Source organism: Lepidochelys kempii, chromosome 6 (genome assembly GCF_965140265.1).
Source record: "Lepidochelys kempii isolate rLepKem1 chromosome 6, rLepKem1.hap2, whole genome shotgun sequence".
NCBI classification, from domain to species: domain Eukaryota; kingdom Metazoa; phylum Chordata; order Testudines; family Cheloniidae; genus Lepidochelys; species Lepidochelys kempii.
The window spans coordinates 25,083,137-25,194,985 of NC_133261.1; the positions used below are offsets into that span (position 1 = coordinate 25,083,137).

The 111,849-nt window shown below is 41.2% G+C and overlaps 1 protein-coding gene across 1 annotated transcript; it reads right to left on the minus strand.

Moving 5' to 3' along the window:
* Window positions 1–2,186: 2,186 nt before the first annotated feature.
* Window positions 2,187–61,686, minus strand: MUC6 (mucin 6, oligomeric mucus/gel-forming). The gene is made up of 32 exons (XM_073350317.1): window positions 61,587–61,686; window positions 58,972–59,034; window positions 46,029–46,082; window positions 43,291–43,525; window positions 41,022–41,148; window positions 38,609–38,696; window positions 36,796–36,905; window positions 34,201–34,408; window positions 29,616–29,738; window positions 28,695–28,815; window positions 26,920–27,058; window positions 24,884–24,988; window positions 23,964–24,036; window positions 22,853–22,990; window positions 21,648–21,809; window positions 21,122–21,216; window positions 20,476–20,608; window positions 19,482–19,731; window positions 18,821–18,873; window positions 18,605–18,714; window positions 17,406–17,557; window positions 16,319–16,460; window positions 15,501–15,611; window positions 13,669–13,854; window positions 12,848–13,087; window positions 12,061–12,217; window positions 11,051–11,197; window positions 9,814–9,876; window positions 8,811–8,861; window positions 7,465–7,809; window positions 2,620–2,864; window positions 2,187–2,465 (listed from the first exon to the last, which is right to left on the minus strand). The coding sequence occupies exons 1-32, from the start codon at window positions 61,684–61,686 to the stop codon at window positions 2,187–2,189; spliced, it is 4,605 nt and encodes a 1,534-aa protein (XP_073206418.1).
* Between the last annotated feature and the right edge of the window lie 50,163 nt (window positions 61,687–111,849).

The following is a 111,849-nucleotide window of genomic DNA, read 5'->3' on the forward strand; positions in this document are numbered from 1 at the left end:
GTGAGCTAGTGGACAAGGTAGTCGTGGTGAGAGTGTGGGTTGTGGGTGTAGCTGGTGTGGCGGTTGTAGTGGTTTCGGTAGAGTGGGTGGAAGGCGTAGTCGTTGTCAGAGTTGTGCTTCTTCGACTTGTTTTTGGTGACGAGGTTGGGCTGGACTCTGTTGACGCCGTGGTTTTGGACGTTGTAGAGACAGATGTGGTTGGTGTTGTTTTCCTGGTACTTCTTGGTGTTGGGGTTTCTACGGACTTAGTTACTGTGAGGGAGAAATGTTAATCGAGATGGTGACATTGACAAGAAAACGGTAGATTGCAGAGGAAGAGTTTACCATGACTAAATAATTGTCACACAATAAAGAGGGGTTTGAGAGTGAGGGCACCTTTGTGCTAGAGAAATAGCAATGTTTTTTTGCAAACAATTGAGAAGTGGCCCTCTCTCATCCTTTAGTAATGGAAAATGGGCCAGCAGTTGAAATAAATGACTTAATTGCCAACCGTGTTGAAAATCCACACCTTTGAAGGGGGTTTATTGGGTGGGATAGTAGTGGGGCGGGACAGTTTGAATCATTTTGAGGGGCTAAAATCAAAGCAGGTGAGGAAGGCTGATCTAGAATTCTGATTTTACCCACCGATTGACAAACTCTCCCCTTGAGACAGGAGTAGTATGTCTAGGTGAGTCTTTTCATGCAAAGCAAGAGGGTAAAGAAAAGAATAAAGTTTGAATCCTGTCAGTGTGAGTAAAGAAAGTAGGCCTGATCAAACCATCCACCATGGCTGTTCAGTTGGCCGAACTGGAAAACATAATTTCATGGACTGGAGTGCATCAATGAGAGAGAAAGCACCCAGATTGTTTGACTCGTATCTGCAACCCACGTAAAACTCTCTGGGTCTGTTTTCTTTCAGTCCCATTGAGAGGAAATGGTTTTCAGTATGTGCCTTTCTCAGGAAGGTAGAGAGACTGGATTGCGCTGGAATGAAGCGGGTGGATTGCCCTCTGTGTCCGTACCCAGGAATTAGTCTGAGTGAAATAGCTACAAGGAGCTATGCATTCCTAATGATTAAGAATCTGAAAAGGAGGTGGGATATATTGGAAGTGTGAGCTTTGTCTTGTGAGAAAAAGCAAGTTAGACAGAAGGGGAAAAATGCGGTGTTTACACCATACACTTCCCAGAAGAATGGGCTTTAATCTGCTATAGCGGAGGTTTGTGTACCTGTTGGTGTTGGACTCGATGTGGACTTAGTTGACGTAGTCTTTGGAGAAACTGTCGTCAGCGTAGTTGTTTTTACGGTGCTTGGGCTGGTGGTCTCAGATGCGGTGCTCTCCGGTGAAGTAGTGGTCGGGGCCGTCGTCGTCAGAGTGACTGTTGTGAGTGGAGTCGGTGTGGTGGTTGTGGTGGGTGTGGTAAAGGTAGTGGAAATGGTAGGGGTTGACTTTGACGTTGTGCTCTCCGGTGAGCTAGTGGACAAGGTAGTCGTGGTGAGAGTGTGGGTTGTGGGTGTAGCTGGTGTGGCGGTTGTAGTGGTTTCGGTAGAGTGGGTGGAAGGCGTAGTCGTTGTCAGAGTTGTGCTTCTTCGACTTGTTTTTGGTGAGGAGGTTGGGCTGGACTCTGTTGACGCCGTGGTTTTGGACGTTGTAGAGACAGATGTGGTTGGTGTTGTTTTCCTGGTACTTCTTGATGTTGGGGTTTCTACCATCTTAGTTACTGTGCAGGAGAAATGTGAATCGAGATGGTGACGTTGACAAGAAAACGGTAGATTGCAGAGGAAGAGTTTACCATGACTAAATAATTGTTACACAAGAAACAGGGGGTTTTGATGAGGTCACCTTTGTGCTAGGTTAATAGCAATTTTTTTTGGAAACAATTGAGAAGTGGCCCTCTCTCATCCTTATACTCTAGTCCTGTACTCCTTCTGGCACATGGGATCGAAAATGTCCTTTTAACTGCTCCCCAGTACTGCTCTGAGATCAGTGAAAGCCTGTACCCTTGACTCCTGTTCTGGCCAGGGGGTGTCCATTGAGTCCAGTAGTGATGATGTCAGCACCAGCTCAGACTTTCTCCACACTGGTGGCATATCAGGTGGCTTCAGACCTGTTTTGCCTCTCGCTCTCTGACTCTCTACTAGTTCAGCAGTTTTCCAGTCGTGGAGTTTCTACCACTTTGCTCTCCATTGTGCCTTTGGCACCTTCAAACTATATCACAGAGCTGCCGGGGTCATTGGCATTGCAGCTCGTACCACTCCCAATGGAATTGAGGCTGACACCAAGCTTGGCACCAAGGTTCCCCTCAACGCTCGTGCATCCTTTGACACAGTCACTGCCTTGGCAGCAGATCCTGTCATCGAGCTTGGTACCATTGTTGACCTCAGTGCCAACACCTCCTCCAGGGCTGGGTGGAAGTTTGTCTTGCTCAGTTCCACTGGTCCCAACTCCCTGTTCCTCTTTGGCACTGATGCTGCCCCCCCTTTTGGACTTTGGATGAGTCCAATTGTTTGTTTGCTTCATCAGGAATGGCTCTCCTGTTGTCAACAGGGACTCTTCAGGACTCCTTGAAATCCAGGGGTTGTCCTCCCCTTCTTCCTCACCCCTTAGGCACCAGAGACCATCTCTGGATCACCATCGGTACCGAGATTGGTGTTGTTCCTGCAGTCAAGACAGGGCTCTTGTCCCAGTGCCCATTGATCACGCATGCCATATTTGTTTGCCCAGTGGCCTCCTTGGGATGGTCGTTGGTCTTTGAGGTCCCATTTGTTGACCTACTCCACAGCAAGATCACCAGTCCCATTGGTGTCTCCTGTTCCTGAACCATTGCAGCTTGAAGTAACCACTGAACCTGTCCCCTCTGGGCCTTCAGGGTTATCCGACTGGTTCCTGTTGTTCAAGAACAGGATCCATTGTTGGCACAGCAAATCACTTCTTCGTCCTCCCCAGATGACTCTACTGTGCCAGGCTTCTCCTCTTCCTTTATGCCTGAAGTCTTAAAGGCATATCAGGACTTCCTGAGGCATATGCCCGCTACCTTAGGCATTCAGGCTGAATTTCTGCAGGCCCTCTGGAATACTCCCATGTCATTGCCTCCCACAGCAAAACATGCAGGGAAGTGGTACCCCATCCTCATGCAGGGTTTTGAGGGTTTCTACTCCCACCTGGCCCCTAACTCTTGTGGCAATTGCTGAAAATGACAGGACACAACGGGGAAGGTATAAACCTATGCCTAAGGGCAAGAAGTCCAAAATGATGGACTTGATGGGTCTACTATTTCCTGCAGATGTGTATCATGAGCCAGCAGGCATTGCTCTCTAAATACAACTTTGTTAATTGGGTGGTCATGTCTAAGTTTGAGAACAAGTTGCCAGAATCCTCCAGGGTCGAGTTTAAGGCATTCATTTCAGTGGGCTTTACTGTAGCCTAGACTTTGTTACAGTCATCCACGGATGTGGCAGATGCCTTGGGCAAAATTACGGCACCAGATGTGACCGTGAGGAGGGCCTCATAGCTGCAGAATTCAGACATTTCACCTGATGTACAGAAGGTCACTGAGGAATTACCTTTTGATGATTGGGTTTTGTTTTCGGAAAAGACCAATGAAACCTTGCAGTCTTTTAAGAATTCCCAAGCTACTTTGGGTTCCTTGGGAGTTTATATTCCACCGGTACAGAGATACCACTATAGCAGTCAGCAGCGACAACAGCAATACTGCTCACAGTATTTCTTCGGGTGGTCCTCCTTTCCAGTAAGACAGTGGGACTGCCCCAGGAAGCGGCATAGATCTCAGAAATGAAGGACATCTGGTTCAGGATTGGGCTAGCTGGCTCTTCCTTCCTCAGCATCCAGGAAGTGGCCATTTCGATTTGTGTCCAAGACAGCAATCCAATGATGGTCTCTCTCCATCTCCATTCCCCCTGTTCAGGAACAGGCTGGCTTGTTTTTACGATGTTTGCAAATCAATTACCACAGACAGCTGGATTTGGGATGCTTATTTCCACATAGCAATTCTCCTAAGCCACAGGAGGTTTTTCATGGCAGACCAGCACTATCAGTCCACCATGATCCCTTTTAGTCTGTCTTTGGCTCCCTGGGTTTTTACCAAATGCATGATTGTAGTGACACTGTACCTCAGGAAGAGGAGAATTCATATCTTCCAGTATCTGGATGATTGGCTACTGAGGGGCAAGTTCAGAGAGGCTGTTCTCTCTCATATTCAGTTCATGCTATGCTTACTTGACTGTTTAGGTCTCATCCTAAACAGCAGAAAATAAACACTGGTCCCAACTTAAAAATTCAGGTATATTGGGACTCTGATAGTTGAAAGTGTTTCTGCTGACTGAATGATTCCACATGATTCACCACCTATGTTTGGAACTGCACTCTCAACAGCTCAAGTATGCGTGAATATGCTAGGCCATAGGGTAGTCCAATTTGCTAGATTGCACCTTTGTCTTCTTCAAACATGGCTGAATTCGATCTATCCTCTGACTTGTCATCCCTTGGACAGACTGGTATGACTTCCTCTGCTGATCCTGGACTCCTTACAGTGGTGGACCATTCAGGACAATGTTTGCCAGGGCATTTCCTTTGGTTAGTGCCCATTGACCACAACTATTGTGACTGATGCCTCCTTAGTATGTTGGGGAGTGCATCTGGGGTAGCCGAAATTTCAAGCCCTGTGGTTGAAACAGGAAGCTTCTTTGCATATCAGCAACCTGTAGCTCTATGCCACCTACAGTGTCTGAGTGTCACAGGCCCTTCGAGACCATGTCAGTGACTTAATGGTGCACATCCTTACTAACAATACCACTGTGATGTATTATGTGAACAGATAGGTGAGAACACATTCCAGTGTGCTGTGTCAGGAGGCAATCAGACTCTGGAAGTTTTGCATCAGGAATAACATTACCCCCCCCCCCATGGTCAATCATTTACCTAGGATCCAGAATCAGCTGGCAGATCACCTCAGCAGAAATCTCTCCCTAAGTCACGAGTGGTCTCTGAAGCCTAGTGTCCTGCAGTCTGTCTTTGGGGTTTCGGACAGTGTGACAATAGGCCTGTTTACCATGAGAAGCAACAAGAAATGCTGTCTGTTTTTCTCTCGGGGAGTAGTGGGGGGTCTCAGTCCAGGGTCCCTGACCAATGCTTTTCATTTGAGCTGGGAATTGACACTCCTATATGCTTTTCCTCCAATTCTGATCATCCCACAGGTCATTCTCAAGCTGAAATTGGATTGTGCCAGGCTCATTCTCATGGCTCCAGCATGGCAGAGACAGTATTGGTTCTCCAACTTCCTTGCATTATTGTTAGGCCTCACATATTTCTTCTTCTTCATCCTGACCTCCTCACTCAGTATCATGCTTAGATTTTGCATCCCGTGCTCAGCTCCGTGCGTCTCATGGTGTGGATGCTGTGTGGTTAGATTAGGAGAAGAAACGGTGTTCAGAGTTGGTCTGGCAAATCTTGCTTAATAGTAGAAAGCCTCAACCAAAATGCCCTATTTGGCCAAATGGAAGCAGTTCTCAATGTGGTCATTATCCCAGGGAATTCACCCAAAGATGCCTTGTATTCAGGACATCTTGGAGTAACTGGTACATCTCCAGTCTTCTGGTCTTGCATTTAGTTCACTGAGAGTGCACTTGGTGGTTATTTCAGTGTTTCATCCACCCATCCATGGGAAGTCGGTATTTTCAAACTCAATGGTAGTTAGGTTCTTGAAAGAAGTCACTCATCTCCAACCTCCAGTGAAAGCACCAGTTCCTTTGTCAGATCTTAACGTTGTCTTAGTTGCTCTTATGAGACCTCTGTTTGAGCCTCTGGCAACTTTTCCATTCTCCCTTTTGAGTCAAAAAACTGCTTTCCTTGTGACGATAACATCTGCAAGGAAAGTATGTGAGTTGCTGACTTTGATAGCAGAGTCTCCTTACATGCAGTTTTCCAAAGACAAAGAAAACCTGTGGCCACAACCTAAGTTTTTATCTGAAGTGTTTTCTCAGTTTCATTTGGACCAAGTTATATATCAACCTATATTCTTCCCTGAGCCACATTCAACCCCGAATGAGCAGTGTCTTTACATGTTGGAGGTCAGGTGATGCTTGGCTTTTTACTTGGATAGAACTAAACCTTTCCGGTTTTCATTTTGTCTGTTTGTTATGGACCAAATGAAGGGGTAAGCAGTCTCTTCACAGATGAACTCCAGGTGGATAATTTCCTGTATCATGAGAGTGTATGGAGCTGTATCATGAGAGTGTATGGAGTAGCTCAGACTGTGCCTCCTCAAAGGGAGTGAGCTTATTCCAGGAGGGCCTTGACAATGTCAACAGCATTTCTAAGTGACATTCCTATATTTGACATTTTCAGGGCTGCCACTTGGTCCTTTGTACGTATGTTTCCAAACCACTATGCTGTTGCTACTGCATCCAGCTCAGATGAAAACTTTGGGAAGACAATCCTGCAGTGCTTGTTTAAATAGACTCCAAGCCCCACCTCCTGTGAGTACTACTTGTGAGTCACCTACATGGAATACATGGCTGCATCCACTCAAAGAAGAAAAAAAGGTTATTTAACTGTATTATAACAGTTCTTCAAGATGCGATGCAGATGTGTATTCCACAACCCTCTCTGTGTTCCCCACTGCACTGGGGTCTGTACTCCTGATATTCTGTGCAAAGAAAGTTAGGAGAGTGAGGAAGGTGCTGCCCTTATATAGCCAGGGGACCGACTAGGGCCACAAGGTGCAAGTGCTGCCAATATAGATACTTCTAGGCAAATATCTCTAGTTTCTGTGTTCTGGGTGCATGCACACCCACATGGAATACACGTCTGCATCACCTCTCGAAGAACAATAGTTACAATACAGGTAAATAACCATTTTTTAGAAGCTAAATTCCCTTAAGATGCTATCTGCATTGCTCATGTCCAAGTCTGGTACAGATCACAACTTTCTCTGCAGTCGCAGCTCTTGCAAGTTGAGGATGCTCCTACTTTTAGTCTTTATTTTAGGGCATGACAAACTGATATTAGAGTTCTCTGCTGTTCATAATAAAGTTTCACTCTCATGGCATTTGTATAACAAACACAACATTAATTGTTAATATCTTCAGTGCTATTTGAATAGGTAAGATTTTCAGTTCTCTAGGCATAAATGATTTATATTGCAAAAATCTAAGGATGGGGAATAACTTTTTTATTTGTAAAAAAGCACAGTATTGAGTGTACAATTTGTATAACAGGATGGGAATTAAGTCTAGGTAAAATTGGTGGAGCTTCCTCTGTCTTTCATAAGCTCAGTCTTTCTTGAATATGGATTAAATTTCATAGTGACACAAAACCCCATATTCTTCACACTTTTAAATGTTTCCATTATGCAGCCTACGCGAGTTTTTCTTAACAATGTACTTTTTTTTTAAACATGCAGACAATTCGATAAATGTAATTTATTAGAAACAATGGCAGTAATGAGAAAAAAAATGAAACAACGTACCGGTTGTTGAGATGACTGTAGGGGTGATTGGTGTTTCTGAGGTTGGTGATATGGTTGTTTTGGTGGTGGTTATTGGTGTAGTAATCTCAGTTAATGTTATGATTGGGGTAGTTGACAGTGTTGTCTTTTTCGTAATAGTGGTTACTGGTATGGAGTGAGTAGTGGATTTGATTGTGATAGGTGTTGTTTTTATGGTTACTTTTGTAGTAGATAGGGTGGTTGGTGTCGTGCTTAAAATAGTGTGCATGGTGGACCCTGTGGATGGAGTGGCTGTTGGTGATATGGTAGTTGGTGTTTCAACTGTAGTAGTGCTTCTTGGTGTTTTAGTTTGTACCGTTGTCGTTACTACAAAAGAAAATAATACAAATGTGGATATTGAGCACAAGAAATAATTTTTAGTAATGAATTTCTATGAATACATGTCATATGAATAGAAAAATGATTTGAGGAAGAAGCAATATTACAAATATCTTTTATTATACATATACAATTTGACATAACTTAACTACTCTCCCCTTCTCTGTCACTTAATAATGTACTGACAAATGACCCAGAGTAGGAAGATGTCACAAAAACTTTATTCATTTTTTCTTTCTTCAATATACTTTTAAGTTATTTCAGCAGTCTTAAATAATACTGACTAAGAGTTATGGAAATTAGTCTATTATCCTCTGAATTTTACAGTGTGGACAGTTGGCACTGTAATCTTTTCCACACTGCCCTTCCATTGGCCTTGATTTTACATAGACATACACTTGTTTTGCGTTCCAGTGACATCATAGGAATTCCACGCAAGTGCAAGGGTCAGCAACTTTAGATCTCTTTAACATATTGGACAAGTATGTCTTGACTGTTATGTAGAATGAGCACTTCTAAGATTGAGAGACTGTTTGATCTCTAGGCCTGATCAGTCATTAGTCTCTGAAGACTACCAATTAGTCACAATTGTGATGCATACACCTCTCCACTAAGAACTGGGCTGAGACTACTGATTAATTTCATATAGAAGCAGGCCAAGTCAGGTGATAATTGTCTTTTGTCAATCTCAGCTTGTCCTGAATTTTAACCAGTAGAGATATCTCATTGCTAATATCTTGAAGCATTCAGTAATCACAATCCCGCTATAACTTCCTTCTGAATTTAAGACAAAACATTCAAGAGAGTTTTGTGCAATGCCAGGATACATATCATTATTGCATCTTAAGCATTTCAGAGGAAAGTGAAATAATCTTACAAGGACAAAAAAGTGCTTACTATTGAAAATGAGAAGTCAATAAATATAGATATCTGGAAGATAATATCTGACTATTATATCACATATTATTTCCACTGACTACAGAACTAACCTGTTGAAGGTGTAGAGGTTTCAGGGGTCGTCCTGATGGGCTCATGCGGTCCTGTTGTGTAAACATAGAAGAAAGGTTTTAATATGTGAATGAAAACAAATTAAGAAGCTATTCCAAAGGGGAGAGTTTACAGAATGAGTGAAAATGAAAGAATTGCAACAGTCAGCAAGACGTCCCTGAAAATGCTCAATTCTTATACATTTCATTGCAAATCTTTATTTCGGTAGAAATAAACAATATTGAGGAAATCAGTACTTTGTTTGAATGACCATGCTTTTGCTATCTTTGTCACTATATTCATGTTTAAGGATAGCTTTATTTCTCAGGAAAATGTACATATGGATTTTCTGCAGATGGTATAGCCCCAATAACTAGGAGCCTGGAATGAAGGTTGTTATTGTATAACATGGAAATTACCCTGGATCCAACATCTGGACGCAGACCCGAATTTTGCAGCTTTGAGCCTATCTGTAATATTATCTACCTATCTATGTTTTTATAAGATTCCCCATCACTGTGATACAGGGGCACCACTTAGTGGTAAAGATTTCAAAAGTAATAAAAAGCAGGCATGTTCGAAAAAGGAACTTGTTAGATAAAGTCTAGGAACTGGATTCTGTCCAGTGCCAGAACTCCACTCACTGTGGGAAAGGTGTCAGGAAGCCAGTTATTTTCAGGAGCACTGAGATGTTTATAAAATGCTCAAGCTTAGAATGAGGATAACCTTTCATCACAACTATTAAAAGCATCGCGAGCATTCCAACTACGATTGAATTTACAATGCCTCAGAGCCTGGCGTTTTTTAGTTGCCTGTTTTCATTTAACCATCTGATGACGAGTTTGCAGTAGAGCAACACAATTATTACCAGTGCTTGGATGAGCAGTCATCATTAATCGATAGCTCTTAAGAACAAACTCCTCCTTCAAAGGATTCAGCTTATTCAATTTGTAATGCTTCTAGCTTTTGCAGAGAAAGAGCGTGACTGTATAAATCTCTACTTACTGCAAGGCTTGCACTGTCTCTCCTCGTGATCAAAGTATTCATTGTGCGAGCAGTTGTAACAGCCTGGAGATTGGGGAGAGAAGTACATTATTCAGTCCTCAGATAATAGCAGTTTTCTATAACCTTTCTTCCTAAACATGTCGGTACTAATATAATAATATGAAGTTAACAGAAAATGAACATGTATTGACCACAAGCTGTGTCTGTCATTTAACCAGTGGCATCTCCAAATTCCTTAAGGCAATTTCCCTTGATATGGTAGGAATTAGAAGCTTCACATTCAAGACAGGCTGAGCTCATTCAAGCACTCAGTGTACTATGGATTCTATGTCAATTACTTATTCATTGTGATATTAGTAAGAGAAGGTGAAGATGAACATACTACAAAGTAAGACTCTGTAACCACTGCTCCAAAAATTATGCTAATGAAAACATCATTGCCTTAACCACTGGTTAATACAGTAAAAATAACTATTGTGTTATTATTTTCAGCTTTATAAAGTTATTGTGATGGATATTGCAACCACATACAATATCTTTGGGCACCATATTGTATTAAATTAATGAATGGTTTATATAACACTATAGGCCATGCATTGTATGCAACTCCAGGTGGGGAGGTTACCACAGCTCCTCCAGGAACCAAAACCAGTGAGGTGTGATTAAGGTGAATCACTCAGGTTGTAAACACCTCTGGAGAGGTGTCACACCCAAGTGAGCTTGCATATACTTGTTCAAACTGGGTTTTCCAGAGACCACCAGACAAAGAATGGACTCCTGGTATAAAATGTCTGAGTTTAAACTAACACAGGGCCTTCTTCTGATTCAGCAAATGGACAGGACCCTTGTGGAAGAGTTGGAAGAACTTTGGCTTACTAGGACCCTATAAGGCTGATGGGTGACCTCTGAGAAGTTTTTAGCATGCATACAGGAACTTTTATTGTTTGTATGTGTTTGTTTTTGTGAACCTTAGTGGTAACTGGTATACACTGCTGTAGCCCCTAGAGAAAGGTTAATCACAGGTACTGGACCCGGGTCCAACCTGCTGGGGAAATCACAGTGAAGTGGAGAGGGACTGCAAGCCTAAACCCCCAGTCTGGAGGGAGAGAGGCATGGATCTCTGCCTGAGAAGCGTGACGGCTAGGAGCTTGAAACCATAAGTGGGTGTCCTCGAGGAAGACCTAGGGTGGGAGGGTGGTCAAAAGTGCAGCTAACCCAGAAACTGTGAAATCATTACCTTCAATGTTGACATATTTGTAGTTTTGTTGTGGGCAATTACAAGGTCGGTAATGCCAGGTGCAATTTTGTTCATCCCAGTAATTGTAGCTGTAGGTGCCCTCACTGCCTGACTTTTGGTGTGTGTTGTAGTAGTCACAATAGACAGCTGAAAAAAGCAAAAACAGAATAAAAGGTTGAATTTTTCAATCTATGGAATGTAATTCCTCAAAGGATTCAGAATAGGAAGAAGAAAGCGACTCAGCAGTACTTGGTGACTCGATGTGAGCCCTCCATCCTCCGCTGTGGGTGAACTGATTTGAATCTGTGTTCCAGTGAGGTGTGAGTTAATTTCCTCCTTTCATAAGAAAAGGGGCAGACACAGGCATTTAGATATTTGTCATGTATAATATATTGATGTGTTAAATGGAAGCTATCAAGAACTGTAGCTTTAAAGGTTTGTTTATAATACTCTGTGAAGCCTGTGCATAACATTTTTTCTATATAGCAACCATTGATCATTTTTCCCTGCTTTATGGAGCCCCAGCCAACATAGCTTTCTCTGTTATTTCCTTGCAATCCGCACAAAGATGATTTCATCACAACTATGAGAACAGGTTTTGTTTGTTTGTTTATTTGTTTTACAATACGGTGTTCCCTCTACTGGCTAGTTGGCTGTCAGTTCTGCAGGAGCAACAGGGAAACTGTATTGCAAGATTATTATTTGTGACTGCTAGATTTTTCTCCCTCATTTCTCCATGACACGGTAATGCGTTTCTGGTGAGGTTAATGCTGACGAAATGTGCAAAGTTACGAGCACTAGAGGATGAAGTCATCCATTTATCGAGAGCGCAGATACAACATGGGAAATGGCTGCACAAGCAATCCCCCCATGCTGCCCCATCAATGCACCTTAACCCTATAATAATAATGTGTTCCTTTACCGTGGGTCAAAGTGTAGAATGAACTGAAAACAATAAATATTGTAATAAAAATCGTGTGTTGGTTTTTAAAGGTGTTCAAGAAACTTACGACAGAACTCTGGGGCTCTCCAGTCAATGCAGACACCCACATCTAAGCATGCCTTGGCATACACTGCAATGGCATCACACATGCATTCACAGTCTCCTCCAGTGTCACACCCACAGGAGTCTCGGACACAGGCATCATAATAAGGCATACGGTATACCTTGGGTTGAGAGAGAAGGAATATGTTAGTTAACCAGAATTCTCTTGTACCTGTGCATTGGTCAATAAAGTTTCTTTCCTGTTTCTAGCTGGGCTAAACTACAGATGTTAGCTCAGGGTAAAGGGAGAACATTCAGAACACAATCTGCTCTGCTAAGTGAGAGTATGAATTATTCCTGTCGTTGCTGAGCAGTAAAATAAGCACAGCAATAACACAATTCCAATTCAAACTGTTATCTTTAGGCACTTAGGCACTGCAAAATATCAATAGAAAATTATGACATTTTGAAGGATATCTCTACATCCATATGTGTACTTCAACAGCTATATAGTTTCCATGTGATTAGGCAGCAAAACACATCAGCTCAAATAGAGGCACCTATGTTCAGCAGTTTCATACCCTGCACGGACACACATGAACACTGTTCACATTTCTCACTTGAGCTCACTTCTTGAAGACCATTTACAAACAGGAGGTACAAAATATTAAAGTGAAGCAGGTGCAAGAATACATTTTATGCATGTGGCATTAATGCATCCCGGGGAGGAGGAAGGTACATATTGAAGTGTGAGGGGATCATCCTTTGGAATACTGTAGACTATGTGTAAAGAAGGTCAAAAACTTGCTTACCTTACTGTGACATGGAGCAAAGACCTGGCTGTTGATGATGGAACACTTCCTCTCTGCCCAAGCTTTACGATAAGGGTTCTTGCTACAGGGATCAACTACAAAGAACACGTCCCCACACATAGGATTTTCCTTCCAAGAATTTACAAACTCCAGTTCATTTGCTGCCACATATTTGCTTCGGGTTTCAAAGTCATCTCTCATGTTCCCATTGTAATTCCCACACAAACCGCAGAGGTGATCCTAGATGAAGAAACGAAAGCATTAATATTAGGTTGCCCCCTATTTGCTAATTACAACCAATTGTCTGAATTCTCTTTCTGTTATCTGCACTACTTCCTGTTTCTGATCCATGATTGCAATCTGTAAATACTGTGCCACATACTGTTAGTTTTTTGTTTGTACAGCCTTTCTCATTAAATGAACAATGTAAGGAAACAGTGGAGTTCTTCCTCAATAGTGTTCACACACAGAGATATAATTTGCACCTTTATGAGGTCAAAATAAATTCAAATGCCCTGTACAAATTTCCCTGCCCTTCTGGAGGATGAAAGGATGTGTTGTCATTTGGACAACACATGAGCTATCAGCCCAAAGATTCATGTTGTTGCGAAGTTGGTTAAGCAGCTAATAAGCAGCATCCAGTGAAGATCTCTGCTGCTCCAGGAGGGATGGGATTTATGAGAGGCCTTCCTAGGAGACCCCTGCTGCTGTAGAAAGTTGTTACAATTGCCACCTCATGTGCAGTTTGATTTGAATGTGAGGGTAAATGTATTTAACTAAGGAAGTTAAGGAAAGTTTATTAGGAAGTTACTCTGAATTACCTGTGCTTCTCTGAAGATCTTGATGAAAATATTCATGTGCTTGTTCCAGATAAGAGTCATGTTGTATTTTCCTGGGATAATGATATCGAACATCAGGTGAAGGGCATTCTTTTTCACGTGGAATTGTGTCAGAGGATTGTCCCCATATACAAGGTAGGTTCCCTCTGCCAGTATAAGTGTCATATTCTGAAAGCAAATTGGCCTGTAAATTATAATATATCTCTCAGTATGTCCCTTTCTGTCTTCATAACATTACCAGGAATCACTAAAGGGTGTTGCTACAGATTGTCATTTCTCTGTTTTTCTGAACTGATTGATTGTGGTTAGATCTTGGAGAAATAGTTATTGTCAGCTGAGTCACAGTCCTTAGACGATGAGCATCTCTGCCTGAAGTCTGGTCTACACTACAGACCTATAGCAGTATAACCCTGAGCGATGTAGTTGTACTGACCTAACCCCCCATGTAGACAGCACTAAGTCAGTGAGACAGCTTCTCCCCTAGACAGAGCTACCGCCTCTCAGGGAGGTGGATTATCTGCGCTGATGGGAAAGCTCTCTCCTGGGTGTAGAGCATCTTAATTAAAGCACCAGAGCAGTGCAGCTGTGCCAATGCAGTGTTTTAAGTGTAGACGTGCCCAGAGTGTGTCTCAACATAATTTCTTGAGGTGTAGATGTAGCCTATGTTATGCTTATGTAAGAAAGCAAAGCAGTGCATGATGCCAAAACATTATTCTCTTCTTCCATCTGCAACAATCCCACGCAAAGGTAAAACCTAGCCTGCCCCCGGCTTCCTGGATTTGTTCTATGAATATGCAAGTTTTGATGAACATGAAACAAACCCACCAAGTTTCATGGTGAGTGTAGGGTGCAACAGCACTTCGTAATGGATTGTTTTGTTGTATATAACACTGCCATCACACTTATTTTATCTGTGTGCAGCAGGCTGAAGCACAGAGTTTTATTTCCATGATTTAAAATGAGTAGATGCAAAGTTACATAGAGAGATGGTAACTAATATTCAGTTGATCAGTTTTACCTTTCATGTACGCTTGTACTTTTACATCTTTCCTGGTGCACAATAACAGTTGCTTTTGGACCAATAATAGTGTTCCTCTGGAGCAAGTATTTAGGAGTTATGTGCAAAAGAAGCTACTAGCTTCTTCAGTAAAGCATTGGCTTTTTGCCTTTGCTATTGCTAATTAACCAGGTGGCAAGTGTGTACTGTATTAATGATAGTTCCCTGGTCAAAACTTCAACAGTCTGTGGTCCACATTTGGTTTGCTATTGAAGCATGACTCTGAGATAATCTGATATTGATGCACTTTTGGTTCACTCAGGACTAAGAACCACAAACTTACAAGGGAGGATGGAAGTTCTTAGGTTACAGAGAAAATAAGAATAATCACTTTTTCTAGTTAACGTCTGCACCAACAGTGAGCTAGCAGAGGAACTAGAGGCATTTGGAGCCAAAGCCCACTAGCTGAATTAGAGGGATTTTTTAGGATTCATATCCTGACCATGATGAGTCTTCTTTAATTTCACACAACTGCCTTCTTGGCTTCAGCGTGTGGCTCAGGCAACATGGTTGATACTCTTCCATGGCAGGATTCTCCAGTATGAGGGTAAAATCCAAGGCTTTACTCTCATGGCTTTTAGACAGGCCACAACTTCGGGGAGTGAAAGACTGAGATAGGGATTTCAAACTGAGACGATGTGTTACACCCTGCTCCAAAGCTCTAGGTTGCCAAGTAGACTGCCCTATAAGACTTGACTGTGGACTCCTACACTGATATGAGGGCCGACCCGGATGGATAAGAGCAGCATGATCTTACCCCAAGGTGGATCTTGATGGACCTGGAGCAGGTGACCCCTGATTTCCCACAGATGACATTCTCGGTCACAATTTTAAAGGTGGAGTGAGAGCTGTTCATACCGCAACCATCCTAAAGGAGAGAAACAGAATTGCGTAACCATTTGAGAGTTCAAAGTAGCAGGGTGAACAAGAAGAATCAATGTGCTGAACTACCACTTCAGGGAGTTTGCCTCTCAGCAAAACAGGCCAGCCTCACACAATGTCCCCATCCACTTTGTAGCATGCTATAATTCCATCTCTGACTAGCTTCAAATCCAGTTATCGGATATCAGTGAAATCATTTCAGTGGAATTTGTATACTTGCATCCCTCAGCTTCTGGGGTATTCAATGGCTTGTGGCAGCTTGGGCATTTTACCCATCTCAGAAACCACATTTTTGCAGGGGGAAAGGAGGGAGTCAGTAGGGTACTGCACCCTTCCATGGTGTTACTCTTAGAAGTTCCAGTGATCAAACTGCTGATTTGGTTGTAAGAATTACAACACTTCACTAGAAAACACAGTCTAGCTGGTGCAATATGGCTATGTGGGTAGATCATCCACAGGCACTCAAGCATGTTAGGAAATCTTCTCAGTATCTTTTGTAATTTCATATAAAATGTTGGGATTATATTTGGTTGGTTTGGTTGGTGGTGGTTTTTTTTTTTGGGAGGGGGTTGCGTGTGTGTGTGTGTGTGTATAAAGGGTTTTGAGTTGAGGTCTAGAAATGAGCCCTAAATATGTCAGAGTTCATAAATCAAGCCATTTCTTGGCAATGAGAACACTTAGTACTGATGTTACCGTAGCTAGTATGTATTCGCAGTTGCCATCAAACACAAAGCGCTGTCCATCAAAAGTGGTGACATGTCCTTCTCCATAGAGGGTACATGTTGAGGAGCATCTAGATTTCTGAACACATTTCCATTTGCCTCTTGTACAGGTGCTAGTGGTGAGAAGAAAATTCTTGTTAGGAAGATTTCAAGGGCATGCAGCTTTAACTCATCTCCTCTACATACACCCATTTTGTATATTCTGTATTAACTTCGTTGACTTAGTTTATATATGTAATGCTGTCAAATTATGATTAATATGGGAACTATAACTTCAAATTTCCTGACTTTTGTGAAAATTAATGCATGCTAAAGATGAAACTTTAAATATATTTTTCCATTTAATTTACTTTAAAAAAGAAAACATGAGGTATTACAGGTTACATTGCTTTGCATAAACAGCTCTTCTTATCACTAAAGCAGATGTTGATGTCCCTTTGGTTATTTTAATGAGAAGGTGTGGACAGGGGTACTGGAACAATTTTTATAATGGGGGTGCTGAGAGCCAGTGAACCAAATTGTAAACCCTATATATAATGGAAACCACTTCAAGTCAGGGGGTGCTGCAGCACCTCCCTGCACCCCTAGTTCCAGCACCTATGGGTGTGGAACTAGGAATGGTAGCAACTGCTGATTGAGAATGTAGCTAGAAAAGTAATATTGATGGGTCAGCTGATCTATCTAGAAAAAGGGAGGAGGATTGTGCTTGCACCTTCAATTGTGGTGGAATTATATACATTTCTAGTATGGCTTATAGTTCGAGGGTGCTATTGGACCCCCACTGCTTCTGGATGTGCAGATAGCAGCACTTGTCATTATAGCCTCATCCTTTTTGTGGCTGACCAGCAGACCATGACCTTTTCTCTGAGATATGGACATTGTCCCAATTATCCACGGTTTTATCACTTCTACGCTTTATCACTATGGCAGAATTCCTTTAGCGCTGACCCTCAACTGCTACCTATTCTTCTTCTCCTTGCAGCCATGCTGTTGCACTGTATGCTTGTACAGTCTAGACAAATAAATAACTAGCAAAGAGAAAACTTGTGGATTCTTACCAGGTTTTGCATTCGGTGTGGATTTCTTCCCCTTTTTTATAAGAGATGCCACCATATTCACAGGGACACTCATCAGGTGGTACACACATTCCATCTAGATTCTCATATAGCCCATCAATGCAGACACAGCCTGATTCACACCTAGTGGGTACCTGGGAAAGATCAAGAAATTGCAACATCAGTCATAAAAAATGACGCGTGAAGGAAGGGAACGTAAGGAGAATGGATTGAAACAGTTTGTTTTTATTGACCTATAGCCTTCCTTCAGTTTTGCTTTGCATTATTTATTTGGTGCCAAGAGTCAGCTTATGCTATTACTTAAATCACTTTTACTTGTGCAATTTAATGCCCTGTTATACTAATTTTACTGCAGTTGTAAAATATAGCTAGTGTCTGATGCATAAGCTTTCTGGGGACTTCTTGAAAAAAGTTGTATTTCATGGGTACCAGCTGCTCCGATAAATGAAGAATAATGTATGTTTCTTTCCAGCTCAGAAGTCTCTTACATTATAATTCTGCTAATTGCTCTGTTTCTTTATTTACTAAGAAACTTTTATTACATTATGAAATATATATTGTTATGTATATATATATCGATATATACTGTGATTTGTAACTCTTTTCCTGTAATCAGTCAACATTTGGTGAACTTGACATTTTTAAAAAAATGATGTATTTCTTGATATATAATGTTTTATTGTTTGGCATGGAAATATACAGGGCAGTTTATTAAGTAAGTACTGCAATTTTCATGAAGATTCACTGTCTCACTGTTATTTATTAATTCTTATATGGCCTCAATCACAGTGGTATCAGAATACATATCTGAAACATATTTATCCTCACAACACTTCTGTGACTTAGGCAAGTACTATTGTCCCATTTTACAGATGAGGAACTAAGAAACAGAGATTAAGGGCCAGATTTTTTAAGGTATTTAGGTGCCTTGGGTGATTTTTCAAAACTAATTGATCTTAATGGGTGTTAGGCTCCTAGATGCTTTTGAAAATTCCACTAGGCATCTAAATATCTTTAAAAATCTGGGACAAGGAGACTTGCCCAAGGCTGCATAGGAAGCCTTTTGACAGAGCAAGGAATTGAATGTGGGTCTTCCCAAGTTCCAGGCAACCACTGCTCCACCCTTCCTCTCACAGTGTGTTTCCATCACCGCGATATGATCATAAAGATGTGGAACTCACACATTCAATTCCAGTGGCCAGCATCTGACAGGTAGGGGAACAGGAGGCTCCATATTTGTTCTCTGAATTCTGTGAACATGACACATATTTTTTAGGAGGCTTGCAGTTTTCTAGTGGGAAAAAAAGAGAGAAACAGAAAGTTATGAAAGGATAATTCTGCAACATGGGGAAAATAATGCCTTTGAAGGTGAAAGTAAACTGTAGCCAAATGCATACCTGCAGGGTCCTGAGGTTTGCCAGTGCAACTCAGCTTTCCATTAATACAATAGCTAGAAAAGAAAAGAGTATTTCAGTGTACATCCCTTACTAAATGGGACAATTAAAGCTCAAGTTGTTTTATGGTTTTAATTTTTCCTCTTTGAATGTGATACCCTCCTAAGAAAACAATGTTCAGGCTTTTTGTCAAATGACTTCATCCTTTTCCAAGAGGCAAACATTCCAGCTATGCCTCTTGCACCTCCCAGTTCCTTCAAAATGGAATACAAGTCAACATGCCTCTGCTTACTCTTTGGATTGCAACAATATAACCAGCAATGTCAGTGGTGTATGCAATTTGAGGCAGGGATCATGTTTATGTGTTGGCAGAGCACCTAGCAGCATAATTGTTATACCTTTTAGTGCTTCTCCAACATTTCCAGGGAAGGCTAGATTTTATGTGCCTAATATTTCCAAAGTAAAAGAGAACCAAATAATTAAAAAAAAAAAAAAACTTCTGGACCCCACCCTTCTTTTACAAAGAAGCAAAAAAAAAAGGGGGGGGGCGGGGAAGCAACAGGCCTATTGTAAAAAAAAAATCTCTGCAGTTCGACAAAACCAAACACATGAACAAATGCCCTCCCTTTGCAGTATGTTCATTTCTTTTAACTCACAAACTTACCAGGTAATGCCACCAATTATAGTTGACTGGTCAGGCAGGATGAACCTCTTATCTTCCAGGTAGCAGTGACACATGGATTTTCGCACACATTCACTTCTGTGGTTCAAGTAGGTACCTTTAGGACAGTTGCAGCCATCAACAGGGATGTCAGTAGGATAACATTCCAGGGTTTGGTCGGAAAGTGACAGGCACGTTCTATCGCAGGCTTCAGTGTGGTAGCTGAATGTCTGATTGCCAGTACAGGAAATGGCTGTAAAATAAAGACAAGAGTGGGAGTTATGCTTCATTTCCCTGATCTCCCCTCAAAGGGGTGCTGGAGCCAGGGGAAGGTGCTGAATTATATAATGCCAACAGTTTCAGTGTTAACAGCTTTCTCTTGCTTCCCTCTCTCGGAATGTACAGCCAGTCAAAGCATGGCTTGTTACTGAGCTTTGCTGCGAGGAGCAAGAGGGTCTCTGGGAGTAGAGTAGGCTCTGCAGGCCATCCTTGTAAAAACCTCAGGATCTGCAGGATTTCCCCCAGATGGAAAATCAACTGACCCTCCGGGCGATACCAAAGGATGATGACTATGGGGCTGGGTGTGTTGAAGCACTCATAGTTTCATGAGAAGCTTTAGCCATCCTTGTGCTTCTTCCATGGGAGTCGGTGATAAAGCTCAGAGAACATCCTGCTTTTTTGGGTATTTCACATTTACATTCCTTACGAATTCAAACCACTCCTAAAATGCCAATTCTGTAGAATTACCCACAAAAGTGATTTTTTTGTGCCCCAAACTACTCCATGATACTTAATGATATTTCAGCAGCTTAGAGAGAATTTTAGAACTGGAACTGGTCTTAACCCAGGAGAGGACAGCAAAGCCCAGTTTTGTTCCATATCAAACACTGGAATTTTCCAAATGAAAGTATGTTTTTCTGAGTTTTCTAGGTAGCAGCGATGATATACATATATGCACCTGATTACAAACTTTTAAGAGCTAGTTTGGGTCACTTACTGCAGTTGTCTACAGTGTCCCTCCAGTTTTCAAGGATCAGCCCCATTGAAGCACACACTCTTGCATAAGATCCCATGGCAGAACAAATATAAGGAAAGGTCTCCTCATAGTTACAGGCTTGGTAGATGCATCTCTGAAAACAAACACAGAGTATTCTGTTAGGTCAGATGTTTGGAAGTCATCAGCACGCTCAGAAATAAATCATGGAAAATAATGCATTTTATAGATTACACGTAACAATTGAAAATGAACATATCTGTCCGAGTGGCTGATGTAAGTAAAATATACTTAGCACTTATACAGTGCTTTTCATCCTTAGATTTCAAAATGCTCCACAAAGCTGCGTGTAGGTATCATTATCTCTATTTTATAGATAGGAAAACTATGCTCAAAAAGGTTAAGTAACCTTGATGATGTTCATTTGGGGAAGTTTCTTGGAAAATACTCAATCAATTAGCTGTGTGAGAAAAAACCTATCCTCTCCTTCCTAGTGACTGGGGGGATAGCAGTCTGTGATCATACCAGACCTCGTCTGGCTAGGAGAGAGGAGTTTTTGAATGATTCTTGGTCCTAAGCACCTCTTGTGCTCTGACACAATGTAGTGCTTCTCACTGCCTCACCTGAAGATCTTAGCAGAAGCTCCTACCTTGTAAAAAGGAGCAGGATTCACCACAGAATGGCATTTCTCAAACACCGTGCCCTTCTTCGTAAGAATGGAGCAATGGGTCTCGGCAGACATTTCTAAATGAGAGAAACAGTCATGGACATTAAGCAATAGAGATGTCAAGAATAAGAGATAAGGAGGTGTCTGTGTCTGTCTTATTTAATTCATTGAGAAGGTAATACTGGTTTTCAGTCACAGAATTGGAAAGTCAGAGACTAAAATCTCAAAGAACTTCAGGATATCAGTTGGAGTTTCAATAGGAACTCCTCCAACTTATCAAGGCTACTTCAAACCCATAGTCAGATCTTTAGAGAGAGATCTCATCATAGATTGGCTTATACAAGAATATTCTAGAAATCTACATCTTTCTATAGATGAAGGAATCAGTGATGTACAGTCCTCTTCTTCTCTCTTAGACCCTTTGTTCCCTTGTGGATGAGCTTATGGTAATCATTCAGAAAGAGGAAGCCAATTAGGGTGATCTGATAGGTCAGGGCATTCCACTTACTGTTCAATTGACTCATAGAGCAAGGATCTGTGTCCCTCTCTGCAGCAGGGTGGCAGTTCCCTGATCTCCAGGAGTCCACGAACAGGCCTGCTGTTCCTTCAATAATATCCATACTGGTCATGAAGTCGTCTGTAGTGTCTCCATTATAATTGCCACACAACCCTGATCACATGGGGAACACAAGGGCCGAATGAAAAACAAGGAACATTTATACACTAATGATGATATGTCTTTGCTGTATAGTAATAATAAAATGTATTGGTAATTATAACTGAAGTGGTAATGACTACTATAGATTAAATGGGTTAAGCATTTCTGTTATAAAACTGTTTTTCAATCACTCATAACTTTGTCTGTTTCACTTAGTAAGTTAAAATTCACCAAGTCTGTTCATTTCCTTCAGGTGAATTTGTATGGAAAGTTTTTTGGAGAAAAATAATTCAGTTCTTTTTAAAAATAAAAAGAAAGGGAGAAAATACTCTCTCAATTCCAACTGAAAAAAGTTATTGTGACTTTTTTTGAATGGCTCTAACATCAAAGCAATTAGGCATAGAAAGTTAGAACGTGGCATGGAAAATAGCCCTCACTGAGAACTGGAATTGAGTGTTCCTGTAAAAATTGACTTTGATCTGGCTGAGTCCTGAGAGCTTGAAGAAATTGCTCTTTCTGCACATGCAATTATTTGGTACTGCTTACAGCATTCTAAACAAAAAGTTGTGCAGAATACGTATTCTTGGCTATATCTGCTCCACAGTAAATCCATGTATCCCCTGTGGTGCCCATTGATCAAGAGAGCCACTGGGTTCTTGAATAATCCACGCAATCTTCTAAAATGCACAGTGAATTAGGTTGGGCTATATAGGTGCCCTGACTCATTTGATGTGTAGTAAAGTACATGTTGAACAAGGCAGAGTTTCACAGGCACTCTTGCCTTTTACAAAGCACACCTTGTAGAAGATAGGTTGGGAAATCAATGTTATTCCAAAAGAGGGTGGATATCACGCCTAGTCTGTGCCACTTCAAATTCTATCAATTGCTTTTGTTAAGATTGCTGGAAAAAAGCTCTTATCAACACACAATAGCTTTGCATTGTAGCTTTTGAGAATCATAGGAAGAGTTTATCCATTATACAATGGCTATTAAAAGACATAATTTCACCACCTCCCTCCTTCATAATGAAATGTGGAGGAGACTGGATTTCTTACCTAGGGTTCTGCCTTTGAAGAGAAGTCCAACTTTTATATAGGCCTGAAACACTGGCTGAGTTTGAACTATTAGCTCCAGTCCAAAGGTGGTATACATTTGAATGTGGGTGGAGGACTGTTTGAAAATGGTGATGTCACCTAAAATAAATTAGATCATTTAAAATAATTACTTGGATTTATCTATTTATTTTAAAATTCTGCTTATGCATATATGCTGCCTTCACATGTTCCACTGCACGTTTGGGTAACTGCGTTATGGATTTTTCACCTTCTCCTGAAACAGCTGCTATTAGCAATTTTGGGAGAAAGGATGCTGGATCAGATTAATGAAATGTCTAATCCAGAGGTGGGTAAACTATGGCCCGCGGGCCACATCTGGCCCGTGGAACTGTTCTGCCCAGCCCCTGAACTCCTGGTCGGGGAGGCTAGCCCCCAGCCCCTCCCCTGCTGTCCCCTCTCCCTCGCAGCCTCAGATCGCTGCACCACCAGAGCTCTGTCCCGCCACTCCTGCTGGTTAGCGCGGCAGCGTGGCTGTAAGCTCCTGCCACTCTGAGTGGCATGGTAAGGGAGCAGGGGGGTTGCATAAGGGGCAGGGGATCCTGGGGGGCAGTCGGGACAGGGAGCAGGGGGCAGAGGTTCTGGGGGGCAGTCAGGGGACTGGGAACAGGGGGGGTTGGATAGGCGGGGGTCCTGTCAGGGGGTGGGATGTGGATAGCGGTCGGCGCAGTCAGGGGACAGGGAGCAGGGGGGTTGGATAGGGGGTGGGGTCCTGGGGGGGTTAGGGGTGGGGGTCTGGATAGGTGTCGGGGCAGTCAGGGGACAGGGAGCGGCAGGGGTTGGATAGGGGACGGGGTCCTGGAGGGGGGTGGTTAGGGGACAAGGAGCGGGGGCGGGGCTGGACGGGTTGGGAGTTCTGAGGCGGGCAGTCAGGGGGGCAGGAAGTGGGAGGGGGCAGATAGGGGGCAGGGGCCAGGCTGTTTGGGGAGGCACAGCCTTCCATACCTGGCCCTCCATACAGTTTTGCAACCCCGATGTGGCCCTCGGGCCAAAAAGTTTGCCCACCCCGGTCTAATCCAATCTAGCACTTTCCATGTTCTCCCTTGTTCTTTACCTGATCTATAAGGTAGCCACTTGAGTTCATCATCATCAGTGAGAAGTTCATTTTGAGAAATCACAATTTTGTCCTGTGAAGAAGAGGGCACAGAGTCAGAATCATAGAAATGTAGGGTCATTTAGTCCATCCCTTCACATGGAGGTAGGATTAAGGATACCTAGGTATCCCTGACAGGTTTTGTCCAACCCAATCCAATCTTAAAAATCTCCAGTAACAGGGATTTCATAACCTCCCTTGGTAAACTATTCCAGTACTTAACTATCCTTGTAGTTAAAGTTTCTCCTAATACCTAACCTTAATCTCCTTTACTGCAGATTAAGATGATGACTGCTTGTCCTACCCTCTATGGACATGGAGAACAATAGATCAGAATCCTCTTTGTAACAGCCCTTAACTTATTTTACGACGGTTATCAGGCTTCTTTTCTCAATTAATCTTCATGATTAAAAAATGTCTCAATCTGGACATTAATTGAGTCATTACTGCATAGTTGGGCTGAAGACCAAATGCCTCTTACTACCTGAGACCTGCAGGCAATCCAGTGTACCCACAGAGTGGGAGAGAGTTGGTATTTCTATTATCTTTATTTTAATCAACTATTACTGTCATCATGATATTTAGTGAGAAAAGATTTATTAATTCTTTTCCTAGCAGACATCCTGCCACCCTGTTTTGATTTTTCACTTTGTAAAACTGGTCACTCTATGTTCAGCACCCCTAACTTGCTGAACTGATGTGACATCACACATCTCTCTGAAGTTGTTACCTTTCCATTATGGAATACACTTCCATTTGAAGCAACTATTTTCCCCCTTTCCCCAGATTTTCATATGATGACACCTGCAATGCCTCTGAATATTAACTCTGATAGACTGGCTACTGGAATGTTGCACAGGACTTGTGTACTGCACTCTTACCTTTGCAGAAAGGTAAATTATAGCAGTCAATGATGTTTCAGAATGAGAGTAACCAGACTTATCATACACAGCCATCAGGGTTCCATTGTATGGAAGGCTGGGACTCTGAAGGAAAACAAAAAAGCATGGTTATGTTCAGGAAAAAATAAGCTATACCCCAAATCCATTTATCACCACAGAATCTTGTATTGTTCTTGCTGTTTTACCCTGACATTGCACTTTTTGGTGGTGTCCATATAAGGTTCCTTGTAACCCTTCTCATTCTCACAAAGTGTAAGTGAACTTGAAGCAATGGAGGAAGAAGGTATTCTGTTGTGCATTTCTAATATATCTTTAACATTTTATTGCTACCGAGTAACCCTTCTTGTATCACAGCATATTTCTCAAAGTAAACTAACACTGGGGACAGCCTGGTCTCTCCAACCTCTCTTTAAAAGAGAATATGGCGGGCTCCGTTTTCAAGTGTAAGTTCCTTTAATGCAGGATTTCAACATGCTACTTAAATGCTAAAAACTGACACTTAGGCATGAATATTTAAAATAACTGCATTAAAAAGTCAACATTTTTCAACTGTTACCAGCAAGTAATATCTTAGATACTGCAATTTTATCCCATTCTATGTATAGGGAAATATTGTGGTGTCTCAGATACTAGGATGTCCCTGTTAGCAAATGTTGACTTTTGAATGATGGCCATAGTAATGTATGGGGTAAAATGCAAAAAAATGGGTTTCCTGTGTACCTGTTCACAGCCAATACCTTCTTATCGGCATTTGCATCAAGGATACCTATTTTGGTGATCCTTGGATTTTGGGTTTTTGAATTTTGCCGTTTGTGCCCTTTATTAGTTACTAAGAGAATTTACTGGTGATACAAATGCCAGAGACAATTTAAGCTGTTTGAATCCTTGGTGGCCAATTGCTGCGTATTTCTGCTCCTTTAACAAAATCTCCCCTTCTCAGCAAGACTTCAACTAAACTATGAATAGTATTTTTAACTCTAACAAGTGGCAGCCCTTTCTAGGGCAGATACTCAATGTCTGTTCCAGGGGAAATTTCATTTCAGGTTTCTGTTTGTTCCAAGGTGATGAATAAGCTGATGGCATCCTCTACCTGTCTGAGGCTAGGGCAGCCTTGTAAGTAAATACTTTTTACCTGTGGCATTTGCTGGTAAACTTTATGATGGATTCTGAATGACAAAGTTTCCATTTTGTAATTATATTTACTTGCAAGTTGGAGCCATTGAGTATAAACTGTTGAGACGTTATCAAATAACTACAATAAAGATTTCATTTTACATCTATATAATCTGACCCTTTGGACCTGGAAGTGACGTTGGAAGTAAATTTAACAAAGAACCTCTGTGTGATCTATCGGGGACAACCATGACGGTTGAAGCTGTCAGGGATTGTTGTGCCAGATAGATCACACAGAGGTTCTTTGTTAAATTTACTTCCAACGTCACTTCCAGGTCCAAAGGGTCAGATTATATAGATGTAAAATGAAATCTTTATTGTAGTTATTTGATAACATGCCTCAACAGTTTATACTCAATGGCTCCAACTTGCAAGTAAACATAATTACAAAATGGAAACTTTGTCATTCAGAATCCATCGTAAGATTTACCAGCAATTGCCACAGGCACAAGGTATTTACTTACAGGACTGTCCTAGCGTCACACAGGTAGAGGATGCCATCAGCTTATTTATCACCTTGGAACAAACAGAAACCAAAAATACCATCCTTATAATGATTATAGTGTGTTATAAAGTTAACTAATTATCCCAAAGCCAATTGCATAGTACCATTTCCTGATTCTAGGAGTTTTCTGACATTACATTATGCACCAATGCAAAACACTTGCCAGCTTTTTCAACACCAAATTGCTACTTGGCATCACGTATGATATGTGGGATAAATGGAGGTCATTGGAAGATTTTAGTTTATATGGAGGGTCGGGGGCGGGAATAAAGGTAGATAGTAATTATGACACTTCCCTTCTGTTAATCTTGTGTAGTTCATGATCTCTGCAGCTTACCTTCATGAGGATATATGTGCAGACTCCATGGAACCGGTATGACCTGGAATCAAATGTGGTGACAAAGGAGCCTCCCTCCAGGGAACATCTTCCTGGGCAGGGTAGTTCATTGCAGTTCCACTGACCCATTGTACATTTACTGGGGAAAACAAGAATGCGCGTTAAATGACTATTACCAGTCTAGCAGGATTTGGTCCCACAATCTGGGGTTTTTGTTGTTTTTTTGGTTGCCTTACAACAGCATGTCTGTGGTCATATCTCTGTGTAGCAATACCTTGAAGTTGACAGCCTCAGGCTCTTCCACTGTGGAAATCTGAAGATGACTGAACTGATCATCTTGGATAGTGGTTGATGTATGCCACAATGGGTAGCCAACATGATATAGTACCTTACATGTTCTAAACTTTCATTTCCATTATCTCCTGAATTCTTTTTTTTTTGGCTCTAAACGTTCAATAACTTCTTAGTAAGAAAATATATTAATATGTATATATTTCTTTCCCTCTGTGAATTTTTTGTGTTTTGCATTATCATTTGCTAAATATATTAGTAGACAAAATTTATCTCAATCTGTAGCTGATGAGACCCTTGTGTGATGGGGAGTCTACCTCACACAAGACTGGAAGGGGTTAAGGTGGCCGAGTAGGCCAGTTAGCTCCACAGGTTGCACCTAGAGGGGGAGCCAGGGAGCAGGCAGTTGAGTGAAAGGAACAGGCAGGGCCTATAAAGTCAGATAACAGGCTACAGATAGGGCTGCTGAGAAAGGCTGAAAAAAGCAGTCAGCAGTCACTCCCTAGGAAGTGGGAGGAGGGTTGGTGGAGCTGGTATACCCAGGGAGAGGGGGAGCCAGAGGGTAAGAACAAGGCTAGGAAAGGAGCAGTGAGGGCAGAGGGAGGAAGCCGAGAACTGCTGAGCTGAGGGTCCCTGGACTGGAACCCGGAGAAGAGGGCGGGCCCAGGTTCCTCTACCAGGCACCAAGGGTGTGGCACAGAACTGGGTAGCCGTAGGGGAAGACTGCCTAGGACTGCTGATGGACTGTTCCCCAGAAGGGGAGGACCTTAGTGACCTAGCTGGAGTGCCAAGACACGAAGAGGAAGCTGCAGTTTCTGAGGTTGAGAATGGGGTTCCAGAATGAGACAATGGGAGAAGACAGCAGCAGAGGGAAAGCATGAGCTGACAGAGTTAATCTCCAGTACGGCCAGCAGGAGGCGCCACTGTGGTCAGTGAATCCCATGACACCTTGTACGGCTTGGGTCTCCATCAGCCATGTAAATCATAAATAAATCAATGATGAAAAGTGCTGCACTGGAGACCAAATTCCTTCTTTATCCACAGAATAGATGCAGCATGGAAAACAGTGGAGCAATATTCTCCACATTGCAACACGAAATTATTAAAACATTAACCTAGGGGAACCATTTCTAGTGGTGAAAGGGGAGGTTAGTCTCCATGGCCCATTCAGTGCTTCAAAGTCTCTCTGCTCAGATTGCCAGCAAAGTTGACAATTAGTGATAACTCTGGTGATAGTTATTGTAAATTTGCACAGAATAAGGCCACATTTGCTTTTGTACGCATAGATCAGGAATTTAGGCATACATTACTCTATCAGCAATTACAGATGAAGAGTCCTGAGTGTTCAAAGCAGATTTGTGTACAGATGATGTAAACACATTTGTGTCTGTCCTCTGAAAGTCTGGGCCACAATTATGTCAAATTTTCCAGCCACTTAGCCAGGATGCTTTCCACACTTTTCAAAGAAATCTGCCACCACGCACCAGCTCCTGCATGTTGCTTTCATGGTAACGCCAGGATCATATTTCTCCCCATTCAGTGTACATGGGCACTGGTCAATGGGAACACATGTTCGATTTTTTGAGATGTCATCAAGAACAGTGCCTATCGAGAGAAGCAAATAAATTAGGCAGATAGACGTTTTCAGATGCTTAGTTACCACTTAGCTACTCAGAACTGTTGTATTATGTGCCCTGTGTCTCGCAGAGGCAACATTTCAGAGAGTGGCATTTCAGCACAGCCTTTTGTCCAGACTCAGAGCAGTTGTGTATCATGTGGTTTTCCATATCTGCTAAATTTTAGCTCCCTTATTTAGAATGAGATTAAGTCTATATAAAGAATAACAGATTTTGAGCACTTAATGGGAATGAATTAGCTTTACATTTTATTACTGAAATTTCAGGAAATGCCCCAAAATGGTAATAAACTAAATTTCTGTCGAAATTCTGTCTGAAGTATGCCTCAGGCTTTTACAAACTCTGCATAACAAAGCTCAATCTCTCTATTCACCAATGAAATGCAGCCACTTCTGGATGGCAACTGTCTAACAGCGCGTGGCAACACTACATAAGAGATTAGCACAACAAGTTAATTCTATCCAATCCAATTTAAACAATAGGGGGGAACATAAAGTAGGCAGGGTATAATTATCCCATATTGGGCAGAATGGGGGTGTTACTTCTCTATTCTTGAAAAAGTGCCAAGGGATCTTTAATGACCCCAAGGGGTCAGGACCTCAGTTTTATATCTCATCTGAGAAATGGCACTTCCAGCAGCACAGTGTCTGATACCACGATGTGGTGTATTAATTAAATGGACAATTTTTGTCAGCTGGATATGTGCCAAAACTAATTGCATGAATGATTTATGATGAAATCAATACTAGTTTTATGGTAATACTTTACCTTCTGGGCAGAAGCAACCATATGTACAGTAACTGGAACAGCTGTACTCTGGGTTGGAACAGGTTTTAACACACGGAGAACCACACTCCTTATAGATTTGGTCTGCTGAACATTTTCCTACAGCTGAAATACAACAACAATGAAAAGTATTAAGGCATCTTTCTAAATATGAACAAAGGAAAACTTCTCACTGGCCCTAGAGACTGGAGATGAGGCTCTCCCCACTCTCCTGGTATCTGGCGCTTCCTGTAGCACACAAACCTTCACTCCCCATCCCCAGTCTATCATCTCACCATGGCCCAGATACCCAATCTATTCATTTTTCATTCTTTAACCCAGCCTTACTGGAGACTACATATTCCAGACAAAGGCTAGAGATCAGATCACCTTTTCTACATGCACCCTACACTTATAGGCGTCAGACTCCTGAAACCATGCACACTTCTGAAAAATGATTTAGTTGGGGATTGGTCCTGCTTTGAGCAGGGGGTTGGGCTAGAAGACCTTCTGAGGTCCCTTCCAACCCTGATATTCTATGATTCTATGAAAATGAGCCTGAAGTCCATCTGCATCTGTGGCAGGCTGGGAGAGTGATAGCAGATATCAGTTACAATAAAAGCCATAGGTGTGGTTTTTAAAAGTGCCTATGTGACTTCAGGAACAATCTTGTTGACTTTCAGTGGGATTTGTGCTCCTAAGTCACTTAGGCACTGTTGAAAATCCCTCCCTTTAGCATTATTAATATACAGAACAGGGGACACGTAAGTTTTTCAGGTGACAACTAGTAGGATTCTCCCATCAGGAAGGGAAAGATAAGTGGGAGAAGGGAGAGTTAAGATTAACATTGGAATTTCAAGCACCAGATCCTCCACTGCCCTGCACCTTATGTAGTCATTTTTACTGCCAAAATCACTGCAAGGCTCATTAAGTAATGTTTGGCACCCATTTTGGACAAGTGTCAATGACTATGAATGGTGCCGAGCAGGGGATAATCAGACCCTTGATGTTTTCAGAGTTTCAGACACTTATTTTTTGGAGTATAATATTTTTATTTCCTAACTTGCAAATATTTGTTTTTTAACCTTCACTCTGAATAGCCTCACTTTTGATTTTTTTGTGACTACACGTTCTAGTAACATTTTTTTAAGTGAATGGCCTGCTTGCAACATTAACATTGTCGTAGCAAAGACTAGACAGGGGATATTATTTTTAGTATGATTAATGAGCATTATTATATAGCATTGTGAACATGTACAGTGCCTTACAAATACTGATTGGGACAGGCTTGCTGCCCTGAGGACTTTACAACCTAAGAGAGGCAAGACAAATCAAATGCTAAACAAAACTGGGACACCCATTTAGGGAAAGGAGATTGGGGAGAGAATATTGGAGGGATGAAAAAGAGAACAATTCCAGGAAGAAGTGGGATTTGGAGGAGTGGGAGGGGGCGGTGGCACTTGGCATGCGGGAAGCAGGAGATTTCCCTGAGCACAGGGAGAAGCATGACAGAAGGCAGAAAGCCAAAAGTGTAACAAAGAGCTGGAGAGCAGTCATACGTGAAGACTGGGAGGAGTATAGGGACTAAGCGAAGAGACGGATATGAGATCAGATATGTAGTTAGGGCAAGAGGATAAAAGGCCTTGAAGGTGAGGATAAGGATTTTGTAATAAAACATTGGAAATCAATTACTGGATTCAGGAATATAATCTTGTCTGGATTATATTCATGACCCTTCTCATGCTAAACTCCAAATAAATAGTAGCAGATGCTGAAGTCACAGGTAACAGAATAAGGAGGAAAGAGAAGGATGTTCCTGTTAAAGCAATTTATTTAAAAAATTAACCACTGGTGGGAGAAAATGATCATATAAATACATAAAAAGTAAACAGAATTATGGTTAAATGATGTTTTAAAAGGACAGCCTGACATTATGAAAGGTCATTTTGAAAGAACCTCTTTCTTGGCATACATTATCTCTCTGATAATTTAATGAGTGTTGGTTGAGAAATAATAATCACTTTGTTACCTGTGACTTTCATTGGTCAGCATGACTGCTTATAAAACAATGAAACTCCATTAAAATGCACTAACTAAACATCAGAGTTTCAGCCAGATTCTGAAGGGTTTAATAAAGCAAACCAACTTCCTTGAATCCTGCATAGGATTCCATTCTGCCAGATTTTATATTTGCAGCTAAAGTCCAATCCTGATCCAAGAAACAAATTATCCACGCCTTGCACCCTGAGTCTGCACTCACTTGGAGCTTGAAGTGGGATGCTTAGGAGCAATTTAACTCCTGTCAATGAGAACCCAGAGGCTTTTTGGTCTCGCATTCATATCTTTATTTTCCCCCTTGTCTTTTGCTCCCACCTCAGGGACCTATCTGAGATATGGAAGGGGACACTGTCTCCTTCCCACTGTGGGGGTGCCTAGGCCTGGTGGTTCAGAGCAGTGGAAGGTTTTGAACTGCCAGATGCTACAGCCTTAGCACCTTAAACATTTGCAAAAAGTTTTGAGGACTGTTTGTGGACATGTCCCTGATGATTTGAGGATGCATGCTCCCTGAATGAATGAATGAATACCCAGGGAATGTTCTCAAAACAGAGATTTGATCCCTCTAACTCTTGCTGACTGGTAGGGATTTTGTATGCCTGAATTTAGAGGGAGGCACGTAGGGACAATCCTTTGGCAACCTCCAACATGTGAGAGAGGATTTGTTTGGGTGGCACTTCAGAGCAAAAGCTTAGTAACTGGTGGAGCAGATGATAGGAGGACTTAGGGCTCTTTAAAAGTTGGCTCTTTTCCCGGGTTGATTTGAGGAAGGACTAGCACATAGTGAATAAGGTGTAGTGGGCAGAGAAAGCAGCCTGATAGAGAGGGCCTGAGAAATCTGCCAGTTTTCCGAGGCTTCACTTGTGGGTATTTTCCCCTTTAAGTTTTATGGCCTGGGATCCAAATCTAGGAGCATTCTTCTGCCTTTTGTCTTGCTGCATTGGGGGGGGCTTGTTTTCCCTTTGTTTTTGGACTGGCTGTATAGTATCACTGCAACAGCTGTGGATGATCTGCACGTAAATCTGGCTCCTGAATAACTTGCTGATCCAAAATCAAATGCATCTGTGCCAGATGTTCCACAGTTGATCCATCCACAGATCACGCTACTTGCTTTACTTCAGGTGGATTGGGAGGGTTTGCTTATGAGAGGGAAGGTAAGCCAACTACACAATTAGGTAGTTGTCTTAATGTGTCTTTTCTTTCAAACATCTCCTTTTGTCTTTCTGCTGTCTCTTCATTCTATGGCATTTGGGCTGAATATTGACAAAACTACAAAAAACTACACCAAATGCAGCCTCAGAAGTTATGTTTGGGTACTAAACACCAGTTATAGAGCACGAGGCAGCTCAGCTTTCCCATTAACCAGGTGCTTGGAGTTTCAGAGGAATATGCTTCACTGCCTTAGACTCTGAATGTCACTTGGCATCTAGATCTCTTCCCAAAACGCTGCCTAGAATTCTGTCTTGTCAGTTAAGCTTTCAACTGGGCTGCATTGTGTTGTAATTAAAATTAATGAATATGCTTTTTGAGAGTCCTTTGCCAAAGGTTTGCCACATCATGCCTCCCACTTTGTTAAACTTCAAAACAGGCGTGATGAAACCAAACAATTTTGATCCATAAAGGGTTGTACTTTCAGTTTCTTGAGCTCCTTTTAAAGTTGCAAGGAAATATACACATCAAAACAAAATATACACATCACATCAGAACAAAATTCGCTTGATGCTGCCTAGCTTCACCTGATTTCACTTTGTAACTAGTAATTTTATATGATTTCAATGCAAACTAAAATATAATGCAAATATAAACTAGCCATTTGTGGCTTTTGCTGAGCCTGATCTGATCTCCTCTAACCTGGAGAATTGAATTGTTTTGAGTTTAATTGCAAACAATTAGCACAGGTGTAGCTGAAAGGAGCAGAGCACCTTTGCTAAGATTACCAGTAATTTCAAAATAATAGGACAAGCACTGACATTAATCTGAATGGTTAGTCCCTGGCTGGGATGATTTAGTTGGGGATTGGTCCTGCTTTGAGCAGGGGGTTGGACTAGATGACCTCCTGAGGTCCCTTCCAACCTGATATTCTACGATTCTATGATTCTATATTTCTTAATAGATGAAATATTACTTTGCCTGTAATGGCTTGTCAACACTGCAGTTTAGCTGACAGAAGAATCAAAAGGAAGCATTTCAGAGTACGGTCTGTTTCTTAAAAAGAAAAGAAAAGATTATTTTAAGGTGTTGGATAAAGAAACAGCTTTAGGAGTGGGTGACCTGGTCAGTTGACTTAGCTTTTGAGCTACGGGGACACAATTTGCGTTATAAATTCAACTTTATTTTTTTTTGCAGGATACCAAACTCTGACTCTTACAGGTTACCATTTGCTCAAAGATCATCCCAGGGTCTATAACCCAACCCAACCCCTCCTTGATTTGTATGGGTGGAAGCTTTCCTAGTGGCTTTTAAAAATTTCATTAATCATTCTTTATCTATAGGACATATAAGTCAAGGTGTGGAGTAAAACATTGTAACTTACAGCAGAAGTCTGCACTCCTCCAATCAGAGACTGCTTGGTGGGACATGGTACATTGCCTAGAGTACTCTGACAGTGTAGCACAAGTACAGTTTCTTTGCCCTGGATTGCTACAGTCCTGCATATCAAGCTGACAACGGATGACAAACGCTTTCTTGGACACGTTGCAAGCTGGAGACACAAGGTTGAGTAGCTGGGAGCAGATCCTGGCCTAAATAAATGATAAGAAATAAATGGAAAGTGGGTGCTAGTAATGTCCTTGCTATGTTGAAATGTCTATAAAACAAGCAGATCTTGAGCTTTTAATTACTGGAGGACTTGTTTGCAGCTCTCAGTTATACTACTGTATTTATTTGGATCAAAGTGCATAGGAAATTCTGAAAATGGAAGAGAATACAAATGATACATTTTAAAGGGGAAAGGCTCTGTAAATATTTAATCATTTTTCCCTCTCATCATATTAAAAGCTAATCATTCTTTTACTGCCATCACACTTCCATGACTATGGATTACAGTGTTACATGCAGGGATAATGTTCTCTCATGAAGAATTAGCAGAAGGAAGAATGTATTTTGGAACAGCGATGCTATGGACACCTCCTAAAAAACCCTCGAAGTGCAGATGTGCCTGGCAGCCCAAGAGCACATTGGACATTTAGTGAACCTGTGCCTGATTACAAGAGGTAACACAATGTTTTCTATAGTGTTTCTGGGTGACATTCCTCCTTACGGACAATGATGGAATGTAGTGATAGCTGGCAATGCTGAATTTTTAAAAAAGATTGTTTTCATTTGCTGGTATTGCACATAATGTTATCTGCTGAAGTACAACATCTCAATGGAAAACAATGTTAAAGTAGCAGACCCGTGACTGACTGAGCCAAAAGAAGTACTCCACCAGTTCAAAGCAAGATTCTTTTAACAAGTGGGGCTAGAACCCTGCACCGGTGTAGCTCCTCACATCCAGATGATTATTTTCCACTCAATGATATACAGTGGCTCTTGTTCAGACCACTAGTCAGTTCCCTTCCTTATATCCTGCCATTTGTTGACTCACTCTAGAACGGTATTCTAATTGCCTGCTTGTTCTAGAACTAGCCTTCCAGGAGAAGGGCTGTTTTTACAGGCAAATCTAATGGAATTCTTGGATTGTCAAATGAATGGTAGAAAAATATCCTTAAAATAGTAGGGATGGGGGGAAAATGTAATGCTGCCCATTTCAAGAGAAAAATCAATGTCCTTTCAGCACACTCTATATACATAGTGCCTACATACAGTAAAATAGTAACCACTTTATAACAGCTGCAATATAAGTCATATTCTGACACACAGTTACAATTAGTCCAAAATGAACAACCATCTCTGTAATCTACACCACCATTTAGAAGATAGAGATAAGTATTTGCTTTTTAGGTACGTGGTATTAACTAGACTCCAGAAAATCTTCTAGACAGGAAAGTTCTGTGTAAGAGACAGGAAACTTCTTGAGTTCCCCTGATGAAATGAGATAGCGGAAACTCCATTTGTGAGAAGAATGGGTTTATTCCATATGAAACTGCTGGGGGTTCTGCAGATCCCTTGACATCCATGCCAGTTTTATACCTCTCAACTGTCTCCTGCTCCCCCACCTCTACCCCCATCATCCAGAATACAATGGACTCTGTGCTTCCATGCTTGCAGGTGCTCATCTATCACCCCTCTGTGTAATTTCACTTGATGGTGGCAGACTCCATGTGAGATGCTGCTGCCTGGTAAAATGATCCTTGCGCACTGAATGTCTTTGAGTTTACACAGTACTTAGTGAGGAGTCATACTGGCCTAATACAAAGATCAGTGAAACCACACTGATGTCAGCGGGGTTTGTATAAGGACCTGTGTGCTAAGAAAGCTGTGTGCTAAGCTTTTGTGTTTCCATTTGTGAGCCATATAAATCCACACCGGGTTGTATTTCTGGACTGTATAAAACATGTGTAACACGGACAGACTCCAGTTGTCAGGATCAAACCTGGAACCTCTGGAGCTAAATGCATGAGCCTCAAGCCATATGGCCATTAAGTAAGGCTGTAGAGCAAACTCATTAATCTCTCTCTCTAAATGGTCTCGGTGCCATTAGATGGGACAGAACACCACAACCAGGAGGTGTGTGGGTTACATACTTCCCCTAGCTGAGGAAGCACATCCTGAGCTTCAGAGACTTCCCAGTTGAAATCCCAGATGAGTTTCCACTTATAACACCGAGAGACCCTGGTCATTGGTGGGCAGGATCAAACCTGGGACCTTTGGAGTTTAGTGCATGAGCCTCTACAGCATGAGCTAAAAGTCATTTGGCCATTAACTAAGGCTGTAGAGCAAACTCATTACTCTCTCTCTAAGTAGTCTCAGTGCTACTAGATGGGACAGAACATTACACTCAGGAGGTGGGTGGGTCACACATGCATTCTAGTGCAAAGAGACTCTTTTCTTCATCTCCATACACTAAATCTTTTGATGATGTTAACCACTATCATATCAATTATCATCTCTGAGTTAATGATTCCTAATTCATCTACTTCTCTGTTCAAGTTTATGCTGTAGGCAAGGCCAGAAAAGTGATACTTACATATTTTTTGCGAGGAATATTGGGAATTGCCATCTCCTCAGATGGGCAGATCTCTGATGGGTCATCAATTTTCTGTAAAGTGGCAAACTGGTATGCATCCAGCAATTTACCTGTAAGTTGAGGCACAGAGTAGATCTGAAAAAGGTCTATCTAGACTAGTTTGATGAGCTGATGGTAGCATCCTGCACTGCCACGCAGAAAAAAATCATGCCCTATTCTCTCACCCTACAATGTGCTAGTGAGTAACTGCATAGTTAAACGTGTTGCTAAAAATAATGGAACATAATTTATAATAAGACCATACCAGCCTATTGAAAGGAAATGTGTGGACACTTCATGGAAGACATGATTGCTGGTATGTACTGGCTTTGGGAAAAAAATTGGTTTCCATGATTTGTTGTGTGTGAGGCTGCTGCCTGCGCTCCCTAAAAGCAGACATCAGCCTGGAGCATCCAGATGAGAATAGCAATGTATGTGTCAGCTCCTACACTGATGCTGCCTGAAAGGCATTGGATGATATAAACTGTCACGTATCAAATGGCTTTTGTCAAGTTCCTATCCTACCTGATAATAAGTAGCTATATGACTCACAAATCTACTTCTCTACCTGTCTTCCTCTGTTCAAATCCAAATCTCAGTGCATCTTTTGGATGACTCCTTATGGATGTCCAGCTATCAACTTTAAATTTAACTGGGCCAAAACTGAACACTCAATGTCCCTCTAACTGCTCCTCTGTCCTCCCTTTCTCTGTCAATGTCGACAGTAATACCATTCTCCCATCACTCCTGCCTGAAATCTGGGTATCATCTTTGACTAAGTCCACTCTCTAGATCCAAGATGTGCCTAAATCTTGAAGATTCTTCCTATCTTATATATCTAAGATCTGGCCTTTCCTCTTTCTCCACATCACCAAGACTCTCATCTGGACTACTTGCAACCTACTTCTCCCCTGGCATTGCTGACTACAACTATGCCTCTCTTCCCCCCTGGAAGTCCATTCAAAATGCCGCTGCTAGAATCCTCTATGTGGCTCATTGCTCTGAGAATGTCATCCCTCTCTCTTTGACTCCCTCCAAAGGCTCCAATTTTTCCACCATGTTAAACACAAATTTTTTAAAAACCTTTCAAGGCCCTTCCCATGTTAGCCCTATCTTACCTATCAGATCTATTAGCTTACTTAATGCCGACTGCTGCCTTTGCTCTGCCAACAATGCCTCTTTTTACTGCCTGTTAGGGTGAAGGTGTTTGTGGGAAAAGTAAACTTTCTCCTATGCTGTCCTCTACAGGTGGGGTAACATTAATCAAACGCTTTAAAGCTATTGTATTGCCCTTCAGTTCCCTCCTTAAAACTCACCTCTGCGATGTGTACAGTAAACTTCATCTGACAAAGGCTAGCCAAGTATTAAGCTAAGACTACAGAATGTTGTGCAAAAAACATGTTTGCTTTACTGTTATCTCATTCTCCCCACTTTGGCTGTTTCATCCACTTGTCATGTCTTATCATAAACCTAGATTGAGTAAATTCCCTGAGGCAGGGTGATTGCTCTTTACCACGTTTGTACAGTGCCTAGCACAATGTGGTTTGATAACTGATTTGAGGGTCCCTTAGATGTTACTGTAATACAAATAGAAATTGGCCCCATTCTGGAGAACCAGAGTGTAATGGTTGATATGCCTGTGGATGAATTATATGGGGGTCTTATTGACTTCAGAAACAGTATGGATAATCTGAGCACAGGAATCCAGCAGTTAAATATGCTCATTGATTTGGTGTGGTTAGCCCCTTGTGTTTGGTCTGGACTTTGCTCTTACCTTCACTCAGAAACTCATTTAATTCCTGTCCATCAAAATTCCCACACATTCCGCAAGTTTTTCTCATATATTTTCTCTCAACCGTAACCTAAAATAAAAAAAAACAACAAAGGAAATATCATAATTAAGACATGTCTGTGGGCCAAGATATCTTCTCAACTAACCTTAGTTGGGATTCCCAAGTAAAGTCACCCCTTTCAGTTAAAAGAACGAGGAGTACTTGTGGCACCTTAGAGACTACGAAATTTATTTGAGCATAAGCTTTTGTGGGCTAAAACCCACTTCATCAGATGCATGCAGTGGAAAATACAGTAGGAAGATATATATACACAGAGAACATGAAAAAATGGGTGTTGCCATATACACTATAACGAGAGTGATCAATTAAGGTGAGCTATTATCAGCAGAAGAAAAAAACCTTTTGTAGTGATAATCAGGATGGCCCATTTTAAGCAGTTGACAAGAAGGTGTGAGTAACAGTAGGGGAGGGGAAATAAGCATGGGGAAATAGTTTTACTTTGTGTAATGACCCATCCACTCCCAGTCTTTATTCAAGCCTAATTTAATGGTGTCCAGTTTGCAAATTAATTCCAACTCAGCAGTCTCTCGGAGTCCGTTTTTGAAGGTTTTTTTGTTGTAATATTGCAACTTTTAGGTCTGTAATTGAGTGACCAGGGAGATTGAAGTGTTCTCCAACTGGTTTTTGAATGTTGTTATTCTTGACATCTGATTTGTGTCCATTTATTCTTTTACGTAGAGTCTGTCCAGTTTGGCCAATGTACATGGCAGAGGGGCACTGCTGGCACATGATGGCATATATCACATTGGTAGATGTGACTTGAGGGAAGAGAACTGAAAGTGATATGCTCCTTTTCCCAGTCAGGTTTCAGAGTAACAGCCGTGTTAGTCTGTATTCGCAAAAAGAAAAGGAGTACTTGTGGCACCTTAGAGACTAACCAATTTATTTGAGCATAAGCTTTTGTGAGCTACAGCTCACTTCATCGGATGCATACCGTGGAAACTGCAGCAGACTTCATATATACACAGAGAATATGAAACAATACCTCCTCCCACCCCACTGTCCTGCTGGTAATAGCTTATCTAAAGTGATCATCAGGTGGGCCATTTCCAGCACAAATCCAGGTTTTCTCACCCTCCACCCCCCCACATAAGAAATGTGGATCTGGAATTCTCATCTATGCCAGAGCAAACACAGGTATTGAATATATTTTTTAAAGAACATGTTGACCAGATTTCTTGGGTTTATCAATACATTTTATATATCTGTTTTGTATCTTTTAATGAGGTGGCAGATTTGGTACTATTTCAAGTGAGGGCCTATTACGGTAGCTGTAAGAAGGCAAGATGTATGAAGGCCATGTGCTAGTTTCCATATACAGCACTACCAATGCATCTTAATCCTGACCTGCAAGCACTTACTGCCGTTTCACTGTTGAGTTTCTCCTGAACAAGCATTGCAAACTGTGTGGAGGTGGACATGGGCTAGGTGGATAATATTTCTGCTGCAACAATGCCTTAGGGCTTCAGAGCATCAGTTGCTCTTCTTTCTTCCATAGCCAGTGGAGAGACAGTAAGAGGAAATGGGCATCAGCTCAACAGATCTGCTCATACAGGGCTCTGAAGACTTTGTAAGTTTTTGTGCTTGTCCATTACATTTGTTATACACTTTTTCCTGCTTTCTCTAAGCTCCACCTCCATAATATTCACAGCCCTGGACACTGGAGAAACAGGAGTTGTTCTTAAAAATGGAGCATTTAATTCTTCTTTTATTTGTTTCAGTTTTACTCCTGTGTCACTCTGTTTACTCTCCTGACTTCAGTGAAGTTGCTGCCGATTTACAACAGTGTACATGAGAAGAGACTTGGGCTTGAATTTCCTGCAAAGAAGTGTATGAGATGGTGCTCTAGGCTAGACCCATGCTCACCATATACTGTACTACATTTCTTTAAAGACAAGTATCTGGATCATATTCTCAGAAGTAATGTGGTCTTCAACATAGTCCCAAGTAATTTATTTCTATATCTAGGTATGCAACATGACTCCATCTACCTCTCTGGAATATCAGTGAAGTACATAAAAGTAATGACAACATCTGTTACTAACCTGCATTGTAGCCATTGAGAAGAAAACTGGGTTTCATGTATTTTTATGTGCACTAACTGTCCCCCTATTTTATACATCCATTAATAAGATGAGTAAATGCTTATACTGCCCTCACCTGGGAGGCCAATGAGCCATTATGCCATACATTTAAGGACTTTAAAGGGCACATTCACAACCTCAGTACAAATAAAAACAATGAATGCATGTAAAAACACCCACTTAGGGATAGCGAATTTTCAGTATTCCAGCAAAAGTTTCTCCTTTTGCTTTGTGACAAGATTTTACTCACCATGAGATAGTCAACATTGTTCCAGACAACTTCCAGCTCCATCTCCATCAGTTTGGTCACCAGGCGGACGGTGCGTCCAAAAGGTGCAATTTGGATTCCATTGCTGGTATATGGCAACTTGATGATACTGTTATGAGGAAGAGAAAAAAAAATAGATCCTACTATGTAAAAGTGTGTGCGCTGGTATCAGGTACAACTGGGCAGTCATCGTGTGTAATGGTGATACTGCATAGCTATCTGTGAACCACGTGGTATTTGGTGGCAAATTAAGAAAGAATTTGTGTGTTCCCTCCTAGCTCGGACTTTTCAGGATATTTGAATATATGCAAGACAATCTGCTGTTTAAAAAAAGGATCAACGATATACAGCTAAAGCCTGATTATAATATTAAAAATCAGTATGGGATATGAACATTGGGATGGGGGGGGAATAATGCTATATTTTAACAGTAGAGCTCAGCTAGGTTTGGTGTTTATAAGGCAATTGCTAATCTCTTCATAGGTACCTCCACACACCTATTGTCTGAGTACTAGTAGCTGTCAGTCGTTACCCTGAAGAGGTCATGAGAGTCACAGTCTATGTTAATATACAAATTCTACCAGTGTTGAGGCTTGGCACTGTGAGGAGGAATCACATAATGGGAGCTGTGTAGCAGGAACAGGACTTGGGACTAGTGGCTGAATTCTAAAGCTAGAGACCAGTGAAAATAAAGAACCAATATAAATATGTATTGAATATATTTCATCATTGCTAGTCTAGGGACACCAAGTTTAAAATGCAGGCCCTGCAGCTAGTTCCATTCATTTACACAGTTGTCCTTGCAAATCAATCCATAAGCCAAGTGTTTTTCAGTGCAGTTTGCCAAATTGAGGTACAATTACAAGAGCAGCTGGGTTCTCTGGCAGTTCCAAAGAATTGGGGGGAAAATGGTTTGAGTCTAACTGAATTTGAAAATTTCAAAAAGAATTTGGCAAAGCAAAGAAGTCCATTTCAGGTCTCATGCAACATTTTGTCTGACCTGAAACCCTGTTCCTGGGTGTTTTTAAAGGGGCTAGATTCGTATAACATCTGAAGGTCCTGGTACCACTTCTCTTATAAGCTTCAGCCCAGTGGTTAGAGGCACTCATGTGGGAGATAAACGTTCAGTTCTCCCCTTTACCTGATGGTGAGAAGGGATCTGAACTTTGGTCTCCCCTGTTGCATGAGAGTGCTCTAGCCATTGGGCTATGGGATATTCTCATATGGGTCTCTCTGGTTGAAGCTGAGCCAATGTGGATAAATAATTTGTCATTGGGCCAGAGAGTCTTGTTAGCGAGGTGGTTAGGACGCCTGCCTGAGAGGTGGGAGACTCAAGTCCCTGAACCAATGGCTATTGATTTATACAAAGTGAATTTACTGTTTGTTGAAAAAAATGTGTACAGCTGTAGGTACAAGTCTTATTTTTCTGCTGATGATAGTTGTAAAAATATGGGTGAATATAATAACATACAAACTTTCTATAGCCATCCATATCCTTTCTCTGCATTTATCTATAGGCAAAAACTCAAAGTTGCCCAACTCATCAACATTGCTGAAACTTCATTTTGGGAATTTCAGCTTCTGAAGGCAATCAGCACATTTCTCAATCTCCCCAGCAAACGGTTTCCCTGAATTTGCTGCCTTCTAGAGAGGGTAGTTCTAGGAATAATGAGAACAAAAAGCAGCCATGGCAAGTAGGGAGTTCCCAGAAAGTCTCCAGATGTTCCCTTATTTTCTGTTCCCCTACAGAAGTGCAACACTCAAAAGTTTGGGTTCACAGTCATTGAAATTCAAGTTAAAATGAGCTCAAAACAAAACATACCTGAACCTCTAAATTTCACCTAGTTTCATCAGCTGGCCCAGGTGAATTTGAAACTAGAACTAGGCTCACTTAAGAGGATTGCTAAGCTTTAGGTCAATGTAGTTTTAATTTGGGAATTATTGTGAGATAAGAAGTTTCACCTGCTTTTTGGCTTCACACTGAGTATTTTGTACAGGTGTAGTCTATGCTTGATTTACATTTATTTGGCAGTTATAATCTGCTTTGGTAGAAGGGGATAAAGTCAGTCTCTAAGTAGGTCATTTGTGTCTAATTTCTATAATTTATTAATCCATTTTGGGCACAAAATGGATAAGTGAAACGGACAGACTGAGCTTGCCCTGCAGTACGATCACAGACCTGTCTAGTGTATCTCACATAGCTCCTTGCCTTTCTTTACCCACTGCTATTCGATATATCCCTGAAGCTTACCCAACATCCTTGAGCACAATGACGTTCTTTTTAACCATGATGACCACAGCTCCCAGCTCAATGATGATTCTTGTAATTTTCTTGTTCACTCCACGGCGGAACTGGATGTTGAAGTCTGGGCTAACATCATCACATACGGTGGTGAAGATGTAGTTGCAAGTCCCAGAGAAGTCATACAAATAATTATCAAAGGTGGAGAAATGCCCTGCACCCCAGGTAGAACATGAACCCTTGTCTAAGAAATGAAAGAGAAAATGTATTTAGGTTATCTTGTGCCATGTTTGATGAGATTGACAGTCATTCTAAACACTACCATCATGTTCCAATAGCAGTAAAAGCTGATGTGCTTGGAATTTAAATAAACTCTCAGAGAAACTGAATTTATATTCAGCTTAGGATCTATTCTTTTTCCAGAGTATCTATATGCCTTTAATTCTTCTCCTTTATTTTCTGTCCATGAATGACATTTGCATCAGATTATCTGATTTTTTTTTTCTCTCCTCAAATTTTAAGTCAATACAGTGCAGGTGAAAGATGCTCTGAAACACATTTGAGCTGTCTGTTTATACACAGGGCAAATACAGCGTGGACAACACCACTACAATCTTCCTTCTCACTGCCCAGAAAATGTGCCCTAGTCCCGGGGGTTAAAGGAAGGAAGGTTGGGAGGGAGTGTACTTCTCTCTCTCTTTCCTTTGATATAAGTAGAAGGGAGCTTTCCATCTCTCCATAGCTTGGGAAAGCATTGCTTCCCCACAATTCCCTCTCCTCCTTGGCTGGCATCCGCTACTTTAATTACCGCTCAACTCTAATTTTGAGGGACTATATCGAAGAACCGGAGAGGGTAGCTCAGGGTTCACATCCACATGCCCATTCGGTCTCCGGAATTTGCTGAGATGGCTATCAGGAGACCCGATTAGTGACAGCGAGGGGTAGAGCTAGGTGATATTTTTTTGTACAAAACTTTCACAAATTCATGTTGTTTTGGAAAAATTATTTTGGCTGGAAAAACATCAAACCATTTCATTACATTTTCAAAACAAAACATTTCAGTCTTTTAAATTGATTTTTGTTTCAAAAGTTCCTTTAATTTTATTTAAAAACTGAACATTGAAAAATGGTCAAAACCGAAATGTTTCATGAAACATGTTAAATGAAACATTAAGATCTTGTTTGGTGTCAAATGACTTTTTTCTCAACTTTTTGATTTGCTGAAAATTTTTAATTTTAATTTTAATTTTAAAAAAACCAAAACTTTTTTCTGATATTTTTGGAATTGCCAGTGAACTGAAAAATCTGTTGTTCGCACAGCTTTAGTTATATGTAATGTAATCACTTGTCCTTGATGAAACCACCCCAAATCTTAAAGGCATGAGATATTTTTTGGTAAATATTGGAGGTGTAGATGCAATTGGTATATCACAGAATAATAAGCTGGCAGAGATGCCATTAGGCTTCAGCCAGACATGCCGAGTTGGGGCGGGTGGCGGGGGGGGGAGAGGGTAAATAATATAGTGAACTGAACTGTGCTGTGGTTTTCCTGAAACCCCTACATTTTAATCAAAATAGTTATTGATTCATTACATACAATATTCCAATAACCATTTTGATAATGGTCTTGATAAACTTTTGAGTAACCATTTCAGTTAAAAAAAATGGAGTAAAATTGCACAGAGTAATGGGTCCATTTTGAGACAGGGTGTATAAAAATTATGATTTAAAAAAATATACACAAAAGTTTTTTTTAAATGGGTTTTTAAAGGATTTACATGTTGCTAGTGTTTTACTTTTGTCCCATTTTAGTGTTTTAAATTGTTAAAGAGGATGTTTAGTACTTGGTTCTTTTGTTTCCTAATTGTTAAAATTTCATATTTTACCAAGAAAGTTCACATTTTAAATCTTTTATGCTGTAAGAACTATATCAGGGCCTCATAAATATCCTGACTGAGAGCAGGCTATCAGGGTGTGTGGTTTGAAGTAAATAGGACTTGTGCTCCTAAATCACTTAGATGCCTTCCTAAATCCCACTCTTAGTTGCCTAAATACAGGTTTATGAGCCCAACTTGAGTTCTCTATTTTTGAAAATGTTGGCTTGTCTGAATAAAAAAGTTTACAATAACTTTATCAAAGTATTGAAAGTCTAAATAATTTTTCATGGTTACTGTGATAAAATTTCATTTTGAAGTGGCAAAGATTTAATGCCACTAAGAGAATTTTTAAATAAAAAATATACTTTTAGCTCCTGATGCTGAAAACATTTAGGGGTACATACTTAAGCACATGAGTAGTCCCACTGAAGTCAATGATTCATGTGAGTTAACTTGCTAAAGTGTTAACAGGATCAGGACTTCAATTTTCAATAGTTTGTGTTTTTTTGCTTATAGCTGTTTTGTAAAATTCAAGTAAGAGACCTTACCAGTAGCAGTAAAGCATTTATTATACATTTTAATCTAAAGTTGCAATAACACAAATTTTAAAATTAGTTTTACAAAGCCTAAATCTCATTTAAAATTGATTATTTTTGAAAACATTATTATTTTAATCACCTTGGCTTGAATCACCCCACCCTATTTCAAACTTGCAAAATGGAAACAACTTCAAAACATTGGCATTTTCCATGACATTTTTCACTTGATTTTTCAATCTGCTCTAAGGGATACAATGGTCACCCTTCTCAAGGAAGGTCCTTACAAAATACTTCACCACTTTTATCCAGCAAGTATAAAAGAAACTGTTACCTGAACGTAGCATAGCATTATCTTCTGCACTTCTGGACTCTTCACTGTCATCATCTGGAAAATAGCAGTTGGTTAAATATTACCACTGATCCTTCCAGCCAAACCGTGCATATTTTAACATTAATAAGATACTCCTTTTTGCACTGGCTAGTGAAGCTAGCTTGTTTGGATCTTGCCTATTTTCCATTCACCAAATAGGTATTCGTAGGACATATGGAGACAGTGCCATAAATGGTATTTTCTACAAACACAGGAATGTTGTGATAACTAGGAGTAAAGTAAGGTGTACTTGTGGCACCTTAGAGACTAACAAATTTATTTGAGCATAAGCTTTTGTGGGCTAAAACCCACTTCATCGGATGCATGCAGTAGAAAATACAGTAGGAAGAATATACACAGAGAACACGAAAAAATGGGTGTTGCCATATCAACTGTAATGAGACCAATCAATTAAGGTGGGCTATTATCAGCAGGAGAAAAAAAAAACCTTTTGTAGTGATAATCAGGATGGCCCATTTCGAACAGTTGACAAGAAGGTGTGAGTAACAGTAGGGGAAAAAATTAGCGTGAGGAAATAGTTTTTACTTTGTGTATAATGACCCATCCACTCACAGTCTTTATTCAAGCCTAATTTAATGGTGTCCAGTTTGCAAACTAATTCCAATTCTGCAGTTTCTCATTGGAGTCTGTTTTTGAAGGTTTTTTGTTGGAGAATTGCAACTTTTAGGTCTGTAATTGAGTGACCAGGGAGGTTGAAGTGTTCTCTGACTGGTTTTTGAAGTTATAATTCTTGATGTCTGATTTTTGTCCATTTATTCTTTTGCATAGAGATTGTCCGGTTTAGCCAATGTACATGGCAGAGGGGCATTGTTGGCAGATGATGGCATATATCAGTTGAAATTGCAATGTAGATAAATAATAAACAGGAATGCCAAAGCCTATCATCAGTGTACTGAGAGCAATTTTCGCTGAATGACTTTAGCTGACTTTGTTTCATTTTGTGTATAGGGAAGAGCAAGACTTTGATAATTATTGTAAGCAAATCATGAGCAGAGATGGGGATGCAGAGGAGAATTTTTCTCCTTGAACTCTGCTTCACAGGGAATTTTGCTCCCTTCAGGGTTCTCTTCCTATAGCTTTTACCCACTTATGACTGATGAAATACTTACTTAACTCGAGCCAGTTGTTGCCCCTGCTGCCTGAAGGGAAATAAATAGTTACAGTTAAGAATCATCTTAGTATAACAAAGCTAACATTTATATAGTGCCTCTCACCCTAAAACTCTTTACAAACTAGATTCAGGAATCTCAACATCCATCAGTGAAATGCAGGCAATTATGGGGTGAATGCAGCAGCTTGTTAGCTGCACATAGTTTAAGATGGAAAGCGAAGAAAATAAAATAGTACCTTTTTTCCAGGAAGAATTTTAAATAGACAGAATATGTGAGATAATTTATTCAGAATATTAGAACTGAAATGCTAAGCCATATTCATTTAATTTTTGTAAAGGTATCAAAGGCTCTTTTTTTAGCTATAAGTGCTTAGGAGTACAGATGGATGAAATTTTTACACACTACTTTTTTTTCAGAAAAATGCAGCCAGCAACATCAAAATGTTTTGTGAATTCATGTCAGTTTTAGTTAACTATTTGAGTCAAAAAAAAATCTAAAAAAATTTCAAAAAAGTCTAAACGTTTTGACATTTTTGAAAAAAACCTTTTTGATTTTTCAGTTCAAAATGACTTTGTACAAAATTTCCTATAATTTTATTTAAAAAAACCCAATCAAAACATTTAAAAATCAAAACAAAACGTTTCAACCCCAAATTAGTTTTTAAAACTTTTTGATTCACCAAATATTTTTTAGAATTTCATGTTTAATTGGACCTGAAACAATTTTTTTTAATCGTCCGCAAACTGAAAAATCCATTATTTGTGCAGCTCTGCTCCGGAGTCCAGACCCTTCTATATTCTGTCTCAGGAAGCTGACAGCACTTCCAGCAGTATAGTGCCTCCTAGTGCTCTGTTGTCATTGTTTCAATGTACAGTGTGACTTTGATGTACAAAATTGAAGTGACGAGGGAAGGCTGTTAAAAACTAAATATTCACTGTCCTGGATACCTTCAGAAATGTGGTTTCTTCACTTGGAATAGAAGGGAACACAATCACTGCCAGGGAGCAAATGCTGAATTTGTAATGATATCCGCTGTATTAATATTACTACAAATGTATCAATTAGCTAATATTAGTAAAGCACTTAGAACATATAAAGAGCTAAGGCCTAGATCCCAAAGGGGTTTAGGCAACTCAACAGCCTAATCAAGAGACGAACAGCCACGCCAAAGAATTCAGAAAATCTACACTTTTTGTATATATACAGAGTTTTAAGGCGAGTTAAACATTTACATATTAAATAAGAACCATATGTCCACAAGAAGTGCTTGTGATTTGATTTAAAGCCATCACATTATTCACTCTTTCCGACTCTCTAGTAAAACACAATGCCAGAAAACATAGCGTTATGGGTGAGACCCAAATTGTGGTATCCCTAATAATGCCTCAGGCAGCTGCCTAATTGCCACGGCAATTTACCAAGCCCAGCAGTCACTTTATGAGTGCATTGCTGTGGTAACCATGGCTTAGCGAAGTGGCAGCAGGACTGCAGCAGTTAAGGCTGGTTCTGACAGCAGGGCTGCAGGGGTCTCCCTCCCCACATTGACACAGCACGTCAGGAGGGAGCTCCCTGCATGGCCGAAGGGCCCAAGACGCCATGGCGGAAGATGTGGGGGAGGCTGGAGTTGTCCTGGCATGACAAAGCGGAGACCCCATCCTGGACTGTAAAGAGGAGAATGAGCACCTGGCTGTGGGGAAGGCCACCATGCTACTGAACGGTTCCTTTCTGGGGATGGTTCCCACACTTCTCCAGGATTGTCCTGGAGTCTCCAGGAATTAAAGATTCGTCTTTAATGAAAGATTGTTCTGATGAAACTTCCAGGAATACTCCAACCAAAATTGGCAACCATACTGTCTGGTGAGTGAGGGAGTGGGGCCATGACACTGGATGGTGGGGCAGACCTGAGACCTCTGGCCAGAACTGCAAGGAGGAGGACAAATATTGGTATTTGTGAGACTTTGTGGTATGTGCTTCACCTGCCACAAAAGTCACTGGCTGCCACTGCAGCCAAGCCCAGTTTGAGGTATCACTGCTAACCACAAGAACCCCATTCAGCTGCCACCTAATACTGCAGGAACCTAAACTCACTCTGTTCCTACATTTTTACTGTAAAAGCTCCCTAAGCACTTAGCATGTGCACTGCTGCCTCACTCTATGGGTATGTATACATAAGAACAAGAGTCATTTGACTTGGGCTCATGGGGTCCAGGCTCTGTGGCCGAAAAATTGCTCTGTAGACATTTGGGCTCAGGTAGGAAGCCGAGGTCTGGGACCCTGTGAGTTACTATTTCTTTGTAGGCAAACCCTTCAGTAAGAATTCATAAAGGTAGTGTTTTACATGAGCCCCTTGATGCAGGGACTTTCTTACTATGTGTTTTGTTCAGTGCCTTGTACAATAGGGCCCTGATCCTGATTGGAGCTAATTGGGCACAACCTCATCTTAAATGTGTAATAACAGGCAAAGTATTTACCTCTTTTCAGAAGCTCCTTCTGCCTGTAGAGAAATTGATGGGATATATAACTCCCTTCAAGCCCTGTGAAAGCAAAAGGTATAGATAAGTCGACATTACAAGACAAAACAGAAATGTAGCATCAGTTTTTAAAAGCTCCTTCCTTTCCCTTGATTTATTGTGGACATCACTGTTGTACAGATAACAGTTACTGTGTTTGTGTCAATGCATGCACAGCTTGTAATAAACTGCTTCTCTTCAACTGGTAGGAAGGTACTTTAAGAGGCAAGAGCAAAGCGCATCCTGCAGAAGCCATATATCACTCTGTTGTGTCTTTTGCATGTTACACAACATACATAATACGAAGAAACAACCCAAAAGTTTGCTAATCATATATAACATACAAGGCCTAGCTATATGTATACATTGCTGTTCTGCAGAGTTCTGGTGGCTTCTGAAACACAAAAGACACTGATGGCCACTAGAGGGCTCATTAACTGTTTAAACAGATATTACCCAATTCCTATACACTCAGTGGTTGACTGAGTGTGATGAAACAATTGGCACTGTGAGTAGTGAGTAGAGAGGATGGCTGAGGTGCTCTCTCCTGTTTGTATGTGGGCTGATGTTGAGACCTATCTGTATTTAAAATAGCTTTGACTCTCAGGCTTCAGCCTTTGTCTCCCTTAAGCAGAATTTGATTAAATAGATAGCCAGCTAATGAAAAGAGGTATTCCCACTAGTGCTTATTGGAGAGAAGGTCTTCAATACTCAAGTGTTTCTTGGTAGAGCAAGATGATAGTAGGGACAGATGACTGTGAAAAATTCTCTGCTATGGCACCTTTTATGAGCAGGAACAAGTTAAATATTGAATGACTCAACTTTCTGCAAGGTCTCACGGCCACATATGATATAGTGTTTTCTGGCATTTTTACAGAAGCTAGATGTGTGGAAGAGATCCCAATACTTCAGTCAAATTAAGTCCAGTTGAATCTTATTTTTGAAGAGCCTTGTTGCACATAGAGGAGTTACTGTGGCGTCTGCAGCAGCCATGTTTGGTAGTTCCCCAGGTGTTGGTGTGTGATGTTGAGACAGCAGAGGAAAGAAAGAGAGCTAACAAGATGATTCTCTTCTTACATTTTGTAAAGCCATAGAAAACCTGGAAAGAATCATGGCAGCCAAACTGGATTACAAGTAAAGGTATTTTAAATACACAAACTCCTCATTTGGAGAGATTTGAGGCAAGATAATCTTCTGGTTAAGGCAATGAGCTGCAACTAAGGAGATGATAGTTCAATTCCTGTGGTTGTGGCAAATTACCTAATCACCCTGTCTCAGTTTCCCACTGGGATAGTACTTATCAGACATGCTGTTGTGAGGATAAATTCAGTTATGTCTGTGAGAGCTAAGATACTGCAGTGATGAGAGCTATCTATGGGAAGTGCCCTAAATAGATGGGAAATTACTGAAGTTGTTGAAATCCACCTACCAAAAATGCTTTCTTCACAACCTGTGACAACATCAGAGGTGTGCTGTCTCACAAAGGAAACAAGTAACTACAGAGTTCAAAGTAAATGAAATTTCATAACCTTAGGGCTTGTGTGTATGAACACATAGTTTGCAGCAACCTGCAGTGTAAATCTACCCTACTGTAGCTTGCTGTGCATTAAGTATCTGTGAGACCCTTGCTGCCATACACTAAAAGTTCCTTAGTGCACTTTAATCTATTCCTTGTTCAAAGTGGGGAACTTTTAGTACACGGCAGCAAGATTCACATGGATGCTTAGTGTGTGACAGGTTAGTGTGGAGTAGATTTACACTAGCTTGTTGCTAACTAAGTATTCATATAGCCAATCCCTTAGAGCCAGTAATGGTAATAATGTAAACATTTTTTGTTGTCTTCAAGTGACGAGAGAAAAAGTTCATGGAACTACTTCACCAGTCACTCGACCACCAGCTGCCAGTCACCTCACCAGGCAATCAGCACTTTTAGTTCCACAATAGTCTGAGATAGCTAATATCAGAACATGAGAGACTATACCTGTATAGCCTCAGATCCTGGGCTTGGCCAAGGCTGCTCTCAGCTTCTGGCATAATTTAGAACAGAGGAGGCCACTGGTTGCTCTTAATTTTGCCAGTTTTAAATAATCCCTATGAGTTGTAATGCATGTCAAGCATTTACAGAGGACAATGTGCTCCGGTTATGCCCTCTTCTGCCCCTGGTATGTTCCCAGGGCGTCCGTTACAATGAGGAGCAAAAAGAGAGGCACACATAATTAGGTAAGATGGCTGTATGGCAAGTGAGGTTTCATTGCTCAGGTGGCTGAATATTCCAAGCCTTTTGTATGGAGTCATCAGTTTGTTCATGAATCCACTGAAGGTGGGTGAAAAATTCCTCAGTTGCTACACCTAAATTCCAGGCTGTGAAACCGGAGTCACTCCTACCCCTATTCACAGAAGTTGATGCCTTTTGTAGATACTTGCTAAGCAGGATTTGAGAGAGAGCCTTAAAGCATCACTTGAAAGGCAGACTCATTTAGTGAGCCTGATGCAAAACATGAGGTCTATGCTTCTGGTCCCCCAAAATGCTAATCTTTTAGGTCAGAATAGATAGTGTGCTGATTTCTAATGCCTGTCACAGTTCATGCATGTCAAACAGCTTCAAAATGCTAAGTCTATGCTACTCTTACTTTGTTTCAGGGAGCGGAATAACTAAATGGGATAAATAGTATTGAGTAAAGGGACATACAAATATAACAGAGATAATTAAGTACATTAAATTTGCACTAGCTTTTTTGCTCCAAAAATTTCTGCTCTACAAAATATAGATTCATATATTGACAGCCTGTAGCCCAGCCTTGATCCTGTCAGACTTGAACTATGCAAATGATTATAATACAGTAATTTTGCTCACCGGGCATATTCACCCTTCTTTGTCTAGCTCTAAAAAGATTTAGTGAGAGCATCCTGGTAATTTTATTAATCAAACTGCACATCGTGTGCAGTCCTATGTAAGAGCTGGGTGGGAATTTTCCATCAAAATGGTTTTCTGACAGAAAATGCACTTTCTGAAAAATGGAAATTTTCCATGGGAAAAATTTGATGTTGCCAGAAATTTGCTATTTTCTGTTGGCAAAACTGAAATGAAAAATTTGGGGTTTTGAACTGACTCAGAACTTTCTGTGTTTAACTTATTCAAAATTATATTAAATTGCATTTCCCTATTAATGCATTGTTTTATGGGAGTTGTACTTTGGGCCCTTGTTTTCTTCTGTGGGTTGGGCTTCCTGGAGGACTAAATCTTCCCATAATGCAATGTGAATTTTCCTCTGACTAAGCTGCTTGGTGCACCATGGGAGTCACATTACTCTGGGTGTACTGTGGGAGATGTAGTCCAGCCAGGGAGCCTGGCTCATTGGGGATCGTGGGAGTTTGGATTCCCAAACTACGGTTCCCATGAGGCAATGCACCACTCTGTGAAAATGTAGTTTAATATTGAACTAACTTGAAACAAAACATTTTGGGGCAGTTCAATAAACTGAAAAACAACATTTCTATTTTGGGAATGTCAGAATGTTTCATTTGAATAAAAATGTTGAGATGAAATTGTTTGACATTTCCAAATCAAAGTTTTTCAGAATTTCTGGTCTGTACAAATTTTTGCAATTGCAACTTTTTGTCACAATTTGGGGTGAAAAACCAATGTTGAAATGTTGGCATTTCCCATAAAATGGAAATTTCAATTTTTGCTCAGCATTAGTTGTGTCATTTTAAAACCACCTACATTCCTACAAAATATCATTGCTTCAGAGGAATGTTGCCATGTTCTACTGCAGCATGGAACTTCAGCAAAACCTAGCAGAGAAGGGGATAATACACCAGGTAATATATTATCTGCACACCTCCTGTAACATTTGCATTAATAGGAGCTTATCCTCACATTAAGAGTAAAAATACTCCTAAATTTATAATCAAGCTTAGAACTTATTTTTTTTTATTTGTTTTTACTGGCACTTTTTTAAGATGGTAGATATACACACAGATGTTATAAATGATACAGTATTTATTTTGGTACAGAATTGTTAAAATTGAAAGAAGCATGTTTTGAAGAAGTCTATAGTAAATAACATACACATCTCCAAGTGTGTACGTATGTTGTGAAATTACTTATGGGTAGGTAGACAAGCAGAAATTGCAGGAATTTGTATGCTGTAGCTAGGTGTGTGGTTGGTTGGGGTACACTCTGTACTGATACTCTGTAACTCTGGAGAAGCAGATAAGAGGGTTAAAATAAATAACCAAAATATATAAGATGAATTTGAATGATAATTAAAGATAATGCCAACACTTATCTTGTCGCTGCAATAGTAATAATCTAATCTAACTACAATATGTTCACTGTTATTTCTAGTCAGTCTGAAGTTATTAAATTACTTTTATCTCTTTCTCGGCTAGGTGCCAGCATAGCATGATTACCTCCATGTGAGTACCTAGCAATGCACATCATTATAGTAAGTACTGTATAAGTATACAATATCTCTTTAGGATCCAAGGCTGGCTAAGTCTACTGTGACAGTCAAACTAAGTAAGCCACAATTAAATATCAGTAAAGTAGGAGCCCTTATATCAGGTTATGGTTAAAACTAAGCATCTTAATCCAGTTTGCATTATCAGTCATTTTTGCTGTATTAAGCTAATGTACACTTATTTGAGTTGGCTACAGAACAAGTAAGCAAGTGTCAAGATTTCCGAGAGCTTTTTTACCATATACACACTGCAACAATGAGTATTTAAATTTAAAATTAGAGATGGGCCTAATCTGCAAAATTTGGATACAGATCTGAAACTCCCAGAGTTCAGGGGAGGGAGATGGGATCTAGGAGGTTTGGTTTACTCCGTTGTACAGATAAGCGCTAGTCATGCAGTTTGGATCCAGATTACAAAACTCTGAAAACTCCCAAACCAAAGATTGGGGCATTCAGATCACAGGTTTAGGTGCAGATTCATGTCCATTTAAAATTATGATGTTTTAAAGACTTGTTTGAAATAACTAATTCAGCATTTACTTTTATAATCCCAACTGAACAATGTGAATATTATGTCTAAAATGTGTAATTGTAATGTTAAATCCTTCATCCAAAACATGACTGCTTGTTAGGGAATGAGTCTGGGAATAGCTAATCATTCTCTTGGTCGTGCAGCACACATTCTATCTATATTTATCAGGTACTTTTATGGCTCACATCACAGTAGTAGCTGAGTGCCTCACAAACTTTAATGTATTAATCCTCACTACACACCTCTGAGGTAGGACAGTGCTACTATCCCCATTTTACAGATGGAGAGCTGAGGATATGTCTACACAAATATTTAGCTTGTGGCATGCTGGGGTGTGAATCTACTCCACACTAGCCTGCCACAGACCAACTGTCCCTGGGCGTGGCGAGCTAGTGTGGGGTATGTTCACTCACACCCAGCTTGCTGCAAATTAAATATTTGTGTAGACAAGCCCTGATGCCCAAAGATATGTCTATACTATAATCGGGGTGTGTGATTGCAGCATCCAAACTAGCTCACTCAGAATGGCAGTGAAGCCATGGCAGCATGGACAGTGGCATGGGCAAGCTGCCTAAGTACATACCCTTGCTCTGGGGTGGGCTTGTACCTGGGTGGCTAGCCCATGCCATTGTCTGTGCTGCCATGGCATTGCTGTTATTTTTAGCAAGCTAGCTTGATCAGAGCTAGCTCTGGTATGCCTATACATGCTACAATGACCCCTCCCAATTGCTGGGTAGACATACCCAGGGAGGCTAAGTGACTTGCCCAAGGTTACACAGGAAGTCTGTGGAGGAGCAGGATTCAACAGTAAATTCTCAATTTACTGTGAATGTTTGGGTTAACATTTAAATATAACGTGATTACAGGCAAAATGTGCAAAAATGACACAACATCTCACTCAACATTTCTGTTCCCTGTGTGTCTGAGTCTAGCTGTGTGCTTCACAGGCAAAAATAAGTTTTACTCCTCTTAGCACTGCAGAGCCATTGGAGCTATGGAAGAAAAACCTGGGCTCTATTTTGCTTCATGCTTCCTTAGTTGATTTACCACTTAATGTCTCTTTTAAAAAATGTGCATTTAGTATTCATGAAAGGTGCTACAATGGGTAGGCCTGGAGCCATAGACATAGAATCATAGAGTTTCAGGCCAGAACGGGCCACCAGATTATCTAGTCAGAACTCCTGTATATCACAGACCAACAAACAGCATCCAGCCTCCCCAACGCCAACCCCAACAACCAGAATTAGACCAAAGTATTACAACCCACAGGAAACTAAACAATTGTGTGCCATGGACAGAGAACAGGAGGGACTGAGGCATGAAAGCCTGAGGCCTCTACAGTGGCAGGGAATTGATTAAATGAGATATACCCAGATGATCCTAGCAAGTGACTTAAGTCCTATAGTTTTTTGTATTAGACGTACAACTGCACTGTCCCATCAGTGTGCCTCAAACTTTGACCAGGAGGGTTTGTCTTTAGAGGTAAGAAAGTTCAGCCTCCATATTTATCAATTCCTTGGTTCTTCTGCAGTGACTATTAACAAAGATATCAACTGTAGGACTTGACCACTAGGAACTACATTGAAACTATCACCTAAGCTAACCAAATAGCAATGGTAGTAGCTTTTGGCTACTATCTATCTGGACTGGTCTTGAAACAACGACAGTGATAAGGGCTCTGTACCATTCCTAAGCTATCACTGAGGTTCTGATTACAGAATCTTTATTACTGGTGGTTAGGTGAGGGGAAAAAAACCCCACCACAGTTTGATTTTTCACATTCTAGGTTGATTATGCAGGGATGTCAATTAGATAAATAATCTTTTGACTTCAAAATTGGATACAGTTGATCTGGACATCAGTGACACTGAGCAAAAATGGAAGCCCACTATGTAATTTTATAGACACCTTTACTTTTATTAAAACTGCACTTTAAGCATCTTTGATGATGACTTATTACAGAACTCAAATCTGATACTTGATACCATATTGATAAGTAACTTGGAATATGGCACCTGAATTAGATTTAGGATTCAGGGGCCATGTTCTGATCTTGGTTACAGTGGTGTTAATGAAGTCAGTAGAGCTATTGTGGGATTTATACCTATATAACTGAGATAAAAAATTGGCCTGTGGAGTTTACATAAGCTTTAATTGTTCATATTTTTCTTTCTCCAGTTACAGTACAAATCTCTGATTCAAGAATAATATGTACTGTTACTGGATTAGTATTATATGGGCCATTAAGTGTGGTAAACACAATACAGAAGAAATAAATTTAGCTTTGTTCAAACTAAGCTAAATAAATTATGTGTTTTAACAGCTTAGACTATGTGCTTGAAGCATTTTTGGCACCCTTCAGAGCAATTGTAATAGCTGATAATTGCAGAGCAGACATAGAACAAATAGAAGAAAAGGAAACCACAGTCTAAAACAACACACAGATTAATCTCAAAGTAAAGAAGGCCCTCAAATAGTCCAGCGCAAGCACTTGCGGGGAAAAAGAGGCACGTTACAGATTCAACATGTTTGCTTTTCAAGCCTAAAAATAAATAAATAATCTATGACATCCAAAAACATTGGGCCAGAGAGGGGTGGGAGGGCAGATCCCTTAATGAAACATAAATCGATTCATTTTGTGTAAAGCGCTAGAAAAACCCAGTAGAGATTTCATTTGAACATTTTATAGATTTGAACAATTTCCCACATTTCAAGCATGGAAGTCCTTTTTTAAAGAATGGGTTTAATAAAGAAAAATTATGCCCTTTCTCTGACACACATTTAAGACCTTGTGCACTGATCTTAGCAGGCACTATTCTACAGAGGGTACATATGCGGGTCTCCCACTAGCATCAATGTGAGCGCTGCATGTGGAGCTACTGCAGGGTGGAGACCCTTTGTGTTTGCCAACACAATATACAATTTACCATTGGCTCATGAAGGTTCTATGTTTTTGAGGGATGTGACATAATTCACTTACTACGTACCATGCAGTCAGTGATCCACCAAGAGTTTCAGTAACCAGAAATTCCAAATAGAGAGAGTGGAGGAGGGGGGGGGGGGATAATTTAAAATTGTTCTACTGGGTTGTATTTTCAGTCATGTGTTTGTGAAATATGCAGTTGCATATTTTAAACTTCTGATGGGAAAAAATATCAATGGAAATTATTGTAATTCCACTGACGATGGGGGAAAAGGTCTGCATCGCATGTACTGTTGGTATAATAATGGAATCTTCTAACATCACACACTGCAATCTCTTCTCGTTTCACTATCCACCTATTTCCCTTTGAATAACACAAACATCCAACAAAAGACATCTCATTTCTAGCTAGAGATCTTAGACTTACCTGTGCAGTGTAGAAAACTGCAGGAAATTAGTAGTAGTAGTGCCAAAAGCATGGTGTTAGCCTTGAGCGAAGTTTCTTTTTTCAGGGCTCTCCGCCCCTACCTGCTCAAAAGGGGCAGTGCGGCTGCTGCCACCTTCAAAGCTTGCCTTTTCAAGCTTGGATGCTTTATATAGAGAATGGCAAAGCCCTCCCTCATTCCCCTGGACTTCAGAAATTGCAACAGCTGGCAAAGTGGAGTAACCGCCAAACAGGATCTTCCACCTTATCAGGCTCAACATACCTAAATGCCACTCATAAAAGAAGAAAAGAAAAAAAAGGAAAACACAAAACTCCTCCAGTTCATTATCATTTTTCCAAGGGCAGTTTAATGGATGCGTTGCAACAGTTCAAACACATTTAACACTATTGACTGTACAAATTTGGTACCATGTCCAAAAGAAATGCAGATCGGTAATGCGTAAATTGTGATAGGATCTGATAAGGAGAAGAGTAACTTTGGGACCAATATCCCAAGTGGGAATAAGAAGAGGTGGGGTGAACTGGAATGGGGAGGGGGGTGTAGGGAGACAGATGCTTAAGTATGAATGAACATTACAGATCTCAGACCTTCTGATTAACTCTTCTTTTTCTCTCATAACTGTCTTATTCATCCTTTCCTTGATTGACTTTTCAAGCAAAGTGGCGAGAATCCTTTCTTCCACAGAAGTGATAGTATTTGTTTCCTTTTGTCGAAGGGTGGGGGAAATTTCATCTCGGCTCCAGATATCCTACTTTCATTTGCGCTGACATGTTAGTTTCCATACTAGGCTATCCCATTATAACACTGTTTAGTAGCTCTCTAGAAGAGAGCCCTTCAGCCAGAGTCGAGGCATGTTAAGTGGGTCAAGGTGGTAGCTTGTAGCATTGCTGCTACCTTTGTACGAATTCTGTGCAGAGAGGACGTCATTCCTCATGGTGATTGATGTGGCATCTTTATCTGAGACAAAAAGGAGTGGAATTAAGCTACAGATGTTCTTCCATTATTATAACAATGTGATATATAAAAAAGATGCCTTTCCCTGTGAAAATACCATGTTTATGGGTCACTTCTCCATGTACATTCTCCTTGGCTTCTATTTTTTACATATGGACCACCCTCTTTGCATCTTTGTACAGCCCATCACATGCCTGGGTTTCTGTCACTCTGCCCTTCCTAGTTTTTCCTCCTAGCTAAATGAGTACACCTTCAGTGGCTCCTCATATTGTTCCTAACCCCATCTCTGTTGCCAAGCTGACTGGTGGGCACAAGCAGGGCAGGCATTTTTTTTAGCGGAATATTGTTGCTCAAATTGTCTCCACATCTCCCCTCCATTCCTTACATTTGTGCACCACTCACGTTCAGTGATATTTTGTCAACATTTAAAAAAGAGAGAGTAGGTACCCTGGCCTTGAAATCTGTTTAAGCTGTCTTTCATGTTGCTGTTCATTCACAAATGCACACACCTGCTGGCATCTTCAATGAAGGCTCTTGTCTTTTGGCTAAGCACAGGATTAGACTCCCTGATAAAGTGTGGAGTATGTGTAGGTCCACTTGAGGTGCATCCACACTGACATGCTTACTATGGGTAGTTTAGAAGCACAGATAACCTGCATTTTGTGCTTTAAGGATAATTTCAGAAGTTCTCTTTTGTTTTCCTCTGAAGCATGGGACATAGGTGCCAGGATAATTAGGGTATATCTCTCTAAATTAAGGATCTGCCATTACAGAGTCCTTGGGTATTGGTGCACCTCAGTCCCTCCTGTTCTCTGCCTGCGGCATACAATAGTTTAGTCTCCTGAGGGTCATAAATACCTTGATCTAATTCTGGTTCTTGGGCTTGGTGTTGAGGTGGCTGGATATATAGGAGGTCAGACTAGCTGATCTGATAGGACCTTCTGGCCTTAAACTCTGTGACAAAGTCATGAACTCCTAAACGTTGGAGACACTGTTCCCTAGGCTTCACTAGAAGGTACCTATGGTTATGCATTTTCAGTGTATGCCCAAGCAAATCTGAGCATATTTATAGTATGGATGCAAAACCAAGTGTTTTCTGGTGATTTGTTTTTTTATGTTTATTTTTTCATAAATAAGAAAGATATAAACTAAAATAAAAGTCAATAGGAAGACAAATTTAAGAAAGAAGAAAAGGTAAGAAAGAAAGGTAAGAAAGTATTTATTTTCTCAGTAAGAAAATAAATACTTAAGTGAGGAAGTGAAAGTCCTGAAGCTTGATCTTTCAGAGATACTGACTAGAACTGGTTGGAAATTGTTTTAGCAAAACATTTTACCTTTTCATTGAAAAACTGACTTGTATTTTCAGCAACTGAAAACCAAAACATTTCTGGCCAAAAATCTAAAATCTTCAGCTGAAAATTTTTGGGGGTGGGTTTCCAACAAAAAAAAAATCAAAAACTTTCTGCGGAAATTTTCTTTAAGTCAAAAATCTAATTTTCCATAGAAAAATTTTTTGATATAAAATTGTTGATCAGCTGCTAATACTGATGACTAGCAACTCACATGGCTTCAGTTAGAGTTGTGAGTACTCAGCACATTTAAAAATCTGACCCATGATTCTTTAGTGACAAGTTTTGAATGATATTTTTCCTTTGTATGTGTCTTTAAATTCTGGCTACCATTGACTGTTCTTAATGTTGGACATTGTATGCCAACATAATAAATATTAAACTGCATATAAGAGCTCTCTTTTCTGAGCTATTTAGCTGTTTCATAAATCTTCCTTTGAATATTCCAGGTTTTTTTGACTTTTATCCGAATATGTTTATCTTTTAATCCTTCCTGTAGTCCTAAAAGCTTGTAATTTAATCAGCGCCCCCCCACCCCGCTTTTTTTTTTTGAAGATATAAGTGAGAGAATATAAATTTAGGCATGATTTTCAAAAAGTGATTCATAATGTTGAGTGTTTCTATTTTTGGGTCCTAGACTTGAGATACATTAAAGGGACCTGATTTTAAAAAGTGAGTGCTCAGTACTTTCTGAAAAAGTTGGGTCTTTTTAAGGGGTGTCAAGTTGAACACCCAGAATCACAAGTCACTCTTGAAAATATTGACCATAATGGTAAAATATTAAGTCATCAGAACAACTTGAACCACAAAAAAAAAAAAGGTTAATTAGGCCAATGCTACATTAAATCAATTATCATATCTATCACAATGCTTCATGCTAGCATATAATATACTACATTTTATAAAGAATTAGCTCCTAAGTTCTTATTAATGCAACAAAATCAAGAAACTTCATTTTTTCTTCTTTTAGAACTTAATCACTCAATCGTAATCAGGAATTATAGCATTCTCTATTAACTTATCTACTGAATCATTGATATTTTCCAAATATGAGTCTTCCTTCTCCTTGACTGAGTTAATGACAACAACCTAGCATCATTGTTGTCAAATAGGTATTTCTTCTTTGAGTGATTGTACATGTCCATTCCACTTCAGGTGTGTTTGCACCCAGTGCATAATTGTCAGAGACTTTTCCCTCAGCGTTACTTATTGGGACAGTGCATGCGCCCTCTGTTGCCTCATGCTGCTGCACCATGGTATGAAGGATAGAGTCGCCCAGGATTGTAAGTTCCTTCTTACCACCCATGACTGTTTTTGGAGCATGTGTTCTTGCTAGTGCAAGATTTGCCTTCTATTTGTATATAGTTTGCACTCATTTTAGTAGTTTTTAGTGTTGGTTAATTATACATTTTCTTTGTAAGAGTTTTCAGACATTTTAGAACCCATTCTTGGGTACTGACAGTGGTGTTGGGGAATGCCTCAGTCACCAGAGTTGAAACCGTACCTCTCGTGCAAGAAGCCAATGCCAGTGAGTGACCCACACTGCCTGAAGTGTCTTGGGGAGACTCATGTCAGGGATCAGTGTCAAATTTGCAGAAACTTTAAGTCTAGAACCAAGAAAGACAGGCAAGGAGGGGTCTGGTTGACTCTGCTATGCTAGGAGGTGATAAGGCTGTGGAATTTCTGCATTGTTATTTCTATCCACCTCCAAGTCTCTCACCTTCCTGGAGTTTACAATACTCTGGCAGACTGGTGAAGCAGATCATTCATGAGTCACTATGAGTGAGGCTTAAGTTTCTGCAGATGGTGGCAGCACTGCACCCAACTTTGGAGCCTTTCTGCTTGGAGTGGGCACTGAGTGAATCTGTGTCCATTACAAGTGCTCCTTCTGCTTTGGCTGAGCCTTCAGGCCAATCAACCTTGCTGGTACTGAGGAAGAGGCACCAGAAAGTATCTAAGGGCTCAGCATCCGAGAGATTGAGCTCCTCAGCACTGAAGCCCAGTAAGGACAAGGGTAGTGGAGTGCACTTGAAACAGACGACCTCTTTGAGACAGTCATCAGTTCAAGGGGGTCCATTGACTCCAGCACCAGCCACGGTCCCATTGAGACTGGCCCCTGAAGTGGCATCTACTTCAACAGTACAGCCCTTGATGTCTCAACAGCAAGGATTTTTCTGGTACTGTCTACAAAGGCTTACACAGTGGCATGGAAACTGCTAAATCTCTTGGTGCCAGTTTCCTTGGTGGTCCAGGAGTCTTCACACTCTGTACCAGCACCTATTTTGCTTGTGCCAACCCATCAACTGGTTCTTGGGGCACTTCCAGCCTCTCAAGTGCCTCTCCAAGTGGTGCCATCTAGAGGAAAGTAGGCCGTGATCTCGCTGGTACCACTCTCTCCAGGCACCAGCATCTATCCCCAGCAATGATGGGAATAGTCCCCCACCTCCCACCCCAGTGAGATGAAGTGGATTCCTTGTTGGACTCAGAGATTTGCTCTTACATCTCATGGCCACATCACATACAGCAATAGCCCTTGCTTGGCACCTATCGACCCAGTCATGTGGCCAGTTTGGACACTGCAGGCTTGGCAGCTTGGGCCAAGGCATCGGTCATTACGATATGTAGATGTTCCTGGCTTCAGTCATCCAGTCTCCCTCAAGAAGTCCAACAGACCATACAGGATCTGCACTTTGAGGGTCCATCGCTTTTTTCTGTGCACACCGATGAGAAATAGCATAATCTTAAGCACTTGAGGGTGATGCTCAAATTTGGGGTATCTTTTTCTGAAGAGGAAGCTGTTTTGTCCTCAGCAGCCTCACCAGTATCCTACTTTCATGCCTTGCATCCAGGATCTAAACAGAAAAAAGGCAGAAGTTATAGGAGAAGACCACCCCTTCCTTCCTTCTGCTGCAGATACCAGTTTATCCAGTTTCCAGAGTAGCAGCCACTCCTACCCTCTTGTTACCAACTGACTGTCTCTTTATCTGAGTGCTTGGTTGTACATCACTACCCAGGAACGTTCTCCTGGAGGAGGTAAATCTGTCCTCCAAGTGGGAGCCATAGAGGAAGTTCCTGTTTCTCAGAGGAAAGGGATTTTACTCTCACTATTTCCTGCTCTTGAAAGCAACAGGGGGTCTCAGGCCTATTTGAGACCTAAGAAAGGTCAACAAATTCCTGAAGGAAATAAACTTCCAGGTGGTCACTCTGGCTTCTATTATCCCCTCCACGGACTTGGAGATTGGCATGCTCCCCTCAACTTAGAAGATGTGCATTTCCATGTGGCAATACATCAGAGCCACAGGAAATTCTTCAGGTTTGTGCTTGACAAATCCCACTACTGTTTATATTATTACCATTTGGACTGTCTGCAGCCCCGTGTATATTACAGATCTGGCTATGTCTGGGCAAAGAGAGCACTCATAGCGTCTCATGAATGATTTGCATCACCAGTCTGCCAGAGTACTTCGAACTCCAGAAAGATGAGAGGCTTTGAGGTGGATAGAAATAGCGATGCAGAAATCCTACAGCCACATCACCTCCTGGCATAGCAGACTCAATCAGGCCCCTCCTTGCCTGTTCACATAGGACATGGCTGTTGTATTGTATGTTAGTACTAGCAGATCTTACCCCTTGATAAGGGGAAGGAAGGCCAGACAAGCTAGAAGGATGTCCCTCACTTTTCTGGCATTCAAATCATGGGCAGACCACAAAAATTGAGTCTGCAGGGACCCAAGGTAAGCCCCACAATGAGGGTAGACACATCTGTAACTAAGGGGAAAGCTGGTTGAGGAGGAGTAAACGGAACTCCCACACAAATATTTGAAGAGTCTTTCTACCAGTCTAGAGAGGTCAAGACTTGTGGGTACATCCAAACTAACATGTTTAGGGGATTATGGATCAGTGAGTACCCCAATGCTAACCACCATTGTAGTTTCCTGAGATGGAGCCTGGCATGCTGAACTATGTAAGTGCATGAGGCTATGTGTCCAAAAAGCAGTGTCAATTTTGAACTGTCATGGTAGGATGGGTCTTCAGGTCCAAAGCAGTGTTAGCATTGTCTGGAATCTTAGCTGTAGAAGCAGAGACATAGCGTCCACAGAGTCCAAGACCACCTAAACTTTATCCTTTGTACAGGTGACAGGATTGACTTCTCTCCATTGATGAGCAACCCTAGTGCATCTAAGGTGGATTGGATGACCATCACACTGGACCGAGTACCGAGTACCAGGAAGGAGTACCGAGCCTTGAACTGGCACCTTATCAACGAGTCATCAGGTAAGGAAACATATGAACTCCTTTGAGAGTAGCAGCCGTGTTAGTCTGTATTCGCAAAAGACAAAACAAGACTTGTGTTAGTCTCTAAGGTGCCACAAGTACTCCTTTTCTTTATATGAACTCCTATCTTTCTCATGAAGACCATCACCACTGCCATGGCAACCCCACATAGATATGTTTTCAACAGAAGTAAACAGGAAATGTCTTTGGTTTTGTTCTTGAGCAGGTCACAGCTCAAAGTTTTTCATGGACAATTTCCTATTGCCCTGGACAGACAAACTCCTGTACACATTTCCTCCAGTTCCACTTCTACCCGAATGTTGTTCAAAATCAAACAGCACCAGGCTCAAGTTATACTTGTAGCTCCACAGTGTGACCTTGACAACATTAGTTTTTGACTTTGCTGATCCTTTTGGACAAAGACCCTCTGATACTTCCAGCGGATTCAGACCTGATCTCTCTGGGCAACGGGCCTCTCCTTCACCCCACCAGACAGACCCTACACACGACACCCTGGATGCTCCGTGGCTGGCTCATCTGGAGGAAATTTGCTCAAAGGAGGTTCAAGATGTGCTTTTAAATGGTAGAAAGCCTTCTATTAGGTATACTTACCTGGCAAAATGGAAGAAATTCTCCATCTGGTCCCAGCAGAAAGGTGTTTCCCCACTCCCAGCTTCCATCCATCAGGTATTGGACTAGCTTGTATACCTGAAACAACAGGTCTTGCTATTAGTTCCGTCAAAATCCATCTGGCAGCTATCTGGGCTTTCCACCCACCACTTGATAACTGCTCCCTTTTTTCCAAGCCTATGGCAATCAGATTTCAAAAGAGTTTGGACAGGTTATTTCCCCAAGTAGAGATCCTATTCCCCCCTGGGACTTAATCCTAGTGTTAGCAAAGTTAATAGGTTCCAGCTTTGAACCAATGGCTACCTGTTCTTTCCTTCATCTTTCCAAGAAGGTAGCCTTTTTGATTGCAATCACCTCATCCAGGAGAGTGGGTGAGTTATGAGCTCTGATTTCAGAAACTCCTTATGTTATCTTTTATAACACCAAGATTTACCTCTGCCCTCATCCAAAATTCCTCACTAAAGTGTTGTCCAACTTCCACTTTAATTGGGCAATTTGTTTACCAATTTTCTACCCAAAGCTTCATAATCATAAAGATGAAGAAAAAGGTCACACCGTGGACATTAGAAGAGCTTCAGCATTTTACCTGGACCACACTAAGTGGTTTAGGCATTGTCACAGCTATTTGTGGCAATTGCAAACAGACTGAAGGGCCTTCCAGTCTCCTCTCAAAGGATTTCCTTTTAGATCTCCTTTCATATTCATTTATGCTACAAGCCGGCTAATGTGACAACCCCAAGAAAAGTGTTGGTGCATTCAACTAGATCATATGCAGCATTGGCAGCCTCTCGGGCCCAATTGCACATTCTGGACATTTGCAAAGTGGCAAGTTGGTCATCAGTGCATAATTTTGCCTCGCATTGTGCCATTTCTCAACAATCTAGACATGGTGCCAGGTTTGGACATGTGGTCCTTCAGTATCTATTTAGGTAGACTGCGATCCCACCTCCAGACTGAACTGCTTGTGAGTCACCGTTAGTGGAATGGACATGTGCAATCAGTCAAAGAAGAAGAATGGTTATTAACCTGTTCAGTAACTGTTGCTCTTCAAGATGTGTTACACATGTCCATTCCACAACCCACCCTCTTTCCCCCTGTCTGTTGGAGTCTATCTGGTAAGAAGGAACTGAGGGAGAGAGGTCTGGGTGGCTCCACCCTTTACACCATCTGCAGTAGCTCAAAGCATCAGAGGGTGCATGTGCCACCCTGACAGGTACTGCTGAAGGAAAAATCTTTGACAGTTGCACACTGGGGTGCACACACCTGAAGTGGAATAAACATGTGCAACACATGTCAGACCAACAGTTAAGGAACAGGTTAGTAACCCTTTCTTCTTACCGTTTATCATAAAACCTTCTTTATCAAGAAAGGATGATGAAGCCGGGTTGATTTCAATGAGAGCTCCACAAGTGGAGCATTTGCAGGACTGGACATTCAACAGTAAATGTAGTGCTGATGTAAAAGTATCAGACTGACAACTTTAGGAAATGAAGTCCTTCATTTATCCACAGGAGAGGTATAATAACATGGTGACCTACGTTGTTACTGGCCATATACTGGTCAACCAATGTGTCTTAACTCTGACTTGCCAGTGCCACCTTAAGCAAGATTATTTCAGACCCTGAAGATGTAAGTGAAGGCATCAAACGCGTTCACTTGAAACTGGAATAAGACTACTATTTCATTTCATACAGGGCACAAAATAGCCATCAAACATTAACAGCTCTGTCTCTGTGGACCTGGCTGGATTCAAACCAGTGATCTAGAGGTAAAAAGTTTCATATCCCATTACCATTCCCCTGAACCTGCAGCCTTCCTTTGTTGTTAAGTTTTTACAATTTTTTAATATTGCATTCATACACTGCACTGTAAGAAAACATACATATTGCATTCATACATTGCACTGTAAGAAAATGATTTTAAAGTACATATGCTGGTAAATGCTAATTAAAACATTTCCAACAAAGGATTGCTATTTTCAGCTTCTCAGATTTATTGCATTGTTCTTAGCTGCCGTTCATTCTATTAGAGAAAATGCAGTAAGTTCAGCTAGCTAAGAAACGATGGCCATTAAATCAGTTTAGAACTTATGACTCAAAAATCTGCTTCATAAAATATGAAGACATCCAAATATCACAATGCTCTTGATAAAATTAACTAAAAGGAGTACCCAGGAGCATATTTTATTTATGGGGACAGATCAAGATTGAGCATCAACAATGAAACGTTTATTGGTAGTCAGAGGAAATTCACAGGGTTTCACTGAATGAATAGCTGGTTTTGGTTACAGAGCTCAGTGAAAAGTTAACATATCTGGTTGTATATGTGGAAATTGCCATTGTCACTGTAATAATCTGTCCAGCTTTTGTCCGAATCTGTTATTCCATTGATTAATATTTGGTATTATTCTGTTTTTTCATGGCTTCATTATGATTTTTTGGCTGTCACCATAGCTTTTAGGAATCAGAACGGGTCATATGAGCCAAGATCATTCAATGCTAATACATTTTCCAGTCAAAAGCTCTCAATATTTAGTTGTATTTCGGTTTCCAGAAAACTGTTTCCAGAAAACATATTGCTTGAGTGTTTTGCAATGACAGAGAAATGTAGGGAAACCTCTGAAGCTGTCTATATGGAGACAGTTAAAACAGTTTAATTTAGTGACAGTCTATTATTGCACAGTATGTTTTAAGTAGGATTTTCATTAAGGTATGTCTAGTTTCAGGGAACACTTGCTTTCTAAGCATTCTCTAAGAAGCTGTTCCACTTCCAGTGTTACATGTATTTCTCCTATCATGTTCTGGCTAGTGGGCCTGGGGAAGTTTGGATACGGATACAAATTTTGTGGCTGAGGGCCTACCTCCATAGTGGGCCAAATCAAAACCCAGCATTTGTTCATTCCTTCTGCTTCTGGATCTTTGGAAAAATTCACATTAAGATCCACATTTTATAGCTTTGGACCAATTCTAGTTTTGAAGACTCTCCAGGCCAGGGATACTCAGACTGCAGTGGTTCAGGAGCCAAATTAGAGATCAACATTATCCAAAAGAGCCACAATAGTGTGAATTCATTGTTTCATTTTCTATCTATCTATCTATCTATCTATCTATCTATCTATCTATCTATCTATCTATCTATCTATCTATCTATCTATCTGATTCTCGCAGCAAATAAATTAATAACTTAGTGCAAGTTGATAATTTAATTGGTTAATAACATAGTAAAACATCCTGATTGGTTAATAACTAAATAACACTGTTCTACTATCATATGCTGCAAAGAGCTTCAGGAGATACATTAAAGAACCACTTGAGGCTCATGAGTCTCAGTCTGAGTATCACTGCTCTAGGCCATTGTTAGGGTTACTTTGCTCATTCCTGAATGTATTGATATCAGCTGCAACATGACAAGAACCGGCAGTTGGGCTGATATTTTGAAGAGGCAAAACACTTTTGTGTGTAACTCAGTTTAAGGCATAGGTTTTACTGTACTTCCAAATTTGATTGGCAAGCAGAAACTCGTGTTTTCTAGATCAGCAGTTCTCAAAAAACAGGGGTCTGAGGCCCCCTGGGGGGCTGTGAGCAGGTTTCAGGGAGTCAGCCAAGCAGGGCTGGCATTAGACTCATTGGATCCCAGAGCAGAAAGCCGAAGTCCTGCTGCCCCAAGCCCTACCACCCGGGGCTGAAGCTGAAACCTGGGTAACTTAGCTTTGCAGGGCCCCCTGTGGTGTGGGGTCCCAGGCAATTGCCCTGCTTGCTACCCCCTAATGCCAGCCCTGGCTTTTATACAGGGGCACTGGAAAACTGTGTTTAGTGGAGGTGCTGAGGGCCATTGAACCAATTTGTAAGCCCTGTATATGATGGAAACCACTTCAAGACAGGGGATGCGGCTGCACCCCTAGTTCCGGCACCTATTCTTTTATAGGCAGAAAAGCAGCTGTTGTGGCACAGCTGGGCTATGGAGTTTTTATAGCATGTTGGGGGGGCGCGGGCGGGCTCAGAAAGAAAAATGTTGAGAACCTCTGTTCTAGATGATCTTAAGTGGCGGGCCTTCAGACAAATCTTTCAACAAATTGATGCCCATGCTTAACCATTTATGCTAGATAATTAAAACCTTCCATATCTCAAGCATATTAAGTCTGAATGAGGCTTTTGAGAACCAGTATGGATGGTGATGTAAGGATTTTAAAGCCAGAGTCTATACTAGTTGTGGTTGCTATTCAGTTGGAATGATCTTTATTTTTCATGACTGAGATGCTTATTACATTTGCCGTAGTCATTCCAGGTTCTACTTGCTGTCAAGTGGACTACGAATCTTCATTATGATGTTTGCCATTTCAGGCAGGGGCTTTACTATCTACAGCATTTTGTAGCTAGTCTGACAAACCATTCTTCTTTGTGGCAGGTAGATTAGAAGAATGTGGGTTGTTATGATAACATCTTGATTTCTTTAGTACAGACTGTTTCAAAGAAATATTTTTTATTTTCTCCTGATGTACTTGAACTAAATACACACTTGAGAAAGAGAGTGGTTTCGATACAATTTTTTAAAGAAAATTAAAATCTTTGGAGTTCCTATGTTCCTGTTACATGGTCCATATTGGAGTGGACCCAAGGTCCATCTCATCCAATATACTGTCTCCAGCAGTGGCCAAAACCAGATTCCTCAGAGGAAGGTGGAAGAATCCCGCAGTAGACAGATGTGATATAATCTGCCCCCCCCATGAAAGTCTCAATCTCATCCCAAAAAGTTGGAGATTACTTTAAATGCTGGGTATTTTTATCCTTTCAGAAGCTCCTTGTTGCTATTAACTGCTATAACTTTGGATAGTCTTGTTATTTAGGTTAACAACTGATCCCTCTTTGAATTTTACTAAATTCTTATTGTGACAACTAAAAGGATGCTGAATGATTCTCCAAAGCAAAATTCTCTAGTTGTTTTTAAGAACAGAATTTGACCCCTGTGTGGATAAGTCTTTCACATTGTATATGATAATTTTGGCCTTTGCACAGACAAACTTCAAATTCAGGAAGTACTTTTTTGCAAACATTTTGCATAGGGATATTTAGTATAATGCCAAGGTCCAGAGAAAGTTCAAGAGACATTCTTAGTCTGCATACACATTGTACATTTCATATCCAGTTTCTGGAATTAGGCTCTGTCCCTGACTTCTGTTCTCACACTAACACCTTAAGTGAGGAATAAAAAGAAAGAAAGAAAGTATTCAGTCAGAGTCCAGTGATTTGGATGAATGCTTTGGAGAAGAGCCAACAACCTCAGCAACACCAATGCTTGGTGGGGATTGAATAAAGGAGTGAAATCTAGACAAAAGACTAGGTTAAGATAGAGTTAAACTTGTAACTATGTGATCTATCTACCTTATATAAAAACAACCTAAGTAGAACACTATTTCAAAATAAACTAAAACATCAGTAAGTCTAGCATTACTCAACAAATATAGAAAGAGCAACTCTAACTTTGCCTTCTTGCGTCTCACCAGCATTGTCTGTGTAACTTAGCTAGGTGGTTGCACACTTAATTGCTTAAGGCTGAGTTCATTGCACACCCCAGGGGCTCCTGTTGGTTGGCTGGCGAGAACCCAGGCAGGAAGGTAAGCTGGCCAGTTGGTCAACTTGCCTGGTATCAACAAAAATATTTCCACGGACTGTGTTAATTTTGATGAATCAGCATTTTCCAAAGGAAAAAAATTCTAGCCAGGGAGCCCTGCGCACAGAGGAGTATGGGGACATGAGGCTCTTGAACTATAGTGGCCATGGAGGCACAACAAAAGCATTTCTAAATCAAAATTTTGGGTTTTAAACCAAAAGTTGTGGGCTGGAAACTTTCAGGTTCCCCCGCCCCCACCTTAGTAGTCAACGTTTTCTGCAAGGAAACAAAAACTTTTCTCATCAGCTCAATTTCAGTCATCTTATGGTCGTGTTGTCAAATTTATCCTGAGAAGTCAGACATATGTGTCCTCATTTCAGAAGCCTTACACTTCTCCATCATTCCTTCAGTTATGCTGTGGTCGGTTGCTCTCATACCTACGCACCTCAAAAAATGTACACTGACTGACTTGAGTTTATATAAGAAAATCTGTTTATATAAGAGTGGAAGATTCTTGAATCTCTTGATTCTAGGAGTTAGGAGCTGGGGGTCTAAGCAATACACCAAAAATCATGAGACTCACAATAAAATCACGAGAATTGGCAATACCTGGATGGTTGGTGGGTGGCTGGTTTGGTCAAGTGGATAAAAGCCTGGCTACTGGACTAAGGACATTCACCTGACTCTTGCTAGCAGGATGCACCAGGCCCAGCACTGCAGGAATCCAGGAGCCTGCTTGGAAAGGGGGCTGGCTCTGATCAGGAGCAAGAGTCTTCGTGGAGTTGAAGCTGGTTGGTGCCCAGATAAACCCCGCTACTTCCAGCTAAGCCTTTGGCTTATGTTCAACCATAATCCAGATATGATTTAGCAGGAACTTCGAACTTATAAAACAAGTGAAAACATTTGCCCATTGATGCAGTTCAGCCATACTCACCAAAATAGATGAAAACAGACATTATTTATGACTCAAGAATTATTTCCTGTCATTTGAATAAAGTGAAAGATATAAGTAATAATCATGGTGGCGTCACTGTGTTTCTTTTAGATAACTATCTAAAATCCTGCAGTGTTTAAAGAAGATGTTATAGTTGAACACTCTGGGCTTCCTTAGACATTTATTTTACTGTAGAGTCGGGAAATACTTCAACTAAGCCTGTCAAGACTTAAAATAAATGTGTGCAAAAAGGAGAAATTTACATATGGTACTTGAAATATCAATTTTTTAAGAAAGTGGCTCATGAACTAATATTGTTTAGGAAACTTTGTTTTAGAGTACTTGTGGCACCTTAGAGACTAACCAATTTATTTGAGCATAAGCTTTTGTGAGCTACAGCTCAGAAGTGAGCTGTAGCTCACGAAAGCTTATGCTCAAATAAATTGGTTAGTCTCTAAGGTGCCACAAATACTCCTTTTCTTTTTGCGAATACAGACTAACACGGCTGCTACTCTGAAATTTGTTTTGGAGTGTTTCTTATCTTTCAAGTAAGTAAAGGAAAATGTAGTAGAGGATTAGTGTTATCAAGTTTAACTTCTATGCTATTTTGTTTGTATGCTCTGAATGAGTTTTGCAAAGGCTTGGTAAATGTACATTGCAGATCCTGTTGCTCCACTGGAAAAACTCTGCTTGTTTCTGAAAGGTCCTGTCTTAAATCTGCTTTGAAGATCTGTGTACCCTGAAGGCACAGGAAAAGAGTAACATTAGTGTGCTCCCAAGTGCAAGAACTGCAGTCGTGCCTGTACTTTATGTGAGCTTCACTGGATGTGACTCTTCGCACACATCCTGTAAACACCCTTTACACCTACATAAGGGCCATGCATAACCTGACCTAAAGTGAGTAAATCAAAGCTTCAGGCTTCAGAGTCTAAGATTTCATTTACATCTTGTGATTCTTTTTAGAATTAAAACATGATTCTATGAAATATCTCTAGACAGTCACCACAAACAGTACCAGTTTATGTAATCCCCAGAGCGCTACCTATCTTATTTCCACTATCTTCCCTCTCCCCTCTCTTCCCCTTTAGTCCTCATTTGGTCAAGTTATGTGTCTCAGTATTTAGTACTGTTAAGCTTTCCTCAAATTGCAGTCTCTCCAACATTTTGATGATGATGTTTATCCTTTCTCTATACCCTCTGATTCATTGACAGCATTTATAGTACTGGGGGAGTGGGGCAGAATAGACTGTTTTTTTTCTAAATGCTATTTCACCAGTCATATAAAGAGAGACTATTAGGTAACAGTTTCCTTTAAGTGTTCCTACAAATAACCTACCAAGTGTTAATAATATAGTTAAAACATTATCAGAATGGTATCTGGTAATGTATCCATGCCTTCCTTACTGTTTATCAGGAAGTAATAATGCATGACTTTGTTACTATACAATAGTATAAGATATGCCTTATTGTTTACAATTGATTGACTAATACGTTTTAGAAATATTAAAAATGAAATTTAAAAATGGTAAAATCAAGGCAATTTGCGGTTATGCCTGACATTCCAACTTTAATTCAGCCAGCTGAACTAGAATTTCGTTAAGCTTAACTTCTCTTAGTCATCTGAGTTTTTCAAAGGCATATTAACAGTCATATATGCACACTGGTCTGAGCAGGACTTTTAAACTCTATCCTTTGTTTCTACAGAAGAAATAGTAGTTGTCACAGTAACTGGTGGGTAAATAGCATACACCAAACTCAAAGAGCAGAGAGACAGTGCTAGTCTAAATTTTTAGTTTAGGTTAAGGAAAAACAACAAGAGAGAACCAAAGTAAACAGAAAAGTTCTCAGAGATTTAAATTTCAGTACAGGGAAAGAATCATAACAGTTGCATAGCTATATACACAAGGACAAACAATTGTAAGTAACAGGATGCAAGTTATGTCTATCCTGCAATTCCCGAGGTCGGGGATACTTAGTAGCAATGCAAGGCATTCAGGCAGGGCTGGCCTTATGGGCAGGCGACATGAGCGACTGGCCAAGGTGCCGTGGTCAGGAGCAGGGCACCATGGTCAAGAGGCTGCAGAAGGCCCGGGCCCACCTGGGGGGTGGGAGGAGTGGATAAAGGGGGCTGCGGGGCAGGAGCCAGGCAGCATGACACCTGCAACTTCACTGCTGCTCTACTTGCTGCCACTTTACCTGCTGGGCGGCCGCCCACTGCTGGGCGAGCAGTGCTTAAAGGGTGCCAAAGAAAGTTCGCCCTGGGCACCATTTTCCCTAAGGCCAGCCTTGGCTACCGGGGCTGAATTTGCTACCACTATAATTCCCCTAGATGCTGTTAGCCGAGGCAGTGAGGAGGACTCTGCTGTCACTCAGCCACTACGCCAGCCAGAAGCCTCTGTTCTGTAAGCTGCATTTGTGAAAGTGCCATCACTAATCTGCCCCCCCCCGCCACGCCTTCTTCAGCTCTGTCACACTTTTATTATATCCATATGATCGTTTTTATAATCCTAACTTTCCTGGAGGAAGAGGAGGTCAGGAGGAGGAGGTGGAAGAGGCTTCCAACCTTCTGAACGACAGGGGATGAATCTCATTTCAAGTCTCTTTTCTACCCTCCCCACAAGTCAAGCAGCTTTGAAAGGGAACCGCTGCTTCTTGCCCTTAGCCAAGTCAACTGATAAATATGGGAATGAAGGAAAAATGAAATGTAGCAATTAAAGGGTGAAAAAAAGTGCGCACTTGAAAGCGGTTTCAGTGATTCTTAGCAGGTAGTATTCCAGCATTCAGAGGAGACACCCTATCTATGGTAAAATACACACACATAAAAGGGCAATGTAAACATTTGATTACCACTGACTTCTTGTTACCAGCTCTTAATATTTGTGTAAATAACCTTTTTGGTTTCTTCCGTTAGCAGTATAGGTCTTAGCTTGTACTTAATGGATTCCCAATTCACATTACCTGTTTGCTTTTCATTGCACATCCGGTAATAATCAAACCCTGTATGATTATGAAGTTAACAGACCGGTTGTGTCTATGACCCGGTAAATGATAACAAATTCTTAGGTTTACCTGACTCCAGCATGGACATTAATTACAAACCAGAGCTTTGCACAGTGGGCTCGCAAGTATTATGCTGGTTGGCCATGTGTATGAGCAGAATCTTCAGGTGGTGGTTCTTCTGTGACCCAAGGAGGTGGTTTTGATTAAACTCCCCTTTCACTTATGTTCATGAAAACAACTTATTGGGGTCTAGAGTTTCTTTTCCCTTTTTCCCAGTTGCTGTATGCAGTAGAAATGTGTGCCCAACAGTTTCCTTATACACAGTTCAGGGTGATGGCTGGGTTTCCCCATTCCTATCCCCATCAGGAAGGAAATGGAGAGTGTAGCTAAAGTCTAATTATTGAACAAACTTGCTTCTGTGCAAGCTTGGACCTGTAGTGTATCTGTTCCATGCTAACACAACAGAGAGAAACCCAAAGTGAGGTGTTGAGGATCCTTTGGTGCTAGTGTTTCACTTTAGTTCCTATCTCAAGCAAAAAGGGGCACATCCTACTTGGGACTGGTTCAGGATTAAGTCTAGTGTAACTCAGCACTTTGTTTTGAGGTCGTAATTGATGCCAAGGGTATAGCAGACAAAAAAGTTCCCTTTTTCTCCCTACTTAAAGCAGATCAAAAGCAAATGAGGAGTATTGCTGTGTGGGCCAAGGCAGCCACTAGAAAATAAATTGGGCATCCAGAGCAGTTGTGCTATTAGTGCTGATTGCAGTGTTTGTGGTGGTGGTGAGAGAGAGAGAGACAAAGAGGCAGAGGATGGAGGAAGGTTATCAGTAAATGGGAATTCTTGTATAGATGTGCAGTTTTTTCCCTCTCTTCTTCCTCTGTTTACTCCCTTCACCACTTCTATTTCCTGCATGGTGCTTCTCCGCCATTTCTACCCTGTGTATGGGGTTGCAGCAGCAGCAGCAGAATTAAACTGACTTGAGTCCCTTTCGCTGAAGCACCTTTTCAGTGCAACCCAGATCACTTCAGAGTCGGAAGTCGGAACTTGCTGCAAGTATATATAGAACACAGTGGTCACCATCAAAGCTTGTCGTGCCAAAGCTGCAGCCAAGACCGGGTGTTGTCACTTGTCTCGAATAATTCCTCAAGAGTACAAGATGCTGACAGATGGCACTGCGTCAGGCAATGTTCGAGTGCTTGCCTATGCTCTCCACATTCATGTTTGGGGCCGTTCCTTAACTTCCACTTGGTAACATTGTCATCGGTCTTTGACATCTCAGCTCTCACTTGATTAAGAGTACACTGGTATTTTCATTCAAAGTCCGTGCCTGGAGGGAGTTCTTCTGAAAGAACTAGGTAGCAGAGGAACCCAGTGTAGGAGATAAGAGAAAGGAGTTTAGACCTTTCCCATACTCCCAGTCAAGCAGAGGATAACAAGAGCTTTGCATGTCTCTTGACAACTGTCTACCCAACGGCTGCCATTTTTTTTTTACTTCACACTGCTTGTTCCCAAAATCGTTTTGGCTGGGTTCCTGTTTTCAGGCCAGCAGACATGCTCCAGAGCACTATGGGAGTGACAAGTTCTCTCAGTTTCTCTAAGGCTGGCATTAGCAGAATGCAAAGAGTGATTGACACAAACAGAGGTCCCCACACCTGTGCTATCTGAGATTTTGGTCATGGTGAGAGTCACAGGCACAAAGCCAACACAGGGAGGTCTGAGGCCATTGTCCTCAGGTAATTATGATTAAAACCCAGGCACAAAATGGTGATGTCTTTGCCACTTCAGAGAAGCATATTTTTTTTAAATTAATTTCTCACTTTTAACAGGTATGAGAAACAGAATTGGCTCTAGAGCCACCACAACACAAAAGGACAATAACTGTAACAATGAAAGAAAGTTCTGTAAAGTTCAGAGTTTATGTACGCGCTGAAATAAAAGAGGTAAAATCCCGTACAACACTTAGTGCAGTTATTTTTACGTTGTGCAACAAATACAATTAAAAATAAATTAAATAAATGAAACCATCGTTAACTATTAAAATCACAAATTGGAAGCATTGCTGTAGCCTGAAGAAAGATGACCGTTATGCCAAAAAACTTGTCAATGTCCCTACAGAGATAAGAAGGATTTTCCTGTGTTACTCTGCCTCCCAGCTCTGTAGGAACCATGTTGCAGCCTCTGGATGGTAGGGATTGCAGAGGCAGCTTCTGTTCTGCAGCAGTTTCCCCTATGGTGGTCCTTTGATTTCAGGGCTCCCTGTGCTTGCAGGTTTTGCAGCCACTCTGATCCAGAGCTGCATCTGTGTCTTTTTGGATGATATGAGTTCTGACAGTGTGATATACTTTACGAGTTCAACGAGGTAGTTTTAACTGTGCAGCACGGCACATCCTGAAGGTTAAGACTAGAAGAAAGAAAGCCAGTTGTGCACAAGATGAGAGGACAGTGCCCAACTTAACAGCCACAGCATATAAAACACTACTAAATAAAACTGCTGTGGTAGCATGGTGCAGCGGTGTTCTTTCGCATTATAGCTGAAAGTGGCCAGGAGCGAGCCTTTTACTTCCTGGACATTTTCAGGTGTGCAGCAGTGTATACTACAACTGTTCATTTAAAACTGAAAGGTGTTTAACTTTTTTAAAGAGTTCTTGGCATACCACTTCCAGCAAGCTCCCATACCACAATTTGGGAACCCTGGCTCTGAAGTACAAAGCACATCCCACTCTATCAGACCATCCGTTTCAAAGTGAGGCAGACTCATTACAGGAGAAGGGACATTTTCAGCTATGAAACTCCTTTGGATCCAATGAGAACCAATGGATGCAAATAATCCTTTCATATTCCATTATTCCCATGGCAGACACTGTAACTCCCAAGCCGAATGTTTAGCATATTGAATGACTACAGTTATATTGTAGCAGACTTGTAAAAAACATTTGATCAAAACCTCATTAAACTTACATAAGCATTCTTTTTGTTTCCTTTCCCTTTATCCCCTAGACCTACCAGTTCAGAGTATTTTGTGCAGGCAGGTGTTAGGGAAGTGTGGGAGATACTAATGGAGAGTGACTCAGACACAGTATATGCTTCTATCTGCTGCTTTTTTGTAACTCACTTTTTATGGGTAACCTAAGGTGCCAATTATCCTTGACCATAGAGACAATAGAGTAACATTGTGACTCTTTCAAGTAGAGCAAGGGATAGGCACTCAGGGTTCTTGGGTCCTACTACCGATTCCATTGCTGATTTGCTGTATGACCGTTTGCATTAATGAAAGACCAAATATGTTCCTGTGCATAAAGAATGGTGGGCACATGTCAGCAGGCCTGCATACAGTATGCCACTCTCCCCAATGACACAGTTCTGCCAATACCTAATGTATTATATCATGGGTGCTGTATGCAGACTGCAGAGGCCATAACGATTTATTGGCATGTAATGTGGGCTATATCATGGTTGAAATTCTATGGCCTCTGTTATACAGGAGGTCAGACTAGATGATCGGATGGTGCTTTCTGGCCTTGAGATCCATGAATAACTGGATAACCTATATCCCCTTCCTCTCAACAAATCTATATTTAGAACACAAAGGAAGCATTTTCACTGTTTTTTTTTCTCTGATGGAAGAATTAAGTCTTAGTTATTTGCTTGAAATCCAATCCCCAAAATCCATGGAAGTCTGAATGGAATGATTTCCACTTACTTCAACAGGATCAGTGTCTCAATGAGTAGTGATTTTCCACCATCTGTCATTACCAAACTTCATTTTTTCCTAGGTACATATTTCCCTGCCTGAATTAATTTTTCAGGTTTATAGGTTATTATTGTTGTTTTCAGAGTGAGAACAAGTAAAGAGGGAGGGATAACATAATTATGCCTTTATGCTTCTTGTCTACAACCTAGTACAAACAAAATGCTTGCCAAATGAATTATTAACTGTCTAAGCTATAATGAAACACTGACATATTTCTAAGAACTCAGATCACACATTTTCTAAATGAATCTAATATCTTAGTTACTCGAAAAGATATTTATTTTCAAATTAGCAAGGCTATTTAAATAAACACAGCAGGCTAGAATATTAAACCTTTTTATAATTTTACATTTTTTTAATATTATAGGATCTTGTCTGTTCTTTTTGAAATTCAGAGAACCACATGGGACTAATCCCAATGTGCTGATATGTCTGCACATTATATTTTTCAGACTTTTCTGTTAATAATATTTTTCTTATAGAACATGATACGCCCTTTTTGTTCATATTTCATGAAAGATATGTGTGTAGTGGAGCTGGAGGTGCAATTTTCAGGTTGCGTAGACATACTTGTGCTTGCTGCAACCTGGTTAGTGCTCTACAAATATCAGCATAGCTGTGGTTGCTCAGAGAGTGGGATGGGCTAGCCTCCCCAGGTACAATCCTGTCCTAAAACCTAGTATATATTTAGATGACTATCCCACTGCGCTGCCTGTGAAGCCAAAACTATGCTGCTATTTTAAGCATGCTACCTTGACCAGAGCTAGTGTGGATATGTCTACCTGAGCTGGAAATTACACCTTGTGTTCCAGTGTTCGTAGGTTGTATTTCTCTGAAGATCATAGAAACCTATATTATTGCAGCTGCAACTTTGGTTTAGCTAGCTGATTGACAAACCCACTCAAGGAGGTTATTGCAGTTCAAGTCCATTTTAAAAAAAATCATGGGCCAGATTCTGTTCTCACTTATACCTGTGCCATTCTGGAGTAAAGCCAATAACATCACAGGAGTTACTCCACAGTTACTCTAATGTAACTGACAGCAGAATTTGGTCTAGTAGCCTACCCTAGTTTCTCTTATGGTTTCATGAGATGTGTTGCTTCTGGGGATCTATGTGGTAGCCTGAAATTTTCATGGACGTTCAGGTAGTGTGAGCTCCTGAGACTACAGTTGTTTCATTGGAACAAAATTAATAGGCCTAGTCATGTTCCTTTTGAAGTCCATGGTAAAACTCCCATTGACTTCAATGGGAGCAGGATTGGAGCCAAAGTCTGTAAAGCACTTGGAGATATATGTATGAAAGACATGGTAAGTGCAAACACAAATTTTAAAAATGTAACTGAAAGGTCTACTAACATTGAAGACAGGTTTCAGAGTAGCAACCGTGTTAGCCTGCATTCGCAAAAAGAAAAGAAGGACTTGTGGCACCTTAGAGACTAACAAATTTATTTAAGCATAAGCTTTCGTGAGCTACAGCTCACTTCTGCATGCATCCGATGAAGTGAGCTGTAGCTCACGAAAGCTTATGCTCAAATAAATTTGTTAGTCTCTAAGGTGCCACAAGTCCTCCTTTTCTTTTTACTAACATTAAAGTGAACTTCAGCCTTATGTTTCTTGATAGCATCGTCATCCATCCTCTGCCCACTTCCTGACAAAGCAAGTCTACCTTGCCCTGCAGTTAACACACCTTAAGGTCTAGACTGATCAGCAAGAGATGTTGAAGTCTGCCCAGGATTCGCTATGAGCTGGTGTATGTGTGTAGTGGCAAAGAAATGCCCCCACCTCTTCCTGCTCCCTCTGGGGAAATTTATGCCCCCAAGTTACCAGGAGGGTAGCAGGCCCTGCACTCTCCCCAAATACAGGGACTATTATTTCTGGTCCTTGCAGGACAGAAAGAGAGTGAGGGAAGGTTCCCTGTGCTCTTTTTCCCCTCCTATCCTCAACTGTGGGGCAGCAACACTAAGGTCACATGATCTGGCCTTTATGGTGATTTCCATTGACATCAATGGGCTTTGGCTGTATTTCTAAGTAGCATATACTGACAATATGGTCTCTAAGGCCTGAACCAGAAGTCTGGAGGGCCAACTGATTTAAAATACTGGAAACACAATATTCACTTGTTGCAAACTATTTCTCCACAGTATGAGATGAGACGCAATTATTTCTGCTCTTGGGTACTTATAGTTTATGTAGTAGTCCAGTCTTAGGCACCAATCCTGCGAGGGATGGATGTCCATTTACTTCAGTGGGGCTTAAGTTGGTCACAGAGGTTCACATGCACAGTTATTTGCAGGATCAGGTCTAATCCAGTCCCAAATAACACACAGAAACATCAGTTATTTGAAGTGCACTGGAAACATTTAAAATGTTTCTGCTGGTGTTGGCAATTCTTCTGGTATTTTCAGGCTTACTTATAGGGCATAGCAATCATACATAGGTTTGGAAAGATTAGATTTTATCACTAAATGTCGATAAATGTTGATTTCACTGCACACACACACGCACACACACAAAGACAAAAATATCTCCATCAATAATAATCAAAATTTACAGATAGGCAAAGTAGGAAAAGTGTTGCTTGAGAACTTTAGAGCCAAAATCCAGTGATTTACACCTTTGAATTAGGCTTTTTACAAATAGTATAGTGAATGAATGGTTAAAACAGATATGCTTTGTTGATTTAAGGAAATTTACTTGATATATTTTGACATATGATGTTGACAATTTGTGTTTTAACGATTACAAAGCTTTAACGTTTTGAATCTCAATATCTACTCTAAATAATTGTCTGAACCTCCCATAATGTTCCACATCTGTGAAAATTTAAATTGATAAAAGTAAAGTACTTAAATATGGATATTTTCTGTTGAAATTCTTAAAAACAACAACAAAAACAAAGCCTATTTGTACTTCCAAGCCTATTATACTGGTAAAATCCTGGTGACTGTAAATCTCTATATTTCATTTAAAAACCTATGCTTAAAGGTTAATTAGGTTGCAAAGCCAAGCACTACAAAGTTAGATTTACAGTAGCCTGTGAAATCTTAATTCTGACTACTTGTGCATCCAATGTGTGCACTGAATGATGCAGGAGTACTGTGGAAAAATGGTATGTGATCATGTAATTAAAGACTGTATAAAATGCATATGTGCAAGGAGGCTGAATCAAAGTTTCACTTGCAAGTTTAAACTTGCATTTCCTAACTTTCAGGTGCTTGACTTTGCAATTTAAATAATGTTCTTATAACATAGAAGTTTTGTATGTAATTTCCTAGTTGTTTTTTAAAGAAAAGTGGTAAAAGCAAAATGTTATTATGTACATCTCCCATCATGCGGCATGATCAAAGTTTGAACTCTGAACCTTCACCATTGACTTCTACCACTTGAGCTTCTGGACTAACTTCATTAGCAAGCAGTAAGGGTGAATGGGAAGCTGGGGTCATACACTTGGCCCAGTGTGCACTCTGTCTCCTCTCTGAGGGTTGGGGGATTTCTGGATTTATGAGGTGCCCTCATGGAGTGGGGGATGGATAGGAGACTGGGGCTATGTATTAGGATGGGACGGGTTGAGGAAGGAAGCCCAATCTGGCTGCACCTGCTACAGCTGTTCTGACAACTCCCAGGTATTCGCTGTGCAGTATTTGCTTCTACTGCTGTTGTTTTGGAGGTGGAGGTGTGGACCCTGCTCTTTAGAAAGTTGTTGTTCAGTTATGATGCCAAAAGAATGAGGAACTCAAGAAAGAGAAGGGAAATAGTAATTTTTAACAGTTTATAACTCAACTAAACCTGAACAGAACTTTATGGGATGAAGAAAAGGCACCTCTTGACCAAAAGGTGTTCTCCCTGATGAATTTCCAAGATCAGTTGTGAACAATGGAGGTGCTGAAGCATGTAAAAAAAGAGTCGCAAGGATCTTTGATAATGGAAAGCATTAGGCAGCTCCCCTTATTTAAAAAAAATACTGCAATTATTAAAGACTTTCTCATTTTGAAAATGTGTGAATTCCACTTCTAAATAAGCCTCAAAAAGAGGAGTCACTAACTGTAAATCATTAATTGTTTTTTAGTTGATTTTTCATTTCAATCTGTCCAGTAATAGTCAAAATTAGGAAAAAAGAAAGATTCCATAAACACACCAGGGTTCATTCATATAATGCTGTGATGGTACAATATTAACAAAACTTGGTTGGGGTATAAAAAGGCAGCATCTGCTTTGATATCAGTAAAGTCTTGCTCAATGGAAAAGAGTTCCTTTATCTTCACTTGAGTTTTTTCATTGGCATCAAGTAATGGAAAGATATAAACATTTTCTTTATAAAATATTTTTCATTTTATGGGCTACTCACAATTTTTTGTGTCTCTCTGAGATTCAAGATAGCAACAATGAATATATTACTGCAAAAAGCAGCAATATATTTACTTGAATTTTTACTGACCTCAAAAAATGGTGGTTATGACACAGAGAGGATCATTTTCAGTATTAATTTGTAACAGGTCTAGAATCCAGGATTCTAAGAATGTTAAGTCTCCAGCGTCACTGTTATCAGGCACGTCATAAATTGTTTACTCTTGCTTGAGTTTCCAGGACCTAAATTTGGTAATCAATCAGCAGATACAGTACCTTTACACATTGTTAACACTCTGTGAGTCAGATTTTCACATTTATTTTCAAGAGTTTTGAGATTAATATCAGATTCTGAGGTCAGAATCTCCACACAGTCTACATGTTACTTTAAAATAGTGACTTGAGAGTCAAATCTATCATAGTTTGTATCATTTTCTCTCTAGATATTTTCAGTCCATGTGTAAGTAGCTTTTCTTAATTCAGAGGGAGCATACTCAACCCTCTGAAGTATGGCAGGCAGGTGGGGAAAACAGCTGGCTGGCATCTCTTGGTTTCAGCAGAGTTCAATTTCTCCATTTTAGCTTTACTTTGGGTGTTTTCTTAAGTTACAGGAAGCTTCTCAAAGTAAATTGAGCTGAAAAGTTGCAAGAGAAGTTGTATTTTAGCATGTTTAATTGGTGTCAATAGGAGGTCAGCTACATTGTACTGATTTTGGATCCATACAGGCCTAGCCCTCCCTTTTTCCCTTTTAATGTTATTTGCTGTTTAGTCTGGGTGAAAAAAAGTATGTCTTATCTTCAGTAAGCACAGTATCTGATAATTGCTGGGCTAAAAAATACTTGCATTATTTAATTGTTTAAATTCAGTAAATTAACTATGAAACAATTTCTGTGGTTGAAAGTAGCTTGCATAATGTCTGGAAACACAAAAACCTTGTTTTCTACATCAGTGCATTGGCAAACTTATTTTCATTGGCCACTTTATGTCAAATTCAGTAATAAACTATACTTTTGTATAGGAGCATCTTTTTCCAATAACATTTGCCAAACAGTGATACCCAGGAGAGATCTTACTGATCACTCGTAAATAGTTAACTATAACTGAAGAACCAATTCAAAATTAGTGTTCTCCATTTTCCCCCCTACACATACCAGTAGTTCTCACAGCTATATGGTGAGGTTATTCTGAAGAGACCCAACTTTCCAGCAGTCTTCATCCTTTACGTTTTTAATCCAAATCCTAAACCAACTTCATTCCTTAAAATCTGGGGGGGAGGGGGTTCTTTCTGGATCCCAGTTTAGTATATGTCTCTCCGCTTTGGCATGTAATACTGTTGACTAGCTTGTGATGCAATGCCTGGAATGCCATTGGATTGGGTTGGCTGATTTTTGATGCAATGGGATCCATTAATTGTATATTTGATTCAAGCAACTTTCACTATTCCTCATGTAAGGAAAGGTAGAAATGATTCACCATGGAGCTGATTTATTAAATTCTTCTCCATAATGTTGCTAGCAGCGATGGTGGGCTTAAGACTAAGCTACTGTAGTGAGGTGGTGTGGCTCCCCGCCGCTCCGGAGAGGGTCAAGCCACTCCAGACACCAGAGTGGGCGGAGCCAGGAAGCTCTGAGCCCGCCCCTCAGAGGGACAGGCAGTGACCCGGAAGTAGAAAGGTGCGACCCGGAAGTATAAAGGCAGGCCTTCAGAGCTCACTAGAGGACTAGCCGCCGGGGAGGCCAGACATAGCCAGCCTAGCCCGCGACTGGGAAAACCCCACGGCCCCAGGTCTACGCCCAGACTGGCCGGACCTGCCCTGCGCCAGCTATCCAGCGGCATTCCCGGGCCTGCCCCTTGTCCACTGCCCCGAGGAACCCATGGTGCTGAACCCCCGCCGGAGAACACCGCCGTGACCCAGAAGAAGGGGAGTTAGGAAGTACCCCGGGGGCAGCCGACCCTAGTCTGGCTGTAACTCTGCCAGAACCCATGTCCGTGTGGTGCGGCCAGGATCCCCACTGACCCAGCAGTGGGTCGTTTGCTGCTGCGAGGGCCCCAGGCTGGGACGCAGTGGAGTGGGTGGGCCTGCGTCCCCCCTGCCACCCAACTCGTGGCAGGCAGTTTCCCCCCTCTTCCAGGTCCTTGGAGGCCTGGGCTAATTCACACATGCTGTGTTGCTCAGCCCCTGTCTGAGAGCCTGAGCTACTGGCTCTTTGGTGCCTCGCCCTGACCCAGGGCCTAGCCTGCTAACATTGGGCTATTTGCTCAGCCCCTGCCCCTGCCCCTGCCTGAGGTACTGACTCTTTGGTGCCCCATCCTGACTCAGGGCCCGGGCCTATGGTGCTCATTCCAATTACTGGAAGGGCTGCCGAGGGAGACTCAGGTGGCCGGACAAATTCCCCCAAAGTCAACTGTGTGTAGCGAGCTGGTGTGGCTCCCCGCTGCCCTGGAGAGAGTCGAGCCCTGGCCTAGCCCCTTTACAGTTACCTATAGATGTCAAAAGACACAACAGTCAGTAGCTCAGGCCTAGGAGCAGCAGGGACAGATTGTCGCTTACAGGGAGCCACCCGAGGTGAGCAACAGCCGGATCCAGCACCCCTAAACCCCTTCCACGCCCCAACCCTCTGACCCGAGCCCCCTCCTGCATCCAAACTCCCACCCTCTTAGTTAGCCAGATTTTTTTTACTTACCAGCACCCTCCATTCCCACAACGTGCCAGATAGAAAGCTTTTACTGTAAATTGATTTTTGAAACAGGGAGACATGCCATGAGCTTGCTCCATTTACTCCCTTTAAAAGTTAGTGAACCTTCTAGTGGCCTTCACTGTCTTCTGTGTTTGAGAAGCCACCAGAACCTTGCAAAGCAGAAGTGTATACATATAGCTAGTCCTGGCATGTTGTATATAGTTAGTGTAAATGTGGTTTCTTGGCTTGGATAGATGCACAATCTAATGGTTTTAATCTAATCTAATCACCAACCTATCATATGTTGTATCTCAGTGGCATTTCTGAAAGTGCTATCCTCAGCACTCCAGACTGGAAATAGTAATATAAATGGGCTGACCACATAATTGTAGGCAATTAACAGCTCATTTTCACTATTCACATATTCCCAGAATCAGAGGTCAATAATACTAATACAGCCATTGATAAAAAAAACAAAGAACTTGCAGTAATTGAAATGGCAAATGTTCTCTTGCCTCACTATAGGCAAAATTTTCCCATTTAGCTCCTCCTCAGTGTGAGACCGGAAATCCGTTTTATCCCACAGAGAATCCGTGTGCCTTGGCAGTTTTGCTGTTTAAACTTGATTGCCCATATAGAACTCCCCATTGTAATCCTTGAGGAAATTTGGCTGCTTCTGCTTGCACTCTGCTGTCCCCTTAATTGCTTCATTTATAAAGCTCCGTAGGCAGGGGTGACATTTGTATGGTTTTATTTGAACTGTGTTTGAGCTATTACTGAGTACATAATGACTGACACATTTGACTACACAGTCACTGCAATACCCATATCTTATTTGTAGTTGTGCAAAGTGGTTTGGATATGTTGAGTTTGAAAGGCACAAAATTCTTCTTTGAGCCATTTACCAATCACTTATTTAGTAAATGAGATTTATATGTCCCTACTTCTGATTTAGCAAATAACAGGCAAAAATTTGATCTCAGTTATATTACTGGTGTATATTAGGAGAAACTCCATTGTTCTCTTTCTGGATTTACACTGGTATATCACAGCAAAATTTGTCCAGCTGTGAGTAAATCTTCATAAATTTGGATATGCAAGCAAAAATTGCCTTCAGCAGCAGAGATAGTTGTTTAATTGCTGAATTATGTAATAATGTTTTGGATACAAGTTTCCTAGAACTACCTTTTCATTAGGTCCTTGGGTGTTTAGTAATACTATAATTAAATCTCCTATGATGCGGGATATGCTATCACAAGTCTCATTACCAGATCACTGCATTTACATAGTGAATATTCATATGCCCATTATAAATCAGATGTATAAAAGGAAATAGTTGGTTGGGAAAATAGTAAATTTTTCCACCTTGTTTTAATGATTATTTTTTAAAAGTAATTGTTTGTCTAAATTGTGTATTTATCTTAAAGCCTGTAGGTATTTTAGATCTCTAGGATTATCTTCTATTCTTGCTACTTCTACCATCGCTTTCTTGCTACACCATTTCTTTAACTTCTTCTGTTTCAAAAAGCAATATCCAAAGCAAGGAACAACTTTTGATTTATAGCCAAATCCTACTCTTAGATTTGCATCCACAGTTCCCAGTGACTTCAGTGGGAATTGCAGCTGTATGTCTGTAGAAAGAATAGGTGACTTGGCTTTCCCAAGTGGAACTGAAGACACCTGGGAAGTGATTCTAGAAGCAGTGAGTGGTGCAGTCCAGCCCAGCCAACTCCAGGAGAACCTCACAGGTGGCTGCTTTCAAAATAGGTTATGGAGAAAGATGGTGTTGGTGTTGATGATAAAGGATGCAAATGAAAAAAAAAACAGCTTTAAAGGAACAGATTTTTTTTTTTAAGTAAATGGTAGGAAAACTTATCTTTTTCCCCCAACCATTTTCTCCTTTATCTCCACTATGGACTATTTTCCACTGAAGAAGGGTATTCCCAAAAATAATAAAGAAATAGTCTTTTAAAAAATTAATATTTAAAAGATACATTTAAAAGAATTTAAGACTTAAGAAACCAAGGAAGTCAAGCCCCCCAGCACCCCTGCCCCAAATAAACAAACCCTTGGACAAGAATTAAACAATAGAAAATCAAAAAGAATCTAAACTATGAGAAAATAATTCTGTTGTTTAATATCTAGCAATATCAAAGACAATAGTAGAAAGTTTTACTCATGATCCATATCAAATTGAATTTCACAAAAATTCGTATTGCTGATTTTTTTTAGCATTATTGATCTATTCAGATCAATCAAAATGAGTTGCCAGTGATCTGAATAGCTCACCTTCAATGCCTGACTTACTATTTTCTTTAGTGATAAGTTGCTTGGAGTGAACAGTTTCGATATTTACAGGGGAAGGTTGAAGTCACCAATACAATTTTAAATAATTGGTCATAGAATAGATAAAATCCTTCCCTTCACATTCCTTGGGAAAAAAGTAAAACAAATACTAGAGAGGTGTTCTTATATCTCAGATTGCTTATAAAGGAGTGTCTTGATACTCTGGGCTCTCGTGACACTGGTAGTTATCCAATAAAGCTGCCCACACTCTGATGTCATCTCTAGGGGAGGGGCCAAGAGTTGAGGCCTTCTCAGGGTAGTAGTTGGCCCAGTAAAAGGAGGGGAAGCTATAAATTCCACTTACTCCCCAGTGTCACTTCCTGTGGGTGGGAAGGCAGAGCCTTCTTGGTTCAGCAGCTGCTGCGCTCTGAGGATGGCTATAAAACCCCTGCTCCTTTAATTCAGTTCTGGAGGGAATGTGACCAGTAATAGGGTGGCTGCTCTGTGCTGGGGAGGTGTTAAACCACCCAATCCTAGATGTGATTTTAGCTGCTGTGGGGCCAATAGAGGGGGCCCACTCATCACGCAGGTTGCATCAAACAGAGCAAAAAGTACCGTTCACACTGCAGTTAAAATGATGTTATAGACAAGTTATAATCATGTTAAGAGACCTTAACTTGAGTCTAAAATGTCTTTGATGTCTAAAATGTTTCATTCTGCAGACAATGAAGATGGCTACTACAGAACATTGGCGCTTCAGAAATCAGAAATCAGAAATCAGTTTGAAAACTGCCATATTATTTATCAAAGGCAGTTGTACTCTTCAATAAAGAGTCTCTAATTCAAAACAGATCTGTTTCCCTTACTTGGTCTGGTAGCCAAGCTGTAATGATGAATTTGTTAGCTTCTTGGCCACTAGCTGACTAGGAGGACAGTAGTGTAAAACTATTTTAGGTCAAACGAACATGACATCAGACAATTGAATTGTGTTTGGCAATCCCAGGGTGCAATACATAGTTGATCCACTAGCATAACAGGTGACTGTGTATGTATTACATACATGTACACAAACCAACTTATGTAATGTTATAGACCACTTAGTGCAACTTATAAATCAGATAGCACTTGTATGTTGGAATCCTGTAGGTTACTATATAGAAGATTCTATATAGACATTGTCTCACAGACTATGTTTACACTACCGCGGTAAGTCGACCTACGCTACACAACTCCAGCTACGTGAATAATGTAGTTGGAGTCGACGTACCTTAGGTCGAGTTACCGTGGGGGTCTACACCACGGGGGGGGGGGTCAATGGGAGAAAATCTGCTGTCGACTCAGCTTACTCTTCTCGTCAGGGGTAGAGCACTGGGGTTGACTGGAGAGCGATCTGCAGTTGATTTGGTAGGTCTTTACTAGACCCACTAGCTGGACTACCGGTGGATCAAACCCAGAGCATTGATCCTGGCCTGCCCACAGTTATATGGAAAACTCTATGTTACACAGTATAATTTCTGTATAGTGGCACACTAGGCAGCATATAGTTTCTGTGCTTTGATTTTCACTACATCTGAGCAAACTTTTTCATGCCATTTGGCTAGGTCCCAAACCCACTTCTTAAGTCATTAGTGGCTGGTCTTTTGTGGGTTTATAATTGTTTGGAAACTTGAGGCTTTTGCTGAGGGAATGTAAGCTGTATCAAGAATGTCAACAGTGACATTGTTTGGGTTTTACATTAAGAATATGCTGATAATTTCTTGTGAGTATCATTTCTTTTAATTGTTTCAGGATCTCCTTAAGAACAAAAACGTATTTATATCTGATTTCAAATAGTGGCTTAACCTTTTATTCCATGGGTTGTTTATTTTCACTGGTTAAACTGATAAGAGCCCCCCCCCCCCTTTTTTTTTACTTGGGCCCACCTTGATAAGATTGCTTTCCTGTCCCTGACCCTGCTAGCCTTTCAGATTGTAAATATTACTATATGTAAAGAAAAAAGGGACAAGGAATAACACAGGAAATAAGTTGTTTCCCACAATCTAAGTTTTATGGACCAAAGTCTTATCTGTGTGCAAAGTCTGAGTGAACAAGTTTTGTGTAGGGGGTTTCTGTGGGAATAGGGGATAGAATTCTCCCTTCCAAGTGGTAAAGCAGATGAACAAATATGCAGTTCATTTCTCAAAGTTATAGATGTGGGTGGAAAGATCAGTGTGATGGAAGGGTGTGAAAGGGCCATCAGATGTGGGTGATTTAGCAGCCCTGCACCATGAAAAGACAGATTGCTCATGTGTATTAACACTTTTGTTGTAGGCCTGCTTGTGCCTGCAAAGTATAAATGAAAGGAAATATTACCTTAGCCATTTAAAGTTCTCCTCATCCTTATTTAGGAACCCTGAAATATAGTATATAATGCCTTTTAAAATGTTGAATTTGGGCCAGCTGGTGAGAACCACATCAATTTACACTAGTTAAGAATCCGTCCATTTATCTCTATATGAGCTTGAAATATTGTGTGTCATGTGACTTGGATTTTAAATTGCACCTTTAAATAATAAAAACTGCGATTATTTTTTTAGCATTCTTAAAGTTTTGCTGTCCATTAGGTTCAGTTGCCTATGTTAGTGCTGCAATTAGTCATCTATAAGGGGTAATGCAAGTTTTAGATTTGGTTTTGGTAAGTAGTGACAATATTATAGAAGAGCTGGTCATAAGAAATAATTTTGGATTGAGTGATCATGAGTTGATTCAGTTTAAATTAAGTGGAAGGATAATAAAGAAATTGAGCATGAAGGTAAAATGGCTGATGGAAATGAGTATATAGAAATGGAAATTACCACATCCAAAGAGAAAGCGAAACTCTAAGGATATTAATGTGTTCAAATGGGGAGGCTCTGATAATTTCCATCCCAGAATACTGAAAGAATTGGCACATGAAATTTCAAGTCCAATAGCAAGTTTTTAATAAATTTATCAGTTTGGCGGATAGTACTGTATGACTGGAGAATAGTTAACATTGTACTTATATTTAAGAAAAGGGAAAAAATGATCTGAGCAACTGCAGACTCATTAGTCAGACCTCAGTAGTATGCAAGTCCTTAGAACAAATTGTAAAGGAATTTTAAATACTTGCAAAAAGAAAAGGAGTACTTGTGGCACCTTAGAGACTAACCAATTTATTTGAGCATGAGCTTTCGTGAGCTACAGCTCACTTTATCGGATGCTGTAGCTCACGAAAGCTCATGCTCAAATAAATTGGTTAGTCTCTAAGGTGCCACAAGTACTCCTTTTCTTTTTGCGAATACAGACTAACACGGCTGTTACTCTGAAACCTTTAAATACTTGGAGATAAATGAAAAATGGGATGAAACATGAATTACCAAAGGCAAATTGTGCTGGTCTAAATATCTTCTTTGAAAAGTAATTGATTTCTTAGGTCAGGAAAATGTGATCTAATGTATCAGGACTTCAGTAAGGCATTTGGTATGGTACCACACAGGAAATTAATAGTTAATCTGGAGAAGATGGGAATTAGTATAAGAATTGTAAAGTTGGTAAGGGGAGAAGACAATAGGTTGTGCTGAAAGGCGAATTTTCAGGCTGGAGGGAGGTTATTAGTGGAGTTCCTCCAGGATCAGTGTTGGGAACAGCCTTATTTAATATTTTCATAAATGAAGTTGGCATAAAAGGTAGGAATGTGCTAATGAAATGTGTTGATGACATCAAGTTGAGAAGCATTGTCAACACAGTGGAGGATTGCAATATTATACAAGAAGAATTGGATGACCTAGAGAACTGGAATAACAGAAATGGGATGAAATTTAATAGTATAAAGTGCAAGGTCATGCGCTTAGGGACTAATAAGAATTTCTGCTATAAACTGAGGGCTCAACAGTTGAAAATGACCGAGGAAGAGAGACGTCTGGGTGTATTAGTTGACCACAGGATAACTATGAACCACCAATATGATGTGGCTGTGAAAAAAGCAAATGTGATCCCAGGATGTATCAGGTGAGCTATTTCCAGTAGGAAAATATTAATACCATTGTGCAAGGCACTGGTAAGATCTCATCTGGAATACTATGTACAATTCTGGTCGCTTATTTTAAAGAGAGATGAATTTAAACTGGCTCATTCCAGGGGTAACTGGGTGGGGTTTAAAGGCCTGTGACATGCAGGAAGTCAGGGTAGATGATCTAGTGTTCCCTTTTGGCCTTAAACAATATGAGTCTAAAGTTTCCATGCAGCGCAATCTGGGGAATAAGTAAAAGAAGACAAGGGAGATCAGGGGAGGATGACCTCATTTGTTTACAGTGATTCCTATAATTATTCCCATAAAATGAACAGAATTATCAGTTCATGATGCCAAGTGATCTGTTTTTCTTGGGCAGGGAATAATTCCCCATTATGTTCATTAATAAGAAATAGGACCTTGTATCTGGCAATTGCAACTGCCAGATTATATGTATTGGCATCAGGTGACCTCTCAAAACTCTCCATAAATAGTCTCTGCCCACTGAATGATGATAGTGAAACTGAGGCGCTTTATCACATCTTTACCTATCAGTGGTAGAAGCTGAAAATGCAGTTACAGAAGATGCACCACACCTTGGTATATCTGTAAAGGCATGGATAGTTAACTTCTTAGAATCTGATGTAAACCATCCCAAGCCAAAATAATGGAGAAACTGCAGTATTTCAATTTACTGTCTCCTCAATAATTGTGACAGTCACAGCATAAACTTCTTATTAAACCAGTCCCATTAACTTTTAACTTTATTACTGCTTCACACTTCTACTGTAGACAATGCAATCCTGCTTAAGCAACATGTGCTGATTGTTTTCACCCACACCTGCCAAGTAGGTCCAGGTGCACACACAAAAAGACATTTTCAACCCTGTCTTCCTTGCAGTCCTTTGAAAATATATCCCAAACAAGAAATCTCAGACACACATGGATTTAAATCATTAGGCACCAAAAACAACAGTTCTGGATCACATTCAATTTGTGTATCAGTTTTACCAACTTTGAGAAAGTCTTCCCCTGATTGGTTGTGGGGGTTGCCCACTGCTCTATAACCCTTCAACATATTTAGTTTGAATACTTTGGAGGGTCAACATAAGTTTAGTATGCCAGTTAATGTAGCTGCCAGGTGTCCAGCAGCACAAGAGAAAAAGTCCTTTATCATTGCTCTGTAGGCTATCTTGCTCACTTGGAAACATTCTGCTGACTTGGATCCTGACTAGAAACAAGATCTAATTTGTTTATATGTCTTAATATGTCTGTTTCTCATCTGCACTGATCTCAGTGTAACATCCTGGGTTGATATTTCTGATCTCTTAAAAGGTCTATATTTGAGGACTGACCTATGTAATTGAACCCACAGCACAGATCTTTGTGACCCTTCTGTCACAGGCAGATTTTCTTGAGTGGAGTGAGGGCAGGAATGTCTAATTGAGGGAGTTGTCTGTGATACTATGACCTCACTATTTTATTTAAAAAGTCCCGGTTTCCAGCCTGTGCCTTCTGCCTCTGGAGAGTCAGGCCTTTTAACAAAGTCAGTGTGGGAAAACCAGTCTCTTTTATGCCACCTCCATCTTCCTCCCTATTTCACTATGAATTAGATGCTGTGCTAATGCCTACCTGCAGTCCTCAATGTGCTTGTTCCTTTAATCTGATTGACTGTCCAAACTGCTTCTACACATCTCTTGTTTTAAAATCATGATTTCATTAGGTGGCACTACTGCACGTCTGTTGAAGGCATAAGCCTCAGTTAAGGAAAGTACTTCAGCTAGTGCTTACGTGCTGCCCGGGATAAGAGTTCTTTTATGAATTGGGGCATTGAGATTTCATGTTTTTATAAGCACAGCTGTATCACATTGCATTTTCACAACCAGCTTTTTTCTTTTATACTCAAGTGGCTCCCATTTTTTGAGATACTTATTCTCTTTGGGTGGAACATGGCTACTCTATATTTAACTGCTTCAGTTCTGCCTAACGTACCAGGTAGATGAGGCAAATTGCACCTGCAATATCAGGTTTTGTCTCATAGTGCTACTAGGTCACCACCAAAGCACCAACATTCTAATGGAATATTATCGCTCATCAAAAACAGCACTTACTTCTACCATTAGTTCTCAGAGAACACCACTTCATTCTACCACTGCACAGAGTCCATCGGAGAAGTGGTCACACAGTGGAACTAGCAAAGTTTAGTGCTGGACACTTAAGGTGCTGTATTTGGAAGGGACAAGGTGGGTGGGGTATATCTTTTATTGCACCAACCTCTGTTGGTGGAAGGAATACTACAGCTCTCACTCTGAGAAACCCTGCTTCCCATAAGCCGGCCTTGCCTAGGGACCGCACAATAGAGTAACTTTCAATAGCATACTATCTGCTGGTGCTTGCAACAGGCTTATTGGCTGTGGCGACAAAACTGTGAACAATGCCTGGAGAGAAAGTTGGTTAATAAGTTACAAAGCCTTCAAGCTAGTTTATTGTGAGTGACCTGGATCGTGGTGCATTGCTTTACAATGCAGTAGTTCGCAATGTCTTATTCTGAGTACGCTCTTTGAAGTACTTTGGAATATATAGAGAGACAAATAAGCCAAGGGGAAACCAGCAGCTCATGTACAGTACCATAGAGAAGTGAATGTCAAAGTCTCAAAGGTCACAGATTTCTTTTTTACTGAATTCTGGAATTTGTGCAGCACACCTGGCTGACAGTAGGGCTGATTATAGCCTACCCAGAGCATGGCATGGGCACTTCTCACACTCCTAATGGGAACAGGCTTTGATTGATATTGTGGCCTTGTCGACGTCCAGGCAGTGAATGCTATCATTTGGAGAGAGTGATATAACTTGTCTACAGCAGGAGGCAGAGCCTGTCCTTTCCTCCTTCCTTCTACAATGGTTTTCTACAAGAGTCCCTTTCCCATAGCACATGATTTCATTAAAGTTGGAGAGCTTGTTTTTATTGCTTTTTCTTTTCTATCCACTGTCTGTATTTGCAGAGCACCAAAATTTCTTGGACAGACATGTGAACATCAGGAGAATATGGCTACTTACCATTTATTCCAATCTTTGTAATCAAAGTACTGCACAAAAGTTGTCAGATGCTCACAACTTCCTTGTGAGCTAGGTAAGCAAGCATCATTATTCCCATTTTGTAGATGGGGAAACTGAGTCAGCGAGCAGTTAAGTGACTTCCACAAGGTCACAGACAGGGTCAGTATAACAGCTAGAATTAGAACTCAGTCCACAAAATCCTGCTGCCTCACATAAATGATAGTTGTATTAAATTAGTTCATCTTTTTAATGGGAAACTGGTACCTTATAATCAGCATCACCTGAAAATCCCCACTTAATGTTAGCATTGAGGAGGATTGTCCCCCAAATCAATCAACTGTTTCTCTGAGATGTTTGCATCTTCATGCAGAATGTTATACTGGTGTGACATCATGTTGTGACATGGTGTAGAGATATGAGATGACAATTACCAAAATAAATTCTGTAGTCTTCTGTTTTCCTGTCAGCAATACTGTTATCCCCATGAGTTCAAATATCAGAATACAGTTCCTCTAAACCAGCAGATTAATCTAAAACACTTGACATTTATTTTCAAGCTGAGATGTATTATCTACTCTTCCACTTTATGGAAGTGTGAAATAAAATCTCTTCTGTGTTTTGGGATGTGCATTATCTTCCGTTGACTATGTGCAGATTAATCCAAAGAATAACCAAGGTATCTTAAAATTTTAAAATATAAATATCAAAGTAGATTCCCATGTGGTTTTAGGCAAATAATTTAACCTCCTAGAACTTCAGTTTGACATCTTCAAATGTTTATCTTTTGCACAGTGCTTTGAGATCCTTGGATGAAAGCTGCTTTATAAGTGCAAGGTACGCTTGTTCTAAATATTTTAAGAGCTTTCCTTACTGCTCTGAAAATCCATAAATAAAGTGACTAGTCTTTGTATGTGACTTTAAAGGAAGATCTCTCCTGCCCTTTACTGATGGCTGTTCAGAAGGAATTTAAAAGTTACAGATCTGTTAGCCCTTTTTGAAAACAACAGTTTTTGATAATTATCAATAAATAATTAACAAAATCATCCAAAGCACAGGACTTGATGGTGATGGGGACTTCAACTTCGCAGACCTCTGTTGGGAAAATAATACAGCAGGGAACAGATTATCCAACAAGTTCTTGGAATGCATTGGAGACAACTTCTTATTGCAGAAGGTGGAGAAAGCAACTAGGGGAGAGGCTGTTCTAGATTTGATTCTGACCAATAGAGAGAAACTGGTTGAGAATTTGAAGGTGGAAGGCAGATTGAGTGAAAGTGATCATGAAATTATAAGAGTTCATGATTCTCAAGAATAGTAGGAGGGAAAACAGCAGAATAAAGACAATGCACTTCAAGAAGGCAGACTTTAGCAAACTCCAAGAATTGGTATGTAAGGGCTGATCTTCACTATGGGGAGATTCGATGCTGCTGCAATCAATGCAGCAGGGATCGATTTTGCAGGTCTAGTGAAGACCTGCAAAATTGACAGCAGAGTGCTCTCTGGTTGACCCCGATACTCCAGCTCCCTGAGAAGATTAAGGTAAGTCAACGGGAGAGCGTCTCCTGTCGACGCAGCACAGTGAAGACACCGCGATAAGTCGAACTAAGCTGCGTCGATTCCAGCTACGTTATTCATGTAGCTGGAGTAGCGTAACTTAGGTTGACTTACCCCTGTAGTGAAGACAAGCCCTAAGAAACCATGGGAAACAAGTCTAAGAGAAAAAAGATTTCAGAAGAGTTGGCAGTTTTTTAAAGAAATGTTATTAAGGATACAAGAGAAAACTATCCCAATGCATAGGAAAAATAGTAAGTATGGTAAGAGATCATCCTGGCTTAATCAGATCTTCAACAACCTGTAACTCAAAAAAGAGTCATGACATAGAGCAGGGGTTCTCAAACTTCATTGCATCGCGACCCCTTTCTAACAACTAAAATTACTTCACGACTCCAGGAGGGGGGACCAAAGCCTGAGCCCACCCAAGGCCCACTGCCCTTCATCAGGGGGGCCAAAGCCCGAGCCCCACCACTCTAGGCAAGGGGGCCAAAGCTGAAGATCAAGGGTTTCAGGCCCAGGCAGGAGGCCTGCAACCTGAGTCCTGCCATTCAGGGCTGAAGCCATCGAGCTTTGGCTTCGGCCCTGGGTAGTGGGGCTTGGGCTTCAGCAAGTCTCAGCCAGCCCTGGTGACCACATTCAAAGGAGGAGAACCGCTGGCATAGAGAGTACACTTATAAAACTTGCAGATGATACCCTGCTGTGAAGGGTTACAAGCACTTTGGAGGACAGGATTAGAATTCCAAATGATCTGAAATAAATAGGATGAAATTCAATCAGGACAAATTCAAGTACACTTAGAAGGAATAATTAATTGCACAAACATAAAATGGGAAATGATTGCCTAGGAAAGAGTACTGCAGAAAAGGTTTGGGGGGGGGGCATAGCTGGATCACAAACTAAATATGAGTCAACAATGTACTACTGTTGCAAAAAAAAAAAAGCAAACATTATTTTGTGATATATTAGCAGGAGTGTTATAAGTAAGGCATGAGAAGTAATTCTTCCACTTTACTCAGCACTGATAAGACCTCAACTGGAGTATTGTGTCCAGTCCTGGGCACCACACTTTGGGAAAGATGTGCACAAGTTGGTGAAAGTCCAGAGGAGAGCAGTAGACATAAGGAAAGATTGAAAAAAAACAGATTTATGTAGTCTGGGAGAAGAGAAGACTGAGAGGGGATATAATAACAGCCTTCAAGTATGTAAAAAGTTGTTATAAAAAGGAGGGTGATAAATTGTTCTCTTTGTTCACTGAGGACAGAACAAGGAGTAATGGGCTTAAATTGCAGCAAGGGAGATTTAGATTAGTTGGAATCTCTATCATTGGAGGCATTAAAGAACAGATTAGACAAACATCTGTTAGGGATAGTCTAGCTAATACTTAGTTCTGCCTCAGTACATGGGGCTGGACTGGATGAGCTATCAGGGTCCTTTTCAGTCCTACATTTCTATGATTTCTATAAAGACCTACGTGTACCAGATTCCAGTTAGCCTTTCTCCATTATTATAGCTACGTTCAGTGGAGATGCTCTTATTGTGTGTCCTTAGAGTTGAACTCCAGGAACGGAGAGGTAGAGCATCTCTGTTGAGGGATTTTTTCTCTGAAATTCACTCCGGCTTTTTTTCCATTACAGCCCAAATTTGGCCACTTTAAGACATAGGTGAAGACATATCTATCTAGTTAAGCTTTTAATTTTTCCAGGGGTTTACTGATGGTGAGTGAAGGTAAAGTAAAGTTGCCTGTTTTTTTCTGGACAAGATTTGTTGGCTTTTGTTCAATCTCTCTCTCTCTCCCTCCATATATTATGATGCAGTCTTTAAATTACATGATCACAGGACTTCTGCCTCATTCAGTGAAGGCTAGTTTTTCAATATTTATTTTTGTCTTCCTCAGTCAGTGTGTGGCCCCAAACTTTATTTAATGCACACCATCCAAACCCTGCATTAAGTACAAAATTATTAATTTCCTCATGGACATTTTATGGTCCTCTTGCTATAATATCTGCCTACTTGACAAATATTCATGTATGCACCTTTACAACACCCTTTTGAGATCAGGTGGTACCATCCTCATTTTACAGGGATCTCAGGCATAGAGATATTAAAGCCAACCTTGTCAAGAATGTCCACTAATTTTGAGTGCCCAACTTGAGATGCCTAGGGCGTGATATTTTCAGAATATGTATAATTTTGATAGCATTTAATTTGCTTGGCACTTCTGCAAATCTGGGCCCATATGTCTCGTTGGTCTCCCAGAAAATGAGGAACACACAATGAGTGGCTAACTGAAAATGTTTGAGTGACTTGCCCAGGATCACGCAGGAATTCTGTAGCAGAAGCAGGAATAGAATTCAGTTCTTCAGGGCAGCATCCAACTTTCTTAATCATGAGACCATCCTTTCTCTTCTGCAATTCTCTGCCTCCTTCACTACTCACCTAAATTCTTCAATAAATGAGGTGGGAGTCCTGTACAAAACTGTCTCATTCACTACATAAGCCTTATTCTTTCCCTGAACACCATTCATCCTCTGTACTGAATGAGATAAGATCCTGGGCGGGGGGCAGGAGGAAGGTGCATAATCATGTAATTAAAGACTATATCATAAAGCATATACACAAGACTTGGGGGCAAATTAAGATTGCACAGACAATTGTAATTCTGGCATTTCCTAATTTTTGAGTGCTTGATTCTGCAAATATAAATTCTCCTTATTGTAAGGTTTTGTATACCAAACTAAAACATATGGTTCTGATTGTGAGGGTGGTAGAATTTTGTGACTGAAGGATTTATAGACGCTCTGGATATAATGCTTTCAGCACAGACTTCAAAGACTGTTAGGCTGGTTTCCCTAATTTTTGAGACTGCAGGCCAGCAGGTAGTCTCCTTTTCCTAGCACACAGGGTGCAGTGCAGAGATGCCTTCAGATCAGCTGACTTAGGGACTAAATTTGAAGCATTGAGTCTCCTTTAAAAATGACCTATTTGCAAAGCCAGCCAACCTTGTCTTCACTGTTACTTGTCTTCACTACCCCTGTAGATTTGGAGGCCAGTTGGCACTTACTAAGATGGATAGTGTCCTTTTTCACCACACCCCAGGGCTAGAGGAGATAGAGAAGAATGAAAAGTATACTATAGCTCCAGGAGACTTAAACTAAATAAGAGATTTACTGTATTACTCAGGTTGTCTTTTCACAGAGAAAATTTCAAGGCAAGAGGCAGAGAGGATTGAGAACTCTTAGGTTCACCCAGCAATTCTCAAGACAACATCCTTCTAGTGGGAGGAGCTTGAGGGGCTCTGAACTGGGCATGGAGTTAGGTGTCCCAATGCCATAGACGTCCTGGATCCATGGGGTCCCCCAGGGACATGTAGGAGAGAGCTGTCATTCTTGGAATTCCTTCTCTCAGTGGTCTCAGCTGTTCTGGTATCCCTCCTGTTGGCAGTGAGGCTCTGGTGGGACTCATGCTGCCATTGGCTGAGTCCCACCCCAGCCATTGGTTAAAGCAGGTCAAATGTGGAGAGAGAGTTCCTCACCCACCATAGCTGCTATCTGAGCCGTGGCTCTCCTGAGCAGTTCAACCCTTTCTCCACCGTGGCCATTCTTCCCGTTATGCACTCCCCAGAGTAACTCTCCTCTCATAGAATCATAGAATCACAGAGTTGGAAGCGACCTCTGGAGGCCATCTAGTCCAACCCCCTGCCCAAAGCAGGACCAATCCTAACTAAATCATCCCAGCCAGGGCTTTGTCAAGCCTGACCTTAAAAACTTCTAAGGAAGGGGATTCCACCACCTCCCTAGGTAATGCATTCCAGTGTTTCACCACCCTCCTAGTGAAAAAGTTTTTTCCTAATATCCAATCTAAACCTCCCCCACTGCAACTTGAGACCATTACTCCTTGTTCTGTCATCTGCTATCACTGAGAATAGTCTAGATCCATCCTCTTTGGATCCACCTTTCAGGTAGTTAAAAGCAGCTATCAAATCCCCCCTCATTCTTCTCTTCCGTAGACTAAACAATCCCAGTTCCCTCAGCCTCTCCTCATAACTCATGTGTTCCAGTCCCCTAATCATTTTTGTTGCCCTTCGCTGGACTCTCTCCAATTTCTCCACATCCTTCTTGTAGTGTAGGGCCCAAAACTGGACACAGTACTCCAGATGAGGCCTCACCAATGTCGAATAGAGGGGAACGATCATGTCCCTTGATCTGCTGGCAATGCCCCTACTTATACACCCCAAAATGCCATTGGCCTTCTTGGCAACAAGGGCACACTGTTGACTCATATCCAGCTTCTTGTCCACAATCACCCCTAGGTCCTTCTCTTCCCTTCCCCCTTTACTACTGCTTCTACCATTGAAGTGGGAACCAAGGTTTACCTGTTCCCTGCCCGCCTGAGTCTGTCACTCCTGCCAGGGCTCCTGTTAGCATTTCTAGAAAGCCCTGATCCCCTCCCACACATATAGTGGCTGCAGCTTCTATTGAGGCACCTGTGAATGATTCACTCATGTTGCTCCTCCCACTGAGCCTGGTGCTCCCCTCAGCAGTTTTCTTGTTTGATGTGTCTCTCTGTCTCTAGAGCCTATTCTCTCCATCTCTCCTTTTCCCTTTGCGTTCTTTTGCTTCATCTCAACTGAGCTGTGACATTAGCATCACAGGGAAGGGGGATGCCTAAGGTGTGTGCTGGGGTTGGCTGACATGGGTTCTGGTGAGTTGGGTACCTGGGATGGGAGGAAGGTACTTTCTCCCTAGTTATATGCACTGGCTCCTGGTCCATGGTGGCTGTGAACCAATGGAGGGAACAGCAAGAGTGTAGGTAGACAAGCGATCTGTGAAGCAAGCACCACAGCAGCAGAAGTCTGTGAGTAGTTGCAGAAACAGCCTCTCTAGGCAGTGCATTATTGTGTGTGTGGACTGGGTCTGAGCCTGGGATGTGGATTGGTCCTCCAGCCAGCCCCAGGAGGTTGGGGGATGCTGCCTCTGATTTTAGCAGAGATGGTAACCCTTGTTTGCAGCCGCTCAGTTAGTTCAGTACACCTCTGTGAAAAACTCAAGATGCTGCAGGAAATGGTGTTTCTGTGGTTCAGTAGGTGGCACTCTTTCTTGGACTTGATATTGAACTGGTGATGCAACATGGTACAGAGTAGGACTGTTGGCCCCTGTCTCCTGGCTAGTCATCCTTCTTCTTCTTCTGTAAAAATTAATCATGTACTTTACATTGAATAAGATTTCTCTCCTGAACTGTTGTGTATTGTTGCTGTGCATATTTAAATAGCTGCTACACTTCATCCCAGTGAGGTAGCTGCATTTCAGTGGTGGGTGACATTATCATTATATATGATAGGAGTTATTCTCAGCAGGAAAGTATTTTTGTGGGTTTTTTTTATATGTTAAGAATGCTTATTTTAAAGGTCCGATTACTTTTCCTAGTGTTTTAAATTATAAATAATGGATGCCTGTAAAGTTAATGGAGGACTTCAGGATGTTTAAATGAAAGATGCTATGTAATGGTATTTATTAAAGTCTATGCAAAAGAGAGAACGTTTGTATTAGTAGAAGGAGGTTGTAGGAGCTAGTGTAAAACTAACTTGTGGCTTCTCTTGCATGGCTTATTTCAGTTCAATGGCCCCATCCAGTGGTGTGATATCTGAGACATTAGTGGCAAAGAAAACCATTTGAGTTGGGCGCATACAGCTTTGAAAGTGCTTTATCTTAGCTGTGTCAATACAGGTTACTTTTCAGCTGCAGCATTGGAACGAACATTGTTTCTATGTTGTATGGCTAGGAAAAGAAGAGAAGCACATGCTGTATTGTACAACATCAAAACTGCAAGTAAAATGTGCATGTGTGTGTTTGGGTGGGGAGGATTAAGGGTGTGATTTGACCCTTCTCTTCTGCCTAGGATTCTGTGTTGGTATTATTTTTCTGCCACCTTTCAAACAATGTGGCAATCCAAAGGGTTTGTGTCTCTTAACTGAGTGGGTTTGAACAGCTTTAATACTAGACAGTAAGTGAGTGCTAAGTAGTCATTTTATGCTCATTCTGCCTAATTTAATGGGCACAGTTCCAATATTTTTTTTGATTCATGTGTTGGAATAGGGAGGTCTAATTTCATTATGAATGAGACAGCTAAAAATGTACTGGCTTTGTTAGAACTACACAGGAATGTGTAGTATATTAGCTACAATTTATAGCACAGGGCTTGTATTTAAAAAGTGCTGAGAAACTCTTCATGAACAATGCAAACACTAATGTGCTAGTCCCCTGGCAAACGTAAATATGAATACAATATAAGTAAACATTTGAATTGTCAATTCTGTGTCTTCATAATGACAATATATTATATTCTAAAACCTCAGTAAAGAATGTCAATGTATAAGCTCAGTGGAGGTGATCGTTGCTGGAAGTTAAATGAGGCAGTACAGACACTGGTCTAGAGGGCTAAGACAAAATTTTAAGTACTAATAGCTGAGCTGGAAATGAGGCTGCTTCCAGTTCAAACAGCTGTGATCAAGTGGTTTATATGCTTCTTATAAACTGGTCATAAGAGCACAGGAACATAAAAACGGCCATACTTGGCTCACACCAATGGTCCACCTATCCCAGGAGCTTTTTCTTCCTGACAGTGGCCAGTGCCAGATGCTTCAAAGGGAATGAATAGAACAGGGCAATTTCGAGTGATCCATCCCCTATCATCCAGTCCCAGCTTCTGGCAATTGGAGATTTAGGGATACTCAGAGCATGGGGTTGCATCCCTGACCATCTTGGCTAATAGCCATTGATGGACCGCCATGAACTGATCTAATTCTTTTTTGGAACCCAGTTATACTTTTGGCTTTTACAGACAGCTGTAGCGGCACAGGAGCCAGCAAACAGAGCTGTAAACAGGGGAGTTTCAGTGGGAGTTCTGTTGGAGGAGAAGGTATTTGTGTTTGGTTTTGTATGTGTAGAGGCTTGTAGGGGCTTTGTGCTGGGAGAGAAGCTGAGCCCTGATTAGGGGGCGGGGCTTCTCTGACTAGGGGTCCTATAAAGGTAGCCAGGCAGTGGCACAGGTAGCTGCAGTGCACAGGAGCCAGCAAACAGAGCTGTAAACAGGGGAGTTTCGGTGGGAGTTTGAAAGGGGAGTTTGTATGGTGGTGCTTGTTTGAAAGGTTTGTTTTTGCTGTGGGTGGTGGGTTTTGGTGTGGTTTGTGTTTCCCAGATTAACAGGATTTAGGTGGGAAGGCAATGACAGATACAGAGGCAGCTGTGGGAGTGACCAATGTAGTGGAAGACACAATGAAGATGACTGGATGTGGAAGCTGCGGTGTGTACATGATCCTGGAGGGGGTACCTGGTAAGAGTTTTGTCTGCCGTGAAGTGCCATCTGATAGAGCTGATGGAGGTAAAGATCCAAGGATTGGAGATGCAGGTGGAAAGTCTGGTTGAGTTGAGAAGGGGGTTTGAGCAGATTATGGACCAACGACATGAGGCACCTGAAGGGAAAAGCTCAGATTTGCAGATGGAAGTAGGACTGAAGAAGTCTGAGGGGAGACTGCTGGGTGACGAAAGTGGACAGTGGAAGCATGTGACTAAGAGAACCAGGCAGAGGAAAAGATGGGCTAGTGAAGGAGCAATAGAGCTCAAGAATAGGTTTACAGAGTTGGAAAATGAAAAAGGGGCTCAGCAGGTGGTCACTGAAGGTGGAAGGGCAAGAAAGAAGAGAAGAGCAGCTAGTCCTATAGGAAAAGGGGAAGAGCCAATGGAGACTACACCAAATATAAGCCCCAGGAGGATACAGGATGGGTTAAAGAGGATTACAAGGGAGAATAGAAATGGAAAGAACTTGCACCAGAGGGAACAGGGGATAGACTGGAGAATAGCACCGTCACCAGGAAAAGGCAGGTCTACGTGATTGGGGACTCCTTACTGAGAAGAATAGACAGGCCTGTAACCAGAGCTGATCCAGAGAATAGAAGGGTGTGCTGTCTTCTAGGTGCTAAGATATGGGATGTAGACCTGAGGTTGAAAAGGATCCTAAAGGGAGCGGGAAAGAATCCACTAATTATCCTTCATGTGGGAACAAATGATACCAGTAGATTCTTGTTGGAACGTATCAAGGGAGACTATGTCAGGCTGGGGAAGACGCTTAAGGAAATTGAGGCTCAGGTGATCTTCAGTGGGATTGTGCCTGTTCCTAGAGAAGGGCAACAAACGTGTGACAAGATTATGACTATCAACAGATGGCTTAGGCAGTGCTGCTATAAGGAGGGCTTTGGGATGTATGGCCACTGGGAGGCATTCATCGACAGAGGACAGTTCTCTCAGGATGGACTTCATCTGAGTAGGGAAGGAAATAGACTTCTAGGATGACAGGTTTCAGAGTAACAGCCGTGTTAGTCTGTATTCGCAAAAAGAAAAGGAGTACTTGTGGCACCTTAGGATGGAGGCTGGCACAACTGATTAAGAGAGCTTTAAACTAGGAATTAGGGGGAGATGGTTGGGAGATGTCCAGGTAATCTCCATGCTGGATTTTAGCATTGAGAGGGAAGAAAACAAAGTAAGAAAGGATACAGCCATGGGTAGGAGAATGGACATAAGGAGGAAGGGCAGAGTGGATACCAGTCTAATACGTCATATTGGCTGTAGAATGACCGTGCCTAATCAGGTAAAGAATGTGAGCGAGGCCAAACAGCAAAAATTAAGGTGTTTGTACACCAGTGCGAGGAGCCTAGGTAACAAAATGGAGGAACTAGAGCTACTGGTGCAGGAAGTGAAACCAGATGATATAGGGATAACAGAGACCTGGTGGACTAGTCGTCATGACTGGAGTACAGCTATTGAAGGGTCTGTGCTGTTTAGGAAAGACAGAAATAAAGGCAAAGGTGGTGGAGTAGCACTGTATATCAGTGATGAGGTAGAATGTAAAGAAATAGGAAGCGATGGAATGGATAAGACAGAGTCCATCTGGGCAAAAATCACATTGGGGAAGAAAACTATTAGAGCCTCCCCTGGGATAGTGCTTGGGGTGTGCTATAGACTGCCAGGATCTAATTTGGATATGGATAGAGCCCTCTTTAATGTTTTTAATGAAGTAAATACTAATGGAAACTATGTGATCATGGGAGACTTTAACTTCCCAGATATAGACTGGAGGACAAGTGCTAGGAATAATAATAGGGCTCAGATTTTCCTAGATGCGATAGGTGATGGATTCCTTCAGCAAGTAGTTGCTGAACCGACGAGAGGAAATGTCATTTTAGATTTGGTTTTGGTGAGTAGTGAGGATCTCGTAGAAGAAATGTAGGGGACAACCTTGGCTCAAGTGATCATGAGCTAATTCAGTTCAAACTGAAAGGAAGGATAAACAAAAATCTGTGACTAGGGTTTTTGATTTCAAAAGGGCTGACTTTCAAAAATTAAGGAAATTAGTTAGGGAGGTGGATTGGACTGAAGATCTTATGGATCTAAAGACAGAGGAGGCCTGGGATTACTTTAAGTCAAAGCTACAGTAGCTATCGGAAGCCTGCTTCCCAAGAAAGGGGAAACAATTCATAGGCAGGAGTTGTAGACCAAGCTGGATGAGTAAGCATCTCTGAGAGGTGATTAAGAAAAGCAGAAAGCATACAGGGAGTGGAAGATGGGCGGGATCAGCAAGGAAAGCTACCTTATTGAGGCCAGAACATGTAGGGATAAAGTGAAACAGCCTAAAAGTCAAGTAGAGTTGGATCTTGCAAAGGGAATTAAAACCAATAGTAAGAGATTGTATAGCCATATAAATAAGAAGAAAACAAAGAAAGAAAAATGGGACAGCTAAACACTGAGGATGGAGTGGAGGTCAAGGATAATCTAGGCATGGCCCAATATCTAAACAAATACGTTGCCTCCATCTTTAATAAGGCTAATGAGGATCTTAGGGATAATGGTAGCATGACAAATGGGAATGAGGATATGGAGGTAGACATTACCATATCTGAGGTAGAAGCGAAACTCAAACAGCTTATTGGGACTAAATCAGGGGGCCCAGATAATCTTCATCCAAGAATATTGGATTTGGCAAAGGAATTGGCACATGAAATTACAAGCCCATTAGCAAGAATTTTTAATGGATCTGTAAACTCAGAGGTTGTACAGTATGACTGGAGAATTGCTAACATATTTCCTATTTTTAAGAAAGGGAAAAAAAAGTGATCCGGGTAACTACAGGCCTGTTAGTTTGACATCTGTAGTATGCAAGGTCTTGGAAAAAATTTTGAAGGAGAAGGTAGTTAAGGACATTGAGGTCAATGGTAAATGGGACAAAATACAACATGGTTTTACAAAAGGTAGATCATGCAAACCAACCTGATCTCCTTCTTTGAGAAAGTAACAGATTTTTTAGACAAAGGAAATGCAGTGGATCTAATTTACCTAGATTTCAGTAAGATGTTTGATACAGTGCCACATGGGGAATTATTAGTTAAATTGGAAAAGATGGGGATCAATATGAAAATTGAAAAGTGGATAAGGAATTGGTTAAAAGGGAGACTACAGCGGGTCATACTGAAAGGTGAACTGTCAGGCTGGAGGGAGGTTACCAGTGGAGTTCCTCAGGGATCGGTTTTGGGACCGATGAAATTGAATAGTGAGAAGTGTAAGGTCATGCATTTAGGGATTAATAACAAGAATTTTAGTTATAAGCTGGGGACGCATCAATTAGAAGAAATGGAGGAGGAGAAGGAGTTGGAGTATTGGTTGACCACAGGATGACTATGAGCCGCCAATGTGATATGGCCATGAAAAAAGCTAATGCAGTCTTGGGATGCATCAGGTGAGGTATTTCCAGTAGAGATAAGGAGGTGATAGTACCGTTATACAAGGCACTGGTAAGACCTCACTTGGAATACTGTGTGCAGTTCTGGTCTCCCATGTTTAAGAAGGATCAATTCAAACTGGAACAGGTACAGAGAAGGGCTACTAGGATGATCCGAGGAAAGGAAAACCTGTCTTATGAAGGGAGACTCAAAGAACATGGCTTGTTTAGCCTAACCAAAAGAAGGTTGAGGGGAGATATGATTGTTCTCTATAAATATATCAGAGGGATAAATATCGGAGAGGGAGAGGAATTATTTAAGCTTAGTACCAATGTGGACACAAGAACAAATGGATATAAACTGGCCATCGGGAAGTTTAGACTGGAGATTAGATGAAGGTTTCTAACCAGCAGAGGAGTGAAGTGCTGGAATAACCTTCCAAGGGAAGCAGTGGGGGCAGAAGACCTATCTGGCTTCAAGATTAAACTCGGTAAGTTTATGGAGGAGATGGTATGATGGGATAACAGGATTTTGGCAATTAATTGATCTTTAAATATTCTTGGTAAATACGCCCAACGGCATGTGATGGGATGCTAGATGGGGTGGGATCTGAGTTACTACAGATAATTCTTTCCTGGGTATCTGGTTGGTGAATCTTGCTCGTATGCTCAGGTTTCAGCTGATCGCCATCTTCAAACTTTGCCACCACACTATTCACTCCCCTTTTCAGATCATTTATGAATTTGTTGAACAGCTTAGGTCTCAGTACAGATCTCTGGGGGGCTTAGCTATTTACCGCACTCCATTATGAAAGCTGTCCATTTATTCCTATACTTCGTTTCCTATCTTTTAACCAGCTACTGATCCATGAGAGGACCTTTCCTCTTATCCCATGACAGTGTAGTTTGCTTATGAACCTCTGGTGAAGAACCTTGCAAAGGCTTTCTGAAAATCCAGGTACACTATATCCACTGGATCACTCCACATGTTTGTTGACACCCTCAAAGAATTCTAGTAGATTGGTGAGGCATGATTTCCCTTCAGAAAAGCCTTGTTGACTCTTCTCCAGCATATCATGTTGATCTATGTGTCTGATAATTCTGTTCTGTACTGTAGTTTCATCCAACTTGCCTGGTACTGAATTTAGGATGATTGTAATTGCCAGGATCACCTCTGGAGCCTTTTAAAAATTGGCATTACATTAGCTACCCTCCAGTTATCTGGTACAGAGGTTGATTTAAGTGATAGATTACATACCACAGTTAGTAGTTCTGCAATTTCATTTCTGAGTTCCTTCAGAAATCTTGAGTGAATATCATCTGGTCATGGTGACTTATCACTGTTTAAAGTATCAATTTGTTTTGTTATAGACACAACTTAAATAAAAATGTAATTACCTTTCAAACTAAAGTAATTCTCTTCTTCTTCCCTCCTTATCCATTATTGGATTTATGTAGTAGTTATTCCATTGCACAAGACATTTCTAAAGTTTTCTTTGTTCTTTACAATCACGGAAACAGGGAATGTCATACCAATGATTTTGCAACACTGCAGAAATGTGTTCTCACACTATATGCCAACATAATGACTTAGTATCATATTGTAATGCATATTGGAAGGCCTGAAATAACTTAGAGTATTTAGCAGGTTTGGATTGCAGATCTACTCATGCCAAGGCTATATCCTGTTTCCTTAGTATCTGTGTCCCACATTCCAGGCTGCAATTCAGACTAGTGAGAAGTTGTGTCATCACTTGTGTTATAACCCTGAGTGCCCCAAAATGCTTCTGCTACTTATGGCTTCCTGCCTGGGACACACACAGCAGCCGTAGTTAGCATGCACTTCATGTTCTGTACGCTGTAGAATTCTGACTCAACCATTTTGAAATCAACAGTCTTCCAGCAGCAGTTATCACAGACACACTCTTGTCTTATCAGACTTGGTTAATGTTAGCAGGTGACCTCAACACATCCTTGATCCTGAACTTTCCCAAACCTGTGTGCTCTGCAAGATCCATCCCTGTAGGTACTGAGTTCCTGTCCCTTTGCAATGGGCTTCCAACCATTCTGTCTGTGTTTGGGTGCAGTGGTGGATTATCCTAGGGCAGATCTTTCCACCACCATTGGAAAGCTAGTGTCTCTTACACATGCAGTTTAAATGTAGAGAGAGAAAAAGTTTAGAAGGTAGATGAATGTATTGTTTGCACAGGACTATTAACAGTCACATTCTCCTTTTCAAATAGATTTGCTATCCAAATCTTAGGTCAGTTTACCTGAATCAAAGGTTGTGTATGTATTTTGTTTAAAATATCGGCACAGTGTTTAAAAAAACACTACCACTTCCTAATTTGTACTTGAACTTGAATGTTTTTGATTTGGCAGTCTGCTTAAACAAGAGAGGGGGTCAATGAAAAATCCATTAGCAAAAGTAGAGGAAAAACAGAGTGGAGAGCCTTTGAAGTGAAAAACAAATACAGAAAGACTATGGAAAAAGGAGCGGAGAGGTGGAGACAGAAAATTTCCAATTAAAAAAATCTATATATCTACCATGCATAGGTATATGTGTATTATATATGTACATGCTTGAAACAGCCTTGTTTGGGGGATTCTTCTAATACTAATATTCCATTTAGCTAGAAAACCAAGCCTTTAAAAAAAATTGGGGAGGCCCGAGGTTTACATTATATGAAAAAGGAATATATAGTAATGTGTGTAGTGAGGCAGAGTCGTTTCACTCCAGAACACAATGGGTTAATCCATCTTGCTGGGCTCAGCTAACCCAGCCCTGCCCCCTTTCCAGGAAGTATGGGGGTAGAGCAGGAAGTATAAGGGCAGTGTTCTGCAGCTCAATTGAGGCCAGACCAGGGAAGGAACCAGACATCCTTCCCTGGGAACCAAAGCACCAGCAGAGCCCTCAATTAGCTGGGGCAGACGATGACTCCCCTGAGCCAGCCTGCAGAGAAGGCCCTTCTGCCCTGGGAGATGGAGAGACTGACAGAGGAAGTAGAGAATGAGCTGCTCAACGTGGAGATGAGGTACCAGGCCCCAGCAGCTGTGGAGCAGCTCCGCCAGACACTGATAGGAAATAGCCCAGGGAAGTGAGACCTTGACTCAGCTGTGTTGCTGGGAGACAAGGCAGTGACCCCCCTGCTTACCTTGTGGCAGGATCACCCATTGTTTCTAAGGCTCTGGACTGGGACCTGGTGGATTAGGGTGGGCACAGGTTACCCTACCTCCAGCCCTGCACTTGGGGCTGGATGACCCCTAGGATAGGAGACCTGAGCCGCAGACTGCTGACGGGCTTAGCTCCGTCCAGGAGGCCTGAGCTACCACTTGTCCAGTGACCTCCTGAGATCGAGGACACCTGATGGACCCACCTGGCACGAGCACCAATTCCCTGCTGCTGCCAAAGGGGTTGCCCCTACCCTGAGTCTCCAGGAAGCTTATAGAAGTGGTGGAGAATGTGGGCAACAACCCAGCCCTGAGGTGAGGGGATGGATGGAACATGAACCTGAGTCACCGGCTGGAGAGAGGCAGAGAGTTCCCCCCTCCCACCCTGATGGAGAAAGAGAAGTCGATAAAGTGGCTTGCCAAGGGCCATCAACAGCAATAGGCTGCCCAGCAACAGAAGCTCCTCCAACAGCTGGGCAACAAACAGCAGCAGCTGATTCGAGAATTGGGGTCCCAGCATCAGGAGCTGCAGCAGCAATGCCTGTAACAGATCACTGCTGTGCTGCAGCTGCCAGGACACCTGGCCCCAGGGTAGAGCATCCCTGATATACCCATATGTCTGACCAAGATAGGGCTCGATGATGACCTGGAGACCTTTCTGGTCACATTCAAACAGGTCTCCTTGGCAGCACCATCCTCCTAGCATCATATTTGAGAGGCGCAGTGCAAGCTACAGCCCAAGACTACACTCAAGTGAAAAGCGTGGTGCTTGGCACTCTGGAAATTATGCCCGATATGTTCTGGTAGTGGTTCCAGGGAGCGATGTATCCCCTTGGGGCCAGACTGTGGATGGTTGCACAGCATCTAAAGGATGCCTACTGGTGGTGGCTCCAACCCGAGCGGCACACTGGGGTTGAGGTTGCTGAACAGGTAATTCTGGAGCAATTTATTCACATCCTACTGACACAAGGAAGGACATGGGTCCTCCACCTTGAACCGGGGCCCCTGAGAGAGGCAATCACCTTGATGGAGAACTTTATGGCTGCCAAAAGCCCAGTCGGCAGACTGTGCAACCAAAAGAGGAACAATGGGCAGGGCTGTGGCCAGGACCAATTGAGAGACCCAGAGAAGAAGTGGAGAGTGATCCCATGTACTGGAAGCAGTTGCCCAGAGCGTCAAGGGGGCCCCAGAGCCCGCTAATCTAATGATGGAAACCCGGGTCCCTGCAAACCCAACCTTCTTGACAAGTCCTAGAGACCAGCACAAGAGACCTGATATCAGCCTGTTTTTCACCTGAGGCCATTATGGCCACCTCTGCTGAGAGTGCCCTGCGATGAATTGTGACTTCAGACAAGTCTGGACTAGGAAGGCTCAGGCTTGGATACAACCCTCTGGTAAGCTGATGATC

What these genes read in the sequence shown, in the direction of transcription:
- MUC6 (XM_073350317.1), bottom strand. Translation starts at nt 61,686, where the DNA reads ATGGGTGGTAAGAAGGAACTTACAATCCTGGGCGACTCTATCCTTCAT. An exon ending in ACAATGTTGACTATCTCATG is followed by an intron (nt 38,697 to 41,021) that starts GTGAGTAAAATC and finishes TTTTTATTTTAG; the next exon opens with GTTACGGTTGAGAGAAAATA. An exon ending in CAGGAACAACACCAATCTCG is followed by an intron (nt 2,466 to 2,619) that starts GTACCGATGGTG and finishes ACTCATCCAAAG; the next exon opens with TCCAAAAGGGGGGGCAGCAT.